Source organism: Microcaecilia unicolor, chromosome 4 (assembly GCF_901765095.1).
Source record: "Microcaecilia unicolor chromosome 4, aMicUni1.1, whole genome shotgun sequence".
Taxonomy (NCBI): Eukaryota; Metazoa; Chordata; class Amphibia; order Gymnophiona; family Siphonopidae; genus Microcaecilia; species Microcaecilia unicolor.
Genome location: NC_044034.1, coordinates 213207669 through 213351847, shown reverse-complemented (window position 1 = coordinate 213351847; position 144179 = coordinate 213207669). Strand labels below are relative to the sequence as shown.

Below are 144179 nucleotides of genomic sequence, written 5' to 3'. Positions count from 1 at the left end.
TTCAGGAGCAAGGCATCAGCAGACCCCAGAGAGAGCAGCAGGTCCCAAGAGGAGGCAGGTCCCAAGCGGAGGCAGGTTCCAAGAGAGAGCTGGGCTGTTTCCAGGCCTTTTATAATGTTAGCAGAGAAGCATGGTGTGTGCATGTCCTGGATATTTTGCAAGGCATTATGGTTAATGTAGTCTGTTCACATGACCACATTATAAGTCCTTCCTTTCTACACATGTCTGAAAGCTGATGGGAGGGGCAGGTATACCTTTGACAAGCAAATGTCCTGTTTATGGTCTCCCCTCTGAAGTCTTTGTCTTCAATGGGTTCTCCAGACTCTCTGTCTCCTTGCATCCTCTGGTTAGGTCCAATCTTTGTTGTGTTGATCAGAGGAATAGAGTCAATTTAAAACTTTAAAGCAGTCTTAAGTCTTTTGTTTAAGGAATGAGAAAAGGCAAGGTGAGGTCCCTGCCACTGCAGCAGTACCTTTGTCTTGTAAATATTCCCCAAAGGGAGAGGGAAGAGGGCTTTTGGAATGAGACTATTTTCTCCGCTGCAGTGTCAAATATATATTTTTAAAAGATACACAAATATATTGGTGTATATATAATCCAGCAAATATGCTACATATTTCAGTAATAAACTGATACCATTACATTCCCTCTCTTGGCTCCGAGTGAAAATAAATTTTTAATATATTGGAATGAGGAGCCATAAAATGAACTATAAAAGCTAAAATTAAAAAAACAACTCTAACCTAGTACAGTAGCATAATTTCAAAAGAACAATAGCAAAGGTACTGAACTGTTTACATGGGCATGTGTACTGGAAGAGGTGAATCTTTTAATAATGGACATTGAACAGACTGGACCGTGCAGGTATTTTCCTGCCGTCATCTACTATGTCACATCACTATGAATCTTGGAATATGTCCTTAGCTGGAATATGACTGTTATAAGCAAAAAGACTCATCATTATTACTTTTGTTTGCTCATGACTTACATTTAGGTAGCTAGGGTTAAGTTTTCTGTGGTCAGTTTCATTAGGCTTCCATTCAGTCAGGTGGCAGAGTATGGCTTTGCTCTGGTTTAAAATAGGATTGCAAGTACACTTTATATGACTTCAGCCACAGAAGTGCCATTTTGCTCTATTTCCAGAGACCACCTCTTTTTGTGTCACCTGCTCAGGAGCATAGGCTGCTCCCAAGTTTATGCCACAGGATATCTTACCCAGTATGCTAGCCAAATCAATAGCATGAGAGTGTGCAATTGACCAATTTACCACCGCAATGGGGTGGAACAATCTATTCAGTCATATTTTCAGCATTTGACATTCCAAGGAAAAATATTCTATGAATGTTTCCTAACACTGTGAATGTTTCCCTATATTCTCTATTTCAGAGGCTAACTGAGGTATTCACAGCAGTGATAAGCAAGAGTGTAAATGTGGAGCTATTATACTACTGTTTCATTAGAAACAAGAAAGACATATGTATGCAATTATAATAATTTCCTAGGTTACTATTACACACAAAATAATTATTCCTATCAATCCTATGCAACAACATTTACTCAATCATTGACCAAATAAACAAAAACAGAGTCATGGTATAGTGCCATGAACTACCTTTCAGAGAGAAACTTTTTATTCTTCAGAGAGAAACCTTTTATGGGTAATGAGTGTGGTAAAAGGTTACCATATTTATCTGCTTTAGCAGTGTTTAATGTAGCACTTTAATAGACAATACTCATGTGTTTAATGTTGTAAAGAATTTAGAAAAGATATGTTAATTGTGCTTTGCACACAGCCAATATTTCATTCCAGAGAGAGCATTTTGCACGTACTGGCTGTGATGTAGAAGAAACTAAAAAGGTCAGAAACATTTCCTGTACTGATTGTACCTGATAGGTCATGTAAAGAGAAACCTTTGCTCATAATTTCAAATATACACATGTGAATATATATCCTTAGATAGCAATTGGTAGAACTTAATATATATCTGTAGCCATAGCTTCAATAATAGTGAACATGGTTTTCTTTTCTATAGCTCGTCTGCCAGTGAAAATGGTCTCTTTTTTTTTTTCTTTCTTGGACAATGTGAACTAATGGAGGGACTGTTAGTAGGGAGGGTCTATTAATGTCTGCTTATAGTTTCTTGGGTACCCCATAACATAAAACAAACATGTAACATGGAGACCACATGACAAACAAACAAAGAACTCTATTAGGCCTTTAGGTCTCCGATCGTCCATTCCAGATCCAGGATTGAGCTTAACCTGCAAATAGAACATAAAAAAAACCAAAAGCAACGTACGCGGCATCCATCTTGGATTTGCCAAAGCATTTTCATTCATTTAGAACTAAGCAACAATTAGCAAAATTAATAAAGCACAAAAGCATCATCTGTGGCATCCATCTTGGATTACCACAGCAGTTTCATTTACTATCTCATAAGTAGAACAGCATAGATCTATTCATTTAAAAATGTAGAAGAGGCATAGATCTATTTTAAAATGTAGAACAGGTATCTGAGATAGCCATATATATATTAATTACTAGCGCCATAAAAATATTAATCTCGTAAGTAGAACTCGAACTCTGAAAAAGACAAGACACTTTCACATTAATTTTAGCAGGTCACATGGCTGGTTCTGGTGGGGGGGATCCCTCTCTTGTTCACAGTTCCTTCCCATAATCTTAGACCATTGTATGCGAGCAGCGTGCAGACAGGCTTTATTTTCTTAAGCTTTAGTTTCTTTTCTATAAAAATAAGCATATCTTGTTAATTCACATTAAAGCACAATATTAAGTTTCAGCTCCAGCGGGGAGTTAACCTTTTTGAAGCTAAAAATACGGTCTCTTTGTGTTCTGAGTATATTGAACCTATATATATTTAATTTATTTAATTTATTGCAATTATCACCTTTGGTGATTGGTGGAGAAATTAATATCCTAAAACTTATACATACAGCACCTGCTCTTAAATTATAAAGAGAGGCGAGTTGCTCTAGAGCTATTTTCCCCAAAATAAATCATTTCTTGTAACATATTAATTGGTGCAGAACGGGGGCAGGTATTCTGTGCGAGTAGAATGAGGTAAATAGGTAAATTATATTTTTGTATTTTGCTGCTTTATAGAGAACTGAGTATCAGGTTTCATTAATTAAATTCCCGATTGATAAACTGATAAGGTTTTCAGGTATTCAGAATGCTGTGCTGGATGGATGTTTGGTCTTATTTAGGTACTTATGCACTCATGTACTTTATGTATTTCATAATCAAATCTTTAGGCATGCTCTAGCATAAAATAAAAAACAATTTTGCAGTTTCTTTTGAGAAGGACATAGATAACCCCACTTTGCCTAAGCAATGCGTAGAATCCTCTGGCCCTAATCCTTGGACCCATAATGTAACTGAAACAAAATGTGATTTATATTCAATTAAGGAAGGGAGCAAGAGAATTTCTGCATGCACTTGGTTAATGTGGACCATATATAAGAAAGCCTTAAGGGAACATGCAGAATTGAATGAGAAATTACTAGCCAAAGAGAGAGAATGTATGCAAATAGAGAATGAAAAGGAGTTCTTAATCACAATGACTAGTTGCTTAAGTTATCAAGTAGATTCTCTTAAACGGCAAGTCCAACAGCAGGTAGCCCAAGAAAATCAGATGCAGACCCAAATTTCAGCCTTAGAAATACAAGCCAGCCAGGTTCCTGATTTGAAGCATTTAGTCAGAGAGTTATCACTGCAGACTCCCACTCTAGGTGAAGAGCATGCACATTGTCACAGGGAGATACAAACCTTAAAACAAAAGCTACAGGATTCTCGCTTGCAGGTATCAGCTATTACAGGCCTTCCATATACCCGTCCAGACCCAAATCCATATACTCCTCCAGACCCAAATACAGCTACAGCCATGCCTGTTTCAGCTGTGGTAACAGTATCACAGTCCACACCCATAGCAGGAGGTTCAACTAGAAGCACTAGTTCTCAGGCCCCCTCACAGCATCCAAAACCCCAGTGCATAGGAGCACAACCTGTTCTGCAGTCTAATTTAAATGCTCATGAAGGTAAGCCTCCAGTTAAAAGTTCAGCTCCTCAGCACACAACTGATACCATTACATCGCCACCGATCCGTCTAACATCGGCAGGTGAACTATAGGAGAAATCCTTCACTATTTTTATCGCAATGGGATAGTCACTGTATGACTGTTAGCGACTGAGATGCCACACTCAACGAGCCATTTCGTACATGTCTTGGGTTTGTTCTGGCCTTGCCTATACAGTATTTTTGCATTAAACCTATTCAGATGCCTGGCATGTCCCTGCATTTCCAAAAGGGGTTGCAAAGATACAAATTTGGGTGCAACATGGGTGTTATACTTGTCTGGACCTAGCTTTTGGTGAGTGGTGCAGCTGTGGCTTGCAAGTCAAAAAGATCACAATTGTCTATGTATATGTTAATTTTTTCACACCATCACTGGATCACCTTCTGCTAAATGCCACTGCTTAGACTCTGCTTAGCCAGTGTGGCTATCAGGATATCCATAAGAATGACTCATGACAACAATGTTCATGTTCATTGTTCTCACTGAATATGTATTGTGGATATCCTGCAAACCTAAGTGCCTGACCTTGAGCTGTTGTCTGTGTCTCCAACACCTCAGGTGGGACACACAGTCAAGTGGTGTGGGGAACTAGGTGTGAGTGTCTGATTGTGCCATAGGTGGAGTGTGTATCCTAACCTTTAAGTGCAAAACAGATCAGTCTATAGTGTCTTGTATTACTATTATGTGATGGTTAATTCAGCATAGGTGAATTTGTTGGAGAGCTATCACCTGCCAAAGTACCTAGTCTACGTGTGGGGTGTATCTAGGATGATGGTAAGTATCATGTTGTCTGGCTCTCTGATTCTGTACTGACGTCTCTATAATGGATGTCATTGACCAAATGAACATTTGCCGGGTTGTTTGTCCCTTCATGATGTGTTTATTCATATGAGGGGGGTGTAAGCCCACGACAAGCTTAGGGCTTTCAGTGTGTCAAACCATTCCAAGACACATATTGTTTCAATGTGCCTGCATACATGGTGGTTCACAGATTGCACATCAGTCAACTGGTGCTTATTATCACTGACATGATGGAAGTCTATCCATGTGCAATGATGAGATCTCATACGCCACAGATTGTGATTGTGGAGCTGATGGAGTTCTGAACATGTGGTTATCTCTTCCTCTTTTCAAGGTTCTAGGGTCTTTTTGTGCTCTGGAACTTTGACCTTCTCTGTGTGACATGTTAAGAGAAGTCACCACACACAGAGTTATGATCTCACACCTAGAATCATCACGGTAGTAGGCACATGAATTGTCATCACTGTACTCATAATTTTCAGGGATGTATCATTCACTTGTGCTCCAACATGCTGGTATTGGAAGTTGAATGCACATATACAGCAAATGTGTGATATGATCAGGGCTTTTTTTGTGCCGGTACGCAACGGTACAGCATACCGGCACCTTTTTTCCCGGCGAATCCTGCACCTACTGTCCAGCGTCAGTGATTCTCCTCTCTCCCCCTGCCCTCTCCTTACATCAATGTGGAGCGATTCTCCTCCCTCCCCTGCCCTCCCCTTCTATCGATTCGTTTCCCAGCCCGTCCTTCTTCTCTCCTGCCTGCCTGCCTGCTATGAAGCAATAAAGAAAGGCTGCAGGCAGCGATTGAGAGAGGCTGACAGTGTCATATAAGTACATAAGTACATAAGTAATGCCATACTGGGAAAAGACCAAGGGTCCATCGAGCCCAGCATCCTGTCCACGACAGCGGCCAATCCAGGCCAAGGGCACCTGGCAAGCTTCTCAAACGTACAAACATTCTATACATGTTATTCCTGGAATTTTGGATTTTTCCAAGTCCGTTTAGTAGCGGTTTATGGACTTGTCCTTTAGGAAACCGTCCAACCCCTTTTTAAACTCTGCTAAGCTAACCGCCTTCACCACTTTCTCCGGCAACGAATTCCAGAGTTTAATTACACGTTGGGTGAAGAAAACTTTTCTCCGATTTGTTTTAAATTTACTACACTGTAGTTTCATCGCATGCCCCCTAGTCCTAGTATTTTTGGAAAGCATGAACAGACGCTTCACATCCACCTGTTCCACTCCACTCATTATTTTATATACCTCTATCATGTCTCCCCTCAGCCGTCTCTTCTCCAAGCTGTATAGCCCTAGCCTCCTTAGTCTTTCTTCATAGGGAAGTCGTCCCATCCCCGCTATCATTTTAGTCGCCCTTCGCTGCACCTTTTCCAATTCTACTATATCTTTCTTGAGATGCGGCGACCAGAATTGAACACAATACTCAAGGTGCGGTCGCACCATGGAGCAATACAACGGCATTATAACATCCTCACACCTGTTTTCCATACCTTTCCTAATAATACCCAACATTCTATTCGCTTTCTTAGCCGCAGCAGCACACTGAGCAGAAGGTTTCAGTGTGTTATCGACGACGACACCCAGATCCCTTTCTTGGTCCGTAACTCCTAACGTGGAACCTTGCATGACGTAGCTATAATTCGGGTTCTTTTTTCCCACATGCATCACCTTGCACTTGCTCACATTAAACATCATCTGCCATTTAGCCGCCCAGTCTCCCAGTCTCGTAAGGTCCTCTTGTAATTTTTCACAATCCTGTCGTGATTTAACGACTTTGAATAACTTTGTGTCATCAGCAAATTTAATTACCTCACTAGTTACTCCCATCTCTAAATCATTTATAAATATATTAAAAAGCAGCGGTCCTAGCACGGACCCCTGAGGAACCCCACTAACTACCCTTCTCCATTGTGAATACTGCCCATTTAACCCCACTCTCTGTTTCCTATCCTTCAACCAGTTTTTAATCCACAATAGGACATTTCCTCCTATCCCATGACCCTCCAATTTCCTCTGTAGCCTTTCATGAGGTACCTTGTCAAACGCCTTTTGAAAATCCAGATACACAATATCAACCGACTCCCCTTTGTCCACATGTTTGTTCACTCCTTCAAAGAATTGAAGTAAATTGGTCAGGCAAGATTTCCCCACACAAAAGCCATGCTGACTTGGTCTCAGTAATCCATGTCCTCGGATGTGCTCTGTAATTTTGTTTTTAATAATAGCCTCTACCATTTTCCCAGGCACCGACGTCAGACTCACCGGTCTATAATTTCCCAGATCTCCCCTGGAGCCTTTTTTAAAAATGGGCGTTACATTGGCCACCCTTCAATCTTCCGGTACCACGCTCGATTTTAAGGATAAGTTGCATATCACTAGCAGTAGCTCCGCAAGCTCGTTTTTCAGTTCTATCAGTACTCTAGGATGAATACCATCCGGTCCAGGAGATTTGCTACTCTTCAGTTTGCCGAACTGCCCCATTACGTCCTCCAGGTTTACCGTGAAGTCAGTAAGTTTCTCCGACTCGTCCGCTTGAAATACCATTTCCGACACCGGTATCCCACCCAAATCTTCCTCGGTGAAGACCGAAGCAAAGAATTCGTTCAGTCTCTCCGCTACGTCTTTGTCTTCCTTGATCGCCCCTTTTACCCCTCGGTCATCCAGCGGCCCAACCGATTCTTTTGCCGGCTTCCTGCTTTTAATATACCGAAAAAAAATTTTACTATGTTTTTTTGCCTCTATTGCTATCTTTTTTTCATACTCCCTCTTGGCCTTCTTAATCTGCGCCTTGCATTTGCTTTGACACTCCTTATGCTGTTTCTTGTTATTTTTAGACGGTTCCTTCTTCCATTTTCTGAAGGCGTTTCTTTTAGCCCTAATAGCTTCCTTCACCTCACTTTTCAAGCAGGCCGGGTGTCTTTTGGACTTCCGTCTTTCTTTTCTAATTCGCGGAATATGTATGGCCTGGGCCTCCAGGATGGTATTTTTGAACAGCGTCCACGCCTGTTGTACAGTTTTTACTCTCTCAGTTGCCCCCCTAAGTTTTTTTTTTACCGTTCTTCTCATTTTATCATAGTCTCCTTTTCTAAAGTTAAACGCTAACGTATTTGACTTTCTGTGTACAGTTACTTCAAGGTCGATGTCAAAACTGATCATATTATGATCACTGTTATCAAGCGGCCCCAGTACCATAACGTCCCTCACCAGATCATGCGCTCCACTAAGGACCAAGTCTAGAATTTTTCCTTCTCTCGTCGGCTCCTGCACCAGTTGCTCCATAAAGCTGTCCTTGATTTCATCAAGGAATTGTATCTCTGTAGCGTGTCCCGATGTTACATTTACCCAGTCTATATTTGGATAATTGAAGTCACCCATTATTATCACATTGCCCATTTTGTTCGCGTCTCTGATTTCTTTTATCATTTCTGTGTCTACCTGCTCATCCTGGCGAGGCGGACGGTAGTACACTCCTATCACCATTTTTTTCCCTTTTATACATGGAATTTCAACCCACAGTGATTCAAAGGTGTGATTTGTGTCCTGCTGAATTTGTAATCTATCTGAGTCAAGGCTCTCGTTAATATACAATGCTACCCCTCCACCAGTCCGGTCCACCCTATCATTACGATATACTTTGTACCCCAGTATGACAGTGTCCCACTGGTTATCCTCCTTCCACCAGGTCTCAGTAATGCCTATTATATCCAATTTTTCATTTAGTGCAATATATTCCAACTCTCCCATCTTATTTCTTAGACTCCTAGCATTTGCATATAGACATTTCAGAGTATGTTTGTTGTTCTTATTTGCATGATGCTTAGTACCTGACACTACTGATTTGACATCTTTTGTCTGATCTTTAGTTGTATTTAAGGGCACCTGGCCTACCACGGTCTGTTGTGTAACCTCACTATCCAGAAACCCTATCTTCCCTGTTTGTGAGGTATCTTTGCAAGATACCTTTTCCCGAACCATGCGCTTTTGAGCGACTGTCGGCCTTCCCCCCATTTCTAGTTTAAAAGCTGCTCTATCTCCTTTTTAAATGCCGACGCCAGCAGCCTGGTCCCACCCTGGTTAAGGTGGAGCCCATCCTTTCGGAATAGGCTCCCCTTTCCCCAGAATGTTGCCCAGTTCCTAACAAATCTAAAACCCTCCTCCCTACACCATCGTCTCATCCACGCATTGAGACTCTGGAGCTCTGCCTGTCTCTTGGGCCCTGCACGTGGAACAGGTAGCATTTCAGAAAATGCTACCCTAGAGGATCTGGATTTGAGCTTTCTACCTAAGAGCCTAAATTTGGCTTCCAGAACCTCTCTCCCACATTTTCCTATGTCATTGGTACCCACATGTACCAAGACAGCAGACTCCTCCCCAGCACTATCTAAAATCCTATCTAGGTGACGCGTGAGGTCCGCCACCTTCGCACCAGGCAGGCAAGTCACCAGGCGATCCTCACGTCCACCAGCCACCCAGCTATCTATATGCCTAATGATCGAATCACCAACTACAACAGCTGTCCTAACCTTTCCCTCCCGGGCAGCACTTGGAGACATATCCTCAGTGCGAGAGGATAGTACATTCCCTGGTGGGCAGGTCCTGGCTACAGGAGTACTTCCTACTTCACCAGGGTGATGCTCTCCTTCTAGGAGACCTCCCTCCTCCAAGGTAGCACAAGGGCTACTAGACTGGAGGTGGGACCTCTCTACAACATCCCTGTAGGTCTCCTCTATGTACCTCGGAGCTTACCTCTGCAAGTCCCGCCTACTTTGTTTCAACTTCCTGTTTCCGCATAGGTGGGACTCGCAGAGGGAAGCTCCGACACTGTTAACTCGCGACAGGATTGTGAAAAATTACAGAAGGAACTTACGAGACTGGGAGACTGGGCGGCTAAATGGCAGATGATGTTTAATGTGAGCAAGTGCAAGGTGATGCATGTGGGAAAAAAGAACCCGAATTATAGCTACGTTATGCAAGGTTCCATGTTAGGAGTTACGGACCAAGAAAGGGATCTGGGTGTCGTCGTCGATAATACACTGAAACCTTCTGCTCAGTGTGCTGCTGCGGCTTGGAAAGCGAATAGAATGTTGGGTATTATTAGGAAAGGTATGGAAAACAGGTGTGAGGATGTTATAATGCCGTTGTATTGCTCCATGGTGCGACCGCACCTTGAGTATTGTGTTCAATTCTGGTCGCCGCATCTCAAGAAAGATATAGTGGAATTGGAAAAGGTGCAGCGAAGGGCGACTAAAATGATAACGGGGATGGGACGGCTTCCCTATGAAGAAAGACTAAGGAGGCTAGGGCTTTTCAGCTTGGAGAAGAGACGGCTGAGGGGAGACATGATAGAGGTATATAAAATAATGAGTGGAGTGGAACAGGATGTGAAGCGTCTGTTCATGCTTTCCAAAAATACTAGGACTAGGGGGCATGCGATGAAACTACAGTGTAGTAAATTTAAAACAAATCGTAGAAAATTTTTCTTCACCCAACGCATAATTAAACTCTGGAATTCGTTGCCGGAGAATTTGGTGAAGGCGGTTAGCTTGGCAGAGTTTAAAAAGGGGTTAGACGGTTTCCTAAAGGACAAATCCATAAACCGCTACTAAATGGACTTGGGAAAAATCCACAATTCTGGGAATAACATTTATAGAATGTTTGTATGTATGGGAAGCTTGCCAGGTGCCCTTGGCCTGGGTTGGCCGCTGTCGTGGACAGGATGCTGGGCTCGATGGACCCATGGTCTTTTCCCAGTGTGGCATTACTTATATTATGTACTTATGTACCATGCAGCTGACAGGTGATGTCCTCAGGTGACTTTTATGCTTGTAAAGACTGATGAACCCTAGGCAATGTGTTTGCATACCTGTCTTGTCAAAAGAGCTTTGTGTTGAAATGATAGTTGCAAGTGTTGATTATCTTTGTTGAATGTGTCAGGGTCATGTTGCCTCTCACAAATGGTGCAACAGTAGATGTATAGGTGGGCCACAGTTTGGGCCAGGTCAGGGAATGGTGTACTATAACTGAGAGGTACATTTGACATATAAGGAGAGTAGCCCCTGTGGTGCACATATGGATGTGCCAGACCTACTTGTATTACTGTATTGTACATACCTCTCTGTCAGTCTCACTAGAGCTAGCTCCTAGGGAAGTATTTCCAAAGTCCAGTCCCCCTTAGCAGTCAGATGTTCAACATATCCACAGTGAATATGCATGAACATGATTGGTCTACCCTGCCTCCATTATATTCCAATATGTGTCATGGTGAATTATATAGGCTATCTTAATAACCTGACTGCCAAGGGTTACTCCATGTTACACCTGCATTGCTTACCTGAAGTGTTACCAGATCATGTGACGCTTCAAGTAAGCAACGCAGTTCTGAGCTGACACGTCTTTGCACCTTCACACAGCCTGATTAGCTACACTTTGGCCACAAGTTGTTATGTGCTTCATTCATCTTTGTAAACCCCTTCTGGAAATTGAGAGTAGAATAACTTACATGATGAAAAGGTAGGATTCATTTTGATCTGTATTTCTATGTCACATATTGAAAATGATCCTTTGCACCAGGGTTCTTAGGAGTAAACGCAATTGTTTTTGAAGGGGTTGTTCATGGTGGTGAAGTTAATCTGAGTCAGACTGTGGAGGTATATAATACAGTGTCTAAAACACCTAATAAGTATGCATTAAAACATTCAATAACATAGATATGATGCTAATGTTTTTCTACAATACAGCTTACCATGTAGCCAAGGGGCCAAGTGCAGATATGTAGGTGGGGACAAGATGGGTGGTACGGAGCTTGTTACATAAGAACAGACATACTGGGTCAGACCAATGGTCCATCCAGCCCAGTATCCTGTTTCTAACAGTGGCCAATCCTTCCACAAGAGAGGAGTTAATAATTTTAGTGGCCCCTTCAATGAGGCCTATGTTTGCTTGTACTATCTTTGCTGGGCAGGAGTCAAGAGGTTATAGGCTGTAGACCTTTCAGCATTTTTTCAAAAGAGTTTCCACTGTGACCTGGTTGAATGAGACCCAGATGGCTGTGTATGGTGGTGCAGGAGAGGGAGTGTTCTCTTCATTAGCTGGTGGGAGTTTTGATGGGTCTGTCTGTAGGTCCTAATGGAGACCTTTAATTTTGTTGGCAAAGTATATGGCGACCACACCTCGAATATTGTGTTCAATTCTGGTCACTGTATCTCAAAAAATATATAGTGGAATTAGAAAAGGTGCAGAGAAGGGTGACAAAAATGATAAAGGGGATGGGACGACTTCCCTATGAGGAAAGGCTAAAGCGGCTAGGGCTCTTCAGCTTGAAGAAAAGGCGGCTGAGGGGAGATATGATAGAGGTCTATAAAATAATGAGTGGAGTGGAAAGGGTAGATGTGAAGCGTCTGTTTAATCTTTCCAAAAATACTAGGACTAGGGGGCATTCAATGAAGCTACAAAGTAGTAAATTTAAAACGAATTGGAGAAAATTTTTCTTCACTCAACGTATAATTAAACTCTGGAATTCGCTGCCAGAAAATGTGGTAAAGGCAGTTAGCTTAGTGGGGTTTTAAAAAGGTTTGGACGGCTTCCTAAAGGAAAAGTCCATAGACCATTATTAAAATGGACTTGGGGTAAATCCACTGCTTATTTCTGGGATAAGCAGTGTAAAATGTTTTGTACATTTTGGGGATCTTGCCAGGTATTTGTGACCTGGATTGGCCACTGTTGGAAACAGGATGCTGGGCTTGATGGAGCTTTGGTCTGTTCCAGTATGGCAATATTTATGTACTTATGGCAATATCATTGCTGGTTGTTGTAACTGGGAAGGCTGGTTCTGTTATAGGGTTTGCAGTAGGCTGTTTATTATTTGAAATAGTTGCTTGGTTGAATTTGCAGCTTATTTAGTGTGTGGGGAGAATTATGGCGAATATTTTTGCGTAGAGCATAAGACCTTCTGTAGAGGGGCCATTTTTTCTAATGCCATTGCTAAGTGTGCTTTCCAGATATCAACCTGTTCTGACATTGTCATCATCATTTCATCACATGGGGGTAGGACAAGGCCTGTAGAAACTTTTCAGCGGACAGATTTCTCATGTCTTAAATTTCCTTCCAAACTTTGGTTGTGCCCATCTGTTTTATGTAGTCCTTAGTAGAAAATTTGATAAGAAAATGATTCGTCCATGATAGGGATGCTATCTCGATACCACAAGCTGTGTCCCCTTTGTAGAACACCAAGTCTAGCATATGGCCTTTTTCATGAGTTGGAGATTCGATCATCTAAGTGAATCCTAGAGCTGCCGTTGTTTCAAAGAAGTCAGCAGTGGTGGTGTCTGGCGTTTCGATGTGTAAGTTAAAGCCTCCTATGATCAGTAACCTAGGGTAGCTCAGGGTTACTTCTGTTACCAAATTCAGCAGTTTTTGTTGTTGCAAGGTGTTGTGTAGACCACAAGCAGCCACATTGGTTCCTTATGGATTAGGAGGCATTCTGACTCAGATAGGTGGGGGATGGAGACTCTGCACAGTTTGATTTTCTCTCGGACTGCTACCCCTCCACCCCACTTCCCTTGTCTTAGTTGGTGCAGGATAACAAATCCTGTGGGGCATAGTTCAGTCAATGGTACTCTACTACTACTACTGCTAATCATTTCTATAGTGCTACTAGACATATGCAATGCTGTACACATTTTATGCAGGTAGTTTTATCTGTCCAATCTAAGTCACAAGGAGCTGCAATGGGAATCAAACCCAGGTAGCCAGGATCAAAGCCCACTGCACTAACCAGTAGGCCACTCCTTCTGCACTTTCATCCAGCCAGGTCTTAGTTATTCCCAAGATGTCTAGGTGGTATTCACTGATGACATGATGGATCATAGGAAATTTTTATTGACTGATCAGGCATTTACTAGGCCCAGGTTTCTAAGTAGTGGTCCTTTAGTTATAGGGGTTACTTGATGGTGGTAGGCAAGTATTCATGTGGGTATAGCTAGATAAGTGGTAGAATAGTTTTGTAATTTGCTTTTAGGAGCACTGTAGTTGGGGTTCCATTAATGTTATTAGCTGGTGTTAACAGTGATGGTACTTATTAAGAAGTTTACCTAAAAGGGAAGGCAGACTTTCCTGACAACAGCACCCTTTATCAGTGCAGTCTAGAATGTTAGGAAAATCCACACTGTCAGCTGTTCTCTCAGAGGTTGGGAGGAGGGACGGAAATGCAAATGAAGAAAAATGCTGATCCAATCAACTAAGTCACACTGGGCACACTGTTAAACTAAAATAATTGATTGTCTTTTCCAGGAATGCTTCTGCTGCAGTACTTTTTTTTTTTTTTTAGTAAAAGAGATGCTGGTACTCTTGCAGAGCCAATAACCAGGGCTTAATTACAGCCTGTACAGTGTAAGCAGCCATGTGGCCCTGAATGGCTCTACCTGGAAGCCAAGCCATTGCTGAATCTGTGGGTCATGTGTCCAAAACTGGCTGTTTACCAATGGGAAGAAAAATACAAAGTAAGTGAGAAATGTAATAGGATGGTTAGGACATTTTTGGAAGATAGGATAAAAGGTGCCTGTCAGAGGTGTAGTTAGGTGGGGCGCCAGGGAAGCGACTGCTCCCCCAAATGGACTTTGAATGGGGCCAGCGCCTGTTTTTCAGGTAGTCCGTAGCATCTATGCAGTGCTTGTACATGCCTACACAGTGAGCGTGCATGCCTTTCCACTCCCTCTGGTGTCACAACCTGGCTATGCTTCTGATGCCTTTACTCTGTACTAGCTGAAAAAAATCCCTAAGCTGCTCTGACATTAAGATCCAAAGGAATGGTACATTATAGAGGGTGAAGTGCTTCTGTGTACGAAAGAAGAGCGAGACTTGGGGGTGATTGTGTCTGATGACCTTAGGTTTTCCAAACAGGTAGAAAAGGTGACGGCCAAAGCCAGAAGGATGCTTGGGTGCATAAGGAGAGGGATGACCAGCAGGAAAAAAGAGGTGGTAGTGCCCTTGTATAAGTCTCTGGTGAGGCCCCATTTAGAGTACTGTGTGCAATTGTGGAGACTGCATCTATGGAAAGACATAAACAGGATGGAGTCGGTCCAGAGGGCGACTACAAAATTAGTAAGCAGTCTCTGTCGTAAAACATACAGGGACAGGCTTAGGAACCTCAACATGTATACACTGGAAGAGAGGAGAGACAGGGATATGACAGAGATGTTTAAATACCTCAGTGGCATCAATATATAGGAGTCGAGCCTTTTTCAAATGAAGGAAAACTCTGAAATGAGGGAGCATATGATGAAGTTAAGAGGAAATAGACTTAGGAGGAATCTAAGAAAATACTCTTTCACCGAAAGGGTGGTAGATGCATGGAGTGGCCTCCTGATGGAGGTCTTGGAGACGAGGCCTGTGTCAGAATTTAAGAAAGCATGGGACAGGCATGTGGGATCCCTTAGGAAAGGAAGAGTTAGTGGTTACTGAGGGTGGGCAGACTAGATGGGCTATTTGGTCCTTATCTGCTGTCATATATGTGAAATGGACGTACTGACTGAGACATCCATATTCTGAGTTGAATGTCCTTTCTAAAATGCAGCTCCACGTGGTTTGTGCTTGCCTGTCATAGTGCACACTGTAGTGTACACTATTTGCAAAGAAAGCATAGTCTTAACGACTATTCCCGTAATGACAAAATGGCCAAGAAAATCTGAATAGCCAAAAAGAAGCACTAGGAGCCTTCAAAATCAGGACACAGATCCTTTAATCGTATAACTTGAACACCAATCTTTCCTTAATAACCCAACACGGGTCATATTTCAGCACACAGTGCCTGCGTCAGGGGTTAATTAGGTTTTTCTTATACAATTGTAGAAAAACCAGTTATAAAGCTTGATGCACAACAATGGAAATCTGTCCTGAGACATGTGCCCTCTGCTTCCAGCAAAAATCCCTTTTGACTATGCAAAGGAGCCTTGGGGGAGGTATAGCTGGAAACCAGACCTGAAGGAGAGGTTCATCAGGCAGCCTGAGGAGAAAGCTGTGTCTGCTTGGAGCTGTAGTGCAGAAACTTGTTGCTTCCCAGATGGGAAGGACACTAAGCTAATCAGCACAGCAGTTCCAGGCACTGGAACTCCTCTGTACGATCAAAGGGATTTTTGCTGGAAGCAGAGGCACATGTCTCAGGACAGATTTCCGTTGTTGTGCATCAAGCTTTATGGCTGTTTTTTCTACAATCGTATAAGAAAAACCTAATTGACCCCTGATGCAGGTGCTGTGTGCTGAAACATGGCCCGTGCTGGGTCATTAAGGAAAGATTGGTGTTCAAGTTATACGATTAAAGGATCTGTGTCCTGATTTTGAAGGCTTCTAGTGCTTCTTTTTCGCTATTCAGATTTTCTTGGCCATTTTGTCATTACGGGAATAGTCGTTAAGACTATGCCTTCTTTGCAAATAGTGTACACTACAGTGTGCACTATGACAGGCAAGCACAAACCACATGGAGCTGCATTTTAGAAAGGATATTCAACTCAGAATATGGATGTCTCAGTCAGTATGTCCATTTCATGCATTTACCCCCAGATTCTATAAACCAGGACTAAAATTTTGTAACATGTGTAGCTGATTTGTGTGCACAACTTAATTGTTTAACAAGCCAATCAACATCAATAATTGGCTGCTAATAACCAATTATTGGCATTAATTGGGCTTAATTAGGATTTACACACAGATCATATTCTATAACAATCTACATGTAAATCCTAACACATGTAAATATTTGGGAGCACTGCTTGGGGGCATTGCAGGGGCATTCCAAAATTTTATGCATGTAAATACAGAATTTGGCCGAACCGCACCCAATTTACGGTTTCGTTTACAAAGTCACGCTAGTGATTCCCACGCGGCAAATGAGAGGCAGCCCACAGGAATTGAATGGGCTTCCTCTCATTTGCCACACTGAGAATCGGTAACATGGCTTTGTAAAAGAGCCCCTTAGGCACTGGCATTTACACCAGGTTTTAGCAGGTATAATTGCCAGTGCCTAAAGTTAGGCGCAGTTTATGTCCTAAGCACTATTCTATAAAGCACACGTACCCTTTATAGAATAATGCTCAGTGGATAAAACTTTTGGCGCCAATTTGTAGGTGCCACTTATGGAATTTACCCCTAAGTGTAAGCTTACATGTATAAATTGCTGAGATCCATATCTCACTGTAACTGGTACACTTGGTACTCATCAAAAACAACTGTACCTACATGTAGGTGACACCTTCAGATATAAGGGTTATTGTAGTGGTGTACAGTTGAGTACAATAGAATTTTGGTGGGTTTTGGAGGCTCACCATACAATATAAGGGGATAGTGGTGAGATGTGTACCTGGGACCTTTTATGTGAAGTCCACTGAAGTGCCCCCTAGGGTGCCCCACTGATGTGCTGGGATGGTTGTGTGGCCAGTCTACTAAGAATGCTGCCCCCCTCCCCCATACATCCCAGTGGCTTGTTTTGTGTTTTACCCTTGGATAGTTTTTGTTCGAAAATAGTCCTAAAAGATAGCGGAAATGAGCAAATAATCATCTAGAACATGGTCATTTTTGAAACAGAAAGTTGGACTTTTTCTGGTTTGAAAATGACCATGTTCACTACTGGACTTTTGGACATTTTCCGTAAAACGTCCAAAATCAGATTTAACTTCATATCGAAAATGCCCCTCCACATCTGTCTCTCCCTGGAACACTCCATTATTGGCCTTTTTTTTTTAATTTAGAGACCTGCCTATTTAGTCCTACTCTTTGTTTCTTGCCATTGACAAATAAGGCACTTCATACTGCCACCCCATCTTATCTTGCAGCTTTGACCATTCCATACACACCTGCCTGTACTCTTCATTCATTAACTGACAACAGACTGGTTCTACCCCTACCTTCCAAGGCTAGATGGGAATCCACTCGCACATCAGCTTTTTACTTTCTATCCCCAGCATTATGGAATTTGTTGCTTCAGCCAATTAGATTGGAAAAATCTTATTCTCATTTTCGTGTATCATTCAAAATCCATTACTACCAATCAATTTTCATTACTTACTGAATTTTTGGTTGGTTGGCTACACAGGTTTCCTGAAGTTTTTGAGATGTTTTTGATTTATACTATTGTTATGATGTGTGATTGTTGTATAAGCTGATTGTCTTTATTTTATTGTTTTCTCTAGTAAGAAAGATGTGTCTGTCTTCTTTCCTATTTTTAAATGGAGTTCCTAAATAATTTTAATTTATGTCAATTTTTATTGGAATATTTCCTATGTTCAATTCCCACTTCAGGCACAGGCAGCTCCGTGTGACTCTGGGCAAGTCACTTAACCCTCCATTGCCCCATGTAAGCTGCATTGAGCCTGCTATGAGTGGGAAAGCGCGGGGTACAAATGTAATAAAAAAATATATGTGACCCTTTCTGATTTGCTATGCAATAAGTGATGGTATAGTAAAATAAATAAACGATAAACGATATAACCAGTTATCAATCCATGATAGCACACTGCCCCCTATCCCATGACACTTTAATTTCCTGAGGAGTCTTTCATGAGGCAGTTTGTTAAATGTCTTCTAAAAATTCAAATGCATATCAACTATTTCACCTGTATTCACATGTTTGTTTGCCTTCACAAAATCTAATAAATTGGTAAAGCAAGACTTACATTTGCTAAACCTATGTTGACTCACTCCGATTAAATCAAGTCTATCTTCATAGTCAGTAATTTTGTTTTTTAAAATAGCATCTACCATTTTGCCTTGCATCAACATCAAACGTGCCAGTCTATAGACTCCTAGACTATTCCTTAAACCCTTTTTGAAGATTGATGTTACATTGGCAGGTATTATCGGGATATGTAAACGTCATAGGCATAAAAAACCTCCTCAGAATCAAAAGATCATTCATCTCTATGATAACCCATAAATTGTGATTTTATATTCAAATAAATGTAACTTAGCTTTAGTTCATCAATACTCTTCCATATGAAACTATTAATATGCTGACTATGGCCAAAGTTTTGCCATTCAGCTGTGTCAACATGAAACAATTTACATCAGTTTTATAGCACCATATGAGTTCTTGGCGTCACGCTTGACCTTTCCCTCTGACCCATCCCGCTCCTTCTGATGCAACTTCCTGTTTTTGGAAGGGCGGAAAGGGTCAGAGGGAAAGGCCTGGTACAGGCCGTAGGCAGCCTGTGAGTAAGGCTACTGCTGATGCTGCAGCACGGAAGACTTGCTTACTTCTGAAAAGGTTTGCTGGGGGAGTGAAAGAGAGCCATGGGCAGAGCCAGGAATGGATGGAGAGATGCCAGACCATGCAGGAAGAAGGGAGAAGGTGTGCAGCACTTGCTGTCCAGGTTTTCAGGCAGTCCAGATGTCACAATTTTAAAGGGTCAGAACAGATGGGTGTACATATAGGTAGAGTCTGGGTAGAACATGGGTGGGACTTACACTTACGTGTAACTTATAGAATATTGTAAGTTACACAGGCATCACTGGCATTGTGGTGTGAGCATTTACACCAGCTCTATGGCTGGCAAAAATACTCGCTTCTAAGTTATAGGCAACTATTCCACCTATTACATTCGTATTCCATAAGTGCCTACTTTCCTTTAGAGAACAGGTGCTCTTCAGGTGCCTGAATGTAAGGAAACTCCTACAGAATTACCCTATTAAAGTCTCAAAGGGGCCTTTTTATTAAGCTGCAGTAAAAAGGGCCCTGCGCCAGTGGAAGGGACTGTTTTTGCCGCACGCTGAGGTCTGTTTTACCGCAGTAAGTAAAAAGGCCAAAAAAAGACATTGTCATGCGGTAAGATTGCTCTTACCGCATGACCGTGTTGGGGGAGCACTTACCGCCACCCATTGAGATGGCGGTAAGAGCTCCCATGCTAACCTGGCAGTAACCAGGTAGTGCTTATTACCACCGGGTAACCTCCTTTGGAAAAGTTTTAGAATATTTCTGCTAGCATCAGAAATGTTGCACACTTGGGGTAGAACTACTGCTGGCACCCATATTGGGACAGCGGTAGCTCCAGATTGGTGCACGGTAAGCCTACGGTGGTTTTACTGCCGCTTAGTAAAAGGGCTCCTAAGTGCAATGGTAAAAAGCTAGATCTGACTGAACTTGTACCTAATGACTTGGTTTGAATCTTTTTCTGAGGTTCCAGATTTTTTATGGGCTACCTGGAGCATGACCAGGCAGAGGCTGAAGATCCAGAAATAGAGATTTTATTTGAACAGCAGCAAGACTTCAAATGAAAATAAAGGACTTTTCTTTTCAACAAAGACAGACAACAATGGACAGACATTCACAGCTTCTACTTGGTAATAACAACAATGTTCTAGTTCAAAGGTGTCTGTGTACTTGTTTTTCAGAAGCACAAATACCCAAAAATACCTTAATAGTCATTTATAACAAGACACACATTTATGAGGGGGGAGGGGGAGGATTTTGTCCTTTTGATGCCATATATCTGGTAATATCTGTTATTTTCTTCTCCGGATTTTTATGAGGGCTTCTGATAGTGAGCTAGCCTTTAGCAGGAGCTTTGCACATGAAGAAAATATTGTAAAATATTAACCTCAACAAATACAGTTTCCTAAGTCCTGAAACCACATTTAAATATGTATTATCACAATCTCCCAGCCTTTAGTTAAAGGAATTGTGTTTCTAAATAATAATGCAACATGCATGCATTTGGTTTAAGTTATAGGAGACACACCTGAGCCTATCTTGATTAAAATGTGTGTGTATAGTACAATGTACAGGCTATAATCTTTTGAAGGAAATATATCTGATTAAGAAGATGTACTTAAACCCAGACTCTGAAAACATCCTTACTTCTTGTACCTTCATTTTTTCCAGTCTCAGTTTTTTTTCACCAGTTTCCTCTCTTCTCCTTTTTCTCTTGTATCTTTCTGTGTTCTATATTCTATTCAATGTTCTCATTTTATTTCTTTTTCTGTCAATTTCTCTGTTACTATTTTTTTCTGTTCTGTCTTATATGTTAGTTTCTTGTTTTACCATTCTGTTATCGTTATCGTTTTTACTTTTTACCCAATCACATTTGTTTCATTTTTCAATCTTTTCCCCCATCTTTTTATATTTTTATTTTCCTCCTTTACTTTATCTCTCACTTTTCTTATTTCTTTCTCTTTCTTTCTCTCCTGTCTCCTCTAATTTAACATCACATTCCCCTTTGCCTCTTCTTATTCTCTCTACCATTGTGTCCCTCTGATTTTTTTTTCTTCATAAATTTGCTTATTACCATCTCTCATTTTTCTTCTTCTTGAACCCTCTCTCATTCTCTCTTCCTATATCCAAATGTAGAAAAAATATTAGTCATGTTTTATAGATGTTGCTTTTGCTGTAGCTGCTGTTTTTTTCCCCATGTTTCAGGGCTGTACATCAAAAAGACAATAGTCTTAAAGAATTATGATGAAAGAAATGCTAATTTAGGTACAGTTGACCATAGAAATACCAAGGTCCCAAAGCAGATACTCCAAAGACATAAATCTAAAGTTTAATACATGTAGTTGATTATGAAGTGCAGTGTTTTGTTCCTCCTTTATCAGTGATTTGGGATGGGAGAGTTGGATGCTGGAGGGAACTAGTGGAGGATTTTGTATACCCTTGTGTCCAAGATGGCAGAATAAAGAGAATACAGAAAAAGACTATCTTGGATAAAGAGAAATCTTGTAGGTGGTTACACTATGGCTGGCAGCTGAGATGTATTCTTCCTAGTGTCACAGCACAACTGAGCTGGCCGGTTAAATAGCATTTAGCCAGATAAGCGCTAATATTCAGCGTGAGATAGCCGGTTGTCTCTGCTGAATATCAGTGCATAGTGGATAACCAGCTAAATTATGCTATACAACCGGCTAGCCGCAAATATTCAGCGCTTTGCCGGCTAAGTTTAGCGGCCAAATCGGACCATATAAATAGCAGTCCTATCTTTCACCACTATAAACTTAAGCGGCCAGCGCTGAATATTAACTTGTCTGGTTAAGCTTAAGCCAGCCAAAAAAAACCCCGGATATATAATGCCAGTCACTGGAAAAGTTCAGCATTGAATCTCTGGGCTCAGTGCCAATTGTGAGCCCTCCTCCCACAGGCTCAATATTGGCTAGATTGCGTTTAGGTGCCATGTAATAGAAAAGAAAAAGCTGGATGATTGGCATTTATGCGTGCATTAGTCTAAATACATGCATATATGCCAGTATTCTGGTCATGTATGTGTATTCTTGGTACCTAACGTTGGTCGCCTCCTTTTAGAATTCCTTCCACATACTTACTTGAGACCCAATATCCATTTTCCTGGACCACAATCAGTCTCTAGAGCAGCATTTCTCAACCCTCACCTAGCCAGTCTGGTATTCAGGACTACCATAATGATATGAGATAGATTTACATACGGTGGGTCTCTGATATATGGAGATTTATCTCATGCATATTCATGGAAGTAATTCTGAAAACCTGATTGGTTGGGTGTGCCTCTTGGAGAGGGTTGAGAAGCCGATACATTTTCAAAACTCAGTTGGGACTTAGGCACATAAAATAAGGAATTACACACATAAGTCATCCATGTGTGTTTGTGGATTTTCAGCTGCCTGAAAATATATGAACAGCTTTGTAACACACATTAATTTGGCTGCATACAAAAGAGGAGTTGCAGGGTTGTTTTAGGGCTGCCTACTGAATTTATGCACATTGTTGTATGCCCATTTTGCAGTGGGTAAAGATACATAACATCCTGATGTATAAACTCAGTAGGTCTTTCACTAAGGCGCGCTAGCGTTTTTAGTGAGTGCTTAAACTAGGCGCACTCTAAACACTAGAGACACCAGTATATTCCTATGGGCGTCTCTAGAGTTTAGTGTGTGCCTATTTTTAGCACACGCTAAATACACTAGTGTGCCTTAGTAAAAGACCCCCTTCAATTTTTGTGGGTAGCCTGTGTTTAAATATCAAAGGGCCCTTTTACTAAGCCGTGTATGCGTGCCATACATGCATCAAGCTTGACATACTGCCCGGCTACCACATGGCCCAGGCAGTAATTTCATTTTTTACATGCATCCACTAAGCGCACCGGAAATTTTCCAGTGCACAACACTAACAGAGCGGTAATCGGCATTGTACACTTGTAGACCATTAACATGCGGTTAATGCATGAGAATTTACCGCTAGGTCAATGGGTAGCAGTAAGGTCTCAGGCTCAAAATGGACACGCACCAATTTTTATTTTGCCGCATGTCCATTTTCGGCCCCAAAAAAGGGCCTTTTTTGCAGGCACGCTGAAAAATGGTCCTGCGCACATCCAATACACGTGTCTACACCAGCGCAGGCCATTTTTTGGCGCACCTTAGTAAAAGGACCCCAATTTGCTTTTTGCAGGCCCAGAAGGACACATACAGTTAGTCACACTACTGAAATATTCCCATTAATGTGCTGTGAGACATGAAACAAGAGACAAAAGTACTATCAGCCAAACATATAAATGGCTCTTTCAGTACTGGATATACCGTGCCGGTTCAGTATGTTTCTATACTGGTAGAATAACATAGCTAAATCAAACTCGGATATGCATATAAGGTATTACATACCATGTAAAATGAGTTTATCTTGTTGGGCAGACTAGATGGACCATTCAGGTCTTTATCTGCCATCATTTACTATGTTACTATGTAAGAAAAAATGGCACATCATTTGTAGAAGACATGAGAAACCATATTAAGCATTTAGCATTGCTAGGTTGACAGTGCTGTCCTGTGTGGGACTTCACTTTCAGCTGTGAACTGTGTCATTGATTGTCAGGAAATAGGGCCCTCAGTGCTGCTTTGGGAACTGTTGCCATGGATGAACCATCTCTGCTCTATCATATAGCTATGCTATAGTGAACCTCCCGCTTAAATATTGGTAAAGAGCCGCTTATAGGGGCCCTTTTACTAAGCAGCGGTAAGCCCACCACGGGCTTACCACGTGCCAATCCAGAACAATGGCCGGGCTACCAAAGAAGCCCGGCGGTAGTTCCCACCCCTAATGCGTGACAAAGATATGTCCTAGTTTTGTAGCATTGGAACTTAACAGCTGCCCGGTTACCGAAGGATTAGCATGGGAGCCCTTACTGCCATCTCAATGGGTGGCAGTAAGGGCTCCCCACTGAAATGGTCGCACAGTAAGTGGTTCACTTACCACACAACCATTTCTTTTTCCCAAAAATGGACAGCCTTTTACCCATTGAAGTAAAAGGGGGGCTCAGCACGCATTAAAAATATGCGCTGACGCTAGCACAGGCTCCCTTTTACCGCAGCTTAGTAAAAGGTCCCCTTGGTCCATAAAGTCACTGATATACTCCCTCTCTGCACCTGTATACATCCTCTCAACTAAAGCTTTGCACAAGAAATGCTTCGGGGTCTCGGCAATTTCTTAGGGTTAGCATCATCAGGATAGCTATTATGTTTATTGTTTTACTTTAAAAACCTGTGATTTGAGTATAGTTACTATAGGAACATTTTTTGGTTTGAATGGCAAAAATAATTTCACTGGACTACATCTTTATATGTTCCAGCTTAAATACAGATAAGGAACCCTATGCTTGGATTTTCTTGCTCATGTGCTGGCATGCTGGCCCAAAACTCATGTTGGTCATCATTAATCACCAGAGAAGGCCCTCTTTCTTGAATATTATCGCCTATTTAACTGATAATATTCATGGCATCGATCAAAGACTGGAGCTCATCTTTCACACCTTCCAGACTGCTGCGGATCTTCTGGGGACTGTCCATCGCCTGCATGGTGAATGTGTACGGGTCATATTTCACCGCAAATGGTCTCTTGATGTTCACAGCATAACTCCTGCAAGAGAACCCAAAGTGCCATGAAATTGTGATTCTGCTTTAAAAGGATGAAATGAGCTATCTTCTGCAAGTTGCCAAGCCAAACCATGGGCCTAATATACAAAATGATTTAAGCAGCCAACACCCAGGAAGTGTGTTGCTTAATATCCACCCCCCCCCCCCCCCCCCCCCCCCCCCCCCCCAGTGTGGCCATATCATCCACAGGAAGAACTGACTTCTTTTTAATTACTATATCAGTCAGTATTCAGCTGGTGGCAGTCAGTGGATTTTTTATACACTAACCAATTTCGGCAGAATTAAGCCCCAACATTCAATGCTGCTATTTCACCACTACAGGTTGTGGCGGCCATTGTAATTGAGGAACTGCAAAGGACAGGAGCGAATGGGGTTCACCACTGCTCCTTGGACCACTAGATCACCAGGGATGATAAGTAGGCATGTGGGGGTTTCACTGGGGCTTGAGACAATGCAGGAGGGGGCTCTGATGTTGATTGGGGGTTGTAAGGGGATTTGGATGGTGTTCAGGTGGCAAGAGGGAGGGGGGTTTAATGGTAATTGGGGAGGTGGGAGGGAGAGTTTTGATGGTGATTACTGGGTATGAGGGGGTTCTGTGTAATAAATCAAACTGCTGCAAGAGCTTGCAGCAGCCATTTTCTTTAGGCAGCCTTAAGGGGAAGGAGTGAGTGGGCTTTACTTCTGTTCCCACTGGACCACTGGGGATGGAAGGTAAGCCTAGAGGGGAGGCCTATCTGAATCCGGGGGGTTGAGGGACGTTCTCGGGGAAGGAAGTTGTGACTGACAGGCTGGGAGGAAGGGAAAAAGAAAGAGGAAACTGCATCAGAGAGTGGGAGGGGGACTGAAGGACTTTAAAAAAAAGTTAAGGAGCCGGCAGTTATGTAGGTCCCAGTCAATACTCGGTGCTGGGACCCGCATAACTAACCAGTCTATTTAGGACAGCTTCTGAGCTGTCTTAACTTGGCTGGGTTAGCTATGTGGGTTCCAGCACTGAATATTGCTGGCACCCACATAACTGCCGGCTCCTTCCCGATGCCACCCCCCTGTACTGTTCCTGACCTGTCCATTTTTTTTTAATGGCAGTCAGAGCTGATATTCAGCAGCAGTGCCTAGTTAAATGCTCCTGAATATTGGCAGTTGGGTGACCCCAGGCAATTTAAGCAGGCCAGAGCCCTCTCTGGCCTGCTTAAATGACTTTGAATATTGGTCTCATAGTATTTTATAATCTATACGCATACTTCTATACTCCACTCATGCACACCCACCATCATGTGAATGTGCATACTTTTTCAAACTTGAATATTTTTTATTTTTGGTTGCTTTTTGTATAATTTAACATTTATTTTATGAATGTACAAACTTTTATGCTGGTTGGTATTTTATAAGAGGTCTATAAAATCCTGAATGGAGTGGAATGGGTAAATGCGAATCGATTGTTTACTCTTTTAAAAAGTACACAGACTAGGGAACGCTCTATAAAGTTACACAGCACAAATAGGAGAAAATATGCTTCCCCACAATGTATAGTTAATCTATGGAACTTATTGCCAGAGTAAGTGGTAAATGCAGTTAATGTTTCTGGGTTTAAAACAGGTTTGGACTAACTCCTGGAGGAAGAGTCCATAATCCATATTTAAGATAGACCTGGGCAAAGCCACTGCTTATCCTTGGGATTAAGTAGCAGGGAACCTTGCCACGTTTTGGGACTCTACCAGGTACTAGTGATCTGGACTGGCCACTGTTGAAAAAAGGATACTGAGCTAGATGGACCCTTGGTCTGACCCAGTAGGGCAACCTTTATGTTTTTACTAATTTGCATATTTGGCCACACATGTAAGTAAATGGCTAAAATACTTCCAAATGAGCATGTGCTTTACTGCTGCAAGTAAGTGTCCCCTTAGAAAATTACCTCGTCTATGTCCATAGGGGAAAAAGTGAATCAGGGCCTAAAGCAGATATTGAGGATAATTCTATATAGATCACCTAAAGTTAGGTACCAGGATAATATGGGCTAAGCGTGAATTCTATAACAGCTGTTGTGTGTGCAACTGCCATCATAGCACCTAACTTTAGGTGTGAGCACTTCGCTAGCTGAATGGCTGGTGCAGAAGCTTGTGTCTAACTGCTTACAGTTGTTGCATAAATCCTAGAATTCTATAACCCATGCACCCAACTGCCTGACATGCTGCTGGCCTGCACATGCCCCACCCAGGTCCACACCCACCTTGGAGCTGCATAGTCTAGAATTTGAGCAATCAACTTATAGATATTGACTAAGGGCTGTTATACTCTGTCACAAAATGCCAAGCCACCCGCTTGGGGTTACCCCGCGGCCACTTAGAGGGTCTATCCCCAGCACAGCTCGGGTCCATCTGCACCTGCTGCTTGTGCTCTACACTAGCACCCTCCTCCCACTGACTGGGTCACAACCACCTCTGGGCAAGTCTCCCATTCTTAAATTATCCCCAGTGATTTCTAGGTTACTGGGGCCACACTCCCAGTGGTCCCATAATTCCTAGAAAGCACTCACAGACTCAACACACAAACTACCAGGATTCTTTATCAGTCCAGACAAACAGGGCGAACAAACAATTATGTTTATTCTCTTTAAAATATTGAACAGTGGAACAAAATAGTGCAAATAGCAAACAATAACAGGTAACAGAAATATGGATCAATTATAACGTTAACTAAACATCTGTATACAGTCTAAACAGTACCTGGGGAGATCAGGTACTGTTTAGACTGTATACATATATCTGTTCACAGAGCCTTAGCAAAGAGATCTGTCTCTCTCTTCTCCCAGACTAAGACTGAAGCAACAATCAGCAACAACTGCTATGTAATTTCACTACCGAACGGGAATCGGTGCCTCCCATACCGGCAGCCATACTAGCCGACGTCCATCCCTGCCCCAGCGCATCATGGTGTGAGCGCCCACCCCTGCATCGGCATATCGCTGGATGGGTGGTAGCGGCCCCAACCCCCAGCTGCACGCTGAGAAGTGCACCAGTCAGATGACTGCCCACCTGAACTGAGAGGAGAGGTGGCGAACAGACATCCTGCCATGCAGGCGGTGCCGGAGACGTTGGGGGGCAGGTGATCAAGGCGGCAAACAGTGGCAACGCTCGCGCCGCGAAAGACCAGGAGGACCATGCTCAGCTGAACCCCTCCCCCCACACATGCAGGCGGCTGCGTGGGGAGCGACCCGCCAGCACCCACGCAAGAGAGAGCAACAAATGAACTACAAACGCCGCGCCTCAGTGAAGAGTGGCTCAAACAACCAATGAACCTCAGGAGACCAGGACCGGAAAACAGAGGAGACAATCAGCACTAAATAGCATCAATTATAGTCAATAATTAATTGATAAGGCTAATTGGGCCACTAATTAATTCATTAAGTTATGCATGTAACTGACCTTTTTCTATAAGTTGTACATACAAATCTGCATGCTATTCAGAAATCTGGGGTACAACATTCTAGAATTAGAGGGAATATGTCTTTTCACATAGCTTTACCATACTTAAACTACCATCTGCTGTCTTGCTATTGAGATTGACTTGGGGAAGCCACTACTTACCTGGGATTGGTACCATGGAAGTTTGCTTCTATTTGGGTTTCTACCAGGTACTAGTGACCTGGATTGGCCACTGCTGGAAGCTGGATACTGGGCTAGATGGGCTACTGGTCTGACCCAGTATGGCTACTCTTATGTTCTTATGTACCTAGATACAGACATCATAGCCAGAGCTTTCCAGAAACATGAGCAGCATTTCTGCTTCCTACCTGAGCTTTTCTTTCGCATCACTGAAGCTTTCAGACACAAAATACACTGACTGGTAGTTTTGATCCTGATACGGTTGTATGGCTGCTACTTCCGGCTCAAAATCACGAATCTCCGGTTCATCTGACAAGGAATGCTGGACCAGATTAAAATTCAGAAAGGCATCATGACATAAAATAAAAAATGAAATTGATGCAATACTATTTAATCATACATTGAATTATCTTTACCCCTGCTGAGAAATGGCATTACAATGGCCAGGACAAGATAGGAGTGGAAACCTTGGGTAGTAATAAAGGAAGGCCTGTGGCAGCAGCAGTGGGATTTGAACCAGCCACCTCTGGCTGTCAAGACCAGTACTCTAACCACTAGGCCACTCCTCTACTCCTCAACAATACCAAAAAAAGGTCCAAATAGATTCTTCAAAATAGCACACATTGGTCAGCTGCAAAACAAAACAAACACGTCCATATGTTTTAAAGGCTTCTAACAAAACCACGAGAAAAGGTTAGACACAACGTGCTGTTTTGAAGAATCTATTTGGACCTTTTTTGTTATTGCTGAGAGTTTTAGTTTGACTCCTGAGGCGGGCACAGTGTGTGCTGAAACATGGCCCGTGTCGGGTAAATTGGATTATAGGACTCTCCATCGTTCCATTCTTGAAGGCTCATTTGTGCTTTCTTTTGTTGTTCTGCATTGTGTGCTTTTGGACCCTCTCTTTTGCTGTTTGCCAAGAGGTAGGTGCCATTTAATACCACTTCTAGAACAGTTTCTGAACAGGCCTAAGCCCTTATCGGATACTTACACATAGCCACTGTGGCATGCCAAAAGTTAGGTGTGCCATCTTATGTCAATGGCTGGTGTAAGTTGTGTACCCTAGTGCACTATGTAATGCATGGAACTGATAGAATTCTATAAGTTGTGCATGTTGTTTGGCAACACACCCATGACACACCCATGCTCCTTCCACATATGCCCTCTGTTCAATTGGGCTCTAACAAGGAAAGTCTATGTATTGTATTGTATTTATTTATTTATTTGTTACATTTGTATCCCACATTTTCCACACCTATTTGTAGGCTCAATGTGGCTTACATAGTGCCGGAGAGCTGTTTACAGACTCCAAATACAAGGTAATGTTCTGGTAGGATAAGGTTCATGTGGTAGGACCACGTGAAGGAATCGTATGATGCCGAATGTTAGATATTCCTTCATTGCTGAACGTTTTGGCACAAAAAAAGCATTCTAACAGATGCAAGGTGCCAGGGCAGTAACAGCAGATCCATCCAAATAAACTTACGTACCCATTGATTGAATACCGCATAAACGTTTCTGAGCAGATCTGCAAATGGGGTGTGGCTATGAGAAGGACATGGATAGGTCAAGGGCACACAGTGTTATAGAATAGTGCAGATCCATACACAACATGCGCGCTGGGATTTACACTTGGTTTCAGTTGGTATAATTGCTCGTGCTGAAAGTTGTGCAGGTCCCAGTGCTACACGTATCTCCTATTCTTCATTCGTTGCATTGGCTACCTGTTCACGTTTGATCCATCAGGTATTGTATTTGGAATGTGTTCCTTGGTACCTTAAAGAGGTGATTCGTGTGTATCATCCTTGTAAGGTCTTTGCAATCTGAAAATTTGATGTTTTTATCAACTGCTAAATTACATACTGTAAGATATGCTGATACTCGGAATGCAGCTTTTTCGATTGAAGGCCCACAAATTTGGAACAACTTGCCAGGATATCTAAGATTGTGTAGCAGCAAGGATCAATTCTGAAAACAATTGAAGACATATCTGTGAATGCATGGAGTTGACACCTGTGCTTGATTTATGATTGGAGATTTGATCTGTTTGTGATTTCATATTAGATTTTATTTGTTAGGATTTTTTTATTTACATGGCTTTGTGATCCACTTAGTAGCTTTGTGATCCGCTTAGTTGTAGGCAGAATAGAAATTTTTAAATAAATAAATGTCAGCATACATTGGCTCATTTTCTTCAGTGCGTAAATATGAACCTCACGAATATTACTAGCACATTGAATTTTGCAAGGCTCATATTTAGGTGCAGAAAAACAGTTCCGCAAGTGTGCTTTTACTTTCGATTTTGCTTGGCTATGCGCACATGTTTGTTATATCCTGTCTGCCTTTAAAACTTGCAGGAGCCCTTCTGTTTCTGAAAGACGACAAAACCAGCAGTTCATTCTGAAAATTTGACAAGGAATTCTCTCCTCAATGACGTCCCCCTAACCTGATGAAAACTTTTCGGCATTATGGGCTATCATTTCCTTCTGTGCGTTCCAGTGCTGCCATCTGTGCATTGTGAAGGAATACTTACTGACCTTATTAATAATCTATTTAAATGCATTTCAATACAATTTACGGCACTTTTACTGCACATGTCAACACCTGCACTCCAGCCCTCTGAGCATTTGGCACACAACAGCATGCATGCAAACCAGGCATTAACAGCACATTTACACTCATGGTAGTTTTGAACATCCAACTCAAAGCTGAGTCACCCCACTGCCTGCTCTCTGCTGAATTTCCAGTGTCACCAAGGATGAATGTGCTGGGATCTAGCACTCAGTTCAGTGGGAGAAGGGGCACTAATGTCCTCTCTCTCTCTTTCTCTCTCTCTCTCTCTCTCTCTTTCCCTAAGTTTAAACCTAAATGCAGATAATGTCAGAAAGATGCTTGTTGACTCACTATTAACTCTCCATAAGAGGACAGAAGCCCAGCTCCGTATGCCTTGATGGATCCATTCTGCTTGCAGAGTCCAAACTCCACGGTGAACCAGTAAAGCTACAAGGAAAGCAGGAAGCTCAGGAATTATCTGGTGATGATGTGAATGTGAGGCAGTGCAAACAGGTTACATCCCACCCCAAGGCAACTCCTGTGTGCTAATTAATGAAAAGGTGACCTTCGGCAGAGCTCTTAACCTCCTGTGTTTCATCTAGCCTTTCTTCCCCTCTCCCCCTCCAGCTTTCCTTCCTGCAAGAGGCTTTAAATGTATTGCACAGGTGCCCACCACACCTGTGCACCTGTTAAATTCACATAGTATGAGTGGGCCAATGTTCGGCTCCCAATCATTGAGAAATTAGATGATTGACCCTTCATAGAAAATTATAAATCATTTTGAGGTTATCACGACAAGCAGAATATCAAATGACTGTTTCTATTGTATGTCTTTTCAATTCCTGTTTGGATGATTTGGAGGGGCATAATCGAACGGGGCCGGCCATCTATAAGGGCGGCCATCTCTAATGACGGCCCCGTCAAGCGGCGTACCCGACTGTATTATCGAAACAAGATGGCCGGCCATCTTTCATTTCGTTTCGATAATATGGTTGGGGCTGGCTAAATCTCAACATTTAGATCGCCCTTAGAGATCACCGGCGTTAGAGATGGCCGCCATTGGTTTTCGCCGACAATGGAAACTAATGGCGGCCATCTCAAACCCGGCCAAATCCAAGCCATTTGGTCATGGGAGGTGCCAGCATTTGCAGTGCACTGGTCCCCCTCACATGCCAGGACACCAACCTGCATAGCTCCCTTACCTTGGGTGCTAAGCCCCCCAAAACCCACTACCCACAACTGTACACCACTACCATAGCACTTAGGGATGAAGGGGGGCACCTACATGTGGGTACAGTGGGTTTTGGGGGGAGGTTGGAGGGCTCCCATTTACCACCACAAGTGTAACAGGTAGTGGGGGGATGGGCGTGGGTCCGCCTGCCTGAAGTGCACTGCACCCACTAAAAACTGCTCCAGGGACCTGCATACTGCTGACACGCTCCCTTGAACTTTGGCCGGCCCTGCGACAGAAAGCAGTTGAAGCCGGCCAAAATCGGCTTTTGATAATACCGATTTGGCCGGCATTAGGAGATGGCCGCCCTTCTCCTTCAAAAATAAGCAGCATAAAAAAGGTATTATCTTATTTTCTTTTCCATGTTTTATTTTGTTTTATTTCTATTGATTACCTTTAAAAGTGGACTAACATGGCTACCACATCTCTTTACTGGTTCCAGAATGAAACCATGTTAAAATTGTGGCCTCACTACTTTAATTGTACACCGCCTTGAGTGAATTATTTCAAAAAGGTGGTAAATAAATCCTAATAAATAAATAAATAAGGTGCAGGGCTGACATACAGGTAAATGTCACTTCATTTCGGCTCTTGATGTGACTGCATTTTTGTCATCTCTTGTTGATTTTTGGAAAACAGCTTAGGATAGCAGTTCTCAAGTCAGGCCTTACCCAGCCAATCAGGTTTTCATGATATCCACAATGAATATGCATGGAATAAATCTGTGTGCACTGCATCTGTTGTAGGCAAATTTATCTCATGCATTTTCATTGTGGGTATGTGCATGAGAATCCCGAGCTGAAAGTGTGACCTGTACAACACATCCCCTAGTGTCCCCACCACTGTCCCTTCCAAGCTGAGTGGAAGTCATCTATCTACAGTCCTGCCAGTGTGTGGGGGGGGGGGGGGGGCGGGGGGGGGGGTGCTGTTTCAATAGTGAGGGATAGGTAAGTAATGCAGGACTCTGGGGAACCTGCCTCTCCCTATCAATTGAAGACATAATATCGAAGCACCACCCCCCACTGGCAGCAATGCAATTGGAGGACTTCCACTCAGCTTAGAGGGAACAGTGGCCCTGTCCCACCCACTGCACTGCAGTGATCTCAGGGGAGACAGTGGATGAGGAGCAAGTTTTGCACCTTCATCTTGCTTGCACCCTGTGCTCGCACAGCTTATGGGATGGCCCTGGCTGGATGTGGGTGTGTCCCGAGGACTGGCTTGAGAATCCCTGCCTTAGGATATGAGATAATCCATATTTTACATAGTAACATAGTAACATAGTAGATGACGGCAGAAAAAGACCTGCACGGTCCATCTAGTCTGCCCACGATAAACTCATGTGTATACCTTACCTTGATTTGTACCTGTCTTTTTCAGGGCACAGACCATATAAGTCTGTGCAGCAGTATTTCCCGCCTCCCAACCACCAGTCCCGCCTCCCATCACCGGCTCCGGCACAGACCCCGTATAAGTCTGCCCTCCCCCATCCTAGCCTCTCAACCACCAACCCCTCTTCCCCCCGCCACCCAATTTCAGCTAAGCTTCTGTGGATCCATTCCTTCTGCACAGGATTCCTTTATGCCTGTCCCACGCTTGCTTGAATTCCATTACCGTTTTCATCTCCACCACCTCCCGCGGGAGGGCATTCCAAGCGTTCACCACCCTATTTTGAACAGGAAGAAAGGGACAAAGGAGGAGGGAGAAGGAATCCCTTCCAACCCCCCCCCCCCCCCCTCCACTCCATTTGATAGTGATAAACAATGATGAGCTAGGGGATCCTGGTTAAGACTTTTCTTTTTTTAAGTAGGAGTACAGGAAAAAGGGGAAATAGTACAGGGACATTGCTTTCTCCCCCCCTCCCCCCCACATCCTTGAGAGCGTGTGTGTGGGGGGGGGGTGGAATAGCAGAAGGTTAGTGGAGCAGATGGCATATATTTTAAAGAGCAAGAATATCAGGATTCAGTACAGGAGCATAGTGGAGGCATTTTTTGGTCTCGTAAAATGCAGGGACACCAGGAGGACTTTACTTTCTATTTTTACAGTGAGGTGGGAAGGTTGGAGAGGAGGAAAAGCTGCCTGGTTTGCTTTATTTAAATTGCAGTCAGGAGGGGAGGTGGTGGCTGGCCAGATTTAGATCTATTTTTGCAATAGATAGCCAAGTAATGTAGCTAATGCCTAAAATCAGTCCTAGCCACCTAACTTTGTCTTCCCTCTCTAATCCTTCCCCTAGGTATGCCCACATTTTGAACAGCTAAATTTAACTGGCTAATGAAACTTAGGTGGGTAAATTTAGCCACCTAATCTAGACAAATTGATCTAGTCAGCTACATTCCTTCTTTGCCTATTCCCTTCAAATATTGACCTCAAAGTGTTACTACTGCACTGACAGTAGTGCCAATTCACCAAAGGAGTGGACAGTGCATCATAAACATGGAAAAGAACACACACTGCACTGATAACACGGGTTAAGCATTGAGGGGTTCTTTTACAAAGGCGTGCTGAAAATGGCTTGCGGTAGTGTAGGCGTGGGTTTTGGGCGCGCGCCGATCCATTTTTCAGCACACCTGTAAAAAAGGCCTTTTTTAAATTTTTGCCAAAAATGGATATGTGGCAAAATGAAAATTGCCGCGCGTCTATTTTGGGTCTGAGACCTTACCACCAGCCATTGACCTAGTGGTAAAGACTCATGCGGTAACCCGGTGGTAATGACCTACTTGCGCCAAATGCCACTTGGTGCGCATCCGTTCCGCACACCTGAAAATAAAAAATATTTTTCAGATGCGTGCATCGGATGTGCGCCAAAAACTAGAGCGACACGGTAGCGATGCAGTAACTCCATTTTGGTGTACGTAGATGTTTACACGGCTTAGTAGGGCCCCTGATGTACTGATAAGATACAGAAATAGCAGTTTATTATTACTGCCACCATGGGTTTGTCCAATAGTCACTGGACCGAGTTATACATACCGTTGAAAGTTTTTCAATTTCCTCATCTGTTGCTCCTAGTGAAGCAAGTCCAATGTCCTGAGGAAGAGAAATGGATGTCTTACGCAGGAGTTGTATAAAAGTGATACAGGTGCTACCATTATAGTAAAACCTCATGTAGTAGTTTTGGATTTCATATCAAGAAACGAACCCTGAGATGGTAATCTTTCTACTGCTGAACATAATAATAAAGGGATCGATATTCAGCCAGTGGCGGTGAATGTTTTTTAGCCACCACCGGCATTATTCCTGGACACCGCACCAGCATTAAATATCCGGGTTTATACGTCCGACTGTCTCTTATGTTGTTAAGTGGACTTAACTGCCTAAGTGACACAGCATAAAAATAGGACTGACCTTTATGTGATAGGATTTAACCACTAAATGTAGTCGATTAAGTGCTAAATATCGGCATTTAACTGCATAAGTGCCAGCTCCGCCCACAGACCGCCCACAAAATAGCTGGCTTTCAGTTTAGCGATCAGTAGTGATATTCAGCAGTACTAACTGCTTAAGTGCCACTGAACATTAGCAGATAGCCCCGAACACGTGATTTAACCAACCAGGAGCCGTTTCTGGCCGATTAAATCACTTTGAATATTGACCACTTAATCTTTCCTGATGTAAGAGTCTATAACTGGAACAGCACTGACCTCTCCACAGTCAATGTTCCAGTTTCCCTACAGCGCCTCCTGCTAGGAGAGACTGAGTGCAGAAGCTATAATCTCCACCACAAGTACTTCAATACCATTTTCTAGTGTGGTTGTTGTAGACAAGAGCTGCAATTGAATGAGCAAAGGGCTCCCTGGCAGTTTTAGTTTCCAGTTATATCTACCTTATGTGTGGTGATTTTCAGCCTTCATTTACCTGTGAGAATTGAGCAAATGTATGGTCAGCCAGCATGGGTACATGTCCCAGGAGCTCATGACAGCAGTCTCTTCAAAGGAACACAAATACTGAGGTGAGCCAGGAGGAAAGAGTGCAATAAAACATTCACAAAAATTACAAATGTAAAATTATAAACAACAAACAAATGCAAATACAAATTCCCAAAACACAATCATTAGTTAAATCACAAGCCACAAATTGCCCAAAACTGTGTCACCTGCTCAGCATGCACAAACGCCTTCTATTTGAACACTAATAATCTACCCAAATGCCAGGGCAAATAGAGCAATTTACAAAATTTAGTGCAACACTAAATTGATGCAATGCGTTTTAACCTATGAATTAATGTGTACCAGATGTCACCTTGAACAAGTCAACTTCCTTCCTTGCTCCAGTTTAATGAGCTGTAATTGGTCAATGCCATAATGACAGTGCTCCTTCTCTCTGGTCTACGTAATGATTGGTTAGAGCAGTGGTCCCCAAACCTGGTCCTGGAGGCACCCCAGCCAGTCAGATTTTCAGGATACCCACAATGAATATTAATGAGTGAGATTTGCATGCACTGAATATTCATTGTGGATATACTGAAAACCTGACTGGCTGGGGGGCCTCCAGGACCAGGTTTGGAAACCACTGGGTTACAATATATTTGTAAATCCAGAGCTTTGCATTGAAGTCCATGAATGGACTAGCCCAGTGGCCAGTGGCTATATGGAACATCTCTGGTTTGGGCTTTTGTTCTCTAGATCAGCTGGAGCTGGGAATGCTACAGAAACTGTTTATTGGCCCCAGGAACAGAGAGGGCTAGAGGGAGTCATTGTCTTTTCTTAAGGGTGACACTTTGGTGATAATTCTATACACTGGGCACAAACACATACTCCGACTGCACACATAAATCATTAGAATACAGGCACATACACATGTATGTTTATTTTATTTATTTAAAACATTTCTAAACCGATCTAATTGTACTAGGCAGTGTGTACATCATAAAACACACATAATCAAAATAAATACAATTTATCATACTAAACAAAGAAAAATCATCACTTGTAAATGCCAAAAATTTGCTTAAGAGATATTCTGTAAATATGCACATATCTTACATAATCCATATTTTAAAGGTAGGCATGCACATTTGTGGAGTGTAGGTGGAACTGTAAAATGTATGCATATCTCTGGCATTTACAGCAGCTGTATGGCTGGTTTAAGACCTCATGCCTACCCTTATATGAGTGTATATACCTGGGGATGGGATTTCATATACCATCTTTCTATGGTTACAATCAAAGTGGTTCACATGTTATACACAGGTACTTATTTTGTACCTGGAGCAATGGAGTGTTAAGTGACTTGCCCAGGGTCACAAGAACCTGTAGAAGGAATTGGACCCAGTTCCCCTGGTTCTCAGGCCACTGCACTATTAGGCTGCCAGTCTTTTATAGAACAGGTGCCACTTAGGTGCCCTCCATATACTCAAATATAGATGGCCTGTTAAAAACTTGCTCTCCACATGGCTGGAATCATGCACCTGCAATCCAGGGCCCTGGGGCCCTGGATTGCAGGTGCATGATTCCAGCCCTGAAGTGCCCCTACAAGCTGCTGTAAATTTATATCCCTTCCTACCCATAATGCTGCGGGTAGGAAGGGATATAAATAGGGGAAAACATTCCCAGACAATTGCATATGATGGCTCATGGGGCCAGTGACCAACCATGATTCTAATCTATTTATGACATTTATACATAAGTATTGCCACACTGGGATAGACCAAATGTCCATCAAGCACAGTGTCCTGTTTCCAACAGTGGCCAATCCAGGTCACAAATACCTGGCAAGATCCCAGAAAAGCTCAATACATTTTATGATGCTTATCCCAGAAATAAGCAGTGGATTTTCCCAAGTCAATTTAATAATAGTCTATGGACTTTTCCTTTAGGAAGCCATCCAGACCCCTTTTAAACCCCACTAAGCTAACCACCTTTACCACATTCTCTGGCAATGAATTCCAGAATTTAATTACATGTTGAGTGAAGAAAACTTTTCTCCGATTCGTATTAAATTTACTACTTTGTATCTTCATCGCATGCCCCCTAGTCCTAGTATTTTTGGAAACAGTAAACAAATGATTCACGTCTACCCGTTCCACTCCACTCATCATTTTATAGACCTCTATCATATCTCCCCTCAGATGTCTCTTCTCCAAGCTGAAGAGCCCTAGATGCTTCAGCCTTTCCTCATAGGGAAGTCGTCCCATCCCCTTTATCATTTTCGTCGCCCTTCTCTGTACATTTTCAAACTCCACTATATCTTTTTTGAGATGTGGTGACCAGAATTAAAAGCAGTATTCGAAGTGTGGTCGCACCGTGGACCAATACAAAGGCATTATAATGTCCTCACTTTTGTTTTCCATTCCTTTCCGAGATCCCTTTCTTGGTCGGTGACTCCTAACGTGGAACCTTGCATTATGTACTATAGTTCAGGTTCCTCTTTCCCACATGCATCACTTTGCACTTGCTCACAATACACGTCATCTGCCATTTAGATGCCCAGTCTCCCAGTCTTGTAAGATCCTCTTGTAATTTTTCACAATCCTCTCGCAATTTAACAACTTTTGAATAAGTTTGTGTCATCAGCAAATTTAATTACCTCACTAGTTACTGCCATCTCTAAATCATTTATAAATTTGTTAAAAAGCAGCGATCCCAGCAGAGACCCCTGAGGAACCCCACTATCTACTCTTCCCCATTGAGAATACTGACCATTTAACCCTACTCTCTGTTGTCTATCCTTTAACCAGTTTTTAATCCACAATAGGACATTATCTCCTATCCCATGACTCTACAATTTCCTCTGGAGTCTTTCATGAGGTACTTTGTCAAACGCCTTTTGAAAATCCAGGTACACAATATCAACCGGCTTGCCTTTATTCATATGTTTGTTCACCCCTTCAAAGAAATGTAATAGATTGGTGAGGCAAGATTTCCCTTCACTAAATCCATGCTGGCTTTGTTTTATTAATCCATGCTTTTGAATAAGCTCTGTAATTTTGTTCTTTATAATAGTCTCTACCATTTTGCCCAGCATTGATGTCAGGCTCACTGGTCTATAATTTTCGGATCAGCTCTGGAAACAATCGGAGTTACATTGGCCACCCTCCAATCTTCTGGTACCATGCTTGATTTTAAAGATAATTTACATATTACTAACAATAGTTCTGCAAGTTCATTTTTCAATTCTATCAGTACTCTGGGATGAATACCATCCGGTCCAGGCGATTTACTACTCTTCAATTTGTCAAATTATGCCATTACATCTTCCAGGTTTATAGAGATTTCATTCAATTTCTCTGACTCGTCAGCTTTGAATACCATTTCTGGCATCAGTATCTCTCCCAAATCTTCCTCAGTGAAGACCAAAGCAAAGAATTCATTTAAGTCCCCCTTTCATCCCTTGGTCATCTAGTGGTCCAACTGATCTTTTTTGCTGGCTTCTTGCTTTCAATATACCTAAAAAATGTTTTACTATGTGTTTTTGCTTCCAACGCAATCTTATTTTCAAAGTTCCTCTTTGCCTTCCTTATCAACGCTTTGCATTTGACTTGCCATTCCTTATGTTGTTTCGTATTATTTTTAGTTGGATTCTTCTTCCATTTTTGGAAGGATTTTCTTTTAGCTCTAATGGCTTCCTTCACCTCACTTTTTAACCATGCTGGCTGTTGTTTGGTGTTCCTCCTCCTTTTTTAATACATGGAATATATTTGTTCTGGGCAGTGCTTTTTTTTGTGCCAGTATGCAATGGTACGGCATACCGGCACCTTTTTTTGCCCCCCGGCGACCCTCCCGGCAAGTCCTGCACTTACTTTTTTTTTTTAAGACTCAGAGGCGCGAACGATGCAGGCAGCGATTGAAAGAGGCTGTCTGTGTCGGAGCTTCCCTCTGCGAGTCCCGCCTACGTTGTTACAACTTCCTGTTTCCGCATAGGCGGGACTCGCAGAGGGAAGCTCCGATGCAGACAGCCTCTTTCAATCGCTGCCTGCATTGTTCGTGCTGCTGAGTCCGAGAATTGCTGCACATTGGAGAGGAGAGGACAGGGAACAGAGAATTGCTGGACATTGCTGGGAGGGGAGGGCAGGGAACAGAGAATTGCTGGACATCGCTGGGAGGGGAGAGAACAGAGAATTGCTGGACATTGCTGGGAGGGGAGGGCAGGGAACGGAGAATTGCTGGACATCGCTGGGAGGGGAGGGAACAGAGAAGTGCTGGACATTGCTGGGAGGGGAGGGCAGGGAACGGAGAATTGCTGGACATCGCTGGGAGGGGAGGGAACAGAGAAGTGCTGGACACTGCTGGGAGGGGAGGGCATGGAACAGAGAATTGCTGGACATTGCTGGGAGGGGAGAGCAGGGAACGGAGAATTGCTGGACATGGGAGAGGAGGGCAGGGAAGGGAACAGAGAAATGCTGGACATCGATGGGAAGGGAGGGCAGGGATGAGGAGATAATTGCTGGACATGGATGGGAGGGGAGGACAGGGATGAGAGAATCGCTGGACGTGGATGGGAGGGGAGGGCAGGGATGAGAGAATCACTGGATGTGGATGGGAGGAGAGGGCAGGGATGAGAGAATCGCTGGACATGGGAGGGGAGGGCAGGGAAGGAAACAGAGAATTGCTGGATATGGGAGGGGAGGGGAGGGAAGGGAAGAGAGAATTGCTGGACATGGGAGGGGAGGGAAGGGAAGAGAGTATTGCTGGACATGGGAGGGGAGGGCAGGGAAGAGAAGAGAGAACTGCTGGATATCGATGGGAAGGGAGGGCAGGGATGAGAAGAGAGAACTGCTGGACATGGATGGGAGGGGAGGACAGGGATGAGAGAATCGCTGGACGTGGATGGGAGGAGAGGGCAGAGAAGAGAGAATCGCTGGACATGGGAGGGCAGGGGAGAGAGGAGACATGCTGGACATGGATGGAGGGGAGGGAAGAGAAGAAGGAGATGCACATGGATGGGAGGGCAGGGAAGAGAGGAGAAATGCTGGAAATGGATGGAGAGGGAGAGCAGGAGATAGAGGAGAATTGTTGGACATGGATGGATGGAGGGGTTGGCGGGGAGAGAGGAGAAATGCTGGACTTGGATGGAGGAGAGGGGTGAGAGAATTATTGCTTTATATGGATACAGGGGAGGGAAGAGAGAGGAGAAGTGCTGGACATGGATGGAGGGAAGGAGAGAGGAGAAGTGCTGGACATGGATGGAGGGTAGGAAAGAAAAAAGAAGATGCACATGGATGGAGATGAGGGAAAAGGAGAAAAACTGCACATGGATGGAGAAAATAGGCAAAAACTGGATCCACGTTATACCTCCTCCAGTCAATTCCACGGAGGAGGACCCATCTTTTACTTATGGATGCAGGGCAAGAAATGCAGAAGAAAGGAGGAAAGTAAAGAAATAAATGGAAAGGAAGCCCTGGAAATGGAGTTAAGAGAACAGATAGAGAGCAGCAGAATCAGAGACTGGGACCAATATGGATAGAAAAACAAAGTCACCAGACAACAAAGGTAGAAAAAATCATTTTATTTTCATTTTAGTGTTTGAAATATGTCCAGTTTGAAAATTTACATCTGCTGTCTTATTTTGCACTGGGTATACTGGAGCTGTAAGAGCTTACAGAAATGATTTATAATGAAAAAAAATCATGTTATTTTTTTTTCTTCTATACTAGTATAATATTTTCAATGATGTCTGTTTATATGCACCATGGCTGGCATAAGGGGTGTGGCTATCATAGGGGTGGAGCCATATGTGGTGGCCCCACCCATAATGAGTACCGGCACCTTTTTTTTCTACAAACAAAGCACTGGTTCTGGGCTTCCAGAATGGTATTTTTGAACATCATCCAAGCCTGATGTAAATTTTTGACCTTTGAATATTTTTTTTTACACTGTTCTTCTGATTTTATCACAGTCTCCATTTTGAAAGTTAATTGCTAACGTATTGGATTTCCTGTGTGTACGTACTCCAAAGCCGATATCAAATCTGGTCATATTATGATCACTATTATCAAGCGGCCCCAGCACCATTACCTCCTGCACCAGATTGTGCACTCCACTAAGGACTAGGTCTACAATTTTTCATCCTCTTGTTGGCTCATGTACCAGCTGCTCCATAAAGCAGTCCTTGATTTTGTTAAGGAATTTTACCTCCCTAGCATGCCGTGATCTTACATTTACCCAGTCAATATCAGGGTAATTGAAATCACATATTATTATTGTGCTCTCCAGTTTGTTAGCCCCCCCCTAATTTCTGATAATATTTCTACATTTGTCTGTTTATTCTGGCAAGGTGGATGATAATACACTCCTATCATTACCCTTTTCATCTTTGCACATAGAATTTCAATCCATAGGGATTCCAAGATATGTTTTAATTCCTGCAGAATTTTCAATCTATTTGATTCAAGGACCTTCTTAACATACAACGTTACCCCTCCACCAATTCGATCCACCCTATCACAATGATATAATTTGTACCCTGGTATGACAGTGTCTCACTGGTTATCTTCCTTCCACTAGGTCTCAGACATGCTTATTATATCTAATTTTTCATTTAGTGCAATATATTCTAACTCTCCAATCTTATTTCTTAGGCTTCTGGCATTCGCATATAGACATTTCAAACTGTGTTTGTTGTTCCTCTTTACATCTTGTTCAGCAGTTGACTGTTAATTTGCAATCATTTGTCTGCTTTTTATTTAAAGACACCTCTTCTACTATGGTCTCTGCCCTATCTTCCCTGTTGTGGTGACATCTTTGAATGATACCTTGTTCCGAACCATGCGATTTTGAATGACTGTCAACTTTCCCCCAGTCTCTAGTTTAAAAGCCACTCTATCTCCTTTTTAATTGCCGATGCCAGCAGCCTGGTCCCATCCTGGTTAAGGTGGAGCTCATCATTCTGGAATAGGCTCCCCCTTCCCCAAAATGTTGCCCAGTTCCTTACAAATCTAGGGGGGTGGACACCCGGGGTGGCGCCCCGCCCCCCGGGTGCAGCAACCCCCCCCCCCCCCCGATGCAGCGTGGACCCCCCCCCCCCCCCCCCCCCGCTTGCACGCCTCTGGGGGGGTGCCGCAGCGCGCGCCTGCTCAGAGTTCCCTGACTTCACGTGTTCGCTGCAGCTCCCTCTGACCCGGAACAGGGAGTAACCTGTTCCAGGGCAGAGGGAGCTGCAGCGAACGCGCGAAGTCAGCGAACTCAGAGCAGGCGCGCGCCACGGCACCCCCCAGCGACGTGCACCCAGGGCGGACCGCCCCCACCGCCCTCCCCTTGGTATGCCACTGCTCCTCCCTGCACCATCACCTCATCCAAGCATTGAGACTCCGGAGCTGTGCATGGAATGGGGATAACTTCAGAAAATGCTACCCTAGAGGTTCTGGATTTGAGCTTTCTACCTAAGAGCCTAAATTTGGCTTCCAGAACCTCTCTCCCACATTTTCCTATGTCATATACCAAGACAGCTGGCTCCTCCCCAGCACTATCTAAAATCCTATCTAGGTGATGAGTGAGGTCCACCATCTTTACACCAGTAGGCAAGTGACCAGGCAATTTTCACGTCCACCAGCCACCCAACTGTCTACATGCCTAATAACCAAATCACCATCTACAACAGCTATCCTAACCCTTCCCTCCTGGGCAGAAGCTCCTGAAGATGCAGGAGTACTGAATGCAGCAACATGTAGCAAATAGCCATTTTCAAAACAAAAAGATAAATTTGCTCTTTCAAAAATTGCTATATTTCCCATTTTAATTTTGGATGTTTTGAGCAAAACACCCAAAGTCGGATTAAAACATCACATTGAAAATGCCTCTCCATGTGTTCCAGGATGAGAGTTAATAAACTATAGTCAATCTGTTTCTTACAAGCATGTATAAGTAGTAGATTGGAGAATGGAAGGGACATGTTTGATCTTGGCAGAGAAGAAAAAGATTTGGCCAATGTCAGCAACTATACCTTGTGCAGTACATCTGCTGTCTACTTGGCACTGGGGTGGATGACACTTTGTGCAGATGGACATGGTGATGCTGGAGAGATGATACCTGCACCCTATCCAGCTCATTTTCGAAAGAGAAGGGCACCCATCTTCTGACACAAATCGGGAGATGGCCGGCCTTCTCTCAGGGCCGGCCAAATTGGCATAATCGAAAGCCGATTTTGGGCGTCCCCAACTGCTTTCCATCACGGGGACAACCAAAGTTCAAAGGGGCATGTCGGCAGTGTACTGAAGGCGGGACGGGGCGTGATTAACAGATGGCCGTCCTTGGCCGATAATAGAAAAAAGAAAGGCGTCCCTGACGAGCATTTGGCCGACTTTACTTGGTCCCTTTTTGTTCACGACCAAGCCTCAAAAAGGTGCCCAAACTGGCCAGATGACCACCGGAGGGAATTGGGGATCACCTCCCCTTACTCCCCCAGTGGTCACCAACCCCCTCCCACCCAAAAAAACAAATTAAAAAACATTTTTTTCCAGCCTCTATGCCAGCCTCAAATGTCATACCCAGCTCCATCACAGCAGTATGCAGGTCCCTGGAGTAGTTTTTAGTGGGTACTGCAGTGCACTTCAGGCAGGCGGACCCAGGCCCATCCCCCCCCCCCCCCCCCCACCTGTTACACTTGTGGTGGTAAATGGGAGCCCTCCAAAAGCCACCCGAAACCCACTGTACCCACATCGAGGTGCCCCCCGTTACCCTTTAAGGGCTATGGTAGTGTTGTACAGTTGTGGGTAGTGGGTTTTGGGGCGCTCAGCACCCAAGGTAAGGGAGCTATGCACCTGGGAGCAATTTGTTGGTGTCCTGGCATGTGAGAGGGGACCAGTGCACTACAAATGCTGGCTCCTTCCATGACCAAATGGCTTGGATTTGGCTGTTTTTGAGATGGCTGTCCTCGGTTTCCATTATCGGCGAAAACCGAGGTCGGCCATCTCTAAGGCCAGCGATCTCAACATTTAGGTTGACCATCTCTTAGGTGACCTAAATGTTGAGATTTGGCCGTCCCTGACCGTATTATCAAAACGAAAGTTGGACGCCCATTTTGTTTCGATAATACGGGTTTCCCCGCCCCTTCGCTGGGCCGTCCTTACAGATGGGCGCCCTTAGAGATGGGCGTCCACGTTCGATTATGCCCCTCCACGGCACACTCTTGAGGAAGTTATTCAATGAAAAGCATAAGTCAGTAAGAACAGGAATATGCAGTGTGCAGCACAGGGAGCAACATACTCACGGCTCTGGGGAATGCATTGGCGAGGATGCATGGCGGATGTATTGCGTACACTGGAATACACGGAATGCCAGGCTGGAGAGGAAGTCCCGTGCAGAAAGCAGACCAGCCACGGGCCGCAGCTGAAAGCCAGTTTTTTCTGCATGGAATGAAAACAGTTGGTGACTGGAATAGCATGTTGCAAATCAAGTCCAGATGACAATTCTTAACCCACCCCTGCCACCTCCAAAGTCTAAGAATAGAGAAACTGAAAAAGTACCAAATGTGGAAAGCAGCATCAAGTTTTAATTCACCAAAATTGGCAGGGAGAGATAAAGTATGAGTATATCATATCACATCCAAAACATATGCTATGTTTGCAGGTGCTTCATATATCTATGGGGAAGAAGGGTAGTATTTCATGAAGAAATAATGCTAGTTAGGGGTGGGGGAGGGGGAGACATTCTTAGGGTTGAAAGCAATAGTATCAAGGTATTATGTTCCAAGATTGAACTGTATAACTGCCTATATGAAGTTGGTATGGTGGCAGGGGCGTAGCCAGACACCCAATTTTGGGTGGGTCTGGGCCCAAGATGGGTGGGCAGAAGAACCTCGCCCCGTCCCACAGGTGATTTGGTCTCTCCTCTCGCCTGCATGCCATATGGTATCTCAAATATCCCCCCTCTCCCGTATACCTTTTAAATAGCAGATTTTCATCAGCAGCGAGCAGCAGCTAATACACACTGCTCATGTTGGCCCCACACCCTTCCCTCTGATGCAGCTTCCTATTTCTGCCTAGGCAGAAATACATCAGAGGGAAGGCTGTGGGGCCGGTGCGAGCAGTATGTATGTCACTGCTCACTGCAGGCAAAAATCTGCTACTTACAAGGTATGCAGGCGGGACACTTGGGAGTTTTCAGCTGGTGGGGCTTGGGGATCCCTGCCAGCCACATCATAGGTATGCTGCTACTGGGTGGGCCTGAACCCAAAGTGGGTTGGCCTGGGCCCACCCAAGCCTACCCTTGGCTACACCACTGCATGGTGGCAACTTGCCAACTGCCCTGTTTAAGATGCCTGTGTTTAATCATTATTTATTGCATTTGTATCCCACATTCCCCCACCTATTTGCAGGCTCAATGTGGCTTACATAGATTTGTTAACATTGTCATATCAGGATATCAGATACAGTTAGTGATGTGTAGCGATCAAGGAAGGGAAATGGGAAGAAGGAAGAGAGTGATTAGGGTAGTTAAGGATGGTAGGCTTTCATAATTGAGTGAGTTAGTGAGGTGACTTAGAGGGGCATAATTGAACAAAAACGCCTATCTCCATGGGCGTTTATCTCCGAGAACGGGTCCGTGAAGGGGTGGACCGAACCGTATTTTGGGAAAAAATAGACGCCCATGTTTTATTCAACAATGTGTGAGCTGGGCGTTTTTGTTTTTCAGCGATAATGGAAAATGAAAGCGCCCAGCTCAAAAGCGAATAAATCCAAGACATTTATTCGTGGGAGGGGCCAGGATTCGTAGTGCACTGGTCCCCCTCACATGCCAGGACATCAACCGGGCACCCTAGGGGGCACTTTTACAAAACCAAAAAAACAGGTAAAAGAGCTCCCAGGTGCATAGCACCCTTCCCTTGTGTGTTGAGCCCCCCAAATCCCCCTCAAAACCCACTGCCCACAAGTCTACACCATTACTATAGCCCTAAGGGGTGAAGGGGGGCACCTACATGTGGGTACAGTGGGTTTGGGGGGGTTGGACGACTAATAAGCATTAAGCAGCACAATTGTAACAGGTAGGGGGGATGGGCCTGGGTCCACCTGCCTGAAGTCCACTGCACCCCCTAACAACTCCTCCAGTGACCTGCATACTGCTGCCAGGGAGCTGGGTATGACATTTGAGGGTGAAAATAAAAAGTTGTGAAACATCATTTTTTTGTGGTGGGAGGGGGTTAGTGACCACTGGGGGAGTCAGGGGAGGTCATCCCCGATTCCCTCCAGTGGTCATCTGGTCATTTAGGGCACTTTTTGGGGCCTTATTCGTGAAAAAACAGGGTCCAGGAAAAGTGTCCTAAATTCTAGCTAAAAACGCATACTTTTTTCCCATTATTGGTGAAATGCGCCCATCTTTGTTCGGCAGATAACCACACCCCAGTTCCGCCTTCCCCACACCTCTGACACGCCCCCATCAACTTTGTCCGCATCCGCGACGGAGTGCAGTTGAAAACTTCCAAAAATCGGCTTTCGATTATACCGCTTTATTCGTTTTTGTGAGATAAACGTCCATCTCCCGATTTAGGTCGGAACTTGGGCGTTTTTCTCGTTTGATTATAAGCAGGTTAGTGGGTTATAGGTTCTCCTTGTAGGCCTTGTTGAAGAAGAATGTTTTCATGAAGAAGTGGAATCTGTACAGAGTGTCTGGCTACCTTGTTGGGCAGACTGGAGAATTCCTTTATTAAATGAAAGCGGAAAATCAAATTTCAATACATTACACTGTGCAGTTATAAAGCCAGCCCCTCTATACTTTTATACAAAAATGCAAATTTTACACAAAAACCCTCCCCCCAACCCCCCCCCCCCCCCCAAACATTCAACTCAACTTCAAGCGTACATGCTTCCACCAAACCCCAAAGGTCTTTACCCCCACCTCCACCCGTTCCCATCGGGCCACTTCCTGGACAGCTCGGACAACGTCCCAGGAGACCTGCTCAGCAGACCTGCACTCCTGGCCCAGGGACACCCCGCAGCGAGCCATCCATAGGCAGTATCTGATGATAACTGAGATTAGAAAGGCGGTACCTGGCTCTAGCCGCCCCGTCTCCCCCTGCCTCCCATACACCCAGTCCGCATAGGTGTAGGACGTGAAGCTGGGGATGGCCAGCAAGGCAGCCACTCTCCGGCAAACCGCTACGGAGAATGGACACTCCTTCAGGAAGTGGTCCATGGTCTCCAGCCGGCCAGCACACTCCCCCCTCGGGCAGTCTCGGTCCTGCTGGTTCCTACACCGAAGGTTTGCCCTAACATACAACCTGCCATGTAGGGACAGCCAAGCAATGTCCCTGTACTTGTTTGGGATGCGTTTCGATGAAATAAAACGCAGGCCCTGCCTCAGCACGGGCTCCGGAGCATCCCTAAGAGCCAGGGGAGAGGAGAAGCGTTGGGAGCGAACCCGCTCCACCCAGATCTCCCTCTGCCCTGCCCTAACTTCCTCCCATGTAATGTCCCACAGCCGAACCAGCTTTACCAAAGATTTATAGTAGCCTACCCCCTCCGGGAACCCTTTCCGCAACCGTCCCACCCTACCTCCCCCCAACCAAGGACCCCAAAATCCCTCCCACCACTGGACAACACTGTGTACCCATCCTGGGGCATTCAGACCCCCCGCCCGCCCCAGGTTAAACTGGATGAAGAGGGAGGAGAATAGCAAGACTGGGTTTACCATTCCCACCCCCCCTTCCTCCCGCGACCGGTAAGTGAAATTACGTCGAACTGGGTTCATCCTGTTCCCCCACAGGAGTTGAAAGAACACGCTGTAAATTGCCGTGAAACAGCGTTCCGGCAGGAGACAGATGTAGCTCAGGAACAGGAACATGGGGACCACCTGGCTCTTCAGCAACCGGACCCGGTCCTCCATGGGCATCCGCCACCCCTTCCAGCGGTCCACCTTCTCCCTCGCCTCCGCTATCCTTTGTTCCCAATTTTCCCGCCCGTAATCCCCTCCCCCAAAATACACTCCCAAAACCCTCATTTTCTCTATCCCATCCGGGAACCCTCCACCTAAATTAAACCGCCGTCCTTCCGGCCCCACCCTCAAGCTGGTGCTCTTGCCCAGGTTTACCCGAGACCCCGAAGCCTGGGAGTATGCTGCAAGGGTCTCCTGCAGCCTCCTCCCCTCCCTGCGATCCGCCACCCAGACGGTGATATCGTCCGCATAGGCGATGACTCGCAACACATTCCCTTTGCCTACCTCCACTCCTCTGAGCCCGTCCTCCCCCCCCCCCTTCCAGCCTCCTCACCAGGGGATCAATGGCGAAAGCGTACAGCAGGGGGCTCAACGGGCACCCCTGCCGCACCCCCGCCGAGATCCCCACCTCCGCCCCCCTCCATCCATTCACCAGGGGAAAGAATCGCGCCCCCGCATACAATAACTGAAGTTGCGCGATCCATTCCCCTGGGAATTCATAGTGGTCTAGGACCTTCCATAAAAAACCCCACTGCACTCGGTTGAAAGCCTTGTCCTGGTCCAAGGCCACGACCAGCCTGCCCTCTCCCACCCGACTACGTTCCAGGCCCTCCCTCACCCAGGCCACTGCCTCTAGCACCCCCCTTCCCGGGACCCCACACCCCTGCGGGGCTGCCAGCACTTCCCCGGAGATCTTCCTCATGCGGGCAAGGAGCATGTGAGCGAAGATCTTCCGGTCGGTGTTCAGAAGTGCAATCGGCCGCCAATTTGCCACATCCTGGGGGTCCTTGCCTTTGCTAAGGAGGACCAAAGCTGATGCCCCTATCGACTCAGGCAAGGATCCCCCTGTTCGTGCCGCCTCCCAGATTGCCAACAAGACTGGCGCCAACTGATCCCTAAACCGCTGGTAGAACTCTGCCGGGAGTCCGTCTGGCCCCGGCGCCGTCCTGCGCCGCAAGGCCCCAATGGCCTCCTGTACCTCCCGCAGCGTCCACGGCCGCAGCAAGGCCCGAAGATGAGGCCCCCCCTTACCCACCCCTGGGGTTTCCTCAATGTACCTCGCCATGGCCTCCTCCCCCAACCGTTGGTCCAAAAAGACCTGCCCAAAGTGGGTCCCCACCACCTGCAAGATACCTTCCCTAGACTGCTGGAGCGTCCCCCCATCATCCCTTAACCCCTCTACCACCCTCCTCTCCCTTCTTTCCTTACAGCAGTCATAAGGGTTCGGGCTGAGCAGCTTCCCGAAGTCCCGCTCATAGACGAGGGAAGAGTACCAATTGTATTGTACCCGTTCCACCTCCTGCTGCAAGGCCTCAATGTCCTCCCTCTTCCCTCCCCTGGAAATCAAATTGTCCCTTCGCTTCCTCAGAGCAGTTCCTAGCCGGGTGACCTCCCTCCCCTGCCTCCTCGCCTGACGGAGAAAGAACCCCCTGGTGCGGTGTTTCAAAACTTCCCACCAGTCCCCTAGGGAAGGGAAGACACCCTGAATGGATACCTGGTCTGCCAGAAACTCCAGATACTCCTGGTACAACACCCCCTCCCTCAACCATTTCTGATTTAAACGCCACAATCCTTTCCCCAATCCGTGAATCCACCCTCCCCCCAGCTCGACCAGCACCATCTTGTGGTCTGAGAAATCAACCTCTACCACCCTTGGTGCCTTCCCACACGCCCCTCCCCGAACTAAAAACCGGTCGATTCTACTTCTACAAGTGCCCCGGGCAAAAGTGAAACCCTGCGTCCCACCACCAAACTCTATGTGCGCGTCCACCAATCCCGCTCCCTTCATGATCCCTGCTAGCCGTACCCCATCGTAACCTACTTGCGCCGCCCTCCCCCCCCTATCCTCCTTCCTCAGGACTGTGTTAAAATCCCCCCCCCAAACTAGCTGCTGTGAGGTGTAAAGGTACGGCCGAATTTTCCCAAACAGTGCTGCCCTTCCCCGTTTGCTTTGCGGCCCGTAGATGTTAATCACCCGCAAAGCCACCCCCCGCAATCTCACATCTAACACCAGACACCTCCCAATTCCCAGCTCCACCACCCTCTGGATCTCTACTTTAAATGTTTTGAAGAGGATGCCTATCCCCCCATACCATTCCCCTGCCAGACCCCAAATAGAGGGCCCCCATCTCCAGGCCTGCTTTGCCCGCCGAACCTCCTCCAGCGTTCGCAGCCTGGTCTCCTGCAGAAGAAAACAGTCCACCGCCACGGCAGAGAGGCCATCGAACGCCAAGCATCTCGCCCTCTGGGAGGCGACACTAGCCACATTAAGTGTGGCGAATGTTAACAGCAGTCCAGCCATCATTGTGCCGTTCCATACCCCCCGCCCTCCTGGCTACCTTCCCTCTGCTCCATACTACCTCCAGGGATCCCTTCCCCTTCACCCTCCCCTTCCTCGTCCGCCCAGTCCCGGACCCCTAGCTCAAAAAGCCCCCCCCCTTTCCTTACTTTCTTCCTCCCCTTCTTCCTCTTTTCTTCGCCCACCTCCCTCCCTCCTTGGGAGTCGTCCACTGACCCTCCCCCCCCCTGCCTCCTCTCCCGCCCCTTCTGCCCCTTCTTCGACCCCCTCCATCAATCCTGCCTCCAGCCCATCCTCCCTCTCCTCTCTTGCCTTCATCCCTGCCTCCTGTCCTACCCTCCTTTTCTCCCCCACCCTCCCTTCAGCCCCCCCCAATCTGCCCCCCACCTCCCCGACCTCCTCCACTACCATTTCCTCCTCTTCGTCCCTCAAAACCTTCTCCCTCTTCTTCTTCTTCCTTTTACCCGCTGTTCCCTTTCCAGCGTCTGCCATGCTTTCCAACCCATCCTGCCGGCTCACCCCATCCTCTCCTTCCTCTCCTGCCAGTTCGTCACCCCCTCCCTCATCTTCCAATCCCCTAAATCTGTTCTCTACTTCTATCCCCATTCCTGCCTCCCCTCCCCCTTCCTCCCGTACCCCCGTCACCTTCCGTTGTTTTTTTGACACCCGCGTCCAACCCTCATCTGCCCCGTCCTGCCGCTTCCGCCCTTCCCCCAACCCTTCCCCACCTCCCACTCCCTGTCCCTCCGCAGCTCCTTTCCCCCCCACCCCGGGAACCTGATCTCGCCCTACATTCACTCCCCCCCTCTCCCTCTGAACTGGACCGCCCCCTCCCATGTCCTCCTCTCCCCCGTTATGGGAGGCCCAAGGGCAAGCTCTGAATGCATGCCCCAGACCCCCACACAAATTACACCGGATAGATGCACAAGACTCCGTAGGATGCTCCTTAGACCCGCACTTCCCACACTGCCGTACTGGGCACGACATACTAAAATGTCTGAATGACCCGCACTTGTGACATTGCCGCGGCTGCCCCTTGTAAAAGCAGAGGATCCGATCCCTGCCAATGAACGCCGCGGAGGGAATGTGCTGGGTCACGTGTCCTGCCTGCTTCAGCCTAACCTGCGCACACCATCCTCCCGCCCACACCCTACTGGGGTCAGGGAGTTTGGACAAGGGGGTACGCAATTCTGCGTACTGCTGTAGCCAGAAGGCCAGGTCCGCCCCTGAAATGGATTCATTTCGGACCAGCAGGGTTACCTGCACCAGGTCAGGTCTGCTGATCGGTACGGCCCTAAAGTTTCTCCAATCCCCTTTCCCCCTTACCCCCTCGTATTTCTCCCAGAAGACCTCCATGCCTCGCTGGGTCAGAAAACTAACATCATACTCTGGGATATTCACCGGGTGGATACAGGCATAGAGGTCCTCTGGGAGAAATCCTAAACCCAAGACCAACTTCAGGGCCTCATCCCTACTTGGCATCCCCCCCTCCCCCACCCACCTTAACTGAATCACATTCCTCCTTTTGGGAACCTGGCCCCCCCCACCCTCCCCCAATGCTTCCTGCCCCCCCATTCCCCCTGCGCCCGCCCCTCCCACCTACTACCGCCGCAAAGGATGGAGCACCCCCCCACCGTCCCCCTCCTCCATCTCCTGCACTGAGACCCCCCTGCTCCTGCTGCGCCGTACCCCCCCTCTCTCTCTTGCCTCCCCTCTCAGCCTCCCTCCCTTCTCTCCCTTCTGTCAGCAGACTTTGCACATCCCCTGCCTTCACAGTGTCCTTCTGTACCATTTCCCCTGCAGCAAAAAACCTGCCATTGTCCCCTTCAACACGTTCGCTAGAGACAGTGAGAGCAGGTTCCCCTAAATACTTGTTCCCCTCCCAATGCCCCTGACCCCCTCCCCCGCCCACCGAGCCAACCCTCCCCTCCCGGCCCGAACACTCCCCCCTGGCTCGCACCCCTGCAGCCTGGCCAACTGCAAAGTCAAAGGTACCAGTCAAGTTTCCTTCTGGCGCACACTGCAAGGCAAACACCTCCCGCTCCTCCCCCCCTCCTTCCCCCCCGGAACCTGCTCTCTGTGCTGGGTCCCTCCTTGCAACGTGCTGCTCCAGCTTTCCCTGTGCGGGCCCGCTGTTTTCCTGGGAACTGGTCTCCCCTCTGGCGTCCTGCTTCGTTGGGACTTCCTGCTCTGCCGTTTTGCAAAGTAAGAGTGGCTTCCCGCACTCCAGCACCACTCGCTCTCCCAAACATGGGGAATCCTCCTGCGCTGTAGCATTCTCCTCTGCGGCCATCCCTGCTCCTCCAGCCCGATTGGCTGGCGCCTCCTGCTCCAATGTGCTGGGCGGGCATGGCATCCCACCACCCGGCAGCGCAGTTCCTTGCCATTCTGAACCTTTATGTGGGGAACACTGTGTGGCCTCCTGTGCTTTCTCTATGGAAAACCACTCCTTGTCTTCACCTGCCTTTCTTCCTGCATTCTCCTTTAAGAGGCAGCTCCCTGCTGGAACATCTCCACTTTCAGTCCTTAGCCCTGCTGCAGGCTGATTGGCTGGAACATCCTGCTCCTCAGAGCTTTGTGGGTGAGGCCTCCCAGGCATTTTTTCCTTGCCGTCTGCTCCTACTACAGGCAATGGGAACAGGACAACCTCCTCTTCTCCAGGTAAGTTCTCTGTTTCAACTTCCACCACCACTTCTGTGGAAAAAGGTTTCTCTCCTGAAATTGCAGCCTCTGTTTCAACAATGTGAAAAGTCTTAGTGTTAAAGTTTTTTTCCTGTTCTGTTCTCCCACACTCAGGTGCTCTCAATGAGGCTTCCACAGCCCCACCTTCAGTCCTGCTTACTCCAGAAGCTGCCTGCAGAGGCCCTGACTGACTAGCAAGGTATTGCATGAATTTCAATGTATTTTGGGTGCTAGTTCCTGGCAGCTCCCCTGATGCTTCAATGTTCTGGGGTCCAAAGCCTGGGCTGATTCCTTCCTGCTCTGTTTGTTGCTTCCACTGTACCGAGGCTGACGGGGCCTGTCCCCCCGAGGCCATCCTGTCTCTGTTGATATAGAGTTCTCTCAGAGGATTTCCAGGGCCTTTCCTCAGGGCCCTCAGCAGCTGTTCTTTTCTCTGGAGAAGCCTAAGCAGCCTGGTTTCCTCTTTCATATAGGTCTTGCGATGCTCTGCTGGGGCCAGCCTGCTCAGGGCTTTTGCCATTTTGACTCGCTTCCCCAGGTCCACCACCTCCTTCTCCGTACTTTTAATTCTCTTCACCACTTTAATTATGCCACTGGCCGGGTCCTCTGGATCCTGGCAGTAGTCCACAAGCTCTTCCTCCTCTAGATCGTCACTATCCTCACTGCTTTCCTCCTCCACCTCCGGCAGGGCCTCTTGACAGATCTCCATTACCACTCTTTCCTTCTCAGACCAGCTCTTCTCTAGGGTCTCCGCCAGCTCTCTCCCCTCCTCACCTGCTGGACGTCGTGCGGCCGCGAGGGGGGTACCAGTCCGGCTTCCTCCCTTGGAGTCTGGCCCTCTTCTATCCACAGGGCTCCTTTCCCTCCTCCCTGCGGCACTGCAAGGGAGGAGACCGCTTTTCCTGACCCTCTGGTCCCTGAGCCCAAGAGGCCCCATGGCCTGGGCCTGTCCTGGGGAACGCTCCCCAGAGGCCCTCCACATCCTTGGGGAGGGAGTTAGGCCTCACTCTCCTCCCACTGGAAGTCTGCAGAGCTCTCTGAAACACCTCCTTCCACCTCAGCAGACTGGATGGACCATACAGGTCTTTATCTGCTCTCATGTACTATGGCATTATGTTACTATGAAATATTATCTTGTTGCTCTTAAAGTTAACTGTATTATACTACCAAGTAACCCAAACATGGCCAGCATTAGAAGAATACAAGGCGTTGCTGAATGCTAACTTGTCATCTCTCTCATTTTAGTTAGGTTCTTTTCAAGTTGTAAATGTTCCAAAGGACAGCAGTGTTAGGCTGCAGCAGCAAATTAAATGAACGGTGATATTGTATAGACAAACCAATGACTTAAGGCATGAGTTTTCAAAGATACCTCAAAAAGTGCACTATTATCCTTGAATGTTCATGCCTCAATAAATTGCTTCTCATCCTCTCCTGGAAGCACAACTAGCAATCAGTTTTTCCACCTTACCATCATTAACACACATGAAAGAGATTTGAATTCAATGGATCTCCAGTACATGCAAATGTATCTCATGCATACTCATTGTGATAATGCTGAAAACCTGACTGGCTAGGTGAGCCCCCAGCAGAGTTTTGAGAAGCACTGGTCTACAAGGCACCTCCAGCCACTGTTCTTTTTACAGGTTGCGATACATTTTATTAGATCAAGATAAGAAACATCTATTGATGGTGATGCACATAGACACCTCTTCTTCATATATAACCAAACTCTTTTGCCTGATGACTTTTATATTCTAAAATGGTCTTTATTCCATTGCATGTTGGTTGGAAGGGAAGGAATCTCCCAGATCTTCCCATCACCACTTTTAAAACGTTGGCATTTATGCTGAAGCACAAAAAGATAACCAGAGGAGACAAAAAGCAGATGAAAGCTTCTCTTCTCACAAGCCTTTAATACATGTGGTGACTGATTATGTACTCACTCCGCACCTGGACTAGATTGCTGCACATCCTGTAACTTAAACCAGTTTCTCAAATCTTGTTTAACTATATAAAGATTTTGCTGGACCACGTGATGCGTTGAGAGAGTAAGACGTGTGTTTGAGCTCTCCGAGGCCCTCGCGTCCCTGCAACATCTAAAAATCTAAACCCTTTGCTGGCACATCTTAAAATTGGTTCTGTAACAAACTACTTACCGGATGGACAAGTACTTGGCAGTCTCGTCAACAGGAATGATAGGCAAAGGTGCAAAAAAGGAGAAAGAACAACCGCGAGCGGCAGACGGCAAGATGGACGGAAAGTCCCTGCAGGGAGGACAGCCCTTCTCGGCGGAGCAACTACTTCAATTAACTACAGCGATAGAGAAAGCGATTGAACCCAAAATAGGGCGACTATCTGAACAATTCAAAAATTTTGAGACCCTGTTATCGGATATAACCAAGCGAACGGGGGAACTAGAACAGAGGGTCTCGAATTTGGAGGGCACAGCTCCCACAGCCGTGGAGGCGTTAGGCACGCTCACTACTAAAGTGTGAGACCTGACGGCCAAAATCGATGATCTAGAGAATCGCTCACGAAGGGCCAATTTACGGATTGTCAGATTACCAGAGACAGTAGGGGATGCTGTCCTGTCCTCGGTATTGGAGCGTTGGCTAGCGGCAGAGAAAAGAGAAACGCTGAAATATGATGGAAGTACCATTCGAATTTTTCAAGATTATTCATCCTCACTACAAGATCGCCGAAAACAGTTCACGTTGCTTTGCCGCCACTTGTATGACAAAAATGTTAGATTTCTTCTACTCTACCCTGCAATCTTAAATGTGCAACTTAATGGACAATGGCAGACCTTTGATAATATTAGAGCTGCATAAGACTCTGTAGCTGGATTAAATGTTGGGCACGCAGATTAACTTAATAACAGATCAGAGGATTACAAATACACTTAAAGGAGTTCCTGGACCAGCATGGTAGTGCAGAATATGCGGCTTTCTTTTGGAACAAGGGTGTTACAACATGACCGAATAATTCCAAGGGAGCGCAGGGCCTCAGGCATCTCACGAGTCTCTGTAATGAGATGGATTTTTTCTGGGGTTTGTATGGGAAGGGGTAAAAGAAGGATGGGGAGGGAAGGGTGGGAGCGGCAGGAAAGGCAGGGCCGTGCCTAGGGTCTCTGGCGCCCCCCTGCAGACTATCAGTTGGCGCCCCCCCCCCCCCCCCGTGAAAATGATCACCCCCCCCCCCCCCCCATGAAAATGATCGCTCACCACTTGCCACACTGAAAGGAATTGTCAGCAATATTCTTAGAAACAAATTGCTATACATTGCAAAATAAGATAGCACATGTAAATTCTCAAAGTGGACATATTCCAAACGCTAAAATGAAAATAAAATAATTTTTTTCTACCTTTGTTGTCTGGTGACTTTCTTTTTTCAATCATGCTGGTCCAGTATCTGATTCTGCTGCTATCTGTCCTCTTAACTCCATTTCCAGGGCTTCCTTTCCATTTATTTCTTTACTTTTCTCCTTTCTTCTTCATTTCTTGCTCTATATCCATTTCCAGCAATTTCTCCTCTCTCCCTGGGTCCTGCCCTCCCATCCATGTCCATTCTTGTCCCTCTCTGCCCTTCCCTCCTCCATCCATAGCCAGCAATCCTCCTCTCTCCCCTCCCCTCCATTTCCAGCAATTTGTCCTCTCCCTGGGCCCCCATGTCCATCCTTGTCCCTCTCTGCCCTTCCCTCCTCCATCCATAGCCAGCAATCCTCTCTCCCCTCCCCTTCCAGCAATTTGTCCTCTCCCTGGGCCCTGCCCTCCCATCCATTCAGGGTCTGCCCTCCCTCTCACTCCCCATTCCATCCAGGATCTATCCCCTCTCTCTCACTGCCCCCTCTTTTCGGCTCCCAGTTCCCACCTGCGGCTGCCCCTAGTTCCAGATCCATTGATTCTCCCATCCACTCCTGCCCCAGGCATGACCCCATTCTCCCTCCTGCTCACTTTTCAGACCCCAGTTCCAGCTCCATGCCCCTTCTCCCATCTGTCTCCCACCCAGTCCCTTCTGCCCATCCGAGTCCCCCTCACCCCATCTGTCTCCCACCCAGTCCCTTCTGCTATCCAAGTGCCCCCCACCCTCACCCCATCTGTCTCCCACCCAGTCCCTTCTGCCCATCCGAGTCACCCTCATCCCATCTGTCTCCCACCCAGTCCCTTCTGCCCATCCGAGTCCCCCTCACCCCATCTGGCTCCCACCCAGTCCCTTCTGCTATCCGAGTCCTCCCCCACCTTCACGGTCACCCCATCTGTCCCCCACCCTCACCCTGCCTCGTATTCTCCCTGCCACCCGTCTTTAAAAAGAAATTGCCGACGCGATAGCGAGCGCAGCACCTCGTGTGCAAGTAAAAGAAGCGAATCCGATCATCTCATTGGGCCTTCCTTCACTGTCCCGCCCTAGAGGAAATAGGAAGTTGTGTCAAAGGAGGGCGGGACAGTGAGGGAAGGCCCAATGAGATGATCGGATCCGCTTCTTTTACTTGCACACGAGGTGCTGCGCTCGCTCGGCAAATAAATTTAAAGGGCTGGTGCGGGAGGGGGGGTGCCAGGATGAAGAGCAGCGGGAGTGGCGGCACCCCCCTCTCTGGTGCCAAAAGATTTAAAGTCCTCGGCGGGGCGAGGGTAAGCACCGCGGCGGCGCCCTCCAGAGGTGGGCGCCCCCCTGCGGCGCTTACCTCGCTTACCGCATCGGCACGGCCCTGAGGAAAGGGGAGGGATCCAGATGGTAGATTGTGATGAGATTTCTGGAGAGAAGAAGTTTTGGGAAATGTATGCAATTAATGTTTGAGTCATTTGGTTGTGTAAATGATAACTCCCCTGGGGGGAGGCTGGGTGCCTCTAGGAGGACAAATGAAGGTGCTGTGTTGATGTCTCCTTTTCTAGAACACCCTGGCTAAAATATTAGGAAATTCAGTGCGTGTAGTCTCATGGAATGTGTGTGGAATCACTTCTTTTGTCAAGAGAACTAAAATACTATCAGCCCTATATATAGCCTGCCTTCAGGAGACTAGGCTCACTGTGGAAGAACATAAAAAATTGCAGCGTCAATGGATGGGAGAGGTCCATTGCTCCCTGGCATCGGGACGTAGGGGTGTGTGGCCATCTTGATACGGAGGTCTTTGGCTTGCCAGGCCCATCTATTGTTTAACGATTCAGAAGGTAGATATTTAGGCCTTAAGTTAAACTTGCAGGGTAGGGAGTTCTGATAGTGACAGTATATGCACCAGTGATATTTGACAAAACCTTTTACCACCGGCTGCTGTCTTGTTGTCAGAGATATCCTAGTTTATCCATACTGATGGCTGGAGATATGAACCTTGTATTTGATCCTTGCATAGATAGATCTGGCCCCTCTCAGAGACAGTGGTCCCCGGGTCCCTCAGTGTTAGAATCATTCTACTCCAATTTGAATCTGGTAGACCCGTGGAGGCTGTTGCACCCAGAGGACAAAGATTTTACCCATGTCTCATGGGCGCATCAGGCATTCTCATGCCTGGACTATATATTTACCTCGCAGCAGAAGTTGTAACAGATCATTGCGGCCCAGATAGGCCCAGAGGAGATCTCTGATCATACCCTGATATGGGTAGACCTGGAGGCCACACCTTAATTTCAACAAAAATCCCGGGATGGCATTTTCCGGCCTGTTTATTCTCCTCTAAAGATTTAACTAAATATTTACATACTAAATGGCAAGAGTTTACTACCTCAAATACAAAACTTACTTTTTTGGTCCACGGCTAAGGTCGTACTCCGGGGGGACATTATAGCGTATGTAAGCGCACAAAATCGTCGAATCTCACAAGGCATTGTGGCCCTGGAGCATAAAGTGAGGGCTATCAGGCACTGTTATGCTTGAAGCCCAACTACCTTGCTGATGGATTCACTTGTGGCAACTAAAACAGCCTTAAGTAGCCTGTTGCATGAGCGAACAATGAGAACGCTAATATACAGAAAGTATAGCCTATAAAAACATGGGGAACGGGCCAGAAGGCTATTAGCGCGAATAGTTAAAGGAACCAGAAAATCACATTTTATTCCGGCCCTACGCAACCCTGAGGGCCATATTTCCACCAAACTGGAGGATATAGCAGATAAAATATATAAACACTTCACCACTTTGTATGAATCAGAGACCTCGCCAATAGACTTGAATAAAGCCAAAAAGCAATATCTTCAGGCTTCGGGAATGCCTAGGCTTACTGAGGAGGCCTCGCGGTCCCTCAGTCAACCACTGACAGCCAAGGAGTTACGAAGGGCTATAGGGGCTTTAAAATTATTCTCAGCCCCCGGGGCAGATGGATTTACAAGTGAATTTTATAAAATGTTGCAAACTCAAATCTTGGGCCCACTATTGGATTTTTATAACACCGTAGTGGAAGAAAAAAAATTTCCTTTGCATGCCAACACTGCCTTAATTAGTCTTATACCGAAGATGGGGCGGGATTCTATCCTACCTGGCTCCTACTGTCCGATTTCATTGATAAGCGTAGATGTCAAACTGTTGTCAAGGGTCTTGGCAGACTGGCTGGTGCCCCTGTTGCCTGACTTGGTACCAGGCAATCAGGTTGGTTTTGTGTGGGGGCGCCAGTTGGTGGCCAACGTCCGCAGGCTGATCCGGCCATGTTGGAGGGCCGCAAAACAGAAACTCCATGTGTAGTGGCGAGCCTGGATGCAGAATGTGCCTTCAATCATGTGCTGTGGCCCTTTATGTTTGATACACTGTGGTGGGTGGGCCTCCGAGGTTGGTTTTTGCAGGCCATCCAAGCGCTATACGGTTGTCTTAGTAAATGGAATTAGGACAGCAGACTTCACTATTGGTCGAGGAACTAGGCAGGGTTGTCCTTTGTCCCTGCTGTTGTTCCTCTTTTCGCTAGAACCACTTTTGTGTATGATCCGGGCAAGCAACAGAATACACGGATTGCAAGTCCGGGGTCAGTGTATTAAAGTCTTAGCTTACGCAGATGACCTTCTGCTCATGCTGAATGAGCCCCAATATGCTCTCACCCATCTACTTCGGCTGATGAAAAACTATGGGAAAATTTTGAGCTTTAAATTAAACCTGTAGAAATCCCTCGCTCTGCCGCTGCCATTGAATATTCTACTCCAATGGAGGGGGCAATTTCCTTTGCAATGGGCCTCTCACCACTTTAAATACTTAGGGGTCACTATTCCAGATGACTTGAATAAGTTGTATGAGATGAATGTCCTCCCATTGTTGACACAAACTAAAACTTGGCTACAACTTTGGGATGCCTACCCCCTCTCACTGCTAGGACGGATTGCTTTGATTAATATGATGTTGGTCCCACGTTGGTTATATTGTTTCAAATCCTATCTTTATTCCTGAAAAAGAAGGATAAAGAATGCATATTGAACAGAATGATTCAAGGCTTTTTGTGGAGGGGGTGGCGCCCCAGACTACCACTCTCAATAGTACAAAAATCTATATCTCATGGAGGCTTGGGACTTTTGAGCATGCGGTATCTGACAGTAGCATGTTCCATGAGACATATACGAGATTAACCAACACACACACGTTCTCTGCTATGGAGGTGGAATCAGTGTGGTCATCTACAGTGCATATTAGTTGGTTGATACATACAATTCCAGGTAAAACAGATCCTGTGTTATGTCATAACCCCATTTTTCTTTCTGCAAGAGCAGCTTGGCAGTGACTGTGCAGGCACCATAATTTTTCAGCAGCAGCTAAACCCTATATGGCTCTGTTCCGAAACCCGGATTTCCCAGCGGGACGACCTTGCCTGCGTTTAGGCGATGGAAGAGGCTAAGGATCCTCTACCTGCTTCAACTTTTGAATGAGGATGGAAAATTGAAATCTTTTACAGAGTTACAACGGGTTTATGCATTGCCGCCCGTAGACCTTTTTGCCTACACACAATTACAACATTATGCTGCAACGTTGCACTGGACTAATCTATGTGAGGATGTACAAGATACCTTAAACACAGCGCTTACATTGGGGTCCTGCAATACAGTACCACTGAGATTCCATCACAGATATCTGTTAGACTCTACAGAAGACTTAGACTATAAGACACTTGCAAGAAATTGGGCAGAGGAATTAACAGTGGATTTGATGGAAGAACAATTAAGAGCGCATGTTTTGAGAATAATGCGCAGTACCCCGTTTGTACGGTATAAAGAATTGCAGTACAAATTTGCATTGCGCATGTATATTTCTCCGGCCTGAGCACATAGAGCGACATTTGGTTCTTCAGGCGCATGCCCTAAACATAGGAAAGATGCAGCTACACTCACTCATATTTTCTGGACCTGCCCTCAAATTCTACAATTTTGGCTGCAGCTACTGAAAGAACTATACCGTTATGAAGGCTGCAGAGTGGATGCACAACCTTTACTTCTGTTTGACATCTACAAATACTCTAAGCCAGTACAACCGGGATTTAAACGTTTCTTACAAAAAGCTATCTTGATAGGGAAAAGAGTGATTTTGCAGTGTTGGCGAGAACCCCTCGCTCCGATAGTGAGTATGTGGCGCACCCACTTGATAGACTTGTTAAAGCTGGAGCACTGTGGAACTCAGGACCTATCCTCTAAGAAGGGGGTCCAAGTTCAACAAACATGGGAACGTTTTTGAGACACATTGCAACCCGCAGCACGTAGCAGACTTTTGAATCAATAGAATTGTGTTCTTTCCAGAGTGTTTCACTTACTGTTTGGGTTAACATTCATAGAGCTTAGGAGGGGAGGGAAAGGGGGGCAGGGGGATGGGGGGATATATATGTTGAAAATGGTTTACTCTCCTGTCTGGAATACTGTTTTTGGTGACAATAAAAATGATTTCAACATAAAGATTTTGCCTTGAGTTTAGCCACCCATCTTGTTCCCATCTATACATCTGCATTTATTTATTTATTTTATTTATGCGTGACATTTATATCCCATATTATCCCAAAGAAGTTTGAGTTCAATGTGGCTTACAATAAACAGTATAGGAGGGAGGGATCCAAGATGGCGATAAGGGAGGACGCACGTTAGTTTGACTCGTGTTTCTCTCCAAGCTCTCTGAGACTATTTGGCGCTACCCGTGGAAATGGGTATCCCTCCCTGAACACTGCTGGAAATCACACCATGTCTCAGCCTACCTTGGAGCATTACGGGGTCATAATGTCGGGAACATCAGTGGTTAATTGGGGAACAGCAAGGCATTTTCGCCGGATACCAGCGGAGAAGGAGTGACGCTAAGTCCTCTGCCGGCGCCACCCCTCCAAGACCAGGAAGTGATTATGTTCCGCCGCCGCAGTTACCGTTGGAATCGCCCGAAAGTGGTCAAGGAATCCACGGAACTCAGGGAGGGCCCGGTGCAACATCGACTCCGGTTGAAGTACCATCCAATGGGTTGGAGAGTGGTCTCCCCTCCCCGAAGATTCCCGGAGCAGTTTCCAGCGAGGAGTTGAGGTTGGTGAAGCCTACAATTGTCACAATGGATGCTTTATGGGAAGCATTGCAGAGTGTGAACAACTCACTTCTTCAGATGTCCAAAACTTTTCAGGAGCAAACAAGTGAGTTTAGAAATCTATATCAAAACCTACCTACGAAGGTGGAAGTTCAGGGGAAAAATTTTGAGACTTTAAATACTGATATGGTATCTCTGAAAAAATCAGTAAATTTAGTAATTAAGGATAATTATGTTTCCTCGAAAAAATTGGAATTTTTGGAGAACCAATTGAAAAAAAATAATCTGCGATTGATTAATTTCCCCAAAACACCATATATATCTGCAGCTGAACTTCTTAAGAGATATTTCTCAGACATTTTGCAAATTCCCGTTGATAACCATCCAGTGGTATCAAAAGCGATTTATATTTCAAAAAAAACTTCTACGACTGAGAAAGTGGACATGAATTTGACTGATATTTTGGAGAAGTCAGAGGTAGCAGATAGGGCTACTCTTATAGTGACTTTTGCTTTTGACCCAAATAGGAATAATATTTTGAAGTTGTATTTTCGCCATATGTCTGATAGTTTCTTGGGTTCTAAGATAAAAATATTCCCTGACATTTCGAGGGAAACACAAGCCAGGCGCCATGCGCTCTTGGCTTTTAAACCGAGAGTGATGGCTCTTGGGGGGACCTTTTTGGTCCGATTCCCTTGCAAATGTTTTATTTCTCTAGATTCAAATAATTTCCTTTTTTTTTAACCTAAGAAACTACAAGAATTCTTGGAGTTAAGAGAACAAACGAAGAAGCCTCTTCAACAGCTTCCTGTAACTATCTCGGTACCGGCTGTAACTACTGATTGACCCTCCCCCCTCTGTAAGAATGATTTAGTTCCATTCAAGTGATTTTTCTTTTTTTCTTTTATATTATTTTCTTTCTTGGATCCTCATGTTTGAGGTCAATTATTTTTAAATAATATATGAGGGAAAAAATTGTTACCTTTGTATGGAAATTTTCCTTTTGTGTACATTTATGATGGCTATTATGAATGTAATAAATTTAAAGATAAATAAAAAATAAAATAAAATAAAAATAAACAGTATAGGATACATAACAAAGAATAATGCATAAGAAAGTAATTTGTTGTAAGAATCCAATTTTACAATACAGTATCATAAACATGCTGGGATAGCTATGGTTGTTTAACATTTAGAAAATCTATTATGAATGAGAAATTGTACATGAAGCAAAGAGAAAGTTAATGGTAACTAGAGTACTAACCAATTCAGGTAATAATTAATTGTTTGAGATATGGTTGTGAGGGTTTGTTTGACTAGGAACGATTTGAGGATTTTGCGGAATCTAGTATTTTCCTGTATATTTCTTAATTTGAATGTAGAGGAGTGTGGTAGCCGTGTTAGTCCACTCTTAAGGTTATCAATAGAAATCAAACAAAATAAAACATGGAAAAGAAAATAAGATGATACCTTTTTTATTGGACATAACTTAATACATTTCTTGATTAGCTTTCGAAGGCTGCCCTTCTTCGTCAGATCGGAAATAAGCTTTAAACAGTCAGTGGACACCTGACTGTTTAAAGCTAAGTATCGATTAGTGAATTTTCACACGATATATGGAAGTTTTTTGAGTATGAGAGTTATATTTAAAAGATTTTTGAGCATATTTAGCCATATTTAAAGAGGTTTTTGCCCATGATGATTTAGGGGACCTCCTATGTTGATATAATCAACGATAGAGTGTTCCTCTAGATTTTGAGGCTTTTCCTCTAAATTAGGAATACATACACCGGATATTAAATAATGCAATCAGAACAGAGTTATGCAGCCATGAATGAGTTAGGATTGCCACGATCATTATGTTCTCCAGAGAGGTATTTCAAGACTTATAGGCCTAGTAGAAATGCCTACTGCACCTATAACTGTGCAGTTCTCTAAGTGTTGTGCACTTAGAGAAAGAAAGAAAGAAAGAAAGAACTTTAAAGTTAACTAGACTTTGTTTGTGCCATGATTTTGGGTTTCCTTCTAGCTACACAACACTGGGCTCCTTCTAGCCTTTTGCAAACTCTGGGGCCCATAAACTAAGCTTTCTTTTTCCCCCCTTAAAAATAAAATGGGAAAAAATACAGTGGGAATACACACAGCTCTCCAATGAGGGGCAGTGTGAAAAGGTACAGCCTTCTCTGATGGGCGACATTACAGGGACAAACAGCTCTACTAGGTGGCAGTGGGAGCTCCACCACATGCTGGACGAAAGGTATCCTCACCTCACCATTCCCCAAACTCTCTGATTCCCCTTTTACACTAGCCTCCCACTTTAGATACCTCATCAGTATCCTAGATCAAGAACTCTCATTTGTCCAACAAATCTCCTCTTTAACTAAGACCTGTTTTTTTTCTTTTTTCTTTTACCAGTTTAGAGCTGTTAATCCCTACTTAAGAGGAACATTCTCAGATGACTCTGCTTTACACACTAGTAATATTGTGCTTAGATTATTGCAACGCTATTTGCTTGGGTCTTCCACAACACTTTATCCACTGTTCACACACCTTCCAGCACAGGGCTATTCAAATCTTATACTATGCATTCAGGATTGCTCACATTACTCTTTTACTCAGTCACTATCATTGACTTCCAATTACTTTTTGAATCCAGCACAAACTATTAATCCTAATCCATACAGTAGGCCCTCTGGTACTCCACCCTATCTCTCTTCTCTCATCATCCACTACACTCCATCTAGAGTCCTTCATTTTCTCAATGACCAACGCCTTCAAATACCCACCATAAAGTCAGTGCAGTACAAGTCAACAAGGAATTGTGCCTTCTTTTGGCTTGCCTCTTCTCTCTGGAATTGTCTCCCCTCTTCGCTCCATCTTGAGTTCTCCTTTCCAGAATTCAGAACATCCCTGAAAACACATCTATTCAAGAAAGCCTTTGGCTTATACCTTGATGTTGACAACTGCTCAAGGGTTCAATAGTCCCTTCAGTCTCTGTTTTCCCTTTACTGTTCCTTCCCTCTTCTCTCTCCTTCCTCTACTCTCATGCTTTCTGCCCTTTCCTAATGTAAATGGTGATTGTTCTTTAATATATTTTAATGTAATAATGTTTATGGTACACTGCTTTGTTATCGTTGAGGAAAGGCAGTTTATTAAATAAACAAACCACGCAGTAATGTAGTAAATGTCTTTAGAAATTATGTTCTGATTTTGATGTGTAGAAAACTACATTTTAGCACTACAGCTTGAAGGAAGTGGCATACAAACTGAGCTAAATGTTGGCAAGAATAGACTGTTTCACTACATGATAATGGCAGAGGCTGCACATATGGAGTTTTTGCACATATGTTATTTCAAATATGTATAACCTGCCTATCTATGGTCCTAGGCTTGGTACAAAATTACATGCATAATAAAATCAGCACATAATAGTAAACATTGCAAAATATAAAATTAATATCACATGCACAATGGGGACAATATTCAGCAGGCGGCAGGCAGCAGGCGGCATGGTTAAAGCCCGCTGCTGGCACTAAACCTGGAAATTCAATGCCGCGCCATATCTGGCAATCAGCATTGAATTTCATTTTTGGCTACCGTAACATAACAGGTTAAGCTAATACACAGCACTAACCAGTTAAGTTCCTAGCACTATTTATGTGTCCTGCTAAACTCAGTGCACACAACTAAGTGCACACAACTCGCTAAGTGTATTCTGTAACGGTGCGCCAAACGTCTAATGCACGCAGGCAAAAAGGGGCATGGTTATGGGTGGAGAAATGGGTGTTTCCTGGGCATTCTGAAATTTACGCTCGTAGTTATAGAATATGGCCCAATGCACTTAAATGTATGTGCCAAGCTTTATGCCACAGTTTCGCTGGTGTAAATAGATGCGCATAGTTTTAGGCGCCAAGATATCAACTAAGCTTATTCTATAATTTGCACTGATTTCAACACCAATTTTTTAGGCACCATATATAGAATCTCCCCCAGTTATCTCCCGCTGAATATATATGGATAGCCAGTTAAGCGCTATTTAAGTGATCAGCGAATGTTGCTGATTGGTTAAATAGCGCAGAATATCTGGGGGAATAAAACTACAGGGTCAATAATCTACTGACAGCGGTGAGTGTTTCGCTGACCACCACCAGTGTTATTCCCAGATAGTCAATCCAAGACATGTCTGGGCTTCGACACTGAATATCCAGTTTATGCGGTGCCAGCTAACATACAGCCAGTTAAACTGATATTCAGAATTTAAGCAGCTATGGATTACCACATAAAGATAGGACTGTGTTTTACGCAGTCCTGTTTAAGCTGAACATTGGCACTTAACCAGCCAGCTGCTGGCTCCGCTCCCAGAAGTCACCAAAATAGCTGGTTTTCACTTAGGCACTAACCACTAATTTTCAGTGGTGATAACCAGTTAAGTGGCACTGAAAATGATCAGATTGCCTCAAAAAAGCAATTTAACCAGTCATTGGCCAGTTAATTCATTTTGAATATCAACCAGTACATTTAAAACCAAATTCATTATAAATAAGCACAGTATACAAGAGTATAGAATTTTAAAAAATCCCAGAAAACAATCAGAAATAGACCGCATATCAAAATAATACTATTTACCTAAAGCTTCTTTAAAAAATCATTTTTCACCCATTTTCTAAAACCACAATATCATTCCAATAACTGCACTTCAGCTGGTAATTTATTCCACTCCAATAGCCTAGTTAAACAGAAAGCTCTATTATGTGTCTCCATCAATTAATATGTCCATTCAAAGGTAACTATAAAATCTTGCCCCCCCCCCCCCCCCTGGATTGTATTCTTAATCTCTGTTCATGTGCTGGCCTTCATTTTACGTAGACCAATACTATGATCTAACAAGATATAAAAGCCCACCACATATTCGGCAAATCTACCTGTGCAAATTTTGTGTGGGTATACTTACATCCTGCCCAATCCACCATTCTCAGCAGATTACATTTAGGATTGATGTTTGTGCAGATGAAGTTGTCTGTAGCTGGGCAATGCTTGATGATGTTCTACTTGTTTATATCTAAAAAGTTTGTGTGGCTCCTTTTTTACCTGAGTAAAGCTGTGCAGATCATGATTTCACCTACACAGTTTCAGCTGGGTAAAGGAGAAATTGGGGGTTAGGCAACAGTGGCTTATTTATTCAAGGTGCATGTATTGCGTACTCACCCTCTGTCAGACGTGCCCTCCCCCCGCCCCGCTCATGCCTTTAAATCATCTCTGCTCCAGTCTTCTCCCAGGCAATGGCAGCAGCTCTCATAAGCTACCTGTGGCCTGGACTGGGACTTTCTCTCTGAATTGTCCCACCCCTTCTGATGCAACTTCCTGTTTTGTGAAGGGCAGGACAATTCAGAGAGAAAGTCCTGGTGCAGGCTGCAGGCAGCCTATGAGTGCTGTTTCTACCGTCCAGGCAAAGATTGGAGCAGAGGTGATCTTAAGGTACAGGGAGAGGTGCAGGGACAAGGGGGATGGGGCGGTGTGGGAGATGGGTGCACAAGAGATGCACCCCTGTTAAAAATTCCTAGTCACACCACTGTTAGGCCAGCAAGTAATGAAACAAGAATTTCTGACAATACTTGACTTAACTTTATTAAAGAGCATCATAAACAGAAGAGCTGGTTAGCTTCAATAGAAAGGATGTGCAACTGAGAAAACTACAGCAATCCGGAGCACTAATGACTGGACTTCCTCTCCCAGTTCACTAGAGCCAGACTCACACTCCAGTAGACTCGTACCCACCTTTTAGGAAGCAGGACACATCCTCCAGCTGGGGGATGCTGTTCTCGCTGTAACCACTGAACCTCTCGAGGAGCTGAAAGGCTTCCCAGTGCTCCCTGCAGGCATGTGTGGGGTACAGGCTCTTCAGCGTTAGATAAACTTCTCTCCTGCCAGGAGCAGAGACAGGCCCAACATATTAATCTATCGCAGCATAGAGGGGAATGGTTTTTGGCATATTCCTGCTCATTGCATTGTTGTGATGCATGTGGGCATTCTTTACTTGGCATTTTCATCATTTGCTAATTATGTATAGGTTTTAGTTATTTATAAGTTTTGAATGTAAATGTCACGTGTTAGACTATGGGATTCTTAAGTGTGCTGTTTTGAATTAAAACGCACTAAATACAAAGGCTGTGCGGTAATTGTTGGAAGCGTGCCCAGCATGTCCTCAACATTTACCGCACTAAAAACTGCACTAGTGCATGTAAACCAGTTAGCCCAGATTCACTTAGGGCCTGCTGCTGAGGATGTGTTAAGTGAACTTGTGCTAACTGCAGAAGTGACGGTTAGCACACGGTAAATACAGCACGCTAATTCTAGTATGCAGTCACGCCCATTCTTCACCCATGACCCGCATAATTCCCACCCCCAACACAACATGGAGTTAACGCTCAAATTAGTGCATACTAACTGCCATACCACCACGGTAACAGTTGGCACACTTGTACGGAAGCAGTTAATGCTTAATAATTCACGTGTTAACTGCGTAGCACACTTTAGTAAAAAGGTCCCTATGTTTTGTTTTGTTGCTGTCTCATTAGATTATGCCTGTCACTTGTTTCTTTGCTTAAGAGAACATTCTGGAACTTTCTACCACAAAAAAAGCATGTACACAGGTTACAGTATGGAAGCTTCTGGGGAAGAAAAGGTCTTTGGGTGTGAGGGTGGATCTCTTTGATCAGAAGGTATTCAGGTGATTTCACAAGTCACAGGGATACAATATTGTCAAGGAAGCAGAAGGAGAGGCAGCAAGGTGCTGGAGGTCTCCAGGGATCCAGGGAGCAAGTGAGGGGCAGCTGTGGGTTATGCTCTGTCAAACCCCAGCAAAGTAGAGGTTGTCAAGTGCTCTCCAAAAGCCTGGAGGAGTTCCAGAAAGATCAGCAGTCCATTTGGCTCAGGAAGGCCCAGAGATACAGAAATCTGTCTAGGTGCTATTACCACCAACCAAATGTTTTCTGAATTTGTATATGGAAGCAGATGATTTCAAGCTCCTGTCTGGCCATGAGCAGAGAACAAGATGTCACAGGAGCCAAGGGATGTCATTCTGCCAAGTTGCTCAAGGTGTGTGGGAAGCTGTGCATTGGCCTTTTGCTCTGTTTTGATCTCTGAACTGTGTATTTGATTTTGGTACTTTTAGAGTATTAAACTCAATCAACTGTTTCTTGCTGCATTCTGCACTGCAGAATCTTCCCTTTGTCTTTAGCAAATCTTGACTGGCTTAGAACAACGTGGGTTTAAAAACAGTTTGCACAAGGTCTTGGTGGAAAAGTCTATCATCTGCTATTAAGATAGACATGGGGAAAATCACTACTTATCTCTGGGATCAGTAGCAGGGCATCTTGCTACTCTTTGGGATTCTGTCAGATACTTGTGACCTGGATTGGCCCTTGTTGGAAGCAGGATCCTAGGCTAGAAAGACTATCGGTCTGACCAAGTATGGCTATTCTTATGTTCTTATAAAAGACAGTGTGAGTGATCCCCTGGCTTTTAGTTACCCCTAGAGTAGAATCTGGATCCAGAGCTGCTGCAGTTTTTTTTCCTTACTTTGCTATTCCTGAAGGTAGTCCTTACCTTTTCTGGGAATGCCCTACAAAATGGGGGTTACACCTATGCTCAGACATCCTTATGGCAGTGAAATTATCTGCAGTTCAGTGTCTGACTGCACACTCAGTGTACCTGAATATAACTCACCTTGAGCTACTACTAAAAACTGTTTGAGAAAAAAAAAAATCTTTGGATCATCTTGCTTCTGCTGTTTTGTTATTCAATCACTATTTTCTCAATTTCCTTTCTTGCAGAATATTCACTAATGTCAGATGACTTGATATCTTATATTTGGGGGGGGGGGGCAGAGCTCTATAAGCAGACAATGGTACATGATAGTGTGGCACTTTTACCAAACTAATTTGATCTTTTGTAGTCATATTGGGATGGCTGAAATGATCGGCCAGTTGTGGATTTCTGTCTACTTTTACTGGAGTTAAAATGGAAACGCTGCATCTGAGCCAGTAGGCTGAAGGGTAACTGAGGCTGTAAGCTCAGTCGTGAGGCACTACTGAAAGAAGAAGCAGGACCAGCTCACATGTCCTATACTTGATTCTTGGGCCAGGATTCCACTCCCAGATTGGCTATGGAGGCTGCAAGTCAGCATTCTAAGGTGGGAAGGGAGTCCCAGCTATCTCTCAAGTGGAAAGATTTAGGATTCACATTAGCCACATTCTCTAGGGAGCTAGTTTGTGCCCATTGGTCAAGGACTTTTGCACTATGATGCCTGGGCTAAGAAGCTGGGACTAGGGGGCATGCAATGAAGCTACAAATTAGTAAATTTAATACGAATCGGAGAAAATGTCTCTTCACTCAATGTGTAATTAAACTCTGGAATTCGTTGCCAGAGAAAGTGGTAAAGGCGGTTAACTTAGAGGGGTTTAAAAAGGTCTGGATAGCTTCCTAAAGGAAAAGTCCAAAGACCATTATTAAATTGACTTGGGGAAAATCCACTGCTTATTTCTGTGATAAGCAGTATAAAATGTATTGAACTTTTTGGGATCTTGCCAGGTTGGAAACAGGATGCTGGGCTTGATGAACCTTTGGTCTGTCCCAGTGTGGCATTACTTATGTACTTCTGAAATAAAATAGAAGTACATAAGTACATAAGTATTGCCACTCTGGGAAAAGACCAAGGGTCCATCGAGCCCAGCATCCTGTCCACGACAGCGGCCAATCCAGGCCAAGGGCACCTGGCAAGCTTCCCAAACATACAAACATTCTATACATGTTATTCCTGGAATTGTGGATTTTTCCCCAAGTCCATTTAGTAGCGGTTTATGGACTTGTCCTTTAGGAAACCATCTAACCCCTTTTTAAACTCTGCCAAGCTAACCACCTTCACCACGTTCTCCGGCAATGAATTCCAGAGTTTAATTATGCGTTGAGTGAAGAAAAATTTTCTCCAGTTTGTTTTAAATTTACTACACTGTAGTTTCATCGCATGCCCCCTAGTCCTAGTATTTTTGGAAAGCGTGAACAGACGCTTCACATCCACCTGTTCCACTCCACTCATTAATTTATATACCTCTATCATGTCTCCCCTCAGCTGTCTCTTCTCCAAGCTGAAAAGCCCTAGCCTCCTTAATCTTTCTTCATAGGGAAGTCGTCCCATCCCCGTTATCATTTTAGTCGCCCTTCGCTGCACCTTTTCCAATTCCACTATATCTTTCTTGAGATGCGGCGACCAGAATTGAACACAATATTCAAGGTGCGGTTGCACCATGGAGCGATATAATGGCATTATATCATCCTCACACCTGTTTTCCATACCTTTCCTAATAATACCCAACATTCTATTCGCTTTCCGAGCCGCAACAGCACACTGAGCAGAAGGTTTCAGTGTATTATCGATGACGACACCCAGATCCCTTTCTTGGTCTGTAACTCCTAACGTGGAACCTTGCATGACGTAGCTATAATTTGGGTTCTTTTTTCCCACAGGTAGTGGTGAATGAAGGCTCATGGGGTCATAGTCCAACAGATTCTGGTTCCCGTGAAGCTGGAAGCCCAAACAAGCAGAGGGAAATTGCAAGGCCTCATATAAAAAGGGTACTCACCAGGTTGCAATCTCTTCTGGCATGTACTCCACTCGAGGGATAGGGTCCCCACTGTATGACAGAAAGAAGCAGGTGAAGTGAGATTGGCAGTCCTGAGTAGGTTATAGTGCAACTGCAGATCACAAGAGACACCTTGGGCCACTTCGTGCTTTTAAAAGGGCAATTTTTAGAATCTTTGCTAGGTGTAATTCAGCAGTCTGAAAATTGCCCAATTTGTATGTAGGTATAAGCATGTGCATAAGGCAACAACATGCCTACTTTTAGGTACATATGGGGGAGGCATTGCCTAGGTGGGGACTGAAATAGTGCCTACACTCTTATTTTCAAAAGTTTGCATGCCCTATTATTTTTTAAAAGTAGTACAGGTTTACTTCGAAATGAGTGCAAAGTCCACAGTTTAAAAGTACCTGTTCACCTTGCAGCCATGCCCTAAAATCATTGTCCTGTTGCATGGATGCTCTTGTAGTCTGGCATGCATAACTGTCAGTTAAATTCTTGGTTAAATCTGAGGTTTATTTCAGGATTAATGTGGAACTTCCTTTTTAATCTCCTTCTAATGTGAAAGCAAATAACAGCAAACTGTATAAATGTGTATATAGTACTAGATTTGAGAGGTGCGTGTGAGAACAGAGTTTGACTCCTGAGCAGAGCCAAAGAGGTTCAGCTCTGAGAAACAGCCAGCAGGGGGAGCTCCATGAGTATTTATTCTTTAGAGACCTTGAAGTGGAAGCTGCTGCTAGTGCTTCAGGAGGTGGTGTGAAAATGTTGTAATACAGAAAACGTGAATGTTTTCTGATATGCTTATCAATAAAATTTTGGTGTTGCTCAGTACTAAGATCATGTAGACAAAAATAATGAAATGTATTTTCTGTTACTTAATATTATAGACTTTACTACTTGAGATGTATTTTGTAAGAGGTTTGCTGGAGTAGTGAGCTGCTGTCTATTAGAAGAGCTAAAAACATTTTAAAAAATCTAATCACATATCTGAACCAGTAAAAGAGGGTTTGTGTATCAAAACAATTGTTTTCTAGCACAGCAGTTTTTGTTCACAAATAATTTATGAATTAGAGAACTCGGGTTAAGAGAAATACTGGATTACAGCTCGACTACTGCACAGGGAGGAAAGTCTGCAAAGTCACACGGACAGTAAGAGGCACATATCTCAATATTAGAGATATGTAAATGTAAGGGGAAAAAAGTAAGTACTTTGGACAACTTTAAAACTATAATACAAATCCAATGCAGGTTGCTTGAATCAGGGAATCTGCATCCAATTTTGAGCAGATTTACCCTGTCCCTGTTGATAGTAGACAGGGGTCTGTGTGGCAGTCATAACTGTGAGCAGAAGAAGCCAGACTTAAACATATAGACATAGAGCACAATATTCTGTCCGCGAAAGTATATGGTATTAGAGCCGCACAGCCACAAGCTGCAGTGACCTAGCACTGAATATCTACATATCAGCAGTCACCAAATAGTTAACTGGGCACCGGCCAATATTCAGACCAGTGCCCGGTTAATTTTAGAACATAAAGTTAGGACAACCTTTTTGCTGTCCTAACTTTATGCAGTTACCTAGCTGGCAAGCAGACTGAAAATCACTGCTAACCAGCAAAATAGGTGTTCCACCCGTGTTCCACTCCTGGCCCACCCCTAACCTAACTGGTCAGGAGATCTTTATCTTTATATAAAACTTTATAAATCAAACACCTTTTCAGATCTGAGTGGTTTACAAACAAATTCAAATATTCAGTTAAACCAACCCCTTAAAATTGTTAAAATTAAAGTTAAAAAGGAACTCCATTATTACAGGAAAGACCTAACGCACGTACACCAAGGAATCATTCATTCTATCATACGCAATCATAACTACTATTAACATAATATAGTATAGTCCGTGCAATCTAGATCTCCTGTCTGCTGGGACTACAAACCGAAAGCCAACTTTAAAAAGTGTGTTTTTAATAAAACTTTAAATTCCTTATAGTCAAGTTCAGCTCCTTGGGCAGACTATTCCAAAGGACTGGCGCTTGTCTCTCTGCAGGACCACCCGACGTGCCCTTGCCAGAGAAGGTACCAACAAACTCTGATCCTGAAGAGACCTAAGGCACCTTGCAGGCCATCTACTCAAATATAATGGTTTCTGCTCCCACAGAGCTTTATGTGTTAAGCAAAGTGCTTTAAACTTGCATCTATTGGAAATAGGTAACCAATGATATTTAATATACAATAGGGGTAGCATGGTCCTACAGATGAGAATTTCCTAATGGTAACATTCTACAGTGTTTGTATCCTTTTCACTTGGCTACCAGGAATTTCTGGATATATATTATATTGCTGAAGTCCAATCTTGTAATTACCAGATCATGAACCAAGGTCTGCAAGGCTGTCTCATCAAACATTCTGTATAACAGAATGCAGCTGCCTTAGGGACCCTTTTACTAAGTTGCGCAAGCTTCTACACGCACCCAACGTGTGCCAAAATGGAGTTACCGCCCGACTACCGCATGGCTTTTGTGGTAATTTCATTTTTGGTGCGTGTCCAATACACGCATCTGAAAAATATTTTTTTTATTTTCAGCCCTGTGTAACAGACGTGCACCAAGTGGCATTTGGCGTGCATAGGTCATTACTGCTTGGTTACCACATGAGTCTTTACCACTAGGTCAATGGTTGGCAGTAAGGTCTCAGACCCAAAATGGACAAGCGGCAATTTTCATTTTGCCGCACATCAATTTTCGGCAAAAATTTTTAAAAGGCCTTTTTTACAGGCCTGCTAAAAAATGGATCGGCGCGCCCAAAACCTTCGCCTACACTACTGCAAGCCATTTTTCAATGCGCATTTGGAAAAGGACCCCTTAATACATAGAATGTGTTCTTCGCAAGAGCTGAAATTTGCTCAACAAGCGATAGAGCATAGTCAATCACAACCCCTAAGTATCTAAAGCTGGTCACAGGGGTAATCTGCTTTCCAATCAATGTAGGTTGTAAAGTGGGACATACATTACTATTCCCGCTTATCAATGATATTCAGCAGTGCTAAATGATTAAATGCCAGCTGAATATCAGATGCCAGGTCACTCAGCAGAGTTTATTATTATTATTATTATTATTATTATTATTATTATTATTATTATTTGTTACATTTGTATCCCACATTTTCCCACCTTTTGCAGGCTCAATGTGGCTTACATATAACCATTAACGGTGTTAGCTAATTACGGTTTGAACAAATACATAGTATGAATGAATACAAACTGATATTGTGGTAAAATGAGGTATCTGTATGGTAGGAAACAGTTGGGGGGAACTTAGAGATGGAAAGGGAGAAGAAGAGTCAGGTAATGTCCGTTGCAGTCTTTGATTATGTTGTGTCGCAAGTGACCGGTATTTTTATGTTGGGTCAGTGGGGTATGTTCTTCTGAACAGGTCTGTCTTTAGTGCTTCCCGAAAATGTAGGTAGTCGAGCGTAGTTTCTACTGCTTTTGGCAATGCGTTCCATAGTTGTGCGTTTAGGTAGGAAAAGCTGGTTGCATAGGTGGATTTGTATTTGAGTCCTTTGATGCTTGGGTAGTGGAGGTTTAGATATGATCGTGCAGGTTTTGTGGAGTTTCTGGTTGGCAGGTCGATGAGGTCTGTCATGTATCCTGGTGCCTCGCCGTAAATAATTTTGTGAACAGTAGTGCAGATTTTGAAAGTGATGCGTTCTTTGATTGGTAACCAGTGCAATTTTTCTCTGAGTGGTTTGGTGCTGTCAAAACGTGTTTTTCCCAAATATAAGCCTGGCTGCTGTATTTTGGGTTTAACCAGGGAGGAGCCTCTCTTGGGAGAAACATTGCTTATTTCTGGAAATAAGCTATAAAGAATAGATCTATTTTGGGGGATCTGCTGGACACTTGGAACCCAGGGCCACACAGAGGGTGGGGGCAAAATTCCCTGGGCCCAACCTCCAAGGGGGGGCCCGGTGAAGGGGTCTCTCTCTCTCTCTCTCTTCTGCTCCTGATGGGACCCGGTTGATCGCGTCCTGAAAGGAGCAAGAGAGAAAACTCTGGCACCGGGCCCCCCCCCCCCCCCTCCATCACTGCTCTTTGCTCCACCTCTACCGCCATGCTGAGCGGCTGCTTTTCCCCTCTGGCACATGCTTGGTTTTGAAACCGAGCATGCACAATGAGAGAAAAAAAAAACAGCCGTAGGGGCAGGGCAGGCATGGAACGAAGAGCAGAGCTGGATTCTTCCGCTGGTGGGGCCTCGAGATCCCTGCCAGCTCCAAGGTATTTGAGCTGCAGCAGCAATCCTGGGGGGGGGGGGGCATCAGCGGAGATCATGGGGGGGAGGGGCGCCGGCAGCGTCTTTGCCCCGGGCCTGGCTCAGTCTCTTGGTGGCCCTGTTGTGAGCCAGACTGGCTACTGGTGGAGACAGGATGTTAGGTTGGATGGACTTTTCTTATGTTCTTAAGTATAGCAGGCTGTTTCTCCTTCTGACACAGCTTTGCAAAACAAGGGGGCCTTTGTTGAGGTTTGGAGCTTAGAGCAGGCTGCTTTTGAGACAGTCTGATTTTTTAGAATGTGTATTGAAGAAGAAAAAGCGTATTGTAGAATATAGTCACGGCCATGAGCCTTGGTTCAAGGCCTAAAGGGCAAAGGCTAACTAGTCTGTGTGACTCAGAAACTCATGATCTGATAAGACATCCTTGCGTGCAAGCAGGCATGAGAAAGGAGGAAGTATGAAAAGAAACAGGAAAGTGTGGTTTAGCAACATAGGGGAAACAGATGGTGAGAAAAGAGAACAGGATGATCTCTGAGGAAGATAACTTGTTAAAGCCATGTTAAGCATTGTTTTGAAAAAAGATATATAAGTAGCTGTATCAGAGCATTATTTTGGAGAGACAGCTTCAGATAGTACTTATGTATAGCAGAGCTGTTCTCCCATGTATCTATATTTGGTAAGTAATAACAATTGCTTTTCTCATACGTGGCCTTGGTCTTTTATCACTCCAAATTGTGGGTGGCTGGTACATAATAATTTGGGGTGGTGGTAAAAAAACTAAAAATAACAGTATTGATAAGAAGTTCTTCAGATAAGTGATATATACTGTTTAGGCAGAGCTCTAGCCCTAGAAACTTATTTTTTTCATTCAAAACATTTTTGATTTAAAACGAGGTAAAATTAGTGCTAGATTTTAGAGTTTAACTTTGGCAGATGTTTTTTCTGTACTGTTTTTTTCTCCTAGAAATAGGAGCTGTTTCCCACTATAGTTTTTCGGTCTGCTATTGAGCCGATGAGAAGGAGCCCTATGGGGTTATATGTAGCAAAAGTCTATGACTTTTCACAGGGCAGTTAAGGCTCAAGTTACTTAAAATTAAGAAACTATCATACAGTTTGTTTTCTCAATTTTAGGAGCAAAATTAATATTAGTATTTAGTGTCAAAATGTTATGTCATTGCAATTGCAGAGAAAACATTCTGGCACATACTTCAGAGATTAAGTATCAATCAAAAGGTACAGCAGGTGTTACATTCAGAGATTCTGATCCAAAAGGATTCAAACAAGAGTTTAAGAGGGATGTATAAAACCCAGTTACAAGAGAGGGGCCATGTTTCTTTCCTCCCAGGAGCAAGTCCAGATAAGAAGGATATAGAGGAAAAGTGAACAAAGGATTAAAGCCCTGATGTTCAATGCTCTGGTACTAAAGTGAAGAGCGCCCGCCCCATACCACAGAAACAGCGCAGAAATATAGCTCTCCAATGCTCAGAGCTAATGGCATCAAATTATATCACACTGAAAGGACGGGGGAGAAACATACCTGGCATATGTGCACAAGAGTTTTGCAGTAAGCGCAGCTCTTGTGCACATGTCAGGCAAATCCAGACGTGAAGCACAAATCAGCGCTGTTCTTCTGCACCTTTAAATATACGTTTTTCAATTTAGTTTTCACTTGAAAGGCTTATATTTAAGCACAGAAAGCAGATGCCAATGTGTGCTTTCACTTTCAGGTTTGTTCAAACTCACACACATTTGTTTCTCAGCTTCCACAGGCTTCCTTCCAAAAACTCCTTAAATGTTACTAGGGGATCAGACTTGGGCTCGCTCCGGCCTGACCTGCTCTGGCCTGGAGCCTGTTGGGTTGGGTTGGTGAGCCCACTGGACCACTAGGCTATTTTTGGGACGAGGGTTCCACTGGACCACTAGAGATTTTTTTTTAGGCTTAGTGGGGTCAGGAGGGGTCCACCTGACCATCGGGCATATTTTTTGGTTTGGAGGGAGGCTCGAGCTTGGGCTTGGGAAAGGTTTGGGGAGTAAGGGGCCGTGGCATGCTGCCATTATGACTTTCCTGTCAGTGCCTGATCCAATTAGCACTCAGGCACTGACAGGAAAGTTAGCAACAGCACAAGAGCTGTTGGTAGTTTCCAGTCGTTAGGGCAGGGGGTTTTTGTGAGAGTTTTCTGTGCATTGGATGGAATCTGCTATTGAGCTCATTTTAATACTAGCGAGCTTATTAGCATAGGACTTTCAGTCACTGCTTCCGTGCACGGTAAAGCAATGGCCGAAAGCCTCTATGCATTAGCCACAAAATAATATTTCATTTAGACTGGCTAAAACCAGTTTAAATGAAATGTTGCAAGCTCGGATTGCTTTGAGCATCTCCCCCTCAAAGCCTTGTGCCTGAGACTGGCAGGTTTGTAGGGAGTGGTAGGCATCAGTTTTCCTGAGAGCCTCTCCTGAGACCAACACATTCCCATAATGCCTTACTGTTTATAGTGGAAGGCAATGTCTGCAATCCTTTTTCTCCGCTTACGATATTCTTGGTCAGAAAAGCCCTGCAAGAAAACAGAGAAAGAATAAGTGTAAGGGAAAGGAATGAGTGCAAGAGAAATGCTACAAAATGAGAGGGAGATAGAGACAGAAAGAAAGAGACAGAGAGAAAGAGATAGAGAAGTACTGTAGGGAAACTGGGAAAAGACATTACAAACAGAGAATAAAGCTTAAAATCATAGAGAAGAAACATGCAAATGTTGGCGGCAGTTTAGAGACATACAAGAACATCAGAGACAGAGATAAAGACTGAGACAGCCCACAATGTTTAATTGGGCTTTGTCACATTTATACTGGTAGAATTCTTTCTTGGGAATTGTATCTACAGGGAAGGGTGCAGATGGAACTCAACTTTCAGGAAGAGCCAAGTCAATAAAAGTTAAGAAATTGCTCACAGGATGATCCAAATCCAGGTCTGGATCAAACTTGGTCACCAGGTGATGACACTTATCTAGATCAGAAATTTTCTTTGGAAACCAGTGCACTAAAAGGAAGGAGAAAGGAGAGTCAGAAGAGGTGAGCCACTTCCAGACCAACGATAGAGCAAGGACTGCAAAACCTTTCAAAGAAAGGCAATACAGCCAGGGTTGTATGTGCTTCAAGACCCAGTCAATATAGGCAGGGCTCTGTACACCTCCACCAACATTCACTGACAAAATATCATTCCAATAATTTGAATAAAATAAAGTTATCAATATAGGTTGCCATTGAGATGTGTTATTTTACTACTAACCCCAGTTATTAGTAACTAGGTCTCATTGCATAAAAAGGGACCTGTTCTAAAATAGCATGTTAGTGGTAAAATAACACATCTTAATGATTTCCCACATTGATAACTATAGGATTTATTACAATTTAGAAACCCCAAAATATCTCCGGGTAAAGCCCAATCCTCAGTCATTATCCAAAATTCTAGCATACGAGAGAGCTCTCCATAGAGCTGCATCCTCGCTACTGCGACGAACGGCGAGTTTTATACTTTATGCTGGGGCACTGAATTGACCTCAAGTACATCTTACTGTGTCCCCTTTTTTGACCCCTGAAGCAGGTGCTGTTTTGCGCCGAAACACGGCCTGTGTCGGGTCATCAATAAAGAACTTTAATTGTCCCAGTCTTGAAGGCCCAGTGTTGCTTTTTTTGTTTCTATATTAAATCATATCATTTTATTTAAAATGAAACACAGGGTGCAGATATTACTTCAATATTTTCTTGTACTTTTCTAGGGGTAGATATTCGGAACTTAACTGATTAGTGCCACTGAATATCACCGCTAACTGGCCATTCCCCTAACTGGTTAGGTTAGGGTCAGTCAGGATGGAGTTTGGATGGAGCCAGGCAATGGCAATATCCAGTCTGCTAACCAGCAAAGTAAGAGGCCCTTTTACAAAGCAGCGGCAGAGCTACTGCCAATTAGCCCCTGCCGCACACCATTTCCTTTTTTCACAAAACCCCCGCTGTGGTAAAAGTGGCTTCGGTGCGCAGCAAATCCACATGCCGAGGACACCACAGGGCTCCTTTTACCGCAGCATAGTAAAAGGTTGCTGTAACTTTATGCACTGAGTTAACTGGGCACTGGTCCTAGTATCGGCCATTGTCTAGTTAACTTTCGGGTCAGTGCTGGGAGCCGCATGCCCCAGCATTTAATACCTGGGACTATAATAGCCCAAAGCTGTGAGCGGATTATGAGCACCTTACTGCTATGAGCTAAATATTACCCCCATATTTATTTTACTACTAAATCATTTCCACACTTCTAGATGTATGCAGTGCTGTATACATTATATGTATGTGCTTTCTTTGGCCCTAGAGAGCTCACAATAACTTTCTTGTACCTGGGACAATGGAGGGTTAAATGACTTGCCCATGGTCACATGGAGCTGCAGTGGGAATTGAACCCAGGTTGCCAGGATCAAAGCCCACTGCACTAACCATTAGGCTACTCCTCCACTCTATTTGTATTTCTACTGTATTTATTTAGGGGTAAATATTCAAAGCTAGTTAGCCATGTAGCAATATCTGCTACCTGGATATCTAGTGCTCACTGAGCCTAGTCAATGATAAATAAGGCCACTGGATATCATGTCTGGGTAGTGCCAGGGCAGTTCAGGGGGTGAAGATAAGGCAGCGCCAGAAGGTTTCTAATTTTGCTGTCCTAACTTGTCAAAATAGTTTTCCAGTTACTGTCTCTGAATGTTGGCAGTAACTGATACAGCTTCAGCTGCCACTGAATGACCTGGTATTCAATACTGTTATTCAGGTACAGCCCAGCACTGAATGTCTAGATATTTAAAAAAACTCATGGGGCCAGCGTTAAAAGTAACACCCTTACTTCATACTGGATTTTCTTTTTTCAGACTTTCCATACTAAAGAATCATTATAAAAGCATCTACATGTGTAAACGACAGCACTTAAGCTTCTAGATTGGATATACATGGAAATAGTGATTTCAGAAAGCCACTATTGACATGTAGGGGCCAGTGTGTTTTTTCTAATGAAAAAGATGCCAGTACTCAAATGCCAGGCCACCCTTCTGGGGTAGGGTGATCACTAAGGGATTCACCCCACCATAGCCAGGCCCCCTGCAACCATTCACAGAATCTATGACAAGGTAGAATTGGTGTGTAGAGCCTGAATTCTTTCATTAAAACTTGGGAACCATGGGTCAATTTTAGCAGACGATGGAAAAGGTGCCAGTACTCAGTACCCCCAAGTACCCCCTCAAAAAAAGCCCTGGTAGGAGCCAGGATACAGAGTTTGAAAGAGAGGGTATGAGTGTGGTTTGGGGGATGAAAAATGCATGTGCCAATATGCGTGTATAGTTCAATTAAATTCTTCATTGATTGTCACCCCTCCTATGAATTGAACGCAACGGTTATAAAAGTGCTTATTTTGGCCAGGGCTAAAAATGAGAAATTGAAGGGGTTAATGTCCTTAAATCCCATTTATTATTCTTGCCTTTAAAGTTAAACAGCAAGAAACTTTTGCAGCTTCCCTTGATAATTGGTACAAGTTATACAGGGTTCCTGACCAAAAGGCGGTAAATCAAATAAATAGGACTTGAAACTTGCAATTAACTTTTAACCAAAGGATCTAGGTTCAACTTCAGCTCTTTTTTTGTTTTAAATTGTGAGCCCTCCAGAAACAGAACAATACCTATTGTACCTAAATATATGACACCTGCAAGCCTGAAGAATATTGAAGTGGTATAATTTAGGTACAGTAGGCATTTTTCTGTTCTTGAAGGACTCAGAATACAAAATAAAAGACTTAAAGTAGGATTTGATTTTGAGTCCATTGGTTCCCAGTCCACTGTACTAACCACTAAGGTGCCCCTCTGCTCTACATGGATGTCTGTATGCCATTTTCAAAGAATACTGCCAGACAGACATCCCAATGCCTTGTTCCCCCCCCCCCCCTTCATAATTTACACATTTACGGTTTGTAAAATGGATGTTTATGCTAGACATTCCAACATATGAGTGTCCATCTCACTATTTTGGCACAGGAGATCCTGTCGTGTTTTCTGTTTGAAAATACATGTGAGGTGGATCTCCATTGGGGATGTTATGACTTGAAAATGACCCTCGACGTGTAGTTATAAAATACTAGCGGAAGTAGTAGGAAATTGTGCCTTGAATGCAGCACAAACATTTACTGTCCACACCTAGATTATTCAAATATACATTTAGATCAGCAGATTCTACCCATGTAACATCCACATTCAGTCCTGTACATGTCTAACAGCAAAGTATGCATCATCATGACATGGCATGCACTTTTACACCAATCTGTATTTCATGAGGCTATTTACACACTCATCTGGCCAAATGTGAACTTTGTTTTGCATGTAAAACCCTGTTTTACGTGTGTAAAGGAGCTTTTATAAAATTACCATGTGGGTAGAAGTACACATGATGCAAAGAAAACAAATTCTTTTATATGACCTGCATGTAACCATGTCTGGGGTGCAGTCTGTGTAAAGCCTGATTTGTTTGCACCTTTTATAAAGGGAAAGGGAAATGGGACTTGATATACTGCCTTTCTGAGGTTTTTGCAGCTACATTCAAAGTGGTTTACATATATTCAGGTACTTATTTTGTACCAGGGGCAATGGAGGGTTAAGTGACTTGCCCAGAGTCACAAGGAGCTGCAGTGGGAATTTAGCTCAGTTCCCCAGGATCAAAGTCTACTGCACTAACCACTAGGCTACCCCTCCACTCAGGAACACAGAGAAGAACACAGAGAAGAGCAAACCTTTGCATTGGAAGAACAAAGACAACAGCAGCAAAGGTGACGAGCAAAAAGTCTCAACCCATGTACTGTGGTAAAAACTCTTTATTTGTTGGTAAAAGGATTCTGGTATTCGCTACACTAACGATTAGGCAACTCCTCCACTATGCCAAATAGGTCTAAAGAAATCTCTGCAGTATCCCTGGACCCTAGTGCTCCTTCTTATGACTACACGAGGCACAAAGTGTTGAGTACTAATCTGGACTAGTATATGCAAGCCTAAAATTACAATTTCCAATTTTACAAGAATGAATCAAAGTATTTAAATTAGCAAGAAGTCACATCACCCAGCAGCCTCTCCTGTTTGGATTCATTAGGTCTTAATGTTATTCTGAAGCATATTCATTTTTATTATGGGGATAAGACAGACACAGAAATATTACGGAAACAGATTAGTTCATGGGCTGAGCAACTTACATTTGTCCTCTTTTGCACTCCGCACATCTTCAGAAACCCTTTTGATGGAGCTGACCAAGGTACTGAGATCGGAACTGTGAACCTCACAACGCACAAAGTATTCTAGTTCTGTCACAGTGTCCTGGGCCTTCTTAGAGGGCCTCGTCTCTAGATGATGAATTTTGGCTTCAAATGTCTGGAGAACAACAAAAAACAAAACAAAACAGAGAAATAGACATCAGGGATCATAGGTGTGCACACCATGAAGATAATTCTATAAAGGATCATCTATTTTTAGGTACCAAGAATGAAGCCTAGTCTATAACGAAAAATAGATGTCTACTTTTCTGTATATAATATTAACATAGATGAATTATGCACCTACATTTTAGGCATGAGTGACTAGATTGTGGAACTATGTACATAAATTATAATATTTTGTAACTATGCACACTGCACATGCCCTGCCCGTGGGAATACTAACCTGCAAAGCATGGACCATCAGATATTGTTGTGTACTTATAGCACAATGTGTAGCAGGAAATGTCTCAATTATGTGCAGATGTGTTTACATATGCATGTAAATGACTAAAATACTGGTACTTATCCACATATATAGCATCTAAATCTAGGCAGCTTCTTATAGAAATAAAGATTTTTTTTGAACATCTACTCCCAGTTTAGAAATTGCTTTGTCATCCTCTACTTCTCTATTGCATTCACCCCCCCCCCCCCTCCCCATGGCATGCCAGAATAATAACAGGTCACTGCACTTGTGTGCAGTAAGGGGGTCAATACTAGTGTTAGGCAGCAGGAAGGTATACAAATGAAAGTATTTTAGTCATTTATGTGTACAAGTGGCTAATTATGTGCAAAATGACCTCTTCTAGAGTATCATTTATCAGGAAAGTGCCTACTTCTCTGGTGGGTATGTGGATAGGTGGAGTTTGGTGAGAGCTCAAAGATACATGTGTAAAACATAGAAGTCTATTATTTATGTACATCTGTGCTAATATCTAGGCAGGGGCTGGTGTAAGTGTTCATTCCTTAATGTACACCTGCTTTCATCCAGTTCTGCTAATATTCTATAAAGAAGTTCAAGTTTAATCTTATTTGATATACTGCTATGAATACACAAGACATCTAAGCAGTTTACAATTCAAGTCAATGATAATGGGGATGAAGGTATATAAGAATCAAAAAACAAAACCAGGCAAAAAGTAAACCAACACATAATAATAACATAATAGATGTGGGTGCCTACTTTTCTTTATGGAGCAGTCATGAAATAGGTGCCAAAAGCAGCACCTACAGTGGGCACCATCTTGTAAAATTACCTTCTACCTGGTTAGCATATTATAGCAAACGGTCTCCTTAGTGCACACAAAATGCATTTAAGATAAATAAAGTTGATTTACACACTATAAACTATGGGCCCAATATTCAGCGCTATCCAACTGGCCAGGAACGCCCCTTTTGAATTGCATGCTTTAGAATTTAGGTGCAGTTCATTATAGAATCCACTTATAAATGTAGACCCGACATTCATTTGCCTATATTTATGACCCTAAAGCTGAATCAATATTAAACTTCTAACTTATTTCCCCACCTTCAATCCACCCCTGCTGCCATTCAATTTTTATGCTCTTAAATTTAAGAGTAGTGACATTTTGAGCATACATTTAGGCACTCAGGGCCCCCTTTATCAAGCTGTGGCAAAAGGGGGCCTGTGCTTGCATCAGTGTGTGTTTTTCATGTGCCAAGACCCCCTTTTACTACAGTAGATCTTTCTTTTTGGGAGGAAATGACTGATTACCACCGGGTACATACCGATGCTACAAAAATAAATATATTTTTGTAGTGCCAGATATGATGGCACACTGGGGGTGGAAATTACCACCAAGCTGCTACGGTAGCCCGGCGGTACTTCTTTTTTAGCCACTTTGTAAAAGGAGCCCTCAGTCCTAATGAATTTTCAGAGGCAAATTTAGGAGCTTAGAGCTGGATTCTATAAATGACACCCAAAAAAATCAGTGCCAGAAAAAAAAAAACACTTAAGCGATATTCTGTAAGCTGTGCCAAAAGTTCAGCATGGTTTATAGAATAACGCATAAGTGGAGAGGTCATGCGTAAACTTAGATGCTGCCAAAAAAATATGGTGCAAATGCCCCTGTCTAAATTTACATGTGCAGCACCATTATTCTATAATTACATGCATAGCTCAAAACCATGCCCTGATCTGCCCTGAAATGACCATGACCCTCTTATTTCCATGCCCCCTTTTCCGGGCCATGTGTAAATTTTAGGTGTAGATCATGCACCTAAATTTACGTGTGTAAGCCTCAATTAAATCTAATTAGAGCCAATAATTGCTTGTTTAAAAGACAATTATTGGCACTAATTGGCTCATTTTCTATTAAATTGCGTGCACAAATTGGAAGCACTCCTAAATTTGCTTGCACCATTTTTGACAACTTTTACGGAATCAGGGGGAAAGCACTCAAAGTTAGAAGCATAAATTTCTTGAATAGCTTTGAATTGCTGATCTTGCAACATGCATGTTACTTACATTTGTTAAGTGTTGAATAACACCTACATGTACAAGAAGAGCAATTAAGGATGAGTTAAATAACATTTCTGGAATTTTCCAGGTGGTGGTGGATCTCAGGTCCAAATGAGCAAGTGGCTGACAATTGTCTGTGTCTTGGAGCAGGTGTAAATGCTAACAGGGAAATTGTTTTTAAATATACATGTATTTTCCCTTGGGCCAAATTCTATAAATGGCACCTTAAAAATTGGTGCTGAAAAACCACATGGTTAGCATGATTCTATAACCTATGCCTGAAGTTAGGTGTAGTTTATAGTGTAGTTTATAGAATATGCCTGCATGCTGTTCTTATGACTAAAATTTAGGCACACCCATTAAAGCCAGGCCTAAATACCTGTACCTAAGTTAGGCACAGATCGGGTGTATTCCATAATAGTGCACATAGCTTTTTGAAATGCCCAAACCCCACCCATTCTAAACATGGCCACGCCCCCTTTTTGACTGTGCATGTCAGAATCTACATGCACTGTGTTGTAAAATATGCCTAGAAAGTTGTGCATATAAATTCTAATTAAAACCAATTAGTGCTGCTAATTAGTTGTTGATTACCAATTATCAGTGCTGATTAGCTTCTTAATCAATTAAGTTGCACGCACAATTTAGCCAAATTAGCGTGTGCAACATAAGGCACCATATATAGAATTTGGGGGATTGTAAATAGTGGAATACATGCATATTTCATTGGACTGCCAAAACCACACGCAGAACATGCATCCTATAAAACTATGCTTCCTGCAGCATCTGTGTCTGTAAAAGGGGGCATTCCTAAAATCAGCATTTGCACACAATGATCTCCATAATGTGCACAGGAAAAATACGGTTTGTTCATTTTTAGATTTTCAAGACATTTCCCTGATGTTTGCTTTGTTTTTGTTGATTTTTTTTTCCAATTCATGCCAGATATTCAGTTTTATAACATTTTAATGCACATTAGAACTTTTAACACATCCAAATCAACAGTACGCATTAATTCACAGGTTAATGAGCATTAGATTAAATTTGTACACACTAAGGAGTCCTTTTACTAAACACTAATGCATTCTTACTGCAGCTAAAAAAAACCCTTATCATGAGGCAGGCTCAGGCGACCTGTGGTAATTTTGGGATCAGAGCATAATTTTATTGTTTAGCGCTGGGGGTGGGTCTGGAGGTGGAGAGGGGGAATGCTGTGGTTAGCACAGCTACATTCCCGCATGCTAATCAATTAGCACATGGTTAGCATGTGAGCCCTTACCACCTACAAAATAGGTGGTGAAAGGAGCTCACGCAGTAATGGCCACACACTAATGGAAAAACTAGCATGTGGCCATTAATACAGAAAATAGAAAACGTGGCCATTTTACCCCTGCAGAAAAAATGGCCTTAGCACTTAGGAATGACCTACGTAAAGATACGCTAAAGCCATTTTTTACAGCAGTTTGGTAAAAGGGCCCTAATTTTTTTTTTAAAGTGCCTTAACAAATGCACATACCCAGTTCCTATAGCACTGAAGGTAATAATGGGCGGTGGATGTACACCAACCATTTTTCATTTCATTTTATTTGGAGGCTTCCAAGTTTCATTTCATGTGATTTTATCTCCCATTTTCTTCATCTCACTAGATTTTGAGCACACGCTATTTGCAAATATGCAGTAAAAACAAACACAGAAACTCATTGATGGGTTTTATTTTTTAAATATTTTTTTGGCTCCATATGAAATGAAACAAACTCATTCCATTGTTGCCATGCACTAACATCAAGGTGTAGTCCACATCCATATCCTGCCCTCAGCCTGTCCATTTCCTGTCTTACTCCAGGAAATTACTACTACTACTTATCATTTCTACAGTACTACTAGATGTATGCAGCACTGTACAATAAACATGTAAGAGACAGTCCTTACTCAACAGAGCTTACAATCTAATCAAAATAGACAAACAGGAAAACTAAGGGATAAGGGAATTACTTAAAGTGGGAATAATAAAACAGACATGGGTATTGAACAAGTGAATAGGGGATAGGAGTTAAAAGCAGCCTCAAAAAGGTGGGCTTTTAGCCTAGATTTGAAGATGGGCAGAGCTGGAGCAATGACATACTGGGAAGTCTATTCCAGGTGTATGGTGCAGCAAGATGAAAGGAACGGAGTCTGGATTTGGCAGTGTTTTTCATCCATTTTGATACAGAAAGTGAAAGTGCCTTGGTGCTTTGTAGCTTTTACTACATGAGACGTGGGGTAAGGAATATTGTAGATGAAAATATTCGAGTTATTCCCCAAGTTTTCCACGTCATCACTGTGACCCCTGACGCAGGTGCTAGTCACCGAAACACGGCCCGTGTCGGGTCAAGGCTCATTCATTAAAGAACTTTGTTCCATTTTAAAGGCCCGTGGTGCTGTTTTTTTGTTTGGACTTTAGTTTGTACTTTGTTCCCTCTCTTTTGTTATACCAGAGCTGGAGCAATGACATACTGGGAAGTCTATTCCAGGTGTATGGTGCAGCAAGATGAAAGGAACGGAGTCTGGATTTGGCAGTGGAGGAGAAGGATACAGCTAAGAGAGATTTACTTGATGAATGGATGTAGTTAGAGAGCACTTCTAGAAAGAGGTGCGTATATTTCTGCACCTAGAGGGTGCTTATTTGGAGCCTATAGTATAATGGAGAGGAGGTGCCTACTTTCCTTTATAGAATACTAACATAACAAGGTAAGCATGCACATATGTGTTTCAAAGTGAGCACTTATGACAGCCATAGAGCTTGCACTTAGATTTGGGCACTGTTCCTTCTAACCTGAGCGGGAGTCTTTCAACTGAATTGCTGCTAGTGTGTGGGGGGAGGGGGCAGTGCTTCAACATTGTGCTTTCATTCACTAGGGACAGGCAGGTTCCCTGAAGTCCTGCAGAGCTTGGCTGTCACTCACTATTGAAAATGTGATAGCTTAGAGGAAACAGTGATTTGGGGGATATGTGTGTAATTTATAATATTCCATAAATTGTATGTGTAAGTGAAACTCCATCCAGGCTCTACCCATATGAACTTCTACCTACAAAGTAAATACTATTGAAGATAGTTACGTGCATATTGACACTTTTTATTATGTACACATGTGTAAACATACATGTAAATGACTAAAATACTAGCTTTTATGCACATACATGATGCCTAACATTAGTTGTTTCCTTATAAACTTATCTCCTTAAGTGTGTGAATTAGCACACACAGCCATGCCGTCATGGTGACTGTTCTTGTTGCTGTGTGATAATTCATTCAGTAACTGCACTGGACTTCAGTAAATGGGTCCCTAAGATCTTAAATTCAATAGTATGTCTATGAAGAAAAAGCTTAGTAAATCAGACCCTAAACATTGTATTACCCCAGATACAAATAAGTACCTGTATATACTAAGTACTTATAGTAAGTACCTATATATATAATAAATCACTTTGAATGTAGTTGTAAAAACCACAGAAAGGTGGTATATCAAGTCCCATTCCCTTTCTGGTAACTATTTTGTTTGTGGTTGCTGTGTTTTTCTTTTATATAATGCAATAAAATGAACTTTAAAAAAAAGAGTACAGTTAAGAAACACAGTTTCTTTCCGATTTACATCTATAAGTGCACCCTCCCCAAACAAAAATTTACATATGCAAAATTTAAGGCTAAAATCATACAGCAGTGCAGGGAAGGTGCCCATGTATTGCTTAATAGCTGATCTAGTTTGGGCATCTGCCCACCATTTATAGTACTTTTCCTCTTCCAATCAATGTTCAGTTTCTACCTACCTCATCACTCACTCCCAATAATCAAACCACCATAATAAAGACAGCAAATTGACAACAGTTCAGAAAATGTACCTTACCAGCTGTTTGAATGTGAGCTCAGAGAGATTTAGGACTGCCCTTGATCTGCATCACAATCTACTGAGCTGAGTGCTGTCCATGGTGCTGCAAGCCCAGCACACTAGAAATTGTACTAAACTACATCAGACTGCTCCTGGATGATTGACAATATTTGGATTTGCTGGCTACATTTTCATGCTTTTTGTGACAGACTATAATATAATAAATGATGGCATATAAAGACCTGGATGATCCATCCAGTCTGCCCAACAGTCATACTCATTATCAATTCATGAATAAACCAACAATGACAATACTTGATCATGGTCTTTCTTTGGCATTTCTGGGACATAGACCATAGAAATTCACCCAGCACTGTCCTTATGATCCAACTACTGGATTTGCTATTGAAACCCACTCCAGCCTATCTGTCTTGTTGTTTGCGAGAGACAGACTGTAAAAGTCTGCCTGGCACGGTCCATATGTTCCAGCTACTAAAATTTCCATTGAAACCCTTTTCATCCCATCCTAATCCACATTGCCATATATGGGACACAGACCATACAAGTATGCCTGGCACTGACCTTAGTTCTTCACAGTTGGAGTTGCCACCTAAGCGTCACTCGACACATCCACACACATGCAGTTATTTAAGTTTTGGGTATTTTAATACCATTTATTTTCTAATTAATTGGAGATCCTCTGTGTTCATCCCATGCCTTCTTAAATTCTGTCATCATTTTTGTTTCTACCACCTCCCTTGGGAGGACATTCCAGGCATTGACCACCCACTCTATGAAAAAGATTTCCTGGTATTACTCCTAAGTGTACCACCCCACATCCTCAATTCATGTGCTCTAGTTTTACCATTTCCCCTTCTCTGGAAAAGATTTGTTTCTATATTAATACCTTTCAAGCATTTAAACATCTGTATCATATCTTTCCTCTAGGGCATACTGTATATATTCAAGTCTTCCAGTCTCTTTCATACATCTTGTGTCGCAAGCCCCATACCTTTTTTTTGTCGTTCTCTGGGCCGCCTCAAGTCTTTTTACATCTTTAGCAAGATATGGCCTCCAAAACGTAGCACAATACTCTAGGTGGGGCCTCACCAATGACTTGTACAGGGGCATCAATACCTCCTTTCTTCTGCAGGTTAAGCTTCTCTATGCAGCCTAGCATTCTGACTATGACCACTATCTTATCACACTGTTTTGTTGCTTTCAGATCCTCAGACAATATCACCCCAAGGTCCCCTTCTCCCTGTCTGTGTATGTCAGCTTCTCACCTCCTAGGACATATGGCTCCCTTGGATTTCTACTCCCCAAATACATCAATCTGCACCTCTTTGCTCAAACCAGAAAATTGTTGCTGCTAGGTGATTCCATTATTAGAGGCATTAACTTTGGAACACAGTTCAAGGGCCCAACAAAGTAAAATGCTTTCCAGGATCCTCATCTAGCAGGATTACCAGGCAAATACTGACTATAATCAGAGAAGAGGGTTCTAACACTGATGTTGCTATCCACCTAAGAACAAATAAGCCAGCCAATAATAATCCTCTTGTAGCACAGAGAGCTTTCTGGAAACTGGGAGAGGGGTTAAAACTGTTGGTACAGACTGTAGCTTTTTCTGAAGTTCTACTTATTTATGGAAAAGGAGAGGAAAGATTACAAAATATTGAAAACTTCAATAGGTGGCTCAAAGCCTGGTGTCACCAAAAAGGTTTTAGGTGTATAGGAAGATGGTGCGATACATGGAAAAATATGACACTATATTGTTATGATGGGCTGCATCTCACTGCGGCAGGAAAAAGAATCCTTGGTGAGAAATTCAAACAATATGAGCCCAATATTCAGAGCTATTTAAGCAGGCAGGAGAGACTTCTACCCGTTTAAATCCCCTCTTGCTTCTTAACCCCTGATATTCAGCAGCACTAAACTGGACAGTGCAGCTGAATATGGCCTCTGATTGCTTACAAAAAGAGTGCTCAGGTCAGGGGTGGTACAGGGAGCAGTATTACAGAGGAGCCCAGGGTTATACGGGGGCTGGCAGTAGTCATTGCCAGCACCCGTATCGCTAAGTGACCTAATTTAGGCCTAATGTAGTACCACAAGACTGCCACAAGAGGTCATGGCAGCCATTTTGTGAGGCCAGTCAATAGGAGCAGGAGCCCTCAATGACCCTCTGGTCCACCAGGGATTAGAAGGTATGCCTAGGGAGGACGTATCTACAGCACTGAGGTTGGGATTGGGGTTAAGGGGAGTATGTTGTGGGGGATTAAACTTGGTACGTTTTACAGAATGGGGGATGGGAGGAGCAAGAGTATCCAGAGCAGAGGAGAGAATATTATTATAGGAAGAGACAGCCTCATTGACAGACTTGGATAGCATAGTGGTAGAGAAGAGATTTGAAACACTGGAGGGCAGAGTGGAAGGGTCAATAGCCTAAAGATTCCAAAATGTATTGGTTAAGATTGGACGGGACTGGGGAGGAGGGTGTTTAAGTATTGTTTTAAGTAAGTGTTTTGGTGATATCTTTGAAAGATACCTTATTCTGAACCATGCGCTTTTGAGCGACTGTCAGCCTTCCCCCAGTTTTTGGTTTAAAAGTTGCTCTATCTCCTTTTTAAATGCTGATGCCAGCAGCCTGGTCCACCCTGGTTAAGGTGGAGCCCATCCTTTCGGAATAGGCTCCCCCTTCCCCAGAATGTTGCCCAGTTCCTAACAAATCTAAAATCCTCCTCTCTGCACCATCGTCTCATCCACACATTGAGACTACAGAGCTCTGCCTGTCTCTTGGGCCCTGTGTGTGGAACGGGTAGCACTTCAGAAAATGCTACCCTAGAGGTTCTGGATTTGAGCTTTCTACCTAAGAGCCTACATTTGGCTTCCAGAACCTCTCTCCCACATTTTCCTATGTCATTGGTACCCACTTATACCAAGACAGCCTGCTCCTTCCCAGCACTATTAGCACTTGCATGCTTACAGGCCCCTCTGGACAAGTTTTCCTGGTGGCCAATGGCCTTCTCTCCCCCATCCCCTTGATCCCCCCAACACAAAGACCTCTAGCCCCCCTATTCCCCCCAACACAAAAAACTGTCCCTAATGGCCCAGTGAGTAACCCTAGTCCCACCCCCACCTCCTGGTGGCTTAGTGCACTGGACAGGGCAGGGTGCTGTCATTTTGAAGGTGACATCCAGTGCTACTCCCTCCTCCCTTCTAAAGGTAAGGTGGGGGTTTGGGTGCACTAAGCCACCAGGGCAGGTGAGGGGTATGGATAGGGTTGCCCACTGGGCCACTAGGGACCATTTATTGCTGTTGGGGGGAGTTAGAGGGCTAGAGGTCCACCAGACCTCCAGCCCACTTGTGCCCTTGTGTCCAGGGGTGGGGAGGAGGGAGAAGGCCACTGAGTTACCAGGGAAACTTGTCTGGGGTGGTTAGGGGGACTGGATGTCCAGTGTATGCAGGATGGGGGGAGGGGATACCTTCTATTTCACAGGTCCAGGGTTTTTTTTTTTTTTTGACAGTCCGGATCTGTCAAACAACTACTGTGGGAGGATTGTGCCCAAGGCACATGCCCAGACACAATCCTCTCGCAGAAGTACTCCCATGATCAAAACTAATAGCACGCATAAATATGCATACTATTAGTTTTGATCATTGGGGCTTTAATTCCCCGCACAGTTCCGGTGCTAATTTTTCAGCACTGTTGTGAACAGCATGGGGAATTTGATCATTGGCCCCTTAGTGCCTAGATTTTAGGCACCTAACTTTTAGCACTCTTCATGGAATTGCTCCTTATTTGTATATAGCGTGCACTCTTTAAGATGTTTCAAATGACAGCCCATTCCTACAATACAGTGGGATGGGAAAAGGGCAGAAAGGGGAAATTTCACAGTCACTAATGTGAAAATGGGCAGCAAAAGGAGGGAAATTCAGAGTCATTGGTTCCCACAATTCCAATGGGAACAGCAAATTCTTATTCATGAAGAAAGTCAGAGAGGCACCACCAAAATGGATAAAAGTAAGTAAAATAACCTGTGTTTCCTTCATTAATTCTCCTACCATAAGGAAGAAGAAAGGTGTCTGCCCTTATAGTCCCATAGGAAGCAGGCAACAATCCAGGCAGGCTTAAACCCACTAAATATTTCAGCTCTTCAGCATTTGAAAAAGGAGCAGCAACTTTGATTTTTACATGATTGGAAATAAAAATGCAAGATGGAACAGACACCAAGACACCAACTAATTCAATTTAGACTCCAGTTTTCTAATTTATCTTTCAAGTTCCCTGTTGCACCATCCTGGCATGATTAATAGATTAGCTGTAATTTGACAGCTTGATTGTGTTAAGTGGGGATGTAACCACACGTACAGCAGACACAGCCTCCAGTATGCAAATGTCATTCCAGATATCTTTTCTCATAGCCTTCCTGTGCATGGCCAGATGGAGTTGAAGGTATGATCCACTGATTTCTGATAGTTCCTCACAGCAACCATCTGACGGACCCTTGCACACTCATTAGGTTGCCAGCTAGATCCAGATTCGCCAAGCAGGGATGATCCAATCCTGGGCTTACCCCAATGCATGCAGGTACTTGCAGCCTTGCTTTTCATAGGGAATCCAATGGGGAAATTAGAACCACAAGTCCCTGCATTCAATGGGGTAAGCCCAGGACTGGATCAACCCTGTCGGGTGAATCTGGATCTAGTTGGCAACCTAATGAATGTTCAAACAAATGGTGTAACAGGAAGGAACTCAGGCAGCAGGCTCATCTTCATTCCATTCCCATTGCTTCAGGATGGCTTTAGGTCCACTCTAATATATATCATTATGAAGGGAGAATTTTACAGGTGTGAGTAAGCAATGATTTATGTAATATATCCATAAAGTAGATCATTTGGAAGTTGTGATAGCTTTTTTTTTTTTTTTTGAGGCCTGCCAGTTTCTTTCTTTCTTTTTGTCTTTCTTTTATTTGTTTTCAGTACTTGATATACTGCAAGTGATCCCTGAGGTGACTATCCAGCTTATAATCGAACGAGAAAAACGCCCAAGTTCCGACCTAAATCGGGAGATGGACGTTTATCTCACAAAAACGAATAAAGTGGTATAATCGGAAGCCGATGTTTGGGCGTTTTCAACTGCACTCCGTCGCGGATGCGGACAAAGTTTATGGGGGCGTGTCAGAGGTGTGGCGAAGGCGGAACTGGGGCGTGGTTATCTGCCGAACAGAGATGGGCGCATTTCACAGATAATGGGACAAAAGTATGCGTTTTTAGCTAGAATTTAGGGCACTTTTCCTGGACCCTGTTTTTTCACGAATAAGGCCCCAAAAAGTGCCCTAAATGACCAGATGACCACTGGAGGGAATCGGGGATGACCTCCCCTGACTCCCCCAGTGGTCATAAACCCCCTCCCACCTCAAAAAATGATGTTTCACAACTTTTTATTTTGACCCTCAAATGTCATACCCACCTCCCTGGCAGCAGTATGCAGGTCCCTGGAGCAGTTGTTAGGGGGTGCAGTGGACTTCAGGCAGGTGGACCCAGGCCCATCCCCCCCTACCTGTTACAATTGTGCTGCTTAATGCTTAGTCGTCCAACCCCCCCCGAACCCACTGTACCCACATGTAGGTGCCCCCCTTCACTCCTTAGGGCTATAGTAATGGTGTAGACTTGTGGGCAGTGGGTTTTGAGGGGGATTTGGGGGGCTCTACACACAAGGGAAGGGTGCTATGCACCTGGGAGCTCTTTTACCTTTTGTTCTGTTTTTGTAAAAGTGCCCCCTAGGGTGCCTGGTTGGTGTCCTGGCATGTTAGGGGGACCAGTGCACTACGAATCCTGGCCCCTCCCACGAACAAATGCCTTGGATTTATTCGTTTTTGAGCTGGGCGATTTCATTGTCCATTATCGCTGAAAAGCAAAAACGCCCAGCTCATAACTTGGCGAATAAAACATGGACGTCTAATTTTTTCGAAAATACGCTTGGGTCCGCCCCTTCACGGACCCGTTCTCGGAGATAAACGCCCATGGAGATAGGCGTTTCTGTTCGATTATGCCCCTCCACGTGTTTTTCTATTACAGGTACTTTGCACTGTGCCTAATTTTCTCAAAATCTAAGTTATATATCATTCCTGGGGCAATGGAGGACCAAGTGACGCCCAGGGTCACATGGATCTGCAGAGGGATATCAGAGGATCTCACCCACTGCCAGCCATCAGGCAGCAACGGGAATCGAACCTGGTTCCCCAGGCCTGCAATTTGCTGAAACCTGCTGCTCCTATGACTTCCAAATCATTTAAAATCTCAAAGCCAGCCCTGCTGCAGCTATGGCATAGCTTTATTGATTGGATGGACAATCGTAGAAGTTTTCTGCAGATAAAATAACATTTTACCTCAAAAAAATCAGATTTCATTATTGCTCAGCCTCAATGCAGGGAGAAATAAATTCCACTGATATGTAAACTCCACAGTGGCATTGCTTTAAAACACTGCCCACAGCGTTAAAAGTTGTATGCGGACATTCGTGCCATGCCGTACCTGGATTCCAGTGCTGAATATCTGGGAACAAGATGGCAGCTGGAGGTTATCCAAATTCCACTACTATTTAGCACCGGTTCCTGGATAAATTCTGATCTCCACCCTAGATAGTGCCAAGGTGATCAGTAAGAATTTTCAGTGGCATTATGTGAATGATACCATTGAATATCTAGGTATGGGCACAGTGAGTGGCACATCTTGATAGGAGTTACTCCTACCTGGCTGCTGAATATCGAAATTTCAAATTCACATGGCACCTTTCAGAAGGTCAGCATTAGGTCTCAAAATCATCCTTGGTTACTTTTTTATTTTGCCAATAAAAGGCTTCAGAGCCATCAAAGAATCTTTAATTCCTTCACATTAATTACAAAATCCATGCCTGTCCAGCAAGACAAGGCACAGAACTTACTATGTCACTGATGACGCCAGTGCTGCATTGTGATATGAGCTGTGAGCCGGGCTGTGCAAATACCAAGTTGTAGCCAAGGTCCACAAAGAGAAAGGAGATCAAGGATCTACAAACAGGATATGTCATGCTTTTGTTGCAAATCAAGATAATTGATTTTGCTTTTGGAATACAGCCTCCTCTGTCAGCTCTTTACTATTTTCACACCTCCTCCTCCTGCTCCTGCTTCTGCCCCTCTACAAGCGATGTCAGACCCAGCCTGTAGCTGATTGGGCCCGAACTTCTGGTCCCAGAAACAGCTGAGCTGGGACTGAAAGTCCAGGCCCAATCAGATGCAAGCCAGTGTCTGACATCACTTTGAAACCCTAGTCCCCCCCCCCCCCCCCCAAGTATGATTGTTGAGAAAGTGTACCATCAGCCTCTCACCTACCCAGAGTCCTCCGAGGTGGCCCCCGTTCCTGCCTCCTCCTCCTCCTAATTTAGCAACAGATTAGTGTGGCTGCGCTGATTGAAGCGAGGAGGACTCACAGGAAGTGGTACTTATGCGCCAAAGTTGTCACCTGTGCATGTTGTGTTCAGCATCGTCCTGCTCCTGCAGCCTGGCTAAGTTCCCCTTAACTCCTCCATTAGGGCTGATCACTTGTCTCCAACTGCAGAACCTGGTGAAGCTCCTTGGCAGAGATGGGCTGGTACTGCTCTGCAAGTTTGCAATCAGTCTGCAGGGACTAAGCCCTCTCTGCTTGGGTTGATGTAGGCTCACACTGTCTGACACACTCAAAGGCCAGCAGCATCAGAGGTCACCTGACTACTGGCGCGTGCATGTGGGGACCACCACCACATACAGCTGAGCAAATTTTCCAGAGACTTCCACGTGCAGCCAGGAAGTAGTAGTTGCTCACCCGCTGCCTGCGATGGTAGCATTAGTCACTGCTACTAACTAGTAGTCAGCTAGCTCTCAGTCTCAAAGTATTTACTGTGGCTGCTCTGTACTCTGCAGCAGTACCAGGTCGGGTGTATTATTTTTTGCTACAGAAAACTAAGCAATCAACCCACCACTGAGCCAAGAGAGAGCTGACTGGATATTTGCAGATACCATTCCCTGGCTTGTCTGACCTCTTTAGGGTTGCAGAGGAGGTGGTGAGGGGGGTGGGGAAGCATTGGGCACCACTTTGTTCTCTTGCATAGGGCTTCCTAGTCCCAGTCCCACCCTTTTTTGCTGGTTTCCCCACAAAAAAACCTATCACGGAGGTGATTAAAGGATAAAACATTTACAAATGTAAAATTAATCTACATTTTAAAATGTTATGCATACAGCTATTAAAAGTTTTATAGCGGCAATCATTTGAAAATGTAAAACACAAAACTTCTTCCCTCCTCCACCCTCTCACAAATTTAACAAGCTTGTTAAAATGGTACTTAATTTAAGGGCCCTGTTTACTAAGCTGCATTGTATGCACGCTAGTGTTTTTAGCTTGCACTAATGCTAGATATACCCATAGGAATATTTGGGTCTCTCTAGCGTTAGTGCATGCTCATTGTTAGCGTGCACTAAAAATGCTAGCACATCTTAGTAAACCATTTCCATCCTGGTTTTCATATCCAGATTTTCCTCTGCTCCTTCCTACCATTCCAACCTCCTCGTTCCCTATACCCCTCCCCCTCCGGGCCCTTCATTCTGCTGACCAAAGCCATCTCTCCACCACTCCTGACACTGCCTTCAGCTATCTGGGCCCTAAACTCTGGAAAAACCTTCCTCTTCACATCAGAAACCAACCCTATCTTGCTCCGTTTAAGCAAGCTTTAAAGACCCATCTTTTCTCCAGGCCTTTTCCAACAACTACATAACTTCTCTCCCTCTCTTCCCCTCCTTCTACTCTTCTTCCTTTTTAAATTTATATTGTAAACAGTTTTATGCCCATGTGAAGGCACCAGCGGTATATCAAGTGTGATGAAATAAATATTCAGTGCCAGCCAGAATCTGGGTGCAGGTGCTGAATATCTGTTTTTTATGTTAACTGTGGTGGCTGCAGTTTTCTTAACCACTGGCCACTACAATTGAATATTGGGCCTGTTGTGGATAAGTCACTGAAATTTTCAGTCCAGTATACCATGTCTGCTAAAAAAAAGCAAATAGAATATAAGGAATTATCTTAAAAGGGATGGAGAACAAAACTGAGAATATCACTATGCATCTGTGTAGGTCCCTGGTGTGTCTAAACTTTGAGTACTATGAGCAGTTCTGGTTGCCCCACCTCAAAAAGGATATAGTGCAACTAGAAGAGTGACAAAAATTAAGGACAGGGGATGGGATTTGATGCACTGCCTTTCTGTGGTTATAATCAAGTGATTTACATATTATATACAGGCACTTTTTTTGTACATGGGGCGATGGAGGGTTAAGTAACTTACCCAGAGTCACTAGGAGCTGTAGTGGGAATTGAATCCAGTTCCCCTAGTTCTTAGGTTACTGCACTAACCACTAGGCTATTCCTCCACTCCTTTAAAAGTGTTAGAACAGCTTCCTTTTGAAGAGATGCTAAAGAGGTTAAGATTTTTCAGCTTGAAGAAAAGAAGACTGAGAGGGAATATGATAGAAGTTTACAAAATGAGTGGAGTGGAATGGATAAATAGGGAACAGTTATGTAACCTGTCAAACAACACAAAACCAAGAGGACACTCCATGAAACTAAAGGCCTGCAGACTGAAAGCAAAGGGGTTGATATTCAATGCAATTTAATTGGCCAGAAAAGCACTGCCTCTGGCAGTGCAGGTACATCAAATCCTTTTGGTGGGACCTGGGTAAATTCCTGAGTGGGGTACTAGGATATTCAATTGTGATTACCTTTGACAGAATGCTGCTTGGTATGCCTGGGCAATGGGGGGGGGGGGGTGGGAACACAAGAGGAACGCCTGTTTTTGAATAAATCCTGCATAGTGGGGAAGAAGTGCATCCTTAATCACTGGCTAATGGATGTGCCTCCCTCCTACTGGTACTGGAGAAATAAGCTGCATCAGCTCATGGTTTGGGAAGCGAGAGGGGCACGATTGACACCAAAAAGACAAGCACGATTTCTGGCTATTTGGAGGAAATATATTAATAAGATATCACCGAGAGCACACAGTCAAGTACTCAATGGGCTACCATGAGGAGAGGGCGGAAGGTAGATAGGCCCAACAATAGGGTGTGCAAACAGGAAAAGGGGGGCAGAGGGGATCGGGGAAAGGGGGTAGAGAGTACTGGGAGGGTTGGGGTAAATGGGGATGTGGGGAGGGGGGAGAGGATGTGTGAGGGGGAACGGGATGACATCTGTTAGTTGTTGGATAATAGGTAGCAAACTGATGATTAGTTATATTCAAATTGAAGTGTACTGCCTATCGTGTAATGTTTGCCCAGAGTTTACATGTTGAATAAAAATCGTTTAAACATAATTGGCCAGAAAAAAGCTCCTGACTGGTTAAATCACCTGTGCAGGGCTAACCGCTAATTTTCAGTGGTGCTTAACCGCTTAGCACCACTGGAAATAACCAGTTAGCATCGAACTGAAAACTGGCTATTTTGGAGGCATTCTGAGGGTGGAGTCAACACTTAGCTGGTTAAGTGCCAATATTCAGCAGTTACCTGGCCAGGTTAACTGCATAAATAGGACACATAAAAGTTAGTCCTATCATTATGTGGTAACTCATGATGAATATCACACTTAACCAGCTGTATATGCTAGCCAGCTCTTGAAACCTGTGCATTCAATGCCAGTATCCAGGCATGGCCTGGCATTGAATTTCTGGGTATAGCACTGGCAGCAGTCAGCAAAACACTGATCACTGGGGGCTGAATATCGGGCCCAAAGTGTAGAATTTATTTTTAATGAAGCACACATTAAACTGTGAAATCTGTTGCTGGAGGATGTGGTCAAAGTGAATAAATAATGGGATTTAAAAAAGGATTGGACAAGTTCTTGGAGAAAAAGTCTATGAAAAATTATTAGTCAGGTAGACGAGGGAGCCATTGTTCATCTCTGGAAAGTAGTTATGGGAAATAGATCTACTTTTTGGGATCTGCAGGATCCTTGTGGCCTGGATTAGTCATTGTAAGAGACAGGATGTTGGGCTCGATGAACCTTGAAATAAGTCAACATAAGAATAACCTTACTGGGTCAGACCAATGGTCCATTTAGCCCAGTATCCTGCTTCCAACAGTAGACAATCCAGGTCACAAGTACCTGTCAGAAACATGGCTTATCTTATGTTCTTATGTGCAGGTCCACATGGTGCTACAGAAAACGAATGAATGCACATGAGTAAATGTACAAGACACTCACCTCAAATACTTTGAGCGTGCGAGATAAGGATGATGTCTTGGTATTTTTCGGTGTGAAGACAAGATTCACCATGGCCTTCCCATTCTTTTCTTCAAACACAATGCTGTCCATGACATCACTGGCCTCAGCGGCTGCCACCGCTGCTGCCACTGCAGCCTCTCGCTCCTTCCGGGCATCTTCAATGAGGCTTTGCCTTCTCCCTATGAACCGTGGAGACTGTGAGGATGACAGAGAAGTAACGGTTATAAACTCTTCCAGTTCTCATTAATCTAACCCTGATTCTGCCTCTCCAGTTTACCCTTCCTCCAAAGACTAGCACAGCTAAAGATCAAAGCCTCTATGACTGCATTATTATTGTACATGTTTCCTTTTTTTGTGCATGGTTGTATTCTTTTACAAGCTGTTCCATACCTTGAGCATTTTGGAATTTATTTCCAATAATAGGAATAGAAGATCATTTCACAATTCACTTTTCATCCTTCCATCTATTAAGGGAGTAAAGAGATGTAAAATGTTTGATTGACTTCTTGCAGTTCAAGCATCGAGGCCCTGGAGTGATTTTAATATTTGTTTGGCTGCTCAGTTATCTATTTTTCTTATTCAAGAAAAATCTTTTAAAGAACTGTGTTAAAATTAGTTCTTGAATAAGAGTCTTTCTTTTTTGCTTCCCAAGAAACTGTCTTGGTATTTTTAATTATTGTAAACCACTAAGAACCTGAAGGTATCAGCAATATAGAAATATATTGTTAGCAGGCTCATTTTCGAAAGAGATGGATGTCCAAAAAGTGACATAAATCGGCATTTGGGCATCCATCTCACAGAAACAGCCAAATCAGTATAATCGAAACCTCATTTTGGACGTCTTTCTCAGAAGTCCGTTGCAAGGATGTCCAAATCTCAAGGGAGCATATCGGAGGCATGTTTAAGATGGAACTTGGGCGTTCCTAAGACTTGGATGTCTTTGAGCCATAATAGAACAAAGCAAAGATGTCCAGGACTAAATCTTGGACGTTTTCACCCAGACCTATTTTTATTACGAATAAGGCACAAAAAGGTGCCCCAAATGACCAGATGACCACTGGAGAGAATCAGGGATGACCTCCCCTTACTCCCCCAGTGGTCACTAATTCCCTCCCAACCTGTCAAAGTAATGCTTTGATGTTTCTCTTATATATACTATCTGCTACCACATTTGCTTATTTCCGATCTGTCGAAGAAGGGCAACCTTCGAAAGCTAATCAAGAAATGTATTAAGCTATGTCCAATAAAAAAGGTATCATCTTATTTTCTTTTCCATGTTTTATTTTGTTTGATTTCTATTGATAACCTTTAAGAGTGGACTAACACGGCTACCACACCTCCCAACCCAAAAATTGTGATGAAGAACATTACTAGCCAGCCTCTATGCCAGCCTCAGATGTCCATTGTCTCTCCTCTACCCTCGGCATCTTCTGCTACCCCAGCCTCTGCTGCTGCTTCTACAGACCAGCAGCAGCAACTGCAGCAATACTTCATAAAGCAGTCACAGAGCCACAGTCTTCATGCACATGCAATCAGCTCTGCTACTTCCATGTCCCAGAACAGGAAGTTGATGCCAGAGGACCTGACAATGCACACATAAAGACTATGGCCTGTGACTGTTTTAATGTTGTTTCGCTGATGATGATCTGTAGCAGTAGCAGCGGTGGGGGTGACTGCAGGATGGAGGTGGGGAAGGTCTTATACCAGGCCTCATATATCCCATGCTGAGGTCTTATGTATGTTCGTGTTGAGAACCTGCATGCTACTGGGCTTAGTTCTGGGTGTCTATTGTATAAGGTCACATATGTGCTTATCTTGCCACTGGGCTTAGTTCTGGGTGTCTTTTATATAAGGGCACATATGTGCTTATATTGCCATTAATAAGACAAGCTTAAACTAGATGCTTGTTTCCAACACAGATGTGGAGGGCCATAATCGAACGAGGCCGGCCATCTATAAGGGCGGCCATCTGTAATGATGGCCCCGTAAAGCGGCGTAGCCAACCGTATTATCGAAACAAGATGGCCAGCCATTTTTCGTTTTGATAATACGGTCAGGGCTGGCCAAATCTCAACATTTGGGCTGGCCTTAGAGATGGCCACCATTGGTTTTCGCCGATAATGGAAACTAATGGCGGCCATCTCAAACCCGGCCAAATCCAAGCCATTTGGTCATGGGAGGAGCCAGCATTTGTAGTGCACTGGTCTCCCTCATATGCCAGGACACCAACCGGGCACCCTAGGGGGCACTGCAGTGGACATCACAAATTGCTCCCAGCTGCATAGCTCCCTTACCTTGGGTGCTGAGCCCCCCAAATCCCCCCAAAACCCACTCCCCGCAACTGTACACCACTACCATAAATGTTTATTTAGTATATACGTACATTGATATATGTATTTTGTATGCAGTATTTATGTATTATATCTGTTATTATATTTGTTTTTATAGACTCCTGAGGAAGGCGCTACAGCTATCATTGTTTTAACTAATCCATACGTCTCCCCCATTGTTTGAATAGATCCTATTTTCCCCACCCCTTTTTTGTTTTCACCACTACCATAGCCCTTAGGGATGAAAGGGGCACCTACACGTGGGTACAGTGGGTTTTGGGGGGGGGAGGGGGTTGGAGGGCTCCCATTTACCACCACTAGTGCAACAGGTAGGGGGGATGGGCCTGGGCCCACCTGCCTTAAGTGCACTGCAGTACGCACTAAAAACTGCTCCAGGGACCTGCATACTGCTGTGATGGAGCTGGGTATGACATTTGAGGCTGGCAAAAAAATGTATTAAAATTTTTTTGGGGGTGGGAGGGGGTTGGTGACCACTGGGGGAGTCATCTGGTCAGTTTGGGCACCTTTTTGAGGCTTGGTCATGAACAAAAAGGGACCAAGTAATGTCGGCCAAATGCTCGTCAGGGCCGGCCTTCTTTTTTCCATTATCGGCCGAGGCTGGCCATCTCTTAACCATGCCCCCGTTCTGCCTTCAGTACACTGCCGACACGCCCCCTTGAACTTTGGCTGTCCCTGCGACAGAAAGCAGTTGAAGCCGGCCAAAATCGGCTTTTGATTATACCGATTTGGCCGGCTATAGGAGAAGGCCAGCCATCTCCCGATTTGTGTCGGAAGATGGCCTCCCTTCTCCTTCGAAAATAAGCAGGCTAGGCACCCTGTTAAAAAATTAGCCCCTGACTGTTGTCAGCAGCCACCAGTGCTTCCGTCCTTAAGTATTTTATCCTAATTCAGTTCAGTTGCAGCATGAATTATTTAGGCTATTGCAGGTCACTGGCAAACATATGCCCAGATTTCATTGTTTGACAAGCAGGTAGTGAGGTAGGTCAGGATAGTGGTGCAATGGAAGAGTCAGTGTCGGACTCAACACTGGAATAACAGCGGTGATACAGGGCAGGACTTGGGTGCACTTGCAAAGCTGTGTGTAGGGTTCAGTACTGGAACAGCAGCACTACTCCAAGCTACAAATGAGATGAACTTGTAAGGCTGATGGTGGGATCTAGTGAATTGGTCTTCAAATAATATCAAATAGAGATGGTCATTCATTAATGAACATTTGAGGGTCAATATTCAGCCCAGAAATTCAATGTTGGACATGCTCAGGCTCCCACATTGAATTTCTGGGTTTATGGAGCCAGCTAAACCATAGCTGGTTAAGTGCAATATTCAGCTGGCTATGGTGAACCATATAAAGATAGGACTGACTCTGATTTATGCAGTTACCTTGGTAGTTAAGTGTAGAATATCAACACTTAACTGGCCAAGTGCTGACTTTCCCCCAAGAACGCCCCCAAAATAGCTGGTTTTGAACTGGGCGCTAACCGGAAATTTTCAGCAGCACTAACCGGTTAAGTGCTGCTGAATATGATCGGTTAGCCCCAAACAAGTGGTTTAACTGGCCAGGAGCCATTTCTGGCCAGTTAACTCACTTTGAAAATCGACCCCTTGGTTTGTTAGCTCGCCTTACAAAAGTTAGTGCCACTCAAAGCAAGTTATTCTTGTGTAATCAATTTGTGAATGCCAAAAAGTTCTAATGTGCATTACAGTTTATAATTTCTTAAATTAAAATATATCTGAAACAAAGTAAAAAACAGAAGCCTCAAAAATGAACCAAGCATTTTTTGTCTGTGCATATTCCTAATACCAGCATGCATGAAAAAGATCTGAAGCTGATGGCTTCTCAGGCGAGAGAAATCATTCTCCTTACAGAAAGGCTGCTATTCACCTCTCTGTCCTTTCTGTGCTGCTATTAGCAGAGATAACCATTTCAAATGAATCTGAAGTGCTTGCAATTTGATTATGAGAGACAGCATTGCAACTCTGAAGCCCAGCCACACCTTGCAGCCTCCTCTGGGCACAGCTGCTCATGTGTTATTTGCTTTCTTTTTCCTAAGTTGCTTTTAATAGCTGTGGCTCATTTATAACCATTTAGCACATCCATACACAAGTAACTGAGAGAAAGATTCCATGTTCCACCTTTCTAAAGTGAAGTAAAATTTAGCTTGAAGCACACGTGAAGGGTAATTTTATAAAAGGCCAGCTGTGAAGGCACATATGTTGCATTAGTTTTATATGTGCCTCTGTGCCTGTATTAAATTGCCCCTTTGAAAGCTGCCACGCAGTTACACCCAATCTGAGACCCATGCATGTGCAAAAATCAGCTCTTATGAATGTACTTTGCAACAAATATGCATAAGTACCAATGCATACATAAGAGCTGATTCTTGCACATGCACCTGTCTCAGATGAGCAGTAACTCTGTGTGGTAGCTTTCAGGGGGCAACTTAATGGGAGTCTTCTACTTTCTCCATTCTCTGTCCCTAAGAATGCCTACATGCTTGCTCCGCCTAGACTCCGCCCATGAGTACGCCCACCTTCAAGCTGCATATTATATAATAGTGCATAAATGCCAATAGTCCAGCTATGTACTATTCTGTAATCTAAGTGCATTAACATGTAGCTATAGTTTGAAAGTGGGAATACACAAGGGCACAGTCTGGACAGAGATATGCAACAGTGCCCAATATTGAGCTGGCAGCGATCAGCATTTTTGCTACCGTTATCCATGTCCAGGTTCTGGCATTGAATTTTCATGTATATTGAGCTAGTGAAAACACAGTTCATTAAGTGTGGTATTCAGCACTTAGGGCCTCTTTTACAAAGCGGTGGTAAGCCCAATGCAGGCTTACCACTTGCTAAAAAGGAAGTACTGGCACGTTTGTTCATAACCAAAAGGTATTTTTTAAGACCATTCTGTATTTCACCACATCAGGAGAACTGTTACATATTGATAGCACAGCTTTTGAATGCCTACATGCTTGCTCCACTCAGACTTTGCCATGTGTTTGCCCATCTTCAAACTGCATTGTTATAGATTAGTGCATAAATGCCAATAGTGTGGGTATGGACCAGTCTGTAACATGGCATCTAAATGCAATGGCATGTAGTTTGAAGGTGGTTATATACAAGGGGAGGTGTTATATAGCATGCTTTTCCAACCTGGATTACTTTATAATGCTGGATGTATTTATACTCCCCCTTTCCTTTTTTGATTTACATTATAATTTTTTGAGAGGCATTTTGTGTATGTATACTATCATTTAGGTGCTAAAATGCCTGTATAAAATGACCCCATGAGAGCCTCATTAGGGGTCCTTTTACCAAACCGTCCTAAAAAGTGGCCAACGCTGGTGTCATCATGTGGGTTTTCCATGCGCTGTGACCACTTTAGCGTGACGATAAAATAGCCATCATGCCATACTTTTTTGTAATGGCCACCCCTAATTTCTATAAAAATATAAGTAGTAGGGATACTCATTTGGGGCCTGACTGAAAAAGGCTGCGGAGTGTTAGGAATATGCAATAGATTTGGACTTGTTTATCGGTGTAGTTTGCATACCTAATTTCCCCATTAGCACATGGCCATTACCTCAAGAGCCCTTACTACCACCTATTTAGGAGGCAATAAGGGCTCTCACACTATTCCTATGCTAATCGGAAAGCACACAGTAATGTGCCCGTGCTACCCAATTAGTGTAGACATGCCCATGGGCATGCGTCCTGTGCTGGAAATGTAAAAAAATATTTTCCAGAATGGGATTAACATGTGCTAAACAGGAAACTACTGCAGGATTATTACTATTATTGTTATTACTAATCATTTCTATAGCACTACTAGACATACACAGCGGGATGCCTCAGCGCATCCTATGGTAATGCCCTTTTAGTGTGCATTAGGCCCATGTTAGGCTGTCTTGCCTTAGTATAAGGGCCCCATACTGAGCTGTGCTAAATTTTGCAATTACTTTCCTCATCTCTTCACAAAAAAGATCATTCAAATCAGAACTGAGCTATCGAAACAAGGTAGACAGGCTAAGCTGCGACTCTATTACAATCATCGAGGAGTCCCCAATCCAAGATCACAAGGCGGACCAGAACTGGGAATCCTTTCAACCATTGACATCTGAGGAATTCCGATCGCTACTAAGGAAATGCTCACGAGCCCACTGTTCCCTAGACCAGTTCCCAAAAGCCTTGCTTCCATCTGTCTCGGCTGAGACTATTCATTGGTTACAAAATGGACTCAACAAACTGTTAAAATTTGGCTGTCTTACTTCAAGCATGGGCAAAATTATTCTCATACTGCTGCTGATGGGTTCTGCTCTTGATGTATCACCGGCAGCAAACTACCGTTCAGTGGCTAGTATATCTCTCTTCACAAAAATACTAGAAAACTACATCAGCAAGCAATTCTTCTTATACCTAGATAGATTTAATATCCTACACTGCTCACAATTTGGTTTCAGACCTGCACACAGCATGGAAACCCTGCTGCTAGTCTTAACTACATATGTCAAACAGCATTTATGTAAAGGAGACATGCACGTGATTCTGCTCCAATTTGACATCTCTGCAGCATTCAATGCAGTGGACCATGCCTTGCTTCTGGAACACCTGGATCAGATAGGAATAATTGGCACTGTTCTCAAATGGTTCAGTGAATTCCTCTCAAACCAAATCTATTCTGTCAAACAAAATAAGCAACTCTCCGAACACTGGACACCTAACTGTGGAGTTCCTCAAGGTTCCCTGCTCTCACCCATCCTGTTCAATTACTTTGTCATCCCTCACCACAATACATCTGAGACTCATGAGCTACTACCTTCATATGCTGATGACATCCTTCTTCTCCTACCACTGACCTCCACAAATAAAGACCCAACTCAATCAGTAATGGCAGGCATGAATGCAGCCAGTACTTGGGCCTACAACAACAAACTAAAACTGAATGAGCAAAAAAAACAAGGTACTATGGTTCCAGAATCAGGGAACTTTGGTCCCGACTTCAATAACATACGCCAAACAACATCCAATGGCCAAAACTTTGCAGTAGAGTCAGAAACCAAAGTACTAGGGGTCTTGCTTGACTCCTCAATCACATTTTCTTCACATATTAACCAGCTGTGGAAGAAATTGCTATTCAAAATGAGGCAGCTTCGTCTAATCAGATCACTCTTTGATCATAAAGTATTTGTGCTGCTGGTACAAATGCTGATCCTACCACACATGGATTACTGCAACGTCTTATTTCTTGGTATCAAGTGTCAATATCAGAGGAAACTACAGATCATACAGAACACTGCTGCCAGACTAATATTCAAACTAAATAGATATACCAGCATTTCATCTTTTCTTATTAAACTCCACTGGCTTCCCATATCAGATAGAATCAGATTTAAAACTGCCTGCTTAGTCTTTCAAATCTTACACTGTTTTGCATTCAGATCTACTAAATAAAGTGGCCTCACTATGCTTAGTCCAGTCCAATAGACTAAAAGAACAACCAACTCTAGTAACACCGTTTCATAAGAAAATCCGATATCACAAGATCTTTGACTCTCTATTCCCAGTACTAGGAGAATCAATATGGAACTCATCATTACCTATCTCCATCAGAATAGAATCTATCTACCTTAGTTTCTGGAAGAGGTAAAAACCTTTCTATTCCCTAAATCTGTTTTAAAACATTTAACACAATGCTGATCTTCCCTATCTCTCATAAGACTTTCCTATAAGATTCTTTAATATTATGGTTTCCATTTTAACAGTCTGAGCTTTGTTACACTCACTATGTAACTGCACCAAAACCTAGTGAGGGGATTTCAGCGGCATACAAGACCTGATTTGATTTGTTTGTATTTTTCCTGCACCTTACAACATCCCTTTTTTTTTTATTTTGGTACTTTAAAAAATTATTTGCAGCAATGAATGAGTTAAAGAAATTTTAATACAATTAGGAGTAGTTCCCCTTCCTGCCCTATTGTGTCCTCAGTCAGTGCTATTTACATGATAATGATGGGAGAGGAAGCTGTTTGCCTAGCACAGCTGTGTTTGTGAGATAGATTGCAATCTTTTACAGTGTCCATCTGATAACACGAATTTATCAGGGAAAAATCTGCCTCCTGTATGTATTTTTGTCACCCACAGTGCTCTTTACAGGGGGCAGGGAGATGACAAAGGAATTTTGCCATCTCTGGAGTGGTACTAGGTATGAATGTACGTTTTGACCCAGAATGGAGGGAAAGAGAAAAGAAAGTCAAGAAAAGCACGCCAGTCTAAGAGATGAAGTAATTTAGTAACTAAATAGTACAGGTACCTATCATGGATTCTATATCCTAAGTTAAATGGCAAGCCTGAATTTCTGTGCCTACTGTAGTGTAGAGTTAACATACCAGAGGAAGTCTAAGCTGTGTTCTTTTCCTCCTCCAGTGATCACCATTTCAACAGTTAGAATTATATTTACATTGGTTGGGTAACTCAAATAAAGGAGAAAACAATGTTGGACTTTTCTCAGGTTGTTCTGCAGCATGTGAAACCAATTTGAACAGACTTTGGCCAAAAAAACTAAACAAACTTGATTTGGAAGTCCCTCATAATACCATGTGGATGAGATCAAGTGACCTACTGATGGATGAGGAGTTAAGCTTCAGGACAAATGCTTCAGCACTGGACAGCTCCATAATTACCTCTCATGATGTTTCACATTTGTGAGGTACTGACTGAGATGGCCAGATTCTGAGTTGGACTTCCTTTCTAAAATGCCCCCCCATAAGTCTATGCAAATACCAGCACAAAACTTAAAATCTCAACTACAACACAGCCATATATGTTAACACCAGCTCGGGAAGAGCCGAAGTAAGTGCATAGGTATGTATTTTATAACCAATTCACATATTTTGGGACTCTGCCTGTGCTCTGCTCATACTCCTCCCCAGAACACACCCACGAGGGGTAATTTTTTAAAAGGCCCTTCACACACTTATAAGTCCCTCATGTGCAAAAGACCTTTATGATATTGCCTGCATAGAGAACAATTCCATAAACTATGTATGAAGTTACATGCCAATTATGCAAATAGATATTTAGAATGGCATATATGTGCATATGGGTGCACATACATGTGATATACCAAAATTCTGCCTAAACACTATTCTGTAAATATGCAGGTATCTAATATAGCATTTATTTAGCGGGCATATACAAGTGTGCGCAGTGCTCATACTTACATATATAATTTATGAACCTCTAAGAGTTATGTGCATATCACTCGAATTAGGGGCACACATGCCCCTGGTGTGAGTGGTCCTCATATCTAATGTATAGGTATGTATTTTCACCATTAAGCTAGTATTCTGTAAAGGAAAGTATGCACCTACATTTCTTCAAAAGAATAGGTTTACTTTACTTTACCAGGTACTTATATTCCGCTCACATATCAAGAGATTCGGAGTGGATTACATAGAGAGAACAACAATATTACATTGGGATGTTAGGGGGTTAACAGGCAGTTAAGTCATTGCCATTTCACACAGTGTGGTATAGGAACAACATTATCTGGTAGGACATGCATTAATATTGTATAATATAAAAGGTACAGGGACAAGTTATTTTGGTTAAATGTAAACAGGTCCTACCATGTGCCATCTGGGTTCCTACCATGTGCCATCTGGTTGCTTATTTATAGGTGCCTGCTTATGAAAATTACCCCCTTAGGACTAGATTCTATATATGGTGCCTGAAAATTGGCACTGAGAATATTTCTGTCTAAGTGTATTCTGTAAACCACATCTAGATTTTGGTGCAGTTTATAGAACACACCTAGTGGGTTTTTAGAATACACCTAGTGGCCATGCTTGTGCCTAACTCTAGGTGCGTCCATTTACGCCAAGTAAAACTTGGTGTAAATACCGATGCCTAAGTTAGGTGCTGAGCAGGTGTATTCTATAACCCTGCACATAGATTTTCAGAATGCCCACAGCCTGTCCATTCTGCGCCCATGGCCGTGCCCTCTTTTTGGCAGCGTGCATTAGAATTTACGTGCACTGCTTTACAAAATATGCTTAGCAAGTTGTGTGCGGAAATTCTAATTAATGTCAATTAGTGTCAATAATTGCTTGTTAAGTGGTAATTATCAGCACTGATTGGCTTGTTAAGTAATTAAATTGCATGTTCAAATCCAGAATACAACTGAATTTACATGCACAATTTGTCGCACTATAAAGAATCCGGGGTTTAATGTCCAACTGTCCGTTTTTTACAGAATCTTTCTGGGAAGACTGATGTTGGGGTGATCATGATTGTTGAAGGCCTTACTTTCCATCTGCAGCTTTCTTCTGTTATTCAAAAATGTTTCTTTACACTTAAAATATTTTGCTCAGTTTACTCATTTCTCTATCATTCTTCTTTAAGGATCTTGGTTCTTAAACTTATCAACTCTAAGCTTAAAGAATTTGTCCTTGATTTTCTTGATTTTTCATCCTTTAAGGATCCTGGTTTTTGCACTAATCAATTCTGAGCTTAAAGAAATTCACTCAGTTCACATATTTTTTTTATCTTCCTTCCATACGGATTCTGGTTTTGCACTAATCAACTCCAGGCTTGATTACTGCAATTCTGTGTATCAAGGTCTTTCTTCCTATCAGCTTTGGAGAACTCACAATACAAAACACTTCTATTTAGCTACTTTTAAATCAGCTTAGTGTTCAATAATGTCACTCTCCCTATATCCTACGGAATCCTTTTTCAGATCCTTACTATTTAGCTTTCATGCGTACTATGATGACCTTGCCTTTATTTTTATCTGATCTGTTACCTTACACATCATCTTGCTCTCTTCGTTCCTCCCAATGCAACTTGTCTATAGTTATTCCTTTGCACTATAAACTTAGATTTGATCATACGTGTCACTCTTGCTTCAGTGTCTTGGCCCCTAGTCTTTGAAATAGCCTTCCTCTTGACTTTAGGATGGAATTGTCCCTCAGGAAGTTTAAATCCCCACTCCAAACCTTCAATTTCTCTCAAGATGTCCCTAATAACTGCTGATTACCTTACATGTTTCTCCTCCTTGGGGTGGCCTTCTTCAGTCCTTAATTTTTCTCTCCCTGTCTGACCTCTTTGTGTTCAGTATTTTGCAAACCATGATTGCTACCTTTTGTACTTCCCTGCCCCTATGTTCCCTTCCTTTTATCTGTCTTGTCTGTTTGTCTTCACCCCTCTTTTAATTTATTTACTCTGTAAACCACTAACATGTCTGCCATTGAAATGCAGTACATCAAACTGAACTGTGAACTAACTAATTTATATACAGCCCTTTCCCAAGTCTATAAGACAGTTTACATATCAAGTAAAACTATGCAAATAGACAGATTAACATAACAAAAACATCAATGTGTATATTTTTTATACTGTTTTATGGTAGTTCTATTATTAGGTTTCAATTTGCTGTTTTCAAGTTCACCTCATTTATTGTATTTATGTTTATATTTGGTCATTATACTATTTTTATGCTGTTAACAAAATTGTAAGTTTTATGTTAAGCAGTATCTGCTGTACGCTGCCTTGGGTGAATCCCTTCATAAAGGCTGTTATTAAATCCCATTAAATAAATAAAATAACCAAGTAGTATTAACAAAGAATACCTGGGCAAAAATTGTTTGTTGACCAGCTCTGAATGTTTACAAAAAGAGATTTAAACACTTAACTCTAAAGTTAAATGTATAAATCTTATTGAACACCAACCTCCATGTTTTTTACCCTAATAGAAGCTGAAAACAATAGGAATTTGTTTTCTGTTGGAGGGTGTTTTAAAATTAATTACTTGGAGGCTGGTATTCAAAATAATTTATTTGCTTAACTTCAGAGTTATGTGCACAGATAATTAGGGCTGATCATTTTGGGCCCTTCAACACACAAAACTTTGGTAGAACATCTCAATGTCTGGTCAAATCTTATATGGATAGAAGAGGAAAGGGTCAGAGGCATTCTACTTTCCAAGATAGGAGTGCAGAAGTAGCACCCGAAAGTTATAGCAGGCTGAGACCCAAAGGAGTCTGCTTCAAATCCCACCACAGTTCCTTGTAAACTTGGACAAGTCACCTAGGTGCCCTTTTACTAAGCTGTGATAAAAGAGGCTCTGCGCTAGCAGCCATTTTTGCTGTGCGCCATGGCTGCTTTAACCACAGCGGGTGAAAATAACCAAAAATGAAATGGCTGTGTGGTAAGTTCGCACTTGTCATTTGGCCATTGTGGGGGGGAGCTCCTGTGCTAACCTGTCGGTAACCCCTTGCAGAAAAGTTTTTTCAATATTTCTGCTATCACCAGAAATGGTGTGCACTAGGGGTGGAACTACTGCCAGAACCCGCATTGGCCAGCAGTGGTTCTGGGCATAGGCGCCGACTCCGTGGGTGCTGTGGGTGCTCGAGCACCCCCAATATTTTTACCCGCCAAAAGTCGGAAGTTGCCAGCCCAACCTGCCCGGTGCCCACCCTCTTCTCCCTCAACAGTCCTCCACCGGTCCGCCCTCCCCTTCCTGCATGCCGCCCAGAATTTTAAAAGTCATCTTACCTTGAGGTCCCAGTGGCAGCAGTGAAAGGCAAGCAGGCTCGGCACTTCAGCTTTCCCTTCTCTCTCAGCTCTGGTCCCGCCCTCATTTCCTGTTTCCGCAAGGGTGGGACCAGAGCTGAGAGAGAAAGGAAGGCTGAAGCGCCAAGCCTGCTTGCCTTTCACTGCTGCTGCCGGGATCCCGAGGTAAGATGACTTTTAAAATTCTGGGTGGCACACAGGAAGGCGAGGGCGGATCGGCAGAGGACTGTTGTGGGAAAAGAGATCGGGCTGGGGTTGGACTGGCATTCAGAGGAGAGGGGGGACCTGGAACTCAGAGGAGAGGGAGGGGGCCTGGAACTCGGAGGAGAGGGAGGGAGGGGAGCCTGGAACTTGGAGGAGAGGAAGGGGAGAGGGAGAGGGAGGAGGAGGGAGAGGGAGGGGGAGAGGAGGGGGAAGGGGAGGGGGAGGGGGGAATGCACCACCTGTAAAAAAAAAAAAAAATTCAGCACCCCCAATCATTTTGAAAAGTTGGCTCCTATGGTTCCGGGTTGCCACGCGGCCTCCATTACTAAACCATGCTAGTGATTCCCGTGCAGCAAATGAGAGGAAGCCCATTCAATTCCTATGTGTTTCCTCTCATTTTTTGCGCCAGGAATGACTAATGTGGTTTAGTAAAAGAGGCCCTTAATTTTCCATTGCCTCAGAAACAAACTTAGGAGCCCTTTTACAAAGCTGCAGTAAGCACTAATGCATGCTACAGCAGCAAAAAATGTCTTATCATGAGCTGAGGCACCCTATGGCAATTTTGGGATGTGCTCATGCAACCCACATGCTAAAAATATATATAGATAAATATTTTAATGCTGGGGGAGGGTCTGGGGTGGACAGTTCACATGGTCTGTGCTAATTGGTTAGTGTAACTACATTACCACATATTAACTAATTAATGTGTGAGCCCTTATTGTCTACATAATGGCAAAATTAGTTTGTGGTCATTAATTAAAAAATAGAAAATTAAACCATTTTACCCCAGTAAAAATGGCCTTAGCGTGGAGGAATTACCCACATAAAAATGCACTGAGGTCATTTTTTAACACTGTTTGGTAAAAGGGCCCTTTAAATTGTGAGCCTTCCAGGGACAATAAAATGCCTACTGTACCCATTAGCTTGCAGGCAGTACATAAAAAATTTAACTAAACAGTAATGATATTTAGCAACTATCTGGTTAAGTTTAATCTGTTTAAGTAAGCCAACATAAATAGCTGTTGCAATGTAAATGGATAATTTATCAATTTATTTGTAAGAGCACATACAGTACATAGCTTTCACTTAAATTGATAGCACAGCTGAATATCCACATAAAGATAAACGGATAAGTCAGCTACTGGTCTTTATGTAGAAACAACTTCATCACACAAAAACATAAGAGTAGCAATACTGGGTCAGACCAATGGTCTATCTAGCCCAGTATTCTGTTTCCAATAGTGGCCAAGCCAAGTGACAAGTACCTGGCAGAAACCCAAATCATGGCAACACTCCATGCTACCAATCCCAGGGCAAGCAGTGGCTTCTCCATGTCTGTCTCAGTAGCAGACTGTGTACTTTTCTTCCAGGAACTTCATTGTTTCTAAGTCCTTGGAATCAGGATGCTCAGACATCTTACTGCCTTTTCTCTACTAGTTTCCAAGATGAAACTCAGAGTTCATCTCTGTGACATCATAATGCTGCGTGGTATTACACACAAACACTTCTGTCTTTAATAAGGACGTGCACAGAAATAATTTTTGTTTGACTGTTGGTACATTTTAGAATATTTTACCAATTTTTGTTAATGTTTTTGTGCCCTCCCTTTTTTTTTGTTAATGACATTTTTAACAAGTATTTTTCAAGTACAGAAATTGACTGTTCATGCATTAAATATGGTTAATAAATATACATTAAATTGTATTTGGATGTATTTTTCTATTAAGGCACCTCAATGAACTGAATGTTCTGCACTGATGAATGGAGAAATCTATTTCTCTTCATGATGGTTTGCAGAGAGTCTAGCAGTAGCAATCACTTTAAGGAGAGTGACACTGAGGGGCATTTTCAAAAGGGACGTGCAAGTTGCGATTTGGATGCCCTTGCAAAACAGTGAAATCCAGGGGCAGAGAAACCCGTATTTTCAAAACAAGATGGACGTTCATCTTTCATTTTGAAAATACCGTCAGAGACGTCCAAACCCTTAAATTTAAGGGTTTGGACGTCCCTAGACATGGACGTTTCTGACTTTCGGCAATTTTCGAAACCAAAGACATCCATGTCAAAAACATCCTAATGCAAGCCATTTGGACTTTGGAGGAGCCAGCATTTCTAGTGCACTGGTCCCCCTAACATGCCGGGACACCAACTGGGCACCCTAGGAGGTAATGCAGTGGACTTCATAAAATGTTCCCAGGAAAATAGCTCCCTTACCCCCCCCCCCAAAAACCCACAACTGTACACCACTACCATAGCCCTTACGGGTGAAGGGGGGCACCTAGATGTGGTACAGTGGGTTTGTGGTGGGTTTTGGAGGGCTCGCTGTTTCCTCCACAAATGTAACAGGTAGGGAGTATGGGCCTGGGTCCATCTGTCTGAAGTGCACTGCACCTACTATGAAACTGCTCCTGGGACCTGCATTCGCTGTCATGGACCTGAGTATGACATCTGAGGCTGGCATAGAGGCTGGCACGAAATATTTTTAAATATGTTTTTGAGGGTGGGAGGGGGTTAGTGACCACTGGGGGAGTAGCGGGAGGTCATCCTTGATTCTCTCCGGTGGTCATCTGAACATTTCAAACACCTTTTTGTGCCTTATTTGTAAGAAAAACATGTGCAGGTGAAAACGTCCAAGTGTTCGTCAGGGACATCCTTGTTTTTTTCGAATATGGGTCAAGGACGTCCAAGTGTTAGGCACGCCCAAGTCCTGCCTTTGCTAGGCCTCCGACACGCCCCCTTGAACTTTGGCCGTCCTTGCAAGGGACTGCAATTGAAGACGTCCTAAATTGGGCTTCGATTATACCGATTTGGATGTCCCTGGGAGAAGGAGTCCATCTTCCGATTTATGTCAAAAGATGGACGTCCTTCTCTTTCGAAAATGAGCCCAACTGTAACAGGGTGTTTTTAAGGTTAACAGTTGAATTCTTGGGATCCACTGTGATATCACTGTTACTCATAAACCCATTGTGTTGAGATACACAAGAAGCTAAAGTCTTTGACAGGAAAATGGGAAATGTGAACAAAAGCACATATTTTGTGCAAATGTGAAGAGATCAGAAACATAAAAGGAAAAACAAACAAAAAACTCCAGAATTTCAGATAAGCCAGCGAAGTGCCTTTATCTCTACTTCCTCTCTGAAGTTTTTTTTTGTTTTGTTACATTTGTACCCCGCACTTTCCCACTCATGGCAGACTCAATGCGGCTTACATGGGACAGTGGAGGGTTAAATGACATTCAAGAACATGGCATATCCAGGAAATAAAAAAATAATAATAAAATCTGGAATAGTTAAGGGAACTTGATTTGTCCAATAATTCCACCCTAGGAGAAAAGACAGTAACCTCACCACTGACTTCCTCTGGTTTTGCCCATACAAAACATTCTTGGAATTCTGGTATATCATTTTTTTTAATGATCTTGTTGATCTCAGATGATAAGATCTGGATGAGAAGAAACACCTAATCCCCCAGATTCTATATATGGAGCCCAAAATTTAGTGCTGATAGATGGACACCAAATTAAATTGGCTAAGAAGCTGAGGTCGGCAAAATCCCGAATGGTATAGAATGGGTAAAAGTGAATAGATTTTTCAATCTTTCAAAAAGCACAAAGACTAGGGGACACTCAATGAAATTACATGGAAATACTTTTAAAGCAAATAGGAGGAAATATGCTTTCACTCAAAGAATAGTTAAGCCCTGGAACTCACTGCTGGAGGATGTGGTAAGAGCGGTTAGTGTATCTGGGATTTTAAAAAGTTTGGACAAGTTCCTGGAGGAAAAGTCCATAGTCTGTTATTGAGATGGACATGGGGGAAGCCACTGTTTACCCTGTGATTGGTAGCATGAGCTGGAGCTACTATGTGGTCTTCTGTCAGGTACTTGTGACTTGGATTGGCCACTGTCGGAAACTGGATACTGGGCTAGATGGACCATTGGTCTGACCCAGTATGGCTATTCTTATATTTGTATGATTTTTGAGAACTATTCACTAAATCTAGCCCAGTATGGGTCAATTATTAAACCCCACAGTGAGTGTTTTTTTTTATGTCAGCTGTAGTTTTTAAATATAGTATCTGTATATATGTTAGAGACCACTGACAAGCACAGACTGTATATGTATATCAGGGATATTTGGCTGTTCATATATGCATTTTAATTTAGGACAGCCATTTTGTTACATTTGTACCCCGCGCTTTCCTACTCATGGCAGGCTCAATGCAGCTTACATGGGGCAATGGAGGGTTAAGTGACTTGCCCAGAGCCACAAGGAGCTGCCTGTGCTGGGAATTGAACTCAGTTCCTCAGGACCGAAGTCCACCACCCTAACCACTAGGCCACGTTCAGCAGCACTACCTGTTTTCACATATAGGGCACTTATCCATATAGCACTGCCGCTATATGGATGAGTGCTTTTCACTATTAGACCCTTTTATTTTCTAAACTAAGTAACCAGTATCTTAGCCTGGCATGAAAATATCATAGTGAATATATTGCTGCTTTGCAATGATTTGATTTCCTAGAATGATTCTATCTGAAATGAGTGCATTAAGAGACTCATATTAAGGTTTAACATCTTCCTTTTCTTTTTCCTAGTCTAAATTGTTTGAGCTTTTCCTATGCTGAGAGCTTTTAGAATCAGCTCTGCATTTGTATGGTTCCTGCTTTAACCCTTGCATATGCCTTTCCTCTGCCTTTGATCTTGTACCTGGGTATAGTGCTGGACCGTGTCAGTCTGTTGTGGCACCAGACACACTGTGGCTGCCTGTGGTGCATTTTAGGTGCATTTCAGGCCAAGCAAGAATGTTGGTCATCTGAAGTATATCTGTCTGTCTATATGCACATATTTGTTAGAACATGCTTGGAATGCCCTCCCGCGGGAGGTGGTGGGAGGCGGGGCTGGTGGTTGGGAGGCAGGGATAGTGCTGGGCAGACTTATACGGTCTGTGCCCTGAAAAAGACAGGTACAAATCAAAGTAAGGTATACACTAAAAGTGGCACATATGAGTTTATCTTGTTGGGCAGACTGGATGGACCGTGCAGGTCTTTTTCTGCCGTCATCTACTATGTTATGTTACCATGTGCAAACAGGTATGTGTATACGGGCATAGAAGGGTGCAGGAAGAGTGTACCATGAAGTGGGGAGGAGTGCAGGTCCTGTCACTTAAGAAGAGGGGGAGCGGGCAAGAGCAGGTGATACAAGTGTTCAGCGCTGCATGCGTCTGGTAACGCTATACAAATGTTAATAATAATAATAATAATATAAAATTGAGAGGGGAAGTGGGGGGGAGTAGAAAAGAAGGAGGTAAAGGAGAGGAAAAGGGATGGATGAAGTATAGAGTGTAGGGAAGGAGAAGGAATACATGGAATAAGAAGAGGGAGAGAGGATGGGAAGAGGAAAGGGAGGGATGTAAGGAAGGAGGGGAGAGAGTATAATGTGGAGAAGGGGAGGAAAAAGTGTGCCTCTTACACCCCCTCCTGCACACTTACACATATACACCCATACACACACCTATTATTCCCATATGCATACACAACACACAATTTGTGCACATGAATTTACATGTGTACACACACACACACACACACAACACACACAAACATCTACCCCTCCCATGCACAATCCACAGAGGCACACACACCTACACCCACCCAGAGACAAAAACATACACACATATACACATCTCAACCCCCTTCCTTACAGAGACAGGATACACGCCTACTCAACCCCCAACTAAGACACATTTCATCACAGCCCTCCCCACTGAATCCCTCATTCCCAGGAGACTGAGTCTGCCACAGGAGGAATGGGAATGTCTTCATGCACTTCCCAACGCGTTGCTACTTTAGTAAAGTGCTCTGTAACTCTCCAGAAACCCCAATAGCCAAAGTGTACAGACCCTGATATCTTATACCTTGTCTCAGACTCAATGTCTCCAAACGGGTTAGCTTTATCTCACTCTTAGGCCAGGGTATGACGTGTATGATCAGCAGTGGGGGACAGGGCGAGCACTAACCTGCTGTAGTGAGGGGCAGGTAGGATAGAAAACAGAGGCAATCAAAATTATTGCTAATGTCACACAGGAAATTAAAGCAGGGCCAAAAAGGGGATATCGTTTGCAAATAGTGATTTTACACCGCAATAACATACCCTTCTTTCATTCTGACAAATCACCCTTCGAAAAATGTAAACTCAGACTTATTAGAAAAATGTGAGTACCTGTTAATGCAATGTTAATTTTGACAAAAAACAAAAGCGAATATACTTTTGCCTTCTTAACTTTATTTTGTCAGAATTAGCCCCTATGGAGATGTTTCAGGTCGTTTCTCAGGATTCTCGTCATCCAGCAAGAAAAGTTGCAAGGAGTTTGTAGCGACCAAATTGAGAAAGTTAAGTAGATTTGGCGCCTGGGTTGAAGTTGGTTAATTGGAGATCATTTTATTGTCCAGCCACAGAGTGGAGAAAATGGAATTGGGAACAGACAATATAAAAATAAATCAATTGCAATAGGAGTAAACCTACAATACAATATTTACCCCCTCTCTTTCCCTTTGAGGAATCCTGTTTCAGATACGTTGGCATTTCTGCAGTGCCATTCTAGGCTGGCAACAAGGAACACGTTGCTACTAATCTCGAACTCTGTGCATTCTGTATTTTGGGGAGAGAGAAACTTCAAGAAACGAAAATCGCTTGAATAAATGGGCAAAAGCAAAACTGCACACACGAAACTTCGTATCTATTTCGTAAAACAAACAAAAAACTATTTTCCCACGTCTCCCTTCTTAAAAGTTTGTCAATGATTTCGTAGACACTTCTTTCCTCCCTCAGGTTTAACCCACGTGAGCCCTCCACTTGCCCCAGCAAGAGATGAATGAAGTTGGCCCGGGCTCTCTCCCTCGCCCAGTCCCAATCAGGGATCTCTTTTTGGACTCTGCTCTGCTTTTTTGACAAGTGATGTTTGACCTAACTTCCCAAGTTCAAAATTCAGTCATAATGGGGCTGTTTACAGAAGTAGCTAGAGGCAGGTCACGAAGGAGAGAAGATGGCAGGAATCTCCTCCAGTAGGGTTACTTGGAAATCTTTTCTGTGGAAAAGGAGATAGATGGACACATGCATGCAAAAAAAATACAAGAACCAACCAGAGCCTGACAGCAGTCTTAATATGTTTTGATTGATCCCTGAGTATGAGAAATATTTTTCTGTATTAGCCCTCACCACCAACGCCACAATTCGTTGATTTGTTTTCGTACATACCGCGTTTTTAATGTAAAAGAAAACAGCTTTCGTTTTTGTGAAAAAAAAGAGAACAAAAGTCATTCGAGTCAGATTTTAGTCTTGTATGTGCCTGTGCTTCTGAAATCCATACATTTCCTTTCCCTGCCCCATGCTAACCTGCCCTGCTGGAATTCCTGCCATGTAATGAGTTCTCTTACCATGATGGCCTCAGCTTGTTTGGAGTCCAGCTCGGACACGGCTCTGCGGAAGCTTTTGCCTGCGGAGCTGGCAGGGTTGGGAGTTGGCATCCTGGACCAGCTTATTTCTCCACTTTAGTTTGTACGGGCTCCGAGCCTCTGCTGTCAAGATTTTATAGGACATCTCTGACGTCAAAGTCGTTAATTCCCCCCTCCCGTTCCCAGCCTTGGGCATGGGGGATGGGAAGGGGTGGGGGGAAGAGACAACACTTCTGTACTAATACATGTAATTGCTCCAAAGACTGTGCACACCCAGCCTCGGCAATCACCACTTGAAGCATCCTCCTGTTGTCTATGCTGAGCTGAAACAAGCAGACTCTTTTCTCAAAGGGTTTGTGGTCAAACTGTTTCGTTTATGGTCAGGGTTTGTGGTCAGACTGTTTCGTTTACAGTCAACATGGACTGAGGGTTTAGTGTTACAGAAAAGGATCAGATAGACAGCTAGCAGGAGAAAGAAAAGAAAGGGAATCAGTAAATGGGAAACAACAAAAGACAGGAAGAAAGGACAAGAGTTGACAGAAAGAGAGAATGGTCAAAGATATAACACTGGCCATTACTTGAATCCAGGAATCGTCTTTACTGTTAATGTTTCTATACTTTGGCATATTATTTTTTTATTAGTAATAGTATTATCCATTTCTCTCTTTTTAACCATTTTAAGCCCTATGCACAAAGCATTTTCCCACAAGCACCAAGCAGAAGTCCTTGTCATAAACAGGTGTACTTTGGCAAAATATTGACAAATCATGCTGTCACTCAAGTTTCCTGAATCTGTGAGTGGGAAAAGCGAGACAAGAAGAAGAAAAAAAAAGGAACACGAGAGCCAATGAAAGACACAGAGAGACACTTAAAAAAAGGTGTAATGAACAGGAGAGTGTGTGTGAGAGAGAGGAGAAAAGGAAGATTAGGGAGCAGGAGAAAAGGACAATGAAATAGAGAAAAGAACAGCAGCAGAAATAGAAAAACAGATGGAGAAAATGAATATGAATGTGAAGAAACATTTAAAAAAAAACAGAGGATGATTTTAGAGCAGGGCACCTAGATAGGAAAGGTACATAAGTGCATTTGTCACCCCTGTTTTGTAAAGGAAACATAGAGGGGCATAATCGAACGTGAACGCCCATCTCCATGGGCATCTATCTCCGAGAACGGGTACGTAAAGGGGTGGGACAAATTGTATTTTTGGAAAAAATGGGCGGCCATGTTTTTTCCGATAATACAATTTGTGCCAGCCAAATGCATCGGATTTGTGCGGATTTGAGCTGGGCGGTTTCGTTTTTCAGTGATAATGGAAACCGAAGGTGTCCAGCTCAAAAACGACCAAATCCAAGGCATTGGGTCATGGGAGGGGCCAGGATTCGTAGTGCACTGGTCCCCCTCACATGCCAGGACACCAACCGGGCACCCTAGGGGGCACTTGTAACAATTAAAAAAAACATTAACTACCTCTGAAGTCCATAGCTCCCTTCCCTTGGGTGCTGAGCCCCCCAAATCCCCCCAAAACCCAATCCCCACAACTCTACACCATTACCATAGCACTTATGGCTGAAGGGGGGCACCTAGATGTGGGTACAGTGGGTTTTGAGGCAGTTTGGAGGGCTCCCATTTACCACCACAAGTGTAACAGGTAGGGGGGATGGGCCTGGGTCCACCTGGGTGAAGTCCACTGCACCCACTAACAACTGCTCCGGGGACCTGCATACTGCTGTGATGGAGCTGGGTATGACATTTGAGGCTGGCATACAGGCTGGAAAAAAAAAGTTTTTAATGTTGTTTTTTTTGGGTGGGAGGAGGTTAGTGACCACTGGGTAAGTCAGGGGTGGTCATCCCCGATTTCCTCCGGTGGTTATCTGGTCATTTAGGGCACTTTTTTGGGACTTGTTTGTGGAAAAAAAGGGTCCAAAAAAAAGTGACCCAAATTCGCACTAAAAACGCCTTTCTTTTTTCGATTATCGGCCGAGGACGCCCATCTCTCCTCGGCTGATAAACACACCCCAGTCCCGCCTTCACCACGCCTCCAACATGCCCCCATCAACTTTGGCCATTTCCGCGACAGATTGCAGTTGAAGACGCCCAAAATCGGCTTTTGATTATACCGATTTGGGCGCCCACGAGAGAAAGACACCCATCTCCCGATTTGGGTCGAAATATGGGCATCTTTCTCTTTCGAAAATAAGGTGGATATGTACCTAAGGTGCAAATGGAAGCCTCAAAATGTCCCCCCCCCCCCCCCAAAAAAAAAAAGTCCATCTGCCAAAAATGTCCAAATAGTGATTTTTGAAAAGGCAGAATTTGGACGTCCTGCACAGCAGTTCATCCAAATAGGAAGGGGGTGTGTTATGGGCATGTTTAGGGTGGGACTAGGTAGGGCCCAAATTTAAGACATTTAACAGTAATAATCAAATGGGAAGAAACATCCCAAGTCAAAAAAGAAGGGTGTCCTAAATTAGACATGTTTCAATCACATCCAGGGTATAAGAAGGTGCCCTGATTGGTAGCTGACCACTGGAGGGATAAAGGCATGACCCCTCATGAATCCCCCAGTGGTAGCTATCTCCCTCCCTTTCCCCTAAAATGACACCAGAAAGGGAAAATAGGCTCCCTGACAACACCAGTTATTATGGACATTCCGAACACTGCAAGAATTTAGTCTGAATGGTAGCCTAGTGGTCTGTTGGATTGACTGTAAACCAGGGGACTTGGTTCAACTCCCACTTTAGCGCTCTTATTTTAAAACTGCTGACTGCCTTGGGCTGAATATTGGGGTGGAGGTATTTTATCTAAAAAAAACCTGGTATATGCACTGATCCTTAACTGCACTTAGATGCACCCGTTTTGGAGCATGAGTAACCATGTGTGTGGGAGATTTTGGATAAGCTATTTTTTAATGATAGGTGAAGGGGCATTTTCAAAAGAATGTCCAAGTCAGAATTGTGAGGTCCCACTCATAATGTCCAAAAAAACCCCATCCATCTCACAACTATTTTTGAATAGGAAAAATGTTGGGGTTTCCTATTTGAATTCACTTACTGTCCTTATTTCCACCATCTCTACTGTGAGGTGATGTCACATATCCATCACTCTGTCTGTAAATAGAATATTTATATACTGCCTGCAAACTCCAAAACTATCAGAGTGGAAAATGTCAGGTACAGCAATTTTTCTGTTCCTGGAGGTCTCACAATTTGAGTTTGCACTTCAGGCAATGAATGGTTAAGTGATTTGCCCAAGATCACAAGAAGCCGCAGTGGGATTTGAACTGGGTCCCCCTAGTTAACAGCCTGGTGCTCTATTCCTCCACCCCCATCTACCCCTTTTCATTCTCCTCCTATGACCCCTCATTCATGAGCCTCCTTTCCATTGAAAGATGTCTGTATCCCAGGGATTCTCAATCCAGTCCCCAGGAAACACCAAGCCAGTCAGATTTTCAGGATACCCACAATGAATATGCATGGGATAGATTTACATACATTGGAGGCAGTGTATGCACATTTATCTCATGCATATTCATTGTGTATATCTTGAAAACAAGAATGGACTGGTATGTCCAGAAGACTGGGTTGAGATCTATGGGTCACATGGCACTTAGCACAAGTTAAAGTCCGTTAGCATGTGCTAAGCTTTAGTAAAAGGGTCCCTACGTTTGTATCATTTGAAAATTTGGTCATTTCACTCAGAGGGAATAGGCTTAGGTGTAACCTAAGGAAGTATTATTTCACAGAAAGGGTGATGGAATGGCCTCCTGGTGGAGGTGGTGGAGTATAGGACTGTTCTAGAATTTAAAAAGGCATGGGATAAGCATGTGGGATCGCTTAGGAACAGGTAGAATTAGGGGTTACAGAGGGATGGGCATACTGGATGGGTCATTTGGCCTTTATCTGCCGTCATGTTTCTATGTTTCTATTACCATTTCCAGATCGTTATTATTATATTACAACTTATTATAGTGCATAATAAGTTGCATAATATTACAACTTATTATAGGCAGGTGGATTCAAGAGGTGCACAATACTAAAATAATATATTAAAAGATAGAATACCAAATAAAACAGGACAGGTCAACAATCATTCAAGGTCAAACATACAGAACATCCACTGTGCCACAGGTCACCCCATCACCCAGAGAGTGCCTGCTCATTACACCTTAAAAGCGAACTGAAAAAGAATGAGTCTTAAGTAAAATCTTACATTTGGTAAATGTATCCTATGCATTTATACATTGGGGTTGAGGCCCCACTTTACATAAGTCTCTAGGTAGACAAAGGGATATCCAAGTCTGGACATCCACATGGAGCTTTTTGTAAAATATCTTTAAGGAAGGCCAAGGAAACAACATTGCTTGGGGATTCCACATATGTAAATGCTGGCGCTTACTCCTGTTTAAGTGCTGGTGGTTACAAAACCAAACAACCAAGGGCAGCATTGGAGCCGACTCTGTGGGTGCTGTGGGTGCTTGAGCACCCCCAATATTGAGAAAATTCCTTGTATGTGTCAGGGAGGGGTCATTTCCATTGGGCTTAGCACCCCCAATAATTTTGAAAAGTTGGCTCCTAGAAGGGCAGTCAATGATGAAGCTAAGCTGCAAGACTTGGAGTATGGAGATGTGATAGAGGGGGCAATTGTGTTAACTTCTTGGGCATTTGAAACCACCTCAAAAGTCCAAAACTTTAAGTCCAAATCAGTAATTAGCTTCCACTTAAGCATGCAGATGTTTTAATTTTTTTTTTTTTTTTAGGTAGACATGCATTTCTGTTGCATCATGGGAAATGCACATTTTCTTTTCAGGTCCCCAGAACACAACCCCTTCAATCTGTGTGTGCTTTGGGTGTAGTCATATAAGTAGCATCTGACCATTTAGGGGTCATTTTACAAAGGTGCACTACAGTTTTTAGTGTGCACTAAAAATAAGTATGTGCTAAATGCTAGAGACACCCATAGGCATATGTGGATGTCTCTAGTGTTTAGCATGTGCTAAAAAAGCTAGCATGCCTTTGTAAAAGACCACCATAGACACTTAAGTTGGATTTTTACATGCAAATGGTGATATCTTAAATGTCTCTATCGTATCTTACCTATCCAACCTTCTCTCCAGGTTATACATGCTTAAATACTTAACTCTCTCCCCATATGATTTATGATGCAAGTCTTTGACCATTTTAGTAGCCATCCTTTAAACATTCGGTTTATGTCCTTTTGAAAATGTGGCCTCCAGAATTGTATACAGTACTCCAAATGAGGTCTCACAAGAGAACATAAAAACTGCCATATTGGGTCTGATCAACACCCTTCTTGTTTCCAACAGTGGCCAATCCAGTCACAGGTGCCTGGGAGGCAGGGCTGCCGAGGGGGGGGAGGGGGGAGCGGGGGGGGACAAGGTTCCCCGGGCCTCCACGGGGGACCCGGTGCCGCAGTCCCACTTGTCCGCCCTCAGCTCCATCGACCGCCGCCACCGGGCTGGGCCCCCTCCATTCAAATCACAGCGCCTCACCACCTCGCTCCATGTGAAAGCGCAGCAGCGGCAGTCTGCAGAATGCCTCCCTTCGGGCCTTCCCTCCCTGTGTCCCGCCCTCACGGAAGTTACATCAGATGAGGGCGGGACACAGGGAGGGAAGGCCCAAAGGGAGGCGATCTGCAGACTGCCACTGCTGCGCTTTCACACAGAGCGAAGTGAGGCACTGTGATTTGAATTCAGGGGGCCCGGCCTGGTGGTGGACGGAGGGGGGCGGGTGGAGGGGGGGTGGCCTTGCCCCGGGCCCGGCCCGGCCCAGGCCCAATCTCTCGGCAGCCGTGCTGGGAGGATCTCAGAAAATAGCTATATTCTATGCGGTTTGCTGCCAGGCATAAGCAGTTGCTTTGCCCAAGTCTACCATAATAATGGTTTATAGACTTTTCCTTCTGCAACATTTCCAAATCTTTTTTAAACCCAGCTATTTTAGCTGCTTTTATCGCATCCTCACGCAGTGAATCCCAGAGTTTAATTATGAACTGAATGAAAAAAAGATATATTTTTTATGCTACTTATCAAGTTAATGGCAAGTCCCACAGTCTTCGTGCTTTTTGAAAGAGTAAATAACCAGTTTATATTTACCTGTTCCACAAGACTCATGTTTATCTGGATTTCTATCATATTTCTCCTAAGCCATCTCCTAACCAATCTAAAAAAAACCCTGACCTTTGTAGTCTATCCTTATGGGGTGGTGGGGAAGGGAGGATTGCTCTACCCCTTAATCATTGTGGTTTACTTTTCTATGCTTTTTCCAATTCCTCTACACCTTGTTGGAGATTATGGTGATCAGAACTGGATACAGAGGCATCATGATATTCTCTGTCTTCTTCTCCATTCCTTTCCTACTAATTCCAAGCATTCTATTTGCTTGTTTGCCTGTTGCCATGTACTGAGCAGAGGATTTCAAGGTGTAGTTCATGATGATGAGAAAATCCTTTTCCCAAGTGGTGACCCCTATTGTGGAACTTGGCATTGTGTAGTGGACTTTGATGCTGGGGAACTGGGTTCAATTCCCACTGCAGCTCCTTGTGACTGTGGGCAAGTCACTTAACCCTCCATTGCCCCAGGTACGAAATAAGTACCTGTTTATATGTAAACCGCTTTGAATGTAGTTGCAAAATACCACAGAAAGGCAGTATATCAAGTCTCATTTCCACCTATAGTTTGGATTATTCTTCCCTATACGTATTGTTTTGCCCTTGCTCACAGTGAGAGGGCTAGCTAGCAGGGGGTTACCCGGCAGTAATCATGCAGTGTCATATGCTGTCTAGTTACCGCCGGGTTAGTGAGGGAGCCCGTAAGTGCACCCCCCTCCCACACACACACACCGAAATGGCCACGTGGCAAATGTGAACTTACCGCACAGCCATTTCATTTTTGGTTATTTTCATCTGCTGCAGTAAAAGTGGCCATGGTGTGTGGCAAAAATGGCCACTGCCACTAGCCCAGGGCCCCTTTTATTGCAGCTTATTAAAAGGGCCCCTAACAGAGCACCTAGTTTTATTCATCAAAGAGGTGCCAATTTGGTTTATAGAATGCTAGCATAGTAGGGCAAATGACAGCCTATTTTCTAGGCATGACTACCTAGACAGCCATAGAGCTGATGTAAATGCTCAAGCCTAGATTGCTAAAAATATGCATAAATTAAAGTATTCTATAATTTATGCGCATAATGTGCCATTACATTTAGGTTTATAGAATAGTGTATAGCCAGAATATTGGCATTTATGCATGTATGTGCCGGTATTCTGGTCATTTATGAAAGTTCTTGGCACTAAGGGCTTCTTTTACTAAGCCAAGGTAAAGGGGATGGGACTTGATATACCGCCTTTCTGTGTATACAATCAAAGTGGTTTACATATTATATACAGGTACCTATTTTGCACCTGGGGCAATGGAGGGTTACGTGCAGAAGCAGCCGAAGGCAAGATGCCACCTGAGGCAGGGATGAAATGCCACTGTCCCCCCCCCCCCCCCATCGGGCCATGGTCTGGCATCTTCCCCCTTCCTTCCTCCATCCCTTTCTCTGAGTTTACCTTACACTGCCCTGCCGCCTGCCAAGGGCATAGCTACGTGGGGCCATGTGGGCATGGACCCCACAGATTAAGCCCTGGCCCCCTCTACATTTGACCCCCCCAGCCGCTGCCCCCCACCCCCTGCCCCACCGCCACATCAGGTACCTTGTTTGCTGGCGGGGGTCCCCAACCCCTGCCAGCCGAAGAGTCTTCTTCAGTGCCAGTCGACTCCAGCGCCTTTGTTGTGTGATAATCTGTTTCTGACACCTTACGTCCTGCACGGGGCTACAATCAGGATGTGCACAGTGCAGGGCATCAGGAGTTTGAAACAGATCATCACACAGCGAAGGCGCCAGAGTCGACCGGCACTGAAAAAGACTCTTCGGCTGGCGGGGGTTGAGGACCCCCGCCAGCAAACAAGGTACCTGGCGGTGACGGGGGAAGGTTTTTGTGGCTGTGGTAGCGGGGGAGGTTTTTTTGCGGTTGCAGCAGCGGGGGGGGGGGGGGTCGGTGGCTAAACAGTGCCCCCCCACCTTCGGCTCTGACCCCCCCCCCTCCCGCCGAGGTCTGGCTACGCCCCTGCCGCCAGCACAGGCCTCTTCTCTACTCCACCCTGCCTCTGAGGAAACATGAAGTTACATCAGAAAGTTGTGCCACAGTAAAGAGACCAGCGCTGCTGCTGTGGCCTTTTGGAAAATGGAAAAAGAAAGTAAACTCGAGGAAGGGGGTGGAGGAAGGAAGGGGGAGATGCCGTTCTAGGAAAAGTGAAGCCTGAGGCCCCTGCCACAGTTGACCTAATGATAAGGCCACCACTGGTTAAGTGACTAGAGATTCCTGCACAGCAAATGTGATGAAGCCCATAGGAATTGAATGGGCTTTGTCACATTTACCATGCCAGGAATCACTACTGCGGCTTAGTAAAAGGAGCCCTAAATGTTGGCAATGTCTTTTTAGAATTAGCCCTAAATTTAATCTGCCATTTGGATGCCAATCTTCTAGTCTTACAAGGTCCTCCTGCAATTTCTTCCAATTTGCTTGTGATTTAACAACTTTGATTAAGGGGCCCTTTTACTGAAGCTTAGTACATGGTAACAGACATTACCATGTGCTAAATGGTGCCCATCCTATTTTATATCTATGGGTCATGTGGCACTTAGCACACGTTAAAGTCCATTAGCATGTGCTAAGCTTTAGTAAAAGGGTCCCTATGTTTGTATCATTTGAAAATTTGGTCACCTCACTCATTACCATTCCAGATCATTTATAAATATGCTAAAAATTATAATTATATTACAACTTATTATAGTGCATATATCAGGCAGGTGGATTCAAGAGGTGCACAATACTAAAATAATATATTTAAAGATGGAATGCCAAATAAAACAGGGCAGGTCAACAATCATTCAAGGTCAAACATACAGACCATCCACTGTGCCATAGGTCACCCCATCACCCAGAGAGTGCCTGCTCATTACACTTTAAAGGCGAACTGAAAAAAATGAGTTTTAAGTAAAATCTTACATTTGGTAAAAGACCAATATGGTAAAAAGACCAATATGGCTCCCTAGGGTTATCTACTTCCAACTTTCTCCACTCAGAAAATTGACCTTTACAGAGGCACTGTTACTTTCTGTTTCCTGCCATTCCTCTCCCTATGCATCCAAGCACCAGGATGGTGCATTTAGGTGCATTTGTTAATGCACATTCAGTTCACTGAGTGGAGTGGAGGATAGTGCAGTGGACTTTGATCCAGGGGAATTGCTTTTGATTCCCACTGTAGCTCCTTGTCACTCTGGGCAAGTCATTTAACCCTCCATTGCCCCAGGTACAAACAAGTACCTACATATACTATGTAAACCACTTTGAATGTAGTTGCAAAAACCACAGAAAGGTAGTATATCAAGTTCCATTCTCCCCTCCCTTTAAAAATTCAGTGCATGCTAAAACTACAGTGGAGCTGTTTACTCACAGGGTGAGAATCACAGAATGTTAAATGAACCCTAGCAGGAGACAGAACAATATGTAATCTCCAAAGTTACATTAAAGATTCACCTAAAACAAGCACCTTTTCGATAAGTAGTTGAGATAAAATGTCTTCTGTTATTATTTGACTATTTACTGTGCTAATCACATATTGCTGTCATTTGTAAACAAAACATAATGTCAGTCTCTGCCATTTCTTGTTAGATACTTTAGAGGGTCTTTTACTAAGCTGTGGTAGCATTTGTAGCTTGCAGTATAAATCAGCTGGCGGTAAACACCAAGATGCTCATACAAATATAATGGGCATCTAAGCTTTTACTGCCAGCTGATTTCTACCGCAAGCTAAAAATACTACCGCGGCTTAGTAAAAGATCCCTTTAGTTTTTCTTATGAAGGTGACTATTCCATGTTCATGAATAACCTGAATGGGTTCAGCTTAATGTTATTCCATCCACCTGATCACTTCTTCCATATAAGGCTAGATTCTATATATGGCATCAAAAATATCAGCGCCAAAAAAGTGCTATTTTATAAGCCGTGCATAAAGTTAAGTGTGGTTTATAGAATAGCACTTATGTCCAGAAATTGTGCCTAACTTTAGGCTTGGCCATTTGTACGAACTGAAATGTGGTGCAAACGTACAAGCCTACATTAGGAGCAAATCCCCATTATTCTACAACAACACACGTTAATTTTAGGAACACCCCCATTTGCCCATGACCCTCCCGTTTCCACGACCCCTTTTTCAGATTGAACATAAATATTACACACAGATCCTGAGCCTAAATTTACACACGTACATGCCAATTAAATCTAATTAGTGGCAGTAATTGCTGCTAAAAAGCCAATTATTGGAGTTAATTAGCTCATTGTTCAATTAAATGCCCAAGTTTAGAGCGTCATTCAGCCAGCATCATTTCTGTCAGGAATTCTATAGTTTGAACCCAGGTCTAGTAGACTGCAGGTGAGCCGCAGCATCTGCACACCCTTTATCCAGCCTCTTGAGCCTTTAAGTGGAGGTGGTAAAATTAGGTCCCTACTTCCAGAGTAGCACAATAGTCTTTAAAAAGACTGTTGTTAAGGGTAGACCATATGGCGATTTCCTTTTTTAAAAGAAAAAAAGCCTTTTACCGGCAGTGTGTGGAAATTGAAGCATATTCTATAACAATGCACATAACACAGGGCCTGCACTGGTGTCGGCGTGTGTTTTTGATGCACACCGAGGCCCCCTTTTACCACAGCGGGTAAAAGGTAGGTCTTTCTTTTTTTTAAGAAATGACCATGCGGTAAGTGAAGTACTTGCCGCGTGGCCATTTCAGGGCGAAGCCCTTACCGCCAGATATGACGGCACATTGCGGGTGGGAACTACCACTGGGCTGCTGTAGTAGCCCGGCGGTACTTCCTTTGTAGAGAGCGGTAAGCCCGCATTGGGCTTACCGTCGCTTTGTAAAAGGGTTCCTTAATTAGTTAATAAGCTAATCAGCACTGATAATTGCATGTTAACAAATTATCAGCCCTAATTGGCATTAATTGGAATTTACATGCACTACTGTCTAAGTGTATTCTGTAATATACTGCGCCTAATTTCTAAGTCGCATAGTTGAAAAGTAGGCATGGTTATGGGTATGGAATGGATGGGTCATGGGCATTTCTAAAATCTATGCGCGTTGAAGGCAGGGGCGTAGCCAGACTTCGGCGGGAGGGGGATCCAGAGCCCAAGGTGAAGGGGCACATTTTAGCCCCCCCGGTGCTGCCGACCCCCCCAGCCATTATTGACCCACCGCCGCCGCCACCACCAACTTTGACGACCCCCCTCCCGCCGCCAACCCTCCCCCACTGTCGCCTACCTTTGCTGGTGGGGGGACCCCAATCCCCGCCAGCCGAGGAGGTCCTCTTCTTCCCGTGAAGGCTTCGTTCTGTTTCTGTACATTGTACGTGCAGGACGTCAGACTCACAGAAACAGAACGAAGCCTGGCTGATCTGCAAGGCTTCGTTCTGTTTCTGTGAGTCTGACGTCCTGCACAATTTCGGGAATAACATGTATAGAATGTTTGTACATTTGGGAGGCTGCCAGGTGCCCTTGACCTGGATTGGCCACTGTCGGGGACAGGATGCTGGGCTTGATGGGCCTTTGGTCTTTTCCCAGTATGGTATTACTTATGTACTTAGTAAAAGGGACCCTCAGACTGATAGCTTAACATGAAAGTTTTAAAGTGTGTTCTGGAGATTTTCCTTCATTCCCTTGATAAAACATTGGTTGTACTGAAGAGCTAGTCTCCTTTTTGAAAAATATTGCATTATGAACTATGTACAAAATCTCATTTTGAAGCTTGGATAGAAAATATAAGAAAATAGCAGACACTGGTAACATTTATGTTCTTTCAATATACTTTTTATTGATATTTTTAAAGGTTATACAAACAGGAAGAGCTGGTAAAAAGTCCTGTCAGATTACGGTTTAGTTCAAAAGTCAGATTTCAAATAGCATATTCAGGCATGTGAGGCACGAAGAAGGTAAACAGTTTTCTTAACATCTTCAAAATTATTTGCAATACATTATGCAGTTGACAAAGTACTTTGATAGCCCATTTTTATTATGGAGTAATGTAAAAAGGTATTGATTCACCCATGGTATCAGATTTACTTTTTCACAGTGATACACTTGAAAATGGATTCCACATTTCGCAAAAGTAGGAGCATTTATTTGATAAATATCCTTGTTTACTCAGGTAAAGGTGAAAGGCAGAGAATTTGCTTTACATACAGATACAAGGGAAAGGGAAATGGGACTTGATATACCGCCTTTCTGAGGTTTTTGCAACTACATTCAAAGTGGTTTACATATATTCAGGTACTTATTTTGTACCAGGGGCAATGGAGGGTTAAGTGACTTGCCCAGAGTCACAAGGAGCTGCAGTGGGAATCGCTAGAACTCTTGCACAAATTCTAAGGTTCATTGTCTAAGGTTTATTGTTTAGGACATTATTTAGAAATATATCATTATGTAAATAGTGGCACTGTGACATGTAGGTCACATTCATGTAACATAGTAAAAGACGGTAGATAAAAATCTGTACAGTCCATCCAGTTTGCCCAACAAGATAAACTCATTGTATGAGCTACTTTATATGTATACCTGACTTTGATTTGTCCTTGCCATTTTCAGGGCACAGAGTGTAGAAGTCTGTCCAGCACTAGCTTTGCTTCCCAATTACCAGTGTTGCCACCCAATCTCCGCTAAGCTTCTGTGGATCCATTCCTTCCAAACAGGATTCCTTTTTGTTTATCCCACGCATTTTTGAATTGCATTGCTGTTTTCATCTCCACTACCTCCCGCGGGTAAATGCTGATTTCAGAATGCTCCTATTTACACATGGAAATTCACACCAAGCAGAGATTTCTGGAGGCGTGGTTTGGCTACACGTGTATTTTCTATTTTACAAAGGAAACACATATGTGCTCAAAAGTACACATAGAGGCCCTTTTACTAAAGGACATAAAACCCTTAACATGCAGTTAACAAGTGAAAACAGGTAATCACTTAAACTGAAAGTATTTTGTGGTATTTTGACTGCTCTTGTCCATTAATCTGCACATTTCTGATTAAAAAAAACATTTTGGGAAGGGGCATGTCATAAGCAGAGAGTGGGCATATATGCGTTAACCAGCTACCGTGTAATACTTAATGTGTGCTAACTGGTTAACACAGAGGAGGAGGTGAGTGCTCCCGTGTTAACTCTATGCAGGTACCACACACACCAATGACAACATTGGTACACAACCTGCAATGAAATACATCTAAAAATTTCCCCAAAGGTCCATGGGTGTAGTTTGGGAGAGCAAGGGGGGCAGTGCCCCCCCCCCCCAAACGAGCTGAGCTGCCACACCATCCTCCAATCCTCCGAGCTGCCGGCAGCCTCTCCGAGAAAGCAGCATGTAGGCTGCTTTAGACCTGCCCCCAGAAGCCTTTCTTTCTTCTTCAACTTCCTGTTCCCACATAGGCGGGAAGCTGTAGGAGAGAGAAGGGCTTCCAGGGTAGGTCTAAGGCAGTGTGTGTGCTGTTTTCGCTGAGGCTGCTGGCAGCTCGGGAGATTGGAAGACTGGGGAGACAATACAGGGCGCTACTGGAAGACTCTAGTGCTGTGGTGGCGGTGGCGGAGGCGGAGGCGGTGGCGGTGGGGAGGGGGGCTTGAAGAAGATTGAGAGAGACAGGGGTGGGCCTGGGAGGGAAGGGTAAAAAAAATGAGACCGTGGGGGGGGGGGGTGAGTAAGAGAGAAAGATGGAGAAGGAGCAGAAGATGGATGGGATGAGGGGGGGAGGGAGAGGGAGCAGAAGTTGAATGGAAGGGGTGTGAGGGCAAGAGAGGGAGCAGAAGATGGATGGAACTAGGGGAGTGGGTGGGAGGGAGAAGGAGCAGAAGATGGATGGGACTAGGGGTGAGGGGGGAAGGGGAACAGAGAAGAAGATGAGTGAGACTTGGTGGGGGAGGGAGAGGGAGCAGAAGATGGATGGGACTAAGGGTGTGGGGGGAAGGGGAACAAAGTAATAGATGAGTGGGACTTGGTGATTGAATGGGAAAGGAAGACAACAAAAGGAGAGATAAGGAATGGAAAAGCCAACCTGGAAAAGAATTTAGAAGACTGACACATGGAAAGTGGAAGAGAGTGGGACCAGCCCAATCAGAAAAATGAAAGTGCTCAGACAACAAAGTTAGAAAAGAAAAAAATTATTTTTATTTAATATTTTTTAAAGATTGAGATGTGCCTGCTTTGTGAAATGTAAATTTAGTTTTTTTACCTTTTTTTTTAGTTTTGTATTTTGCAAAGTACAGGAGAAAAAAATCAATTATGTTTCTCTCTTACCAGTATTGCCCTGCTTGTAGAGTCTGGCTTTCTTAGGTGGAGGGGAGGGAGGTCTCCTTTTAAGTTTTTGACAGAATGTTTTTTTGTGGTCCTCTCTCTCTCTCTCTCTCTCTCTATATATATATATATACAGTGCATCTTTTCTAGCAAAAAAGGTGCCGGTACTCAAATGCTAGGCCACCCATCAAGGGTGGGGTAATCACTGAGGGATCCACCCCACAATAGCCAGGCCCCCTGCAACCAGTCACAGAACCTATAACAAAGCAGAATTGGTGTGTAGAGCCTGAGCTCCAAAACTTGGGGTCCTTGGGTCAATTTTAGCAGACAATGGAAAAGGTTCCAGTACTCAGTACCCCCAAGTACTCCCACAAAAAAAGCCCTATATATATATATATATAATGAATATGTCTAAGATGTATGTATGCAAATGAATATGCTAATGTGCCACACCCCACCCTTTGCCCCCCTCCCCAATTGAAACTGTCAAACTAGGCCCATGCAAAGGTCCTAGTTTTCAGCATGGTAAAATCCTGCGTTATCATGCGCTAGCACATTTTAATAAAAGAGACTGATAGGTTTGCTCATTTCAGCCAGGGTTTTACATGAAAGATTAAGAGAGTCATTCTCATTAATCCAATATACTTTATTTCCACCTCCAAATTTGGTCTCACAACTTAATTTCTGACACTTACAAGTGTAGGGTTTAAAATGGGGCAGCTACACATGCAAGTAGGGCCACTTACAGGTGGAAGTTGTGAAACACAGAAAAATGTAGGCAGATAAAGCAGAGAATAAACTACTGTTTTGTCTAATTGATGCTCAGAATCACAAGGTTTTTTACCATCTACGATTCATTGAGACCTCTGATGCAGACACATTAGCCGAAACATGGTGCCGTGTTGAGTCCTTTTATGAAAGAAACTTGTGTTTATATATCTCCATCATCCACGTGTTTTCTTCTGGAAGTGTCCTGTTGACTACACTACTCTGCCCCTTCAGCATCTACTCTCGGTAGTGTTCTACGTTCCTCCACTTTGTGGTAGACATTTGGCAGATAAAGTAGGCTATCAGGCTTATTTTTGAAAGTGATCGCCGGCCATTTCCCGACATAAATCGGGAGATGGCCGGCGATCTCTCAAAAGCGGCGAAATCGGTATAATCGAAAGTGGCGTTTTTGACAGCATCGCCGCTTTCCCGTCGCCTCACCAGTGAAAGTTCAAGGGGGCGTGTTGGTGGCTTATCGGAGGCGGGGACGGGCATGGGTGTGGCTACCAGATGGCCGGCTTTCGTGGATAATGGAACAAAAAAAAGCGGAGTTAAGCAGTATTTCGCCGGGTTTACTTGGTCCTTTTATTTTCACGACCAAGCCTCAAAAAGGTGCCCCAGCTGACCAGCTGACCACCGGAGGGAATGGGGGATGACCTCCCCGTAGTCCCCCAGTGGTCACCAACCCCCTCTCACACTAAAAAAATAAAAACCTTTTTTTACCAGCCTGTATGCCAGCCTCAAATGTCATACCCAGCTCCCTGACAGCAGTATGCAAGTCCCTGGAGCAGTTTTTAATGGGTGCAGTGCACTTCAGGCAGGCAGACCCAGGCCCATCCCCCCCTACCTGTTACACTTGTGGTGCTAAGTGTTGAGCCCTCCAACCCCCCCAAAACCCACTGTACCCACATGTAGGCACCCTCTTCACCCATAAGGGCTATGGTAATGGTGTGGGGAGTGGGTTTGGGGGGGCTCAGCACCCAAGGGAAGGGAGCTATGCACCTGGGAGGTTTTTTTGTATTTTTGTAAATTTTTAGAAGTGCCCCCTAGGGTGCCCGGTTGGTGTCCTGGCATGTCAGGGGTACCAGTGCACTACAAATGCTGGCTCCTCCCACGACCAAATGCCTTGGATTTCGCCGGGTTTGAGATGGCCAGCAGTTTTTTCCATTATCGCTGAAAAACAAAACCGGCGATCTGAAACCCGGCGAACTCTGGCATTTGGCCAGGCTAAACAGTATTATCGAATGGCTGGCCATCTTTTTCGATATTACGGTTCCGGCCAGATGTAGTGCCGCCGCCAAAATACATCGCTGGTGAACTATTTGGCCGGCGACGTTCGATTATGCCCCTCCATATAGCCTTTCCAGTCTACCCATCCATACCATCTAGTCTCCCTGTCACTCCCTTAGAGATCCTATATCCTTCCTCATGTTAGCCATACCATTGGGGCGTCTGTCAGATTTTGATATCATCCGCAAAGTGGCAAACCTTACCAGACAGTCCTTCAGCAATATCGTTTACAGAAATGTTAAAACCGGTCCAAGAACCAAACTTTGTGGCACACCACTGGTAACATCCTCTTCCTCAGAATGACCTCCGTTTAACACTACCCTCTGTCGCCTTCCACTCAACCAGTTCCCAACCCAGTCAGTCACTTTAGGGCCCGTACTGAGGGCACTCAGTTTATTTATGAGTTATCTATGTGGAACCGTGTCAAAGGCTTTGCTAAAATCTAGATACACCACATCTAGTGCTCTCCCTCTGGGATATAAATGTCACAAATAAATAAATAAATAATAGATTTGTTTGACAAGACCTGCTTCTATTTAAACCACGTTGCCTTCAGGTCCTGTAATCCACTGAATTCCAAAAACTTTTGTATTCTCTGTTTTAAAAGTGTTTCCATTAATTTACTTACCACAGAAGTCAGACTTATTGGCCTGTTGTTCCAACCTCTTCCTTACTTCTGCCTTTGTGGAGAGGGATCACATCTACATCCTGCCAGTGGAAGGAGCTGTTTCACTATCACATTTTCAATAGTGAGGGGCAAGCTCTGTAGGACTCCAGGGAACCTGCCTGTCCCTAGTGATTAAAAGCACAATATTGAAGCATCACCACGTACTGCCAGCAATGCAACTGGAGGACTACTGCTCAGCTTAGAAGGAACAGTGATCACATCTGCCCTTCTCCAGTCCTCCGACTTTAGGCTACTCTTCCACTTCCACATATAAGTAGTGCTGATGGAGGTTGTTGATGCTGGGTGGGGGGAGGTTGTGGCTGTGAGTGGAATTCAGTGGCCGTTACACATGCCCTTCCAGCAGGTACTGATGCATGCCTCGGGGCAGGTGTAAATGCCAATATTTATCTTTTGTGACAGCGACAGGTATTCCCTTTATGACCCAGGGAATGCAGGTTGCTGTTGTTAGCCCACCCTCACCACATCCCCTTGCCATTTAGACACAGTATGGATCCCTATATGTAAATGGAAGCTTTCTAAAATATCCTTTACGCCGACCTGTCTGACCATCTACACTGATAGAAGTTGCCATTTACACATGGGGAACTTTCTACAATAACAGCCTTAGTGAATTTAGCCTTCTATACTGAATCAAAGCCACAGAATGAAAGGAAGCTTCTTCCCCTCTCCCTCCCTCCTATAACCACAGTTATAGCTTTTCTGGGCTGGCCTGAGGGAAGGAAAGGCTGCATCCTGATGTAACAGAGCCAAGGTGCATATTACCCCTAACATACAACCACTGCATTCATTTCCTGCTCAGCAAGGGTGAAATGTGTTTTTGTTAGAAAAGAAGCAGGGATATAGCGATTCATTTTAATGGTAGGATTCTTAACTGAACCCTTCTGATGACTTAAAAAACAAAATCTATTTTTTATCATGTGAGAAGCGCACGCCAATGCCAAAATTACAACGGGACACCTGAGCATACCCCGCTGTAAGACATTTTAAGCTATGGTCTGTACACATTAGTGCATACTGCATCTTAGTAAAAGTACCCCAAAGACTTCTTAAAGAGTAATTGGAATAAATGTTTTTTTTTATACTGCTATATCTACAAAATTCAGTGAGTTTCAGCTCTTAATTGCTGCCCTATTTGCATTGGCCACTGATCCTGTTCACTGTAGCTATTAAAGTTTGGATTTCACTAAAGGTAGCAAGACCTGAGTCTGCAGGAAGTGAAATGAAAGAAGCAGTACAAAATGCTTTGCTCCATGGATCTTGTCGGGTGATTGTGACCTGGATTGGCCACTGTCGGAGACAGGGTGCTGGGCTAGATGGACCTTTGGTCTGTCCCAGTGTGGCGATGCTTATGTCTTATGACTAATTACTGCCTAGGAAAAGCTAATTAAAGTTCATTCACTCACCTCCTCCCTTACCCATACTCCACCCTCTCACTTGCTCATTCATGCATACCTTCACCTTCCCACTTATATATATATTCACCTATGGCAGTGCTTCTCAAGCCTCTCTTGGAAGCACACCTAGCCAGTTGGGTTTTCAGGATGACCACAATGAATATGAATGTGATAAATGTGCTTACATTGAAGACCTGTTAATAGGGGTGCCTCCAGGATACAGTTGAGAGGCCCTAATCTATAGATACTCATCCCTTCATCACAATCCTTTACTCCACCTCCTCACTCCCTTATTCTCCTGCTCTCCTCCCTCCATCCCTGTACTTCATGCTATTCCCTTTTTCAACTGCCACACCTTCACAGAAAAAATATTAAACACAAAGCTCTAATCCACAATGCAGATTTTTACCAGGTTACCCATATGCAGAGTGAAGAAACAAAAGTTCTAAGGACTAGAAGCTTAATTTCATCTGTCTCTTTGTACTTAGCTTCATAGGTCTGTACTAGCACAGATTGTAAGAGTATGAATGTTCCCAATCTAAGATTACAGATGTAGTTTAGCTTTATAAATAGACAGCTTCAAAGAAAAGAATTTATTGGTTTCACTCTTTCCCTGGCTTTTCTTGTATTTTTTGTGCTGTTTCTGTGCTAATGACTCCTAAGTGACTCAAATGTACAGATTTGTTTTGCTTTATCTTTATTGAATATTTTCAAATCAAATCAAAATACAGAATTTGAATGGCAAAGTGATAACAAAAGAAAGTCTTAAAAAGGCAAACTAGTACATATACAAATAAAATATATAATTGCCCACTAAGAACTGAAATTAATAGAAAAGGATCCAAAGGAAAAAAGGAGATTTATAAAGGTATATTTAAATCATAATTCCTGAAAAATCCTGGTTCCCTCCACCTTTCAAACAAATGTACATATTTGATTCAACTTGAAAAGGTACCCAGCAATACCCCTGTGGCACAAAAACACCAATAAACACTATTATTTTGTACCCTTTTTTCCATCCAGCATCTTCTTTCCCCATTTCTTCCCCCTCCCCAGTCAGTCTCTCTTTCTTCCTCTTCCTCCCCCCCCCCCCCCACACAAGCTGCTCTAGTATCTATCTCTCTTCCCTGTCCCCTTTCCGTGCAGCACATCTTACCTCTTCCTGTCTCTCTGTCCCTCCTTCCCCTCTCCCCTATCCTGGTCCAGCAGAGCAGAACTTCTCTGTCCGTCCCTCTGACCCTCAGGTCCATCATTTCTCCTCTTTCTTCCCCGCCCCCTCCCCTTCAGTTCACTAGTGCTCTAACTACCTTGATCGCTGCCAGTAGAGGCACTGTGGTGATAGAAAGGAGCTACCATAGGGCTTTGATCTTCCCTGTGATGCATCCTGCCTCCTCTGATGGAACTTCCTGTTCCACAGGACGTGTCATAGGGAAGATCGAGGCCCTAAGGCAGCTCCTTTCAATTGCTGTGGTGCCTCTACTGGCAGTGATCCAGGTAGTTAGTAGCACCAGTGATGATGGGCCTGCAGGCCAGAGGGAAGGAGAGAGAGGTGCTGCTCTAATGGAGCAGGAAAGAGGAGAGAGGAAGGAGGAACAGACAGGAAGAGGTAAGAGTGAGCTGTGGGGAGCAGGAGGGAGGGAGGGAGAGCTGCTGGCAGCAGGACATTGCATGGACTGAGAATCGGGAGGGGGGGGTCCTCTTGTGAAGTGTTACATTTGCCATTGGGTAGGCTTAGCCTCCCCAAGCATCTTATACGGGGTGCCTATGGCTCCCTTTATCTTAGACCAGGCAGGTCAGACAGCACCCAAGTCGTGGGCCATGCTTCCTACTCTTTCAGGGTCTCAGCACTTACCAGCTCCATTACTCCCCAGCATCCAATCCTTCTCCAGATAAGGACTATATAAGCCAGCAGCTGCTTCACTCTGTCTGTCTCTCTCTCTCTTCTGAGAATCAGGATCTGATCCCCCAATGATATATTCATCCTCTTCTCTCTGGCCCTCTATGCCTCAGGGAACAGCTGTGGACCAGATTGGCAACCACTGATCAGTTAAGGTTCTTTGGGACCAGGCATCTCTCCTTTCAGAAAACTACAGAGGACTGTGTGATGATAATCAGTCTCTGGTATAAGTACAGTATGTATAATGGTATAGGTACAGACTGGTTTGGACATGGACGCTCTCTGAGGAGTGAACTGTATAGTGTCTGGTATAGGTACACTGTGGGACATGAACACTCTCTGGGGAATGAACTATATAGTGGCCTGCTAGCCTAATAGTTAGTGTAGCAATCTTTGATCCAGGTGATGTGGGTTTGATTCCCACTACAGCTCTGTATGATGTGGCCCAAGTCACTTATGTTGATTTGTGTTTTCCTGGGTTATGTCCCGGCTTCTTATTTGCCACTTAGAACTGCAAGCGGCATATAAGACTGTATGTTATGTTATGTTATGTTATGTTATAGTCTCTGGTACAGTATGTAGACATTGATGATCTCTGAACTGTATGATGGTAACCAGTTTCTGGTAATAGGGATTGTGAATTTGGTCATCTCTGAGGAGGGTAGGGCATTAGGATAATCACTGAACTGTCTTTGACATTTCTCATTGTGTTTCTTTTCATTTTCTAAATGAAACCAAACTAAAATGCACATAATCTCTTTTTTTTTTCTCTTTCATTTCTTCTGGCAGACAGGTCACCATCCCAAATAACACCCCCCCCCCCCCCCATTTCAAAACATTAAGAGAAGCCCCCTGGCATCTCTCACTCCTTCAAATGGGGCAGGAGTGATCCCCAGTTGCCCCTGCCTTGCCAGCATCATCCT

At 43.9% G+C, this 144179-nt stretch overlaps 1 protein-coding gene across 1 annotated transcript; it reads right to left on the bottom strand.

The window, feature by feature from the left end:
• Positions 1–24185: 24185 nt before the first annotated feature.
• Positions 24186–122918, bottom strand: TH (tyrosine hydroxylase). The gene is made up of 13 exons (XM_030199517.1): positions 122817–122918; positions 102229–102444; positions 84565–84739; positions 80252–80340; positions 79794–79861; positions 73041–73091; positions 69178–69323; positions 45316–45451; positions 36028–36097; positions 35143–35199; positions 31296–31391; positions 28580–28713; positions 24186–24775 (listed from the first exon to the last, which is right to left on the bottom strand). The coding sequence occupies exons 1-13, from the start codon at positions 122904–122906 to the stop codon at positions 24616–24618; spliced, it is 1488 nt and encodes a 495-aa protein (XP_030055377.1). The 5' UTR covers positions 122907–122918; the 3' UTR covers positions 24186–24615.
• Between the last annotated feature and the right edge of the window lie 21261 nt (positions 122919–144179).

What these genes read in the sequence shown, in the direction of transcription:
- TH (XM_030199517.1), bottom strand. Translation starts at nt 122,906, where the DNA reads ATGCCAACTCCCAACCCTGCCAGCTCCGCAGGCAAAAGCTTCCGCAGA. An exon ending in GAGTGCAAAAGAGGACAAAT is followed by an intron (nt 80,341 to 84,564) that starts GTAAGTTGCTCA and finishes CCTTCCTTTTAG; the next exon opens with TGCACTGGTTTCCAAAGAAA. An exon ending in ACCTGGATTTGGATCATCCT is followed by an intron (nt 79,862 to 80,251) that starts GTGAGCAATTTC and finishes GTTTTCTTGCAG; the next exon opens with GGCTTTTCTGACCAAGAATA.